The 130287-nt window shown below is 43.8% G+C and overlaps 4 protein-coding genes and 1 long non-coding RNA gene across 15 annotated transcripts; 3 read left to right on the top strand and 2 right to left on the bottom strand.

The window, feature by feature from the left end:
- Nucleotides 1-17092: 17092 nt before the first annotated feature.
- LOC113252020 (ATPase PAAT) lies at nt 17093-37187 on the bottom strand. The gene is made up of 6 exons (XM_026494323.4): nt 36829-37187; nt 35949-36152; nt 34893-34962; nt 30001-30207; nt 23121-23575; nt 17093-18244 (listed from the first exon to the last, which is right to left on the bottom strand). Exons 1-6 carry the CDS (start codon nt 37164-37166, stop codon nt 18010-18012), a joined length of 1509 nt encoding a protein of 502 aa, XP_026350108.1. The 5' UTR covers nt 37167-37187; the 3' UTR covers nt 17093-18009.
- LOC130542990 (uncharacterized) lies at nt 37089-41051 on the top strand. Its single transcript, XR_008957955.1, has 2 exons — nt 37089-37149; nt 39570-41051. It is a non-coding gene; the product is annotated as an uncharacterized LOC130542990 (long non-coding RNA).
- Nucleotides 41052-41300: 249 nt separating this feature from the next.
- Nucleotides 41301-54056, top strand: PSTK (phosphoseryl-tRNA kinase). The gene is made up of 6 exons (XM_026494328.4): nt 41301-45061; nt 47067-47358; nt 47596-47794; nt 50423-50498; nt 50982-51075; nt 53840-54056. Exons 1-6 carry the CDS (start codon nt 44846-44848, stop codon nt 54037-54039), a joined length of 1077 nt encoding a protein of 358 aa, XP_026350113.1. The 5' UTR covers nt 41301-44845; the 3' UTR covers nt 54040-54056.
- Nucleotides 54057-54517: 461 nt separating this feature from the next.
- IKZF5 (IKAROS family zinc finger 5) lies at nt 54518-71276 on the bottom strand. 10 transcript variants are annotated; one of them, XM_026494326.4, is made up of 5 exons: nt 71133-71276; nt 69518-69666; nt 61951-62150; nt 59771-59953; nt 54518-58607 (listed from the first exon to the last, which is right to left on the bottom strand). In XM_026494326.4, exons 3-5 carry the CDS (start codon nt 62081-62083, stop codon nt 57664-57666), a joined length of 1260 nt encoding a protein of 419 aa, XP_026350111.1. In that variant the 5' UTR covers nt 62084-62150; nt 69518-69666; nt 71133-71276; the 3' UTR covers nt 54518-57663. The 10 variants fall into 10 exon arrangements, with proteins under 10 accessions (XP_026350111.1, XP_026350112.1, XP_044238165.1 ...); XM_026494327.4 differs by having other exon boundaries at nt 61951-62136; nt 71133-71267; XM_044382230.3 differs by having other exon boundaries at nt 70872-71141.
- On the top strand, nt 71238-110108 carry ACADSB (acyl-CoA dehydrogenase short/branched chain). 2 transcript variants are annotated; one of them, XM_026494324.4, is made up of 11 exons: nt 71238-71528; nt 92076-92235; nt 92446-92546; nt 95155-95361; nt 95922-96092; nt 96841-96966; nt 98433-98525; nt 101023-101112; nt 104801-104938; nt 106969-107068; nt 108000-110108. In XM_026494324.4, exons 1-11 carry the CDS (start codon nt 71487-71489, stop codon nt 108068-108070), a joined length of 1299 nt encoding a protein of 432 aa, XP_026350109.1. In that variant the 5' UTR covers nt 71238-71486; the 3' UTR covers nt 108071-110108. The 2 variants fall into 2 exon arrangements, with proteins under 2 accessions (XP_026350109.1, XP_044238163.1); XM_044382228.3 differs by lacking the exons at nt 92076-92235; nt 92446-92546 and having other exon boundaries at nt 71423-71528.
- The last annotated feature ends 20179 nt before the right edge of the window (nt 110109-130287 follow it).

Below are 130287 nucleotides of genomic sequence, written 5' to 3'. Positions count from 1 at the left end.
ACCACCCTTGTCAACCACACAGCATCCAGGATCTCTTCACTTTCAAGAAGAAGCAGGGCTCAGGGGACTGAACCACTTTACCAACGATTCTATAAAGTCAGGGCTGGGGGGAGGTGGGCCTAGAATCCAAGACCCCTGTCCTTCACTTCCCTTTCTCCTGTTCCTCATGCCCATGTGGAAATTCTAAGGTGGGATCTTATATAGAATTCATTCCCCTCGAGGTTTGAAATCCAAGGCTGTTGAAAGGGGAAGCAACTCCTCTTCCCTGGCCCCCTCTCTCAAGTTAAGCAAAAATTTAGTATCTTCCCAGATGCCCCTTCCTTCCCTCACATCCTACATCCTCATTCATAAGGACGGTCCCAGGCCCTGCGTTGGGCAGGGCAGCCCAGGATGACTGTTTTCTGCCCATTCTGACAGCGTCTCTCCAAATGCCCTCAGAATCCCGACAGAGCGCCAAGGTGCCCTAGAGGGAGAACACAAGGGTGAACACACCCCAATTCCCCCTCCGCCTCAGTCCCTCACCTGCTGTGTAACTTCGGATGAGTGGTTTACTATTTCCTTTCCTCACTCTCTCTTCCGTAAACGGGATGTCACAGCCTTCGTCTGGTGTGGGGCTTATAATATTCTGAACAGGAAGCCCCCAGCACAGGCCTGGCACAAGGGAAGCATCTAAGAAATGTGATATGTTCATCTCCCCTCCCTCACTCTTGCCATGCCACCGTTCTCTCTTTCTCTACAAACCAAGAATAATGTATAGGATTCTTAGTAGCCCTAGAAGTCCAGGAAATATGGAAGTCCCCCTTCTCCTTTGTTTCCTTGAGGGCCAAAGAGAAGTCCGTTCCACCTTCTGGGGCCTAGGGCCACGCGTCTCCCAGTGTCTCGCCTTGATCAGCAGGGGGAAGCAGGTACCGCTCCTGGAGGTTGTAACCTCTGCACACATGTTCTCAGGCCCAGCTGCCCCCATCTGGATCGGAATCTGGGCCCAGGGTCGAGCAATTATGCTTTCGCAAAACCCTCCATCCAGGTGCTCTGAGACTCCCCAGCTTTAGAACCACTGGGATTGGGTAAGACTTTGGGCCCTGGAGCTGGGTGGCTTGGATTCCAGTCCTCTCCCACCTGTATTAGTCTGTGACTTTGGACACATTAAATGACTTCTCTGGGATTTCTTACCCACCGAGTGGGATTAGATTGCATAACCCCAGAGGGCTGTTGAGAGGTTTAATGGAGGAAGCTCTCCTGGAGCCCTGAGGCAGGCTCCTGGTGCAGGGCCCTGTGCTCGGCTTGGCCTCACCTGCCATGACCTGGGCACTTAGAGAAAACAGCTGTGAGTCTATATTGATTTCAAAATGAAAAGTTAAAGAAAAAACCCCCGATGGCCTAGTTCCCACCCCCAGGGATTCTGATCTAATTCTATGGTATTCAGCCTGGGAATCTAGGTTTTGGGAAGCGCCCCTGCTGATTAGAATGCATAGCAAAGTCTGGGACTCCAAGTTTAGTGTTTTAGGGCCTGGAATCTGGAACTAGACTAGCTGGGTACTGATGCTGGTCATTCTACTTACTATGTAACCTGAGACAAGTTCTCCACCTCCCTGTGAGCCAAAGCTGGGAGCTTAGTCTTTAAGCAGGGACTGTCAGCCATTCCCATCACCTGGGTTGTGGGATTTACTACCACGATTTCTGGGAGCAACTGACATCTTTCCACAGAGATTTGCCAGTATGGTCAGGGACTTCAGCCATCCTCTTCAGAAGACTAAAGCCTCTACTTGAAGCAGAAAAGGTGATACTGATGCTTTTGTGTTCTGGTCTCTCTAGCATCCAGGTGCCATCCTCATTGGGATTGAGTTGCAGGATCAGGGCTTTGTGGGTCTTAACCTCCTACCTGGGATCCCCATAAAGCCCCCGTATAGCCATGTAGCTAAAAGTAAACTGTATTTAGCTCATCACAGAGTAAGCTACCAGAAATGGATTTCCCTTCCATGTCGTTCTGAGGAGAAAAGCATTTATGATTTCTCTATATAGAGTCCAGAAAGAGTAAAAGTATATTAGGTCCTGAAGAAAGATCATTTTAGAAAGAAGCTTTAATTGAATGTGAATGAACACATACTTCCTAAAAGGACCTACGGGTTAATACTCCACTTTTAGAGGAACAAAGCTTTTAGTTTAGTTTTTTTTTTCTGAGCCGGTGAGTGATATCCTTACAAAAATAGTCTTTTACACTAAAAATTAGTCTTTTTATTAAAATATAACACTTCTTGTTTTGTAGGTATTTTATTTTGAGATGTGACTGACAAATAAAAATCGTATATTTTTAAGTGTATGGTTTGTACACCGTGATGTTTTGATATATGTATATACTGTGAAATGATTACCCAAATCAAGCATATTAACCTATCACCCCAAACAGTTCCCATTTTGTGTATATGTGTGGTGAGAACACTTGATACCTACAGACTTAGCAAATTCCAAGTATACATTATAGCCATCTATAGCTATCACGCTGTACATTAGGAATGCGGAATTTACTCATCTTGTAATTGAAAGTTAGTACCCTTTAACCAACATCTCCCATCTCACCTGGTTCCTGGTAACCACCATTCTACTCTCTTTTACAGTAAGTTCAACTTTCTTTAGATTCCACATATACGTGAGATCACGCAGTATTTGTTATTCTGTGTCTGGCTTATTTCACCTAGCATAATGTCCTCCAGGTTTACCCATGTTACCGCAAATGGCAGGATTTCCTTTTTTTTTTTTTTTTAATTCCATATAGTTAACGTATAGTATTAAATTTGTTTCAGGTATAACACAGGGATTCAATTCTGTGTACTACTCAATGTTCATCAAAGGATTTCCTTTTTAAGGCTGAATAATAAAGTCAAAATGGATTAAAGACCTAAAGGTGAGACCTGAAACCATAATAGTCCTAGAAGAGAGCACAGGCAGCAATTTCTCCGACATCAGCCGCTGCGGCATTTTTCAAGATATGTCTCCTAAGGAAAAGGAAATAAAAGCAAAAATTAACTATTGGGAATACAACAAAATGAAACACTTTTGCACAGCAAAGGAAACTATCAACAAAACTAAAAGGCAACCTACAGAATGGGAGAAGATATTTGCAGATGACATACTGATAAGGGGTTATGGGTAGTAGTAGCCGGTGATGGGTGGTAAGGAGGGCACGTATCGCATGGGGCACTGGGTGTTATACGCAACTAATGAATCATCGAGCTTTGCATCAGAAACCACGGATGTACTGTATGGTGACTAACATAATATAATAAAAAAACATTAAAAAAAAAGAACTTATCAAACTCAACACCCAAAAACAAACAATCCAATTTAAAAATGGGCAGAAGACATGAACAGACATTTCTTCAAAGAAGACACACAGAGATGGCCAACAGACACATGAAAAATGTGCAACCCCACTCATCCTCAGAGAAATGCAAATGAAACCCACATTGAGATACCACCTCACACCTGTCAGAAGGGCTAAAATCAAAATGACCAGAAATAACAAGTGTTGGCAAGGGTGTGGAGAAAAAGGAACCCTTAGGCACTGCTGGTGGGAATGTAAATTGGTGCAGCCACTGTGGAAAACAGTATGGAGGTTCCTCAAAGAATTAAAAATAGAGCTACACCTGTGATCCAAAAATTGCATTTCTGGCAATACACCTGCAGGGAGCAAAACACTATGTTGAAGAGATATCTACCCTCCCATGTTCATAGCAGCACTATGTACAATAGCCAAAACATGGAAACGAGAGTCCATCGATGAATGAATAAAGATGTGGTGGATACACACACACACATGCGTACAGGACTATTATTCAACCATAAAAAGAATGAAATGCTGCTGTTTGTGACAACATGGATGAACCTCGAGACCATTATAGTAAGTGAAATAGGACGGAGAAAGACAAATACAGTATAATCCCACTTACATGTGAAATCTAAAAGGAAAAGAAAAAACCAAACTCCTAGAAAAAGAGATCAGATTCGTAGGTACCAGTGGTGGGGGTGAGGGAAGGGTAATTGAAGGGAGGTGGTCTAAAGGGACAAACTTGCTCTTGTAAGTGTTAGGTCTCTAATATTCAACATGATGACTCTAGTTAACCCTGCCGTATGGTGTATGGTGTATGTGAAAGTTACTAAGAGCGTATATTTAAGAGTTCTCATTACAAGGGAAAAAAACTTTTTTTTTGCATCTTTATGAGATGATGGATGTTAAACTTATTGTAATTTCACAATATATGTAAGTGACATCATTATGCTGCACATCTTAAACTTATATACAGTGCTGTATGTCGATTACATCGATAAAACTGGGGAAAACCCCAATGGTTAGTTTCATTAATCTTTTCCATAGTTTTTCTGGTCTCTGTTTTATTATTTATTCTCTGATCTTTGTTATTGCCTTCCTTCTGCCCTCTTTGGGTTTAGCTTGGCTATCTCTTTCTAGTTTCTTAAGGTGTAAAGCTATTTATTTGAGAACTTTCTTTTTTCAAAACGTAACCACTTATCACTATAAATCTCCTCATTAGGATTGCTTTTGCTGCATCCCATAAATTTTGATATATTTTGTTTCCATTTGTATTGGTTTCAAGACATTTTATTTGCCATTTGGATTTCTTCTTTGACCTATGGGTTTGTTCAGGAGTGTGTTATTTAATTTCCATATTTTTGTGAATTTTTCAGTTTTTCCTTAATACAGATTTCTAATTTCATATCATCGTGGCCAGAAACTCGATATAACTCTAGTCTTTTTAAGTTTATTAAGCCTTATTTTGTAACCTAGCATATGATATGTCCTGGAGAATGTTTCATGTGTGGTTGAGAACAACGCGTATCCTTCGCTCTTGAATGGAATGTTCTGTGTCTCTAAGGTCCATCTGGTCTAAAGTGTAGTTCAGTTCTAATGTTTCAGTGTTAATTTTCTGCCTGAATGATTTATCTGTTGTTGAAAGTGAGGTGTTAAATTCCCCTACTATTATTGTATTGTAGTCTATTTCTCTCTTTAGACCTGTTAATATTTGCTTTACAAGTTTGGTGCTTTGATGTTGGGTGTGTATATATTTACAATTCTTATAGCTTCTTGAAGAATTAACTCATTTTTAATTAAAATGATCTTATGTCCTGTTACAGTTTTTGATTTAAACTCTATTTTGTCTGATATAATTAAAGCGACCCCTACTCTCTTCTTGAATGTCCTTGTCTAGCTGTGGTATCAGGGTAATGCTGGCCTCCTAAAATGAGTTTGGAAGTGTTCTTTCCTCTTCTGTTTTTTGGAAGTGTTTGAGAAGGATTGATATTAATTCTTTAAAAATGAATTTTAGAAGTAAAACACCTGGTAGCATTCTTTGTGCTTTTTATATTTTTACATATATTTATATATATTGTCACATCATCTTGAATAAAACTGGTACCAACTTAATGTCCTACTAAATATACATGAGTACTTTTTTTTTCCATATTGAGAGCAGCCGAAGGTGTTAAAACTAAAGATCTCTGACAGGTGCCTCTTGAATATCCTTGTGTTGATTGAAAAACTGGTTCAATTTTCTTACCTTCAGACTCGGTCGAATTCAACTCTGCCAAACACGGCACAATCAAAGGGCCAAGAGGACGCGTCTTCTCACAGCCCCCATCCTTGTCAGGGGAAGAACAGCCTGAAGGGTGAGCAGGCTTTTATACCTCCCAGGGCTCCATATCTGGTTCCAGAGCTTTCTGGAGACCTTCAGGGAATGCGTCCGTTTGACCATGCGAGGGCCAGATTTACGTGGGAACGGGGCAGCTGTGTGCCCTACTTATTATCAGCAACCCCTAACAGCGAGTGTTCGCTCCCCCAGCTCATTCCTGGAACGTTGCAGAAAGTTCCCACGTGAAGCTCTTCGTAGGGGATCTCCAACCCGCGGCACAGTAAGCACCGAACAATTCTTCCTGGCGCTGACTTGGCGTCGAGCCTTGTCCCTCCTGTTTCTGCAGATCGTGAAGCGGGTAGCACTACTGGTATCTTAAGCCTTCACTGCTCTTCTCTAAAAATTGAAGACTTTGGATTCTAAAGGCAGATGGTATGGCACCTGGGCAAACTCTGGGTCCAGCAGGGTTGCTCAGATCCCCTGTCAGGGTGCTGACATTGAGGAGGGGGTGGCCCAGGATGGGGGGAAAAAGAAAGTGCGGGTCCAGACTCGGTTGCCAGGAATTTCACACCGTTATGCCCAGAGAGCCTGGAGCAGGGGAATTAAAGTCCCCGAGGCACTGTGTTTTACAGATGACAGAAAGGAATCCTGGTTTCCCAGGTGAGACCAGGAAGAACAAGAGAGTGTGTTGCCCTCTACTCCCCCCCCCCCCCCGCCTCCGGTTCCTTTCTTCTTTTCTCTCAACAGATATTCATGAGTTAATGTTTCAGAGCTTGAGAATACTTGAACATGAGAGACACAGTCTTGCCTTCATGGAACTTGTATTCTAAGTGGGAGAGACAGACAACAAAAATAAACAAAAATCCCAATAGGGAGAGGTGCTAGGAGTACAATAAAGCAGGGGGAGGGGATAGAGAGTGACGGCCTGAGTAGTGGGAGGGAGATGCAGTAGGAGGTGGGCAGGGAATGGGTCTTGAAGATGAAATCTCAGCAAACAAAGAGATAAGGGGGAGGCTGTCTTGCGTGATCTGGGCTAGAGGGTTGCCTTAAGGCAAAAGAAAGAGCAAGTTCAAAGGCCCTCAGGAAGCAGCAAGTAGCTAACTTCACACATGCGCAGAATCAGGGCAGTGCGGCCAGCTGGTGGAGGTCAGCGAAGGGAAGGGAGGTGGGAGGTAAGGTAAGGAGAGGCAGATAACGAGCACATGGCGAAGGAACTGCAGGTCAGATGAGGAGTTTGGATTTTATTCTAAGTGCAATTGGAACTTTCTGAGGAGGAGAATGATGTGGCTAATTTTTAAAGGAGTTTCTGTGGAGGTAGCAGTAGGTACAGACTAGATATTCTAGGTTGAAACCCTTTCTGGTTGCCCTCAACCCTTCTGTGATTGACTGACCATCCTGCAGCCCAGAACCTAAGGATATTGGGGTTCTCGGGGAGGGCACAAGCCTATACTGTGACTCAGGGGAATCCATTCCTAGTTAGGTGCCCAGACAAAGTATTTGGCCTCATACCAGTGCCACAGTGGCAAGGCCAGCACTTGCGACATTGGGAAGTTGTGCTCACAAGGAGCTTGGACACTCACCAAGGTACCTGGCACAGCTCCACTCGGTTCCTGTTGGCTCAGAGCCTTCTGGGAATACCCACGTGGCAGGTGGGGACTGGGTGTCCCGGTGTGAGAGTGAGCAGGGGGCAGGACTCTAGGGTAGGGACCCTTCTGATTACTAAGGGCCGCTCACCCTCAGCTGTGTCCACAGACCCCTACTCCTACCCCCACCTTCTTCCTAAAGCCCTCTCCCTGTCTCCTATGGATGTGATCTCCTCGCTCCCTGAAACACCACCATTGGAGTGAGAGCTCTGTGGTCACTGTCCTGGGAGGGGGAGGGGGACCAGCAGAGGGAAAACACACTAATTCCTTTCCCAGAAGAGGAAGTAAATAGTTCAGCGATGTTTACTCTTTTCCTGGTACCCGTAACTTAAACACTGTGATATAAAATTAAATACTACTTAAATACTGATATAAAGTGAATACATGCTATGTTCCATGATGTGGGAGTAAGAGAAGAAAGAAAACAAAGATATTTGTTCAATAATATGTATATTATATATGGATCCGTATACACATATCTGTATGTGTATATATACCAGCCTGTTCATAATAAATAAGGAGGAAATACTCATGTTGATTACAGTCTTTGCTTCTGTGATGGGTCACATGGCAGTGGGGGGATTTATAACTACCTTCTACTGCTCATTCTGTATCCCCTTTGCTTTCATCATCTTTACCTAGCAGGAGGACACAAAGCTTCATTCCCAAAGGGTCTAGGACATGAGTAGTCCTGCCTGGATTGCGTTGTTGTTGTTTTCCATTGACCTTAATCCCAGAGTACGGTATTATGCAGGGATAACCTCAGGGATCTCCTGCTTTTCGGACATATTCCTCACCTCCATTGTGTAATCTAGTTTCTCCTTGGAAGTCTGGATAAGTCACCCCTGCCAGCACTGTAACTGCCCTCCTCCGCCTGCTGACTCCCGAGGCATGAGGGGCCCAAAGTGGCTGGGTGGCGGTCCTAACTTCCAGTTCAGTGGAATCATTGTTGTGTCTCCTAGTGGAAGCATTCCTCCCTTGGAACTGAGCCCTCCAGCTAGGCCAGCAGAGTAGAAAGTTGTGGGAGCCGGAAAGAAAGCTCTCGCTAGGAGTAATGGTGCTAGACGTTAGGGGGAGGGGGGCCACTCCCATGTCCTCCCCTTGATTCCTGGAACTGTGAATCCTGGACGCAGATGGAGAACACAGGAAGCCTTCTGGAGAACCTTGCCCAGATCTGCAAGGTACTGCCACCCAGCTGGTGTTGCCGTCGAGACTTTGAAAGGCCAGTCCCCCATTCTGTGAAGCCAGCTGCTTCGGGGGGGGGGCAGAGAAAAAGCCCCACCTAAGCTGCAGGATGTGGCCCGAATGAGCGCTGTCACTGGGAGGGAGCCAGGCTGCCGGCAGCCTTCCTTTAGACCTGACCACCTCATCCCCTGGGCCCCACAAGGCCCAAGGTGACTTGATTGCTCTGTTTAAGTCCTAGAGGTTGTGGTACTTTGTGGGCTTTCTCTTTTCAAGTGTTCATGAGCACCGGGGAGCAGAACTGTCTTATCTCTGGAATAAGTGCCTAACAGAAAGCCTGGAACCCATTAGGTGTCATGGGCATGACCCCAAAATGAACCTTGTCAATATGGGAATAGCTTTGCTCACTTAAACCTCTAAATTCAAACACAGCAGTAAACTCAAGACACAGGAATAAACCCTCTGTTAAATTCTTTTGATTACTATTTTTTTTAAGATTTTATTTTTTGTGTGTGTGAGAGAGAGAAAGAGAGCGTGAGTAGGGGGGAGGGGCAAAAGGAGAGGAAGAAGCAGACTCCCTGCTGAGCAGGGAGCCCAATGTGGGGCTCAATCCCTGGACTCTGAGATCATGACCTGAGCTGAAGACAGACGCTTGATCCACTGAGCCACCCAGATGTCCCTCTTTCAATTCCTATTAAGAATACTTGAACGTGGCTCAATGACCCACATTCAGCTATTGACCTCACTACCATCCAGTGTGCTCTGAAGTATCTTTTCGAGTTCCAGTGGAGGTATGGTGGCTCCAGCCTCTTTTAGACAGAAGCGGACACTAAGCTCAGAGAGCAGAAGTGCCTTCCGTGCTCCACGGCAAGTCAGGGCAGGACCCAGGGCCTGGCTCTGTGATCAGTCACCTTTCCCCCCACCCCGGTCCAGTTCTCTCCACCCCCTGACCTTTGTGAGCCCACAGAAATGTTCTTATTTCCCATCCCTGTCTCCGATTCTGTGAGCTAGAATGCTCTGGCTCGGAGCTGGAATGTCTGCAAAGAAATTCAGTTGCAGGCAATTTAGAGAGAGGAAGGGTTGTTTTGTTTGTTTTCCATTTTATGTCCTAAATACTACCTTACTGCAATGCACATTGAAGGATATCTAGGAGGGTTGGTGGTGATGAAGTTTGGAGGTGTAACAGAGGAAGGAGGAAGCGGTTCGAGCTCAGAATTAAGGAGTTGAACATTGCGATGTGATCCAGGTGGCAGGGGCATGTTTTCCTGTGGCAAATTCTTTGTAAGTCACACCCACGGGGACTTGCAGCCACATCACTTCTCGCCAAGTGCCCATCCTGCGACCAACACCTGATGCCTGCATAATGTCTGGTGGCCGAAAGGAGCCCGGATCCCAGGCTACTGGGAGTAACCCTGTGAGCCCCCTTTACTTGGCCTGGGTTCCATCCCTGTGCCTCTTCCACAGCTCCTGCTCTGCTCCCAGGAGTCTCATCTTTACCCCCAGCCTCTTGCACCACCGAGAACCCTGCTAGGGCCCTGGCACAGGCCGTGAGAAGAGTCCAATTTTGCCCATGGGACGGGATCTCCCTACAGAAACCCTACATCCGCAGAGCCAACTTAGTGCCTAAGGGCCTGAAAGAAATCGCATCTGGACTGACAGTGGGCCCTCAGATGTTAGCACCTGCCGGGTTTGAAAACTGAGTTCTGAGTCTTTGTAAAACCCAAAGGAAGAGGTCCCTTTCTTCAGAGTCTCAAAGAGAGGGCGCCATGTAATAAAATCCAAGCAGAATGAATCAGCAATAGTGATCAGGAAAAAGTCTGTCTCACTTAGAAATGCCGTGTATCCCTTGTGGTCCAGGCTGCTGTGAAGCTTAGTCTAAACTTGGTTTTCAGAGGCTTTGATTTTTCCATCCCAAGCATCTAGCCCAGTAGCCCTTCCTGTGAAAATGTTTACGTGCCTTTTTTCTTCTCTACTCTCTCTCCTTATACTGCAATATATTACAAGCTAGTGGCCCCAAGACGCAAAGTGGGTAGTACAAAAATTCAAGTAATTTACATAAGCATCACCGTCCACAAAAATACTGGAGGCAGAGAGGAGTATTTTTCAGCATTGCACATTTATTCAAAAGTACATAAATGCGATGTAAACACTATTTGAACCTGACTCAAATAATAAACTCTACCAGGAAAGAAACCCTACGCATGCAGATACTTGTGCCCACCCAAGTCAGAGTCCCTCGTTTACGTCACAGGAGCATGGCGGCAGGGGATCATAGTTGGCACGCGAGCTACATTCGTCACAGCACTGGAGGCTGGGATAGGACCCAGTGCTGGAGGCTGTGGGCTCGGTGACTGGGGCTTGATTACTATTGGTGATGGCCAGAGCAGCAGGTGCCTTCGAGGTCTTAAGAAAAGACATACACAACGCATGGAGTTAGAATTTTTCTTCTTGGTCCATTGGTCACAATCAGGGGTATCTACGAAGTTTAGGCCGAGAGCCAATCAAATACGTAACAGTAGCCCGAAACGAGAGCTCTCTGTCCCTGGCCCCAGCTCCTATCTAATCCCTTCCTCTCCCAGGATTGCTAGAAATGTAGACTCAGGTCACAGCCAACAGGGGAGAGGGAACTGCAAGTGTGGATCAGCCGGCTGATCGCTGCAGGCCCAGCAGGTGCAGAGCGGGATCGCGAATGTGCCACACTTGGCCGTGCCCCGCGTTCCGGGATTTACCTTCTAGCTCACAGCTTAACTCCCCTGGGATGGGAACGGCACTGCTTCTAACGACCCATCTCTCCCAGATTGGAAGGTTCCTCTCCCCCAAAGCTAATTCTCTTTTGTCTGATCGACCCTCCCTTGTCAGGTGTCCCCCGGGATCGTCACACAGCTCCGCTTCCCCATAGTCCTACAGGCCCACCTCACTGTCCCCAAGCCCATGCACGGTGACGGAGAGAACACCGTGAGAGCTCCCCCAACTCAGCTAAGAGGAGATCAATTCAGCCTGTCCTCTGCGTGAATGTGAGGCACAGACTCACTCCCAGCCTCCCCCCAGTGTGCAGTGCCTGGGACGGAGGGACGGCCCAGCCAGTGTGCGGAGTCAACAGCTGAGGGTCCGTTCAGTGAGAGTAAGTGGAGCAAAGCAGCACAGAGCCCCCCAGCCGAGAACATTCTACTTACGAGCTCACAGCGCCGAGCCAGAAGGGGAGAAAACCAAGATTCTACACCCACTTGCTATTCATGACCTCACCCAAGGTGGGACCACAGGGCAAGGAACGACCTCGCTCAAGCAGAGAGCCCCAGGGATCCTATCTGAGGGGGTATTTTTCACTCTTACCCACATCACTCACTTCAGTTCCTCGGCTAGTTTGCAGTACAGACAGATGACAACACCCGTCAGCACAGCTATGACCATCAGTAAGCCGCCTCCAATGGCAATCATCATCTCGAGGTCAAGCATGTCGCACACACCTGGGCAGAGAAGTGCAGGGAAGCAGGGAGTGTGGCCTCCCCCCATCCCAGCCCCCTCGCCGCCTCAGCACCCTTCCTTTAGCGGGGGACCCGGGAGCCCCAAGCCGCAGAGCCTTCCATGTGTAAGTGTGTGAGAGCTCCCGGGGAGGCCTAGGAGCCGAGGCCGGCCGTGGGGGGAGCAGGGTTTCTTCGTGGATGAAAAGCAACTGAAATGCAAAGTCCAGAGCAGAGGAAAATCGGGAGAGAAACTGGGAAAAAGCTTCCTTTCCGTAGGCAGCGGTGGGCAGCTACAACTGACACAGGCCGGCCCTTGTGCAGGTAGCTTTACTGTGAGCACCGGGGCCTCCTGAAATAAGTCACTGAGAGTCAGGAGCGACCCCAGCTGCTCATCAGGTTTAAACTACTTTCTGGGAATGACTAAGGAAATGTCTTTTCAAAATGTCGTCTGTGCAATGCTGAGAATCGGCAAACCCACATTGTAAGCGATATGTTTTAAGGGAAAAGAGTGTTTCATTCTCCCACTGACAATTCTCATGCCATATTAGGGTTTAAGGAGATTCTAGGAGCCCTTGACCTTCATTCTGTCTCTCCAGGAGACCACAGGCCCTTTGGACATTTTTCCTCCTAAATCCTCCCAGGAAAATTTGTCTGGAATCAGCAAGCTGTTTGACACTCTGAAATGAGGGAACAGTGAGCCCAGAAGGAGGCATAAACAGGGCAGCTGCTGAGCATACTCACTGTAGTTAAAACGTCCAGATCTGGATGAAGGCCAACTATTAAAAAATTTTTTTAATTGAGGGAACAGGATATTTTATGAAACCTGTAATTTGAGAAAGAAGGATCAGATCATCCTTGCTAGAAGGAATTAAGATCCAAGGTCAAAGAACTCGCCTTTGAAGCACAGCCACCGTCCAGCCCCATGTTCCATGCCACCGGCATGTGACATCAACTCCTGGGATAGCAGCTCTTCCACGGGGTTCTGAATTCTGTCCCATGTGTAGGTGGACTTCAGCCCCCAGGAAATAGATATGCTTTGTTGAACCATTTCGTTCTAAGTCTTTCTCTTTTCAGGTCTCATTTCCCTCACATTGATTCTCAGGCTTTGACTCCTCGAAAGCAGGTTAAAGATTTCAATGAAAAAACATAGAAAGATAGAAACATGGGGAGGCTAAAACTCCCCTTACACTTAAAAAGTTCAGTTAGAGAAAACTGAATGGACTTTATGCTTTAGCTACACAATGAAATAACGCAATGCCATTTACGAGGATTCGTGGGTATGGGAAGATTTTCGCACTTCATCAGGAAGATACAGGGTTACAAAAATGAAAGTTGACTAGGACACCTGTTCTAGTATGTGTGTACAATACAGACCCTAGCCAGCCAACCTAGTAACACCAAATGAGGAGACTCCAGGTGCAGATGACATGGTTTAGACATGTCTCTCCCCGCCTCTCCCTCCGAAGTACAACTGTAATCCCTGGGGAAAAAAAATACAAGAGTCAAACAAAAGCTCTGGAAAGAGTTGGAAAGAGGAAACAAACCGGTTAGAGACCCCAAGCCTGGATGAGCAACACAGCAGCAGAACAGAAGAGGTAGCCCAGGCTGAATCTAGCAACAGAAGGTGGTACCAGTGGGCTTACTGCTCCGGGGACTTAATGCAAGTCCTGGCAACAACCCCACACTAGCAGGGCAACAGCGGCAAGTGTGCGGTGTGGGAGCCCCACTGGCAGTAGAAGGCCAGGGGAAGTGCTCTGCTTCCTCGCTGGTGCCGAGACTCCTCTCCACTGGGGGACAGCGGGGTGGCCAGCTGATAGCCCAGAGGGGATCCATCGGAAGAAGCATCTCTGTCCCTATGCACCAGATTCCCTTCTCCCACCTAGACGTACCAGATGGCTCCAGCCTGAGGAGTCTCCTGCTCCTCCTGGTCGTGCTGTCAGGCCCCAGAGAGCCCCAGCGACACCACAGAAACTAAGCAGATCCGAACAGCACTGCAAAATTGTCGTTAGAAGCTCATCCCACAAACGTAGACCAGGACCGACACGCTAAACCCAAGCAGGTGACGACCTGATAAAATTAAAGATTTACACAGGACTTAACCCAAATATCCAGAATTCTACGGAAAATCACCTGTCGGACCAAGAACCAGAGAAGTAACACCTGAATGAGAAAAGACCATGAACTGATGCTAACAGCAAGATGAATTAAATGTCTGAATTATCCACAAAAGGATTTAAAGTAGCCATCGTAAAAAAAAGCTTCAACAATCAACCACATATCTTCCTCCAACAATCAAAATATAGGAATCTCAACAAAGAAATGGAAGTCATAACAGAAGAACCAAATGGAAATTATAGAATTGGGGGGGGGGGGACCTCACCAGATGGGCTCAATGGCAGATGGGAGATGGCAGAACCCAATCAGTGAACTTGAGGACAGAGCAAGAGTATTTACCCAATCCGAACAAAAATTTAACATAACCTCGGGGACCTATGGGACTATGACAAAAGATCCAGCATTTATGTCATCAGAGTCTTAGAAGGAGAGGAGAGAAAGGATGGGGCTGAGCTTCTGAAGAAACAAGACAGATTCAAGAAGAAGAGCAAACTCCAAACAGGATAAACCCAAGAAAAGCTATAGCAAGACACATTATAATTACACTTCTGAAAACTCAAGACAGAGAAACAACACACGACCTACAGGGGGACACCGGGTGAACCATGGACGTCGCATCTGTAACCACAGCAGCCAGACACAAGTAGCACGTGACATCTCTCAAGCACCTAATGAAGAGAACTCCAAATTCTATACCCAGCAAAACTATCCTTCAGGGAGGGAGGGGGAGAGAGACATTCTCGGACGAAGAAAAAGAATTTGTTCTAAATATATCTACCCCTTAGAGAATGGTTAAAAGAAAAATAAAGTGAAAATAGCTCACCCAAGTGATGGGGATGGGGAGGAGGAATTTAGGGAGCATAGTCAAGAAAGGCCTTTCTGAGGATGGGACGTTGCAGCAGAGGCCTGGGGAAAGGGAGAGGTCGAAGTGAGGTGCATTCCAGGCAAAGCAAGTATTAATGACAGAATCTTGAGGCCGCAATGGTTCGGTGTGTTCAAGGACCAGGAAAAATGCTGTTGGGGCTAGCGTGGGATGTGCGAAGAGGAGTGGCAGCACACCAGTTGGGACAAGTAGCCAAGGATCCAATTTTGTTGCGGTTTAAATCCCAAGTAAAAAGCCTTTTTCCCCACCGGCTGTAGAATACCTTTGCGGTGTATCAACGGGGTTTTAGGAAGGAGCTCATGCAAGCTGGCTGCACAGTGTGTGCTTTTAGACATAAACCAATGGTTCTCAATGTGAGTGGCTGGTGGGCTTCGGGAAACGCGAGGCCTGGCCCCACCCTCAGAGTTTCTGATTCCATACGTCTGAAGTGGGGTCCGAGAATCTGCATTTCGAGTAAGTTCCAAGGTGATGCTGATGCTGCTGGTTCCTGAACTAGACTCGAGAACCACTGCTCAATGGAATTGACTGTGAGTCCCTCCTGCACGAAAGGTAGGATACAGAAGGGGGACTTCAAAATCGCCGGAATAGTAATGGTACTAAGGAACACATGTGTCATTGCCATTTAAGAAGACAGCAGAGTAGAAAAAGGGAGAGAAAAATTTAACATCTGTCATTTAACATCTACTATAGGTGTCATGCTCAGAATATTATAAGCCTCATGCCGTAGCATGACGTAGGCTGTGCTATCCCCCATCTTACAGAAGAGAAAACTGAGGTCAAGAAAAACATAGAATCACTCATCCAAAGTTCCACAGCAGGTGAGTGACTACGGTGGAAGGAGAGTTGGGGTTTGTCCACCCTTGTCTATTTTCCTCTAAGCCATCTTGGAAATATGTCTTCCAAAGGCATTTGGGGGGACGTCAAAATGGTAGAAAAACATGAAGAAGATGCTAAATTTGCTTTACCTTGAGAGAGGGGGCCATGGAAGAAGAGTTGCAGTTTATAAATATAAGAAAATCAATACCTCTGAATTTCTGATACATATAAAACATAAGTTACGTCTTCATTAACACAGAAAAATTAAGAAATGGAAAATCAGGAATTAAAGTTCATCTGAATTATTTCTAGTACTATAGTCATGAATAATGTATTATTTTAATCATTTTATAAAACATACCTTGTGCGTCCTAGTTGTAACTATTTCGAGGCAATTTCTTTCTTTCTTTTTTTTTTTTTAGAGATTTAATTTATTTATTTGACAGAGAGAGAGACAGCCAGAGAGACAGGGAACACAAGCAGGGGAGTGGGAGAGGAAGAAGCAGGCTCCCAGCGGAGGAGCCCGATGTGGGGCTCGATCCCATAATGCCAGGATAATGCCCTGAGCCGAAGGCAGACGCTTAACGTCTGAGCCACCCAGGCGCCCCTCGAGGCAATTTCTTTTTTTTTTTTTTAAAGATTTTATTTATTTATTCGACAGAGATAGAGACAGCCAGCGAGAGAGGGAACACAAGCAGGGGGAGTGGGAGAGGAAGAAGCAGGCTCATACCGGAGGAGCCTGATGTGGGGCTCGATCCCAGAACGCCGGGATCGCGCCCTGAGCCGAAGGCAGACGCTTAACCACTGTGCCACCCAGGCACCCAGGCGCCCCGCGAGGCAATTTCTGAACCAAAGAACAGACCACAACTATCAGAAACTGTACAGCTATTAACAGGAGGGTTGAGCTTTAAGTGCGACACATTTCCCGAGTGTGGGAAGAAATGCTACTTACTGGCTATATTGGTTGTGAATAACTTAGGAAAAGCTTGATAAAAGTGACATAAACCTCCTTTTACTGAGGTTGAGTGATTCATAAATGAACACCGTATTAGGTCTCATTTTAAAAAACTAAATTCACCAAAACATGAAATGAGTATAAAACATCTTTCTCATGTTAAACAAAAACTAGATGAAAGGAAAATATTTCTGGGGTGCCTGGCTGGCTCAGTCAGTTAAGCCTCTGCCTTTGGCTCAGGTCACGATCCTGGGGTCCTGGGATAGAGGCTCTAAGTCCGGCTCCCCCCTCAGCAGGGAGTCTGCTTCTCCTTCTGCCCCTTCCCCCCACAACTTGTGCTCACTCAAATAAATAAATTTAAAAAAAGAAAATATTTATATTTATTTAAGACAGATAGCTTCCAGAGTAGATGCGTTTATTTTTTAGATGCAAATATATGACACCTCAAGACATAAAACAGTCATAATTTCTGAAAATTATATCAGCCAGAGAGAAGCGCAATCTCCTTGATTCACATGCCTTCCTCCTCGCGTGCAGTTCGGCACTTCACATGTAAAAACCCCAGAGAAGGGCTCTGCAAAGAAGAACCACTATCAGCTCAGAAGAGAAGAGTTCCTTATACTTTCTGTGTTTACTGAAATGAGACAAGATGACCTCTCTTGTCTTATATCAAATGCAAAATCTAAAGAAATAATCTTAACAAAAAATGGCCAGTTTTGATGTTTCTTTCCTACCCACAGAGCTCCAACGTGACAGAATGTAAAATTAATGGCTCCAACGTAAACTAATGTTGCAGAAATACCACATCTAGTTTTTTTATCTGAAATAAACAACATAAAATGTAATTTGGTGACTGGAAATTAAGGGTTGCAAGGCTTCAGTACTCTAAGGTTTCCAAGAACAATCAATTAGAAAAAGAAAATATATCAAATACTGTATTTTTGTCATACCCCTAAAACATAAGGCCTTTATATAAATTAAAAGTCCTTAAAAATATATATACAATACAGACTCGTGAATTAAAATAGAAATCCTTAAAAAGTTTAAACACTTAAACAAAAATAAAAGTAAATACAAGTAAAAAATAAAAGTAAACAATATTGCAACAAAAATAACGGACGACCCTATCATGCTCATCTTAGCGCACAGTCATGGATCGACAGCAACAAGTACGGTTACAACGAACTGAGGTCACCGGATGTAAGTAAGACGATGACCCTCAAATGACATTAAATACTTGCTTTGAGCTTTGGGGGTTTAGGCTCTGCAATAAATATGTAATAAATATCTGCAGTACACCCTACGTGCCGAGCACTCATCTCTCTCCATTTGAAAGTCTCTCTCCGGAGTCCCACTGTCTCAGGGCCGGGCCAGGGGGCGGGGAGGAGGGATTCCGCAGCAGGTCCGCCAACAGAGCCATCCTGGCGTCCATGTGCTCCTGGAGCTTGGACAGTCGCTGATCGATGTAGTCCACAAGTTTCTTTTCCATCAGTTCCATATTTTTAGTAAGAATCTTTTCCAAGTAAGCGCACACAGGTTGCTCTTCCATTCTAAAAATAAAATTTAAAACACCAACATAACAATTATCCCTGATACCATAACAGAAACAACCGAACTCAAGTAAGCGGCCAACATACGTTGCGGAAACCTGTCTCCGCAGCGCTGTCGCCAAAACATGTCGATGACAGGAGACCACAACCCGGAATGCCCAGAGCATTGTGTATCTTTGATTCTTCCAACATTTCGGCATACCAGTGACATGAGGGCAGAACGAAGACATGATATCTACGCTCACAGCACAAGTCTCCACAAAGGGTCTTTCGGTTTTGAGCCCCAAATCAAAACTGAGCTGGCCCAATTTTTTTTAAGGTCTCTACGTATGTGTTCCAAGAACCTCCCCAAACAACCCTACGATTTCAAGTTTTGTCTTTTGTCACCCACACAACCTCACTAAATACTGGAAGGTTCTTTTCTAACCTAATACGAAAACGTTGAAAAATGAATGTAACTGGAACGGACAAACAGAAATAAAAATAGTTAAAAGGGGTGCCTGGGTGGCTCAGTTGGTTAAGTGTCTGACTTCAGCTGGGGTCATGAGCTCAGGGTCCCTGCTCGGGGCAGGGGGGGTCTACTTCTCCCCAGCTCATGCTGTCTCAAATAATACATAAAATCTTTTAAAAAATCAGTAAAAAGCATTCCAGTTTCTCAAGTTCACAACCAATGAACACCAGGACAGTGAATTTCAGGGCATGGTCCACGAAACCCTCGGGTCGCCGTGACTCTTTCAGCTTCCACGAAGGAGCAGCTTTCTTACACTACCACCAAGAGGGTCTCTGAACGCTTCATCCTCAGATCCTCATGAATGTAGTGACACCTTCCAGAGGCTACACGAGGTGCAATGTCACTGCTCAGGTGATCAACAGAAGTTGTGCTGGAGTATTCTTCCGTTTCTCAGACTTTCCGAAGGTAGTAAATTTAGGGTATCAAATTTTCCTTGGAGATTAAGCCCACTTGTTCTCAGTACTTCTGCGGGCTTACTAGCTGCTGATGCTACGTGCTGGACGGACACAGATGAGATGCAACCAGAAGCTAACATGGACTCCATGCACTGCACAGAGTACCATTGTAAGCTTTTTTTAGAAAACATATTTCTCATAAAAATTGTTACGTTACTCTACAGTGGGTTTGTTATTTTTAAACAAATGACTCCTTTCACATACTCTCCATACATAAAGGTTCTTTAGAGTCCTCAATTATTTTTCAGAGTGTAAAGACCAAAAAGTTGAGAACCCCGCTCTAGACTATATGAGGGGTTTTGAAAACTGTTACTATTTTTTTCCAAGTAACTCCAGAGTCACAGGAAGTTGTAAAGATACTAGAGTTCCCCAGGACCCTTCACCCAATGGTTACATCTCACCTAACTCTGGTAGAATAAAGCAGCACAAAACTGACATTGGCACGGTGTGCGTGGAGGCCGTTCTATCACACGTACACGTGATACTCACGTGAACATCACAACTGAGATGCACAACCATTCCTTCACTACAAAGACCTCCCTCCTGCCACCCCCTATTGTCACATCCACTCCCCTAACGCCCTCTACCCCTAACACCTGGCCACCACCAATACAGTCTCCATCTCTACAACTCCATTTTGAGAATGGTATGCAGATGCAATCATCCAGCACGTGACCTCCTGAGAGTCTCTTTTGTCACTCAGCATAATGTCCTCAGGAGCCATCCAGGCTGTTGGGTGTGTCAACGGTTCGGTCCTTCTACTGATTAGCATCCCGTGACTGGATATCCCACACGTTGTAACTGTTCTTCTCTTTTAAAACATTTTGGTTGCTTGCAGTTTTTGGCTGTTATGTAGAAATAAAGCTTTGCATGAAGAACTGGGCATAGTTTGTTGTGTGGACGTAAGTTTTCATTTCTCTGGGATAAATGCTGGGATAAAGTAGGATTGCTGGATCACACGGTAAATGTTTAGTTTTCAAGAAACTGCCGCAGTATTTTTTACAGTGGCTGTAGCATTCTACACCCCCTGCAGCCAGGTAGAAGAGATCCAGTTTCCCCACATCCTCGTCAGAATTTGGTATCGTTACCGTTTTTTGTTTTTATTTTAATCTTCAAATAACTGTGCAGTAGTATCTTGTGGTTTTGATACTCATTTCTCTGATAGCCATGAGTTCAAAGATGATCATCTTTTCACTTGCTTATTTGATATGTGTCCCCTTTCTGGTAAAATGTCTCCATGTCTGCTGCCCATCTTCTGATTGAATTTTTTTCTAACATGAATTTTGGGAGCTACCGAAATGCAGGCCATTTGTTCAATTTGTGACTTGCAAATATTTTCTCCCAATTTCTATCTGTATCTTAATTCTCTTAACAGGGTCTTTCAGAAGGAAGAAGTTTTAAATTTTGATGGGATCCAATATATCAATGTTTCCATTATTGTGATTCTGGTATCAGCTAAGGGTCTTTTCCTACTCTTAGGTCCCCAAATGTTCTCCTACATAATACTGGAAAAGTTTTATAGCTTTATGCTTGTTTGTTGTTAAACATTTTATTTTTAAGTAATCTCTACACCCAACATGAGTATCAAACTCACAACCCCAAGATCAAGAGTTGCATGCTCTGGAAAACCCAAAAGAAGCCACTCCCAAACTATTAGAAGTTATAGAGCAATTCAGTAACGTGGCGGGATACAAAATCAATGCTCAGAAATCAGTTGCATTTCTGTACACGAATAACGAGAACGAAGAAAGAGAAATCAGGGAATCCATCCCATTTACAATAGCACCAAAAACCATACGTTACCTTGGAATTAACTTAACCAGAGACGTAAAGGACCTTTATTCTAGAAACTATAAATCACTCTTAAAAGACATTGAGGAAGACATAAAAAGATAGAAAGATATTCCATGCTCATGGATCGGAAGAATTAACATAGTTAAAATGTCCATGCTACCCAGAGCAATCTACACTTTCAATGCTATCCCGATCAAAATACCGAGAATGTTTTTCAAAGAACTGGAACAAATAGTCCTTAAATTTGTATGGAACCAGAAAAGACCCCGAATCTCCAAGGAACTGTTGAAAAGGAAAAACAAAGCTGGGGGCATCACAATGCCGGATTTCGAGCTGTACTACAAAGCTGTGATCACAAAGACAGCATGGTACTGGCACAAAAACAGACACATAGACCAATGGAACAGAATAGAGAGCCCAGAAATGGACCCTCAGCTCTTTGGGCAACTAATATTTGATAAAGCAGGAAAAAACATCCGGTGGGAAAAAGACAGTCTCTTCAATCAATGGTGCTGGGAAAATTGGACAGCTACATGCAAAAGAATGAAACTTGACCACTATCTCACACCATACACAAAAATAAACTCCAAATGGATGAAAGACCTCGATGTGAGACAGGAATCCATCAAAATTCTAGAGGAGAACATAGGCAGCAACCTCTACGACATCGGCCAAAGCAACCTTTTTCATGATACATCCCCAAAGGCAAGAGAAACAAAAGACAAAATGAATTTATGGGACTTCATCAAGATTAAAAGTTTCTGCACAGCCAAGGAAACAGTCAGAAAAACTAAGAGGCAGCCCACGGAATGGGAGAAGATATTTGCAAATGACACTACAGATAAAGGACTGGTATCCAAGATCTACAAAGAACTTCTCAAACTCAATACACGAGAAACAAATAAACAAATCAAAAAATGGGCAGAAGATATGAACAGACACTTTTCCAATGAAGACATACAAATGGCTAACAGACACATGAAAAAATGTTCAAAATCACTAGCCATCAAGGAAATTCAAATCAAAACCACACTGAGATACCACCTTACGCCAGTTAGAATGGCAAAAATAGACAAGGCAAGAAACAACAATTGTTGGAGAGGATGTGGAGAAAGGGGATCCCTCCTACATTGTTGGTGGGAATGCAAGTTGGTACAGCCACTCTGGAAAACCGTGTGGAGGTCCCTTAAAAAGTTAAAAATTGAGCTACCCTATGATCCAGTCATTGCACTACTGGGTGTTTACCCCAAAGATACAGACGTAGTGAAGAGAAGGGCCATATGCACCCCAATGTTCATAGCAGCACTGTCCACAATAGCTAAATCGTGGAAGGAGCCGAGATGCCCTGCAACAGATGACTGGATTAAAAAGTTGTGGTCCATATATACAATGGAATATTACTCAGCAATCAGAAAGAATGAGTTCTCAACATTTGCTACAACATGGACGGCACTGGAGGAGATAATGCTTAGTGAAATAAGTCAAGCAGAGAAAGACAACTATCATATGATTTCTCTCATCTATGGAACATAAGAACTAGAATGATCAGTAGGGGAAGAAAGGGATAAAGAAAGGGGGGGTAATCAGAAGGGGGAATGAAACATGAGAGACTGTGGACTATGAGAAACAAACTGAGGGCTACAGAGGGGAGGGGGGTGGGGGAGTGGGATAGACCGGTGATGGGTAGTGGGGAGGGCACGTATTGCATGGTGCACTGGGTGTTATACACAACTAATGAATCATCGAGCCTTACATCGAAAACCGGGGATGTACTGTATGGTGACTAACATAATATAATAAAAAATCATTATTAAAAAATAAATAAATAAAAAAAAAAGAGTTGCATGCTCTGTAAAAAATTAAAAATAAATTTAAAAAATTAAAATTAAAATTAAAAATTAAAAAATTAAAAAAAAAAAGAGTTGCTCTGCCAATTGATCCAGCCAGGCACCCCTACAGCTTTATGTTTTACATTTAAGTCCATAATCCATTTTGAGTTATAGCCCCTAAAATTACTGGAAACAGATGCAGACAGTAGTTAGTGAAACAAATCTGTTTTCCTCCAACTGATTCTTCCACCTACAAAACCTAAAGCACACTTGTCTGAAATACTTACGCAACAGCAACAACGCCTTCCCCGGCCTTAGTGATGCCTTCCTGCCACTTGGCGTCGTGTCCCACACGGAGATGGTTAACCTGACTGCATAAATTCTGGAGAAAAGGCAGCAGCTCGGACTTAGGTATACTTGAGCTGTCACTTGCTTTCTTCGGGAGGAGAGAAGAAACTGCATTTCTGAGGTCATTCTCAAGAAGAGAATGGTTTTGCGGCACAATGTTGTACTCTTTGAGGTTTGTAATATTTCCTCCACCAGGTGGCTGCGGACTTTTATCAATGGAAGCTTTTAAGTCTTCGGTCCCGTTGCCAGATGTCAATCCGGTTCTAAAAGGGAAAGGTGTGGAGGGCGACTTGTCTGAGGCTCCGGAAGCAGATGACGACTGCAGGTCGACCATACGTTTGCGGCCAGTATTTCCCCAAACCGACTGAAGCTGCTCTCCGGTGGGAACACAATTCTAAGCAAGGCAAATAAATACATGTTACTACTGACAGTGACGACAGCTAACTTTTGGGGTAATTTCTGTAAGTCAAGCAAGGTGCATTCTGTCATTTGATCCTCAAAACATCCATACAAAGTAGGCTCTGATTACTACCCCAATCTTAAGCTGAAGAGACCAAGGCTAAAGGTAACTTGGCTAAGGTAACACAACCAGTAAGTGGCAGAACTGGGACGTGAACCCAGGCCCCCTAACTCCAGAGTCAAGGCTTTTAATGATCTCACTGTAGTTTTTCCTAAAGGAAATATTAAATATTAGCACGCTTAGTAAAACTGCATTAGCATTAATGTCTCCACTACCTCCTTAATTAATGGTAATAAAATAGAGTACTCTCAACTGAGGCATAGTAATTGATAATATTCTTAGAATTCAATATCCTCCATGAAGTTTCACATATAATAAGTTAACCTAAGGAAATCTTTTATCACTAGCTTATCATGGAAGACACCAGATAGCTTATATACTAGAAGTGTGATATTTCACCAGTACATTTGCGACATCTTCAATGACTAAAATGAGCCAGCTTGTGGCTACGTCTGCCTTGATGATTTGTAGGAGGACAGATTAAGTTTTATGGCCTCAACTGAACTGGCTGCATTGTGACAAGATTCTGGCTCACTTCTGTGATGAGGCTACATGGTCTCCCATTCAGGGGCATGTTCTTGCTATGCTCTTCGATTTTTCCGTAAGAGAAAAGCAAAACTACTTCTAGCCTACTAAACTGTTAAGCTATAGGGCTGTATCCTAAATTGGAAACACAAAAAGTCTATTAGAGATTCTTACGGGAGATAACATCGCATCCTTACTGTTGCCCGACACCTAGTGAAAGAGACTGAGACAAGTATTGTACAGGTGAGCTGAAGAAACTCAGCACATACATCGTCCAGATACTCTCAAAAACGATTCCTGGATCAAGCCAACCCAAAACTCATTCAGTCAACAAATATTTACCCGAAATCTACGCTGTGTTTCTGGCCCAGGGAATAAGTGGGTGAATAAAACAAATCAAAATCACTGATATATGGAACCAATACGGGGGCAGGGAACAATGGAAAGAAGGAAGGAAGGGAGCAAGCGAGGTAGGGAGGAAGGAAAGAAGGAAGGAAAGCAGGCAGGCAGGCAATATATCATGTGGATGGAGATGGTGATAAATACTTTAGGGAAAAATAAAGGAGGTAAGGGGAATAATGAGAGCCAGGGAAGTTGTGGGGTGGGAGTGGGAGGGTCTCCATAGAACTTCTTTTACTGAACTGTACTTTGGAGGAATACTCTTTATAAAGAAATGTTATCTTCTACTGAATGCAAGTTTCGGATAAACCTTAAATTATTCCTAGAAGACGGACTGCATACAATATATAATTATGTAATTTAAATATATAATATGTATATAATTAAATACAAAATTTTAAAATTCAACAACTCTCCTTTGGTAGAAAGGGCCTTAGTCCATCACGATGACAAAGCTAAATTATTTTTGGTAGTGGTATAATAGTCCAAAAAAACCTTAATGACAGAAAATTGAAAATTCCCTTTTTTTAACTGAATTTTCTTTTTAGAGACAGACAGCATGAGTGGGGGGAAGGGGGAGGCAGAGAAAGAGAGAGAGAATCTCAAGCAGGCTTCATGCCCAGTATGGAGCCCGACTCTGGGCTCGATTTCACAACCCTGAGATCATGACCTGAGCCGAAATCAAGAGTCAGACGCTTAACAGACTAAGCCACGGAAGCACTCCAGGAAATAGAAAAGTCTGTATAAACAGCAGTGAAATCAACATCAAAATTGTGTATGACAATTAATTTGGCAATTAATTAAGAAAATCTAAACGCAAATAAGGTGCTTGCTATGTGAGGTTTGCTTTTCTAATAGAGCAAATTTTGATTGTAAGAAATTCACTGATTATAAAAATTAGTCATATTTTTCTCACATGAGAGCTCTTAAGGTAATTTCCTTTTCTCTTTGTATTAAATATCAAGGAATTCACAGGAAAGTCTATGTGGCAGGTGCAGTAAATAAACCAAGTTTATTTACCAGGTGCTGGTGGCTCTTCTGTTTCCTTGTGTTTCATTTTATTCAATTCTTAATTTCTTGTGCTGTCACATGTTGCCTTGCAAGGCCCACCAAACCCTTCTTTTTAAAGATTTTATTTATCTATTTATTTGAGAGAGAGCAAGAGTGAGAGAGATCACAGAGGAAGAGAGAGAGAAAAGCAGGCTCCCTGCTGAGCGGAGAGCCCGATGTGGGGCTCGATCCCAGGACCCTGGGATCACCACCCAAGCTGAAGGTGTTGAGCTATCCAGGCGTCCCCAAACCCTTTTAAAAGTAGGTGGGGGAACAGGTATGAAATAATTTACACGTATTTATTGCTTAGGATCCATGTCATACGTTATATGGAAAACACTTAGAGTAGCTTAAAAGAGCTATAAAAGCATTTGTGCAGAGTTCTGTCCATACACCTATACGTGAATATGTAAAGGACTATGTATCTGTGTATAAACATAATTTTACATATGTGCACATTTACCCCCAGACTGGTGCAAAAGTGCTTATTTCTGAATATCTTGTCAGATATCTGAAAGGATTGTCTAACTTTTGTTATAAAAAATTTAAACAAGGGGCGCCTGGATGGCACAGCGGTTAAGCGTCTGCCTTCGGCTCAGGGCGTGATCCCGGCGTTCTGGGATCGAGCCCCACATCAGGCTCCTCCGCTGAGAGCCTGCTTCTTCCTCTCCCACTCCCCCTGCTTGTGTTCCCTCTCTCGCTGGCTGTCTCTATCTCTGTCGAATAAATAAATAAAATCTTTAAAAAAAAAAAAATTTAAACAAGTATCACCTTGAAAAAGTAAGAAAAAAAGATACTTGTTATTTCAAAGGTGAAAAAAGTAAACAGTACAAATCCTGCATAGCTGAGTATGGTTCCTTTGAGAAAAATGGGGTGCTTCCCCACTCGGGTAACATTAAATGAAAACTACAGGCTAGGCACTTTGATACAGAATTCTTATTCAGTTTTTCTAAATTGTAAAGCAAAAACAAATCAGAGCCAGCAGATTTTAACTTCAAAGGTAATGAAGTAAGATTTCGACAAAACTTTCAAGAACACAAGCAACCCCAAAGCACAGGTGAGGCCGGGAGAGGTAGAGGGCTTCTAACAAATCTTCCCGGGTCGCTTCTTTCCCCTTCACGACAGGACCTGCCCAAATTAATGTAGGAAGGTTCTAAACAGTGTGTGCGGTCACACAGCTTCCACAGAAGGAAGAGTTTTGATCATGAAACATCTCTACTTTATTTATATATTTATTTTTAAGTTTTTTTTTTTTTTAAGTAATCTCTACAGCCAACATGGGGCTTGAACTTACAAGTCCGAGATCAAGAGTCACACACTCTACCATCTGACCCAGCCAAGTGCCCCAAAACATCCCTAATTTATACTTAACAAATAGTTACATAGCTTATACGACATTTTCCAGGGAGACAGTCCATGTAGATAGGCTTGTTAATAATATGCAATCCTAGAAAACCAGGTATGCCCTGGAAGAATCATCCCATAAATAGAACCTCCCCACTTGGAAGAGGTCTTTTATTAGCATGTTTAAAAGAAGATTTAATTGCACCATCTTCCGTCTTCCCCAGGTGCTCCCCAAATGTCCCCATGTACAATGATTCAGTGGGGGGGAGGGGGCAGGTCACAACACGTGCACTGGATGGAAGGACTTGCATGTGTTTCAACATACACAGAAAACTGTAGGATACACACCAAGTTGGGGAACAGAAGGACAGCTGGGAGAGCACTTTTATGATTTACTTAATGCACTTCTGACCTGATTGAAATTCATAGCAAAGAAAACATGTTATTTTTGGAATTACACCAAAAAACTTAAAGAGATGGCAAAAAAAAAAAAAAATCAACTATCCATGTTACCTCTTTTTCCAAAGTTAAGTTTTTAGAACATAAAAATCAGTCCATGAGCTGATTTTAATTCATTACCCTCTCTGATGTTTCCAAAGTCTTACACACAAAAAATAATTTCTTCTTGTTTTACATTTTCTATCTCCATACGATCCTTCCCCTCGATCATTTGTTCTTAAAATATACTATGCATTAAGAAACATCTGGGGATGCCTGTTTGATATACTGATTCCTGGACCCCACCTTCTGGGTTTTCAGGTCATTGGTGACAGCCAGGAATCTGCACTTTATAAACATTCCAAGGGACTCTGATACAGGTAAGCTCCTTATCTCTATCATTCTTGAAACAAACCCATTATACCCTGGGTACCTCCACATTCCAACTACACCCATTTACTGCCGAATCCCTCAAAATCTGGTTTCCATCTCATGATCATTCAAACTGACCCCCTGAAGATCTCCAAGGAGTACTTAGTTGATAATCCAAAAGCACATATATCCTATACTTACTCGGAGCCATGAACAAGACAAACAAACCAGCTCCCTGTTTGCATAAAACTTCTATTTTAATGAGATAAACAGACCAATATATAAACAACAACAAAATAGTCAAGAAGGCTCTGATGAAAATATGATGCAGATTTGGAGGAAAAGGCTATTTTAAACCAGTGGTTAGGGAAGGTCTCACTAAGGACATACCATTTAAGCTGAAATGTTAATAAAAAGAAACAGGCAGCCTTGCCAACGTCTGGGGAAAGGGCTTCTGGATTAAGAGAAACGTTAAGATGCAAAGGTCCTGAGCACACCTGAGTATCTGAGGACTACACACATCAGCATGTCTGGAGCCAGGGGGCCCAGGAGATGTGGCAGGAGATGAGGTTAAGGAATCAAAGGAGGCCCAGATCTTAGACACCAGGGTGAGGAACCTGGGCTAATTCTGCGTGTGATGGGAAGCAGTCACAGGGCTTTACACAGGGAAGGATGGGTCTGATTTACCCTTTGAGATTATTCTGGTTGCCCCGTGGAGCATGGACTGCAGTGGAGCAGGAGGACCAGGTAGCGACTTCCTGAGGATCGAGGTGGGGCGATGGGAGGAGAGAAAGAGGGGAACTGGTACTTTTTTGAAACCCTCCAAAAAGATGAAGCAATGCCAAATCACACAACTACTCATGTCAGCACCACAACCTGAAATCAGGTCTCCTGACATCAGATCTTCCCTCGTGCTACTCGGTCACACCACTGGTCTTCCGCTGTTCTGTTCCTCTTCCTGCTCCCTACATCGCTTACCTCACCTAGCTATTCCCCACGGACCTTTCTTCCTTGCTCCGGCTCTCCCTACACCACTTCCCCTGTCCTCTACGGGGGTACATCTCTCAAATCTCCTTTCTGCTCCCCCGCCCCACCCTACGCCCCCCTGCGGTTCCAAATGCTCGCATCACCATCCCAGGCGCTGTTCGATTCACATCTACAACTTAATATTCCCAAAATCAAACTCCCTTTTTCCCAAGCGGCCTCCTCCCTTGGGTTCCATTTATATTGTCGGTATTACCATCTTCAAAACCTCAATGTCCCCTTTAACTCTATTTTTCTCCGGCAATACCAGTATCGAGTTCGTCGTCCAGGGCTGATGGTGCCATTGTCGTAACACCTCACCAGCCAGCACCAGGTTAGATGCCCAATTTCAGACCCTCCTTAACGCTCATCTGGATGAGGGAAGGAACATGGAACTGCTCCCCCTGGAGTCTCACCTCCTATTGACTCACGGCTCCTTCTCATTCCTCTTATGCGTAGCGCTGGGTTAGAATTTCTCAAAATGTAGGCAAAACCATGGATGAACTTTTTTTTATCTTTTTTTTTAATTTTTTTATGTTAGTCACCATACAGTACATCCTTAGTTTCTGATGCAGTGTTCCATGATTCCATGGATGAACATTTAAAGTAACATTCAAAGCCCTCTATGATCTGGCCCCAAGCTAAACTCCCCCAACCACTTCTTCACTCCAGAGAAGTGAACTTCTATTCATTTCCTAGCTATATCTTGTTCCTTCTGGCACTGAAGAGTTAATCCATGCTATTTTCTCTCTCCCAAATTGCATCCCTCCAAATTTACTTGCCCGGCCCCATCCTTCTTCCTTAAAGGTCTAGATAAAATGAGACTATAAAGATCCTTAAAGATAGGCCAGATACTAATTGATCTTTGAACTTTCTAAAGTGCTCAAAACATTGCTTTATTCACTGACAAGGTGCTTAATAAATATTTGCTGAATGAGTGAGTAAATTAATGCAAAATTGTGAAGATCTGTGGTAAGATATTTTTTGTAGAAGAGAAAGTCTACAAAATGCTATTTTATAAAAGCAAATAAAAATAATCAAATCAACAGTAAAAGAACAAAGAAGAAGCTGAAGTCAATACATGTCCTTATAAAAAGCCGTCATTTTGAAATTTTAACGGTACCTGGACAGAATCCATGTCTACCAACCTGCTGCTGAAACTTAACCATATTCATCAACTGCTGAGCACCAGGTGACAGCTTTGACCCCATAGCCTCCATGAGAGTTTGGACCCTCTGCAGGTCTATCCTTGATCCTAGAGCAGGAGAGCTTGTTGAAGAATTTGCTGAAACCCGCTTCAATTGTACCACAATTTTACTGATGAACACACACTGCTTTTCACCAAAGGAGAGCAACTATTATAAAACAGAGAAGTTCCGGAAAATAATAATATTAGACAATAATCACTATTTAAGGTCACTTTTTTATATAAACTAGCAATAATAATGTATTTAGGAAAAACAAATAAACTTTAAATAAATTTTCATTTTTAAGTGTTCCTGAAAATTATAATGATCAGCACTTCTAATTTACTATGAGGGTTGTGAGAACTGTTTATATTAAAGAATATCATTTCAAACTGAAAAAATACACAATATACAAAAGGGACTACAATAAAATTTCATTCACTTAATGAATAAAAATAAACTACACCAATCTCAGAACTTAGCACAGCACAGCTAGCTATAATACTACTTAATACAAAAGAAGGCTTTACAAAAGCACTTCCAAAGTATTTACGAAAATACTAAAAATATTTAGCACCTGCGTGGCTCAGTCAGTTAAGTGTCTGCCTTCGGCCCAGGTCATGATCCCAGGGTCCTGTGATCAAGTCCCACATCAGGCTCCCTGGTCAGCGGGGAGCCTGCTTCTCCCTCTCCTGCTCCCCCTGCTTTGCTCTCTCTGTCAAATACATAAATAAAATCTTTTTTAAAAAACCCTAAAAATAAGTAAGTCTTTTAGAATTTAGAATTATAAAAGAAAATTAGAATGGTCTAACATAACCTACTGGTTCACACACAAAAAAGAGGAGGTCAGGGGTGATTTTCTGACTTGTCAGAGGATTACCCAATTGGTAAAAGTCAAGCTTGGAGCCTAGCCCTCTGGCTTCTATGGCAGTGTCCTGCCCAATGCCTTACGCTGCCTTATTTCTCCTTCTCCTTCTTCTTTTTTTTTTTTAGATTTTATTTATTTATTTGACAGAGAGAGAGGGAGAAAGTAGCAGAGGAAGAGGGAGAAGCAGATCCCCTGCTGAGCAGGGAGCCCGAGGCAGGACTCGATCCAGGGACCCCAGGATCATGACTTGAGCTGAAGGCAGACGCCAACCTAATGAGCCATCTAGGCGTCCCTGTGCTGTCTTATTTCATCCATGTTTCTGAACCAAAAGACATTTCTTGTGTGATGTGGACAACAAAGTAGCAAAGTGGAAAGGGACCAAGGATTTAGAATCAGACAGAGTCAATGATGATTCTACTTAGAGCCTGTGTAACCCCGGGAAAAGGCAAAAACCTGAGTCAGGAATAAAATGAGGGAGGGTAAAAACAATGATTTTACATGGTTGTAATGAAGATTAAAATTCCCAGTACCTACCACTGACTAAGTGCTCAAAAAGATGGGTCAGTAACTATTAACTTTCATATACTACTGCCCCAGAACAAGCTTTAGTAGGCCTAGGATTTCTCTAATGAGAGCACCCTTAGCACTCCCATAGAATTTCCATAGAACAGTTAACAAAAAACACTTCCTTCAGAGACACACACAAAACCATATGTAACATGACAACACAGGTCAAGAACCCCTAATCCAAGAACTCAGAGTGTGGCACCAAAAAGGTGACTGTTCTCAACAATTAAGGAACCACTGCATTAAATTTATACACCTACCGTCTAACCTCCCTACGACCCGTCTGCCCTTCCATCCCCTTTGCCCCACCACCGAATATGGGACTTAATCCTACTCACTGAGTCAGCTTATAACGCTATCTATTTCATCACAATAGAATGTCAGCAACATAAGGGCAGTCATTCATCATATTACTGCTAACTCCTACATGTCTAGTTACAGTACCCAGCATCAGTAGGCATTCAAATACTTGTTGAATGCATTAAACACTTCATTTAAATAAATCTGGAAGCTATTAATATATATTGTATAAAACAGTATCTTGGAATAATCCATTCTGTAAATTTGCTACAGCAGGCTATGAAATTACTTATTTATCTCATTCTAAAGTCTTGTAACCCTGTACAAAGTAACATAAAGATAAAAAGATAGCAAGGATTTATTTCCTTTTTAAAAAAAGAATTAAAAACAGCTTTATTATTGGGCTACAATTCACGCGCCAAGCATTCAAATGACTTAAAGTGTGCGATTCAGTGGATTTTAGTATACTCACAGGGTTGTGTGGCCATTGTAATTGTATTGTATTTTTTCTTATTTTTTATTTAAATTCTAGTTAACATACAGTGCAATACTGGATTCAGGAGTAGAATTCAGTGATTCATCACTTACAACACCCAGTGCTCACCATAAGTGCCCTCCTTAATACCCATCACACATTTAGCCCACCCCCCACCCACCTCCCTCCAGCAACCCTGTTTGTTCTCTATCTTTAAGAGTCCCTTATGGTTTGTTTCCCTTTTTTTTTTCTCCTCCCCCCCCCCATATATGTTCATCTGTTTTCTTTCTTAAATTCCACATGAGTGAAATCATACGGAATTTGTCTTTCTCTGACTGACTTATTTCACTTAGCATAATATGCTCTAGCTCCAGCCATGTTGTTGCAAATGGCAAGATTTCATTCTCTTTGATGGCTGAGTAATATTACATTGTTACATATACCACATCTTCAACCATTCATCAGCCAATGGACATTTGGGCTCTCTCCATAGTTTGGCTATTGTTGATAATGCTGCTATAAACATCAGGGTGCATGTACCCTTTCAAATCTGTATTTCTGTATCCTTTGGATAAATACCTAGTAGTGCCATTGCTGGGTCGTAGGTAGCTCCATTTTTAACTTTTTGAGGAACCTCCATACTGTTTTCCAGAGTGGCTGCACCAGTTTGCATTCCCACCAACAGTGCAAGAGGCTTCCCCTTTCTCCACATCCTCATCAACACCTGTTGTTTCTTGTGTTAATTTTAGTCATTCTGACAGGTGTCAGGTGGTACTCATTGTGGTTCTGATTTTATTTCCCTGACGATAAGTGATGTTGAGCATCTTTTCATATGTCTGTCAGCCCTTTGTAGGTCTTCTTTGGAAAATGTCTATTCATGTCTTCTGCCCATTTCTTAACTGGATTGTTTTTTGGGTGTTGAGTTTGATAACTTCTTTATAGACTTTGGATACTAACTCTTTATCAGATGTCATTTGCAAATATCTTCTCCCATTCCACAGGCTCCCTTTTAGTTTTGTTGATTGTTTCCTTCACTGTGCAGAAACTTTTTATCTTGATGAAGTCCCAATAGTTCGTTTTTGCTTTTGTTTCCCTTGCCTCCCGCAAGTTGCTCCAGCCAAGAGCTTTCTGCCTGTGTTCTCTTCTAGGATTTTGATGGTTTCCTGTCTCACATTTAGGTCTTTCATCCATTTGAATTTATTTTTGTATATGGTGTAAGACAGTGGTCCAGTTTCACTCTTCTGCATGTCCAATTTTCCCAACACCATTTGTTGAAGAGACTGTCTTTTTTCCACTGCACAATCTTTCCTGCTTTGCTGAAAATTAGTTTACCATATAATTGTGGGTCCATTTTGGGGTTTTCAATTCTGTTCCATTGATCTACGCGTCTGTTTTTCTGCCAGTACCATTTTGTCTTGATGACTACAGCTTTGTAGTGTAACTTGAAGTCTGGAATTGTGATGCCTCCAGCTTTGCTTTTCTTTTTCAGGATTGTTTTTGCTACTTGGGGTCTTTTGTGGTTCCATACAAATTTTAGGATTGTTTGTTCTAGCTCTGTGAAAACGCTCATGGTATTTTGGTAGGGATTGCATTACATGGATAGATTTCTTTGGGCAGCAAAGACATTTAACAAAGTTTGTTCTTCTAGTCGATGAGCATGGAATGTTTTTCCATTTCTTTGTGTCCTCTTCAATTTCCTTCATAAGTTTTCTACAGTTTTCAGAATATAGGTCTTTTACCTCTTTGGTGAGGTTTATTTCTAGGTATCTTATGGTGTTTGGTGCTAGCCATCACAATTTTAGAACATCACCCAAAAAGTAGCCCTGTACCACACAGTGGCAGTCACTCCCCATTCCACCAACCCCCCCCCCCGGTTCGTTTATATATATATAATATATATATATATAACCCAATAACCCCAGACAATAACTAATCTACTTTCAGTCTCTATGGATTTGCCTATTCTGGACCATATATATCATACAACATATGATCCCAAGTTCTTTTGCATAGTATGTTTCAAGGTTCACGTGTGTTTCTATATGCTTTTTATGACCCAATACTTTTCCATATTTTGTTTACACATTCAGTGATGGACAGTTGGGTTGTTTTTTTTGTAACATTTTGGCTATTAGTAATGATCAACATTCATGTACATACCAGGAATTTTTTTTTTTTTTTTTTTGGTCCTCTACTTTATACATGAGGTAGTTTGAAAGAAATAAAGTTATCTAACCAAGGTCGCTCATCTAGGCAACAAAACAGGGGGAATATTGTGGGCCTATGACTTCCAGCTCAGCAACTTTTCCCTAGGCTCTAGTGGTATCATTAAAGTTCACCTCTATGATATTTTTCATATTCAAGGCATCAGTCCAAATCCCTTTAAATTTTGGATGCTCCTCTCTAATTCCCTAATTCTTCCCTAACTTCCCTAATTCCCTTCTTTCTTGATATATTCCCCTGTATCTTTCTTGATATAATGAAGCCAAAACTGCTTATAGTTTTCATGACACCATATTTTTATGTCAAGATAATCAGGAACAAAGTTGGACTAAGCATATTACCGAACCAACAGAAAACAAGTACAAATTATACAAAAACATTTGCAGTTGTCAAATTAGTTAAAACCAAGTGATGACTTACCTTTATTTTACAAGCATCACTGGAGGACTCCAATTTTAAATATTTTTTGTAGAAAATAATTTTGTGCTCACTAAAAACAAAATAGAATTTAAATTACTTTTACTTCTATTATTTTTATAGTTACATTTAAAAATGAATTGTTTCAAATGAATAGACAAAGAAACAGCAGAACCAGCTATAAATGCAGAAAACAGACTGATGATTGCCAGAGGGATGGGCAAAATGGATGAAGGGGAATGAGAGACAGAGGCTTCCAGTTATGGAATTACTAAATAGTGGGAATAAAAGGTACAGTAGAGGAAATATAGTCAATGATATTGTAATAGCCTTGTACGGTATGGTAACAGATGATATTGTATTAGCAATAAGTCAATGATATTATAACAATATTGTATGCTAACAGATGGTAGTTATACTCGTGCTGAGCATAGCATAACCTATAAAGATGCTGAATCACTATGCTGTACACCTGAAACTAATGTAATGATGTGCGTCAACTATACTCAAAAAAATTTTTTTTGTTTCTAAGCCATTACTTAAATTCTGAGATTGAATTCGGGTAGAATCTTGGTAACAGAACCTAGAGAAAAATCAAACTATAACAAGCTGAACGAACTGTGGGTTACATAGACTGGTGTGGCACACTCTTGGGCCTGTGCACCATTTGTAATGGACTTACTTTCAGAAAAATGTGTTCAACGTTCCCGACTAGCTGCCAAATTACCTTTGGAAAACAGATCATTGTGTGTTCATGGAGAAGCCGAGAAGCAGGAATAGGGACCGACTGTAGTCTGTACAGTCTATACAGTCTACCTGGTACCACCCTCTACCCAGTCACCTCCCTCAATTAGCTCGAAATTTCCACATTAACAACAATGAGAAAGCTCAGACTCTCTCAAAGATCCCTTAAAGGGAGAAACTTCTACTCCTGCTGGTAGGTTTTTATCTTCTCCCCCCGAGTGCCCGGCATCAATGTCAGGCAGTCAACAAATACCACAAAAGCTGGCAAAGTCCCACGGCTTGGCGAGAACACCTCCGCGTTCACAGGTTACAAACCTGTTCTCCGGGTCACCACAAACGGTCTTGCCCCTACTGGTTCCACAGTACTCCTCTCCTAAGTATACTTCCATATTTCTTGCTGAACTTAAAATGCCCACAGAAACGATTTCTTCGCCTCCGTTAGGGTCACATCGCAGGTATAGGAAGCAGGGCTTTTCACCTGGGCTGCTGAGGCTGCTCTTCAAAACCACCAGGTCTTGGCTGCAAAGAAAACCGTCCAACGTATTAATCGGTGTACTTGTCCGAACACCGCTCACAACCCTCTTATTAGGCCACGGGTCCTCCTTCTAACTCACTTCATCTACCCCTGAGGTCCCCGCACCTTCCCAAGCACCCAACAAGCGCTCAATACAGATTGCCAAGCAAATGCACACTCCGGACACCGGGGCTCTGCCCTCTCCTGTTTCCTCGAATGCGGACGCGACCCCCTGTAGTCCCTTCTCATTTCAACAGAAAAAGTTCCCTGGGCACCGACTGCGTGCACCAGAGTGGGAAACGAAAGACGCTCAGAGGCAAACGCCTATCTTTTCCATAACGAAGCTGCTGGGGACTCTGGACAGTCACATTTATTAAGGCGGACACGGGTGACAGGAGGCCTTCGCTGGTTCATTTGTGCGGGGAGAGGGAGGCGGACCCCGGTTCCGACCCGGCGGAGGTGCGGGTCCCCGGGCCGCCAGCCCCGCGCGCGACACTCACGCCCCCAGCCCCGCCCTCCGACCCCCGCCGACGCCGGTCCCCGCACAGACCTGTCGCCAGCTGGGCTCCCGGATGCCAGGCCCACACCCTCTCCCCGCACGGCCCCCGCCTGCCCTCCCGGCGCCCCCAGGAGCGCGGCAGTTCCGCAGCCGCGGCCCCAGACCCCGCCGGCCCGGCGCACCCCGGGGCAGGAGGCGCCAGCGGTTCCTCCCAGTCCAAGTCCCGGGCGCCGAGGTCAGCCCGGGTGAGATGGAGGCTGTGGGTCAGGGCTCCGCAGGCGGCATCCCAGGAAGAGGCCAGCATCGGGCGGCAGCTCAGTCCCGCGTCCTCGGCCCCAGTCTCCATTCTGCCGCCGCCAGCCCAGGCCGAGCCCGGAACCTCTCTTCCAGGGCTTGCGTTTCCGCCAGGGCAGCGGGGAGGCGAAGACGCAGAGCGACTTCCGGCTCGGCAGGCTTCAAAAACGCAAGACCCGCCGCTCCTTGTCCAGTGGGAAGAAAACCAGGTACGGGAGACACGCATGCGCGCGCCAGCCGGCTGCAGCAAGGCGCTTCCAAACCTGCGGGGGGGAAAGAACTCGGGGGCGGAGCGTGCGCCCCGACGGCAGCTGGGCCCACCGCTGGAACTGTGCGCAGGCGCGGCGCGGGCGCGCGGGAACAGGGCGGTTTTTGCACGTGGGCCCGCGGACCTAGCAGGCGCTGTAGACGACGGTTGCCGGGCGGGCCGGGAGGGTCGGTCCAATGAGGAGAGTCCGTGGTCAGGTAGGAGTGGTGCGGTGGCTGCACGCGCCCCGAAGACCAGCTGCCGACCGTCGCCGTGTCTGCAGTGGACGCCGCGGCTTTCCCGCCCACAGCAGCCGAGCGTGTCTGCGTGGCTGCCGGCAGCTTGGCTGTAGCAGGCGGAGGTTTGCACGTTGTCCCCGAGTCACAGTGGGGCCGCGGTGCCGGCCGGCCGTGGCCGTGTCAGTGACCCGCTGGCGCCAGGGCGGGACGGCGACGGCGGCCTTGGCGCTGGAGGGGAGGTGAGGGGGAGACGGGGCCCCAGGGGCGGCCGCCGCAGCCGTGGCCCGCACCCCTGGCCCTGTCAGGAGCGAGCAGGAGCGGGGCCTCGGGTCTCTGATGGAGCAGCCTGTGAGCTGGGACTTGAAGGACTTTTAACGTTTGGGTCCCGAAAAGTGGAGCGGGTGGAACTTTCTAGTTGCCCCTCGGGATAGGAAGATAACTGGTGCTTCCGCACCACCTCCACCCATCCTTTTCCTGGAAAGGCTCATACAGATGAGTTTTTTATCTTTTGAAAGAAAAAAGGAAACTGGATCACAGATAAGTTCCAGAGTCCTTAAATGTCAAGGTCCTAGGACTTTTACGAAGATTTTCAGTGTTCCTGATTCATCCTAGGTCGTCTACATCAGTGTTTCTATTCTATATATCCTGCTTCCTGTGGTCATAAATTTTCATTCATGTTAACATTTTGGGGAGGCCAAAGGAAAATACACTTTTCTTCAAAAACACCAATCTTCAATTTAAGGAGGGAGATCAGTGTTACCAGCTGGATTTTGACTTCCTTAAATAGGCTGAATGACCAGGAGTCAAAAAAGTAAAGACTCCTATGGTTTACCCTTCTTTCACTCCCATGCATTCAATAAATCATCAGGTCTTGGTTTTCTTAAAGGAAGCCTTTCTCATTTTTTTCATTTCTGGGTCTTCTGTTTTCAAGCACTAGCTTTCATCTGAACAATTCCCAGAATTTCTTTACTGTCCTAAGCTTTCATTGTCATAACCTCCATTCCATCTTCTGCACTGCCCTCTGCTCCTTCTAGTGTTTGATGTCATCGTCACCTTTACTGCTTAGCATGACATACAAAGCCCTTTGTACTGTGACTCTTGCCTGCCTCTTCCCATATACTGCCTCCCCTCCTGGGCATATTTTCCCCTCTACGTGGAATGCCCCTTTTTTGGGTTGGTAGGGAATATCCCGTTCATCATTCAAAACCAAGCTGATATCCCCTTTCCTATAGAGTCAAACTAATTCCTCTGTACTATACTTGCCCTCTTTAAGTCAGTCAAGATAAAACCAGAACTGGATGATAAAAACAGATTTTATTCAGGACTATTGCAATAGGAGAAAGAGGTCCATATAGAACCAGGCTCCATTCTGAATGTAGTGTGGACAAGCGGGAATGTATGCCCAAGGAGCAGGGAGGGGAGTCTCTGGTGGAAAATTACTAAGAGAAATCATCAGGGGTCAGGGGACGGTTTGCAGGGGAGTTCTGGCTAAACCAGCCTAACAATTTTTGATGATGAGACACCAGGATGATCAGACAGGCACCTGGGGGATGGTGGAGGATGAGGAACCTGGAGTATCCTCCCCATCGAGGTGGTTATAGGAACTTAACTTTCCTCCCAGCAGGTACCACTTGGGTTGTATCTCTTCTCCTCCTTTCTGCTTCTGGCTCTTGTAAGTCCCCATAGTTGACAGGAATTCCTTTTTCTCATGCTGCCTCTAGTTGGGCCTGTAATTAGGGAAGGAATGGGAAAGAAAGAGTGACTTTCCTACCCTTTCTCCCCAACCCTCATTTATAGGTGCTCCCTGCCCCATCTCATTTATAATCTCTATTCTGGTGAGAACACTGCTGTACTCTACAGTTTTCAGTACAGCCTGGCATCAGGCGTTCTGAGGAAACGTGGAAATGATGGGGAAGCGCTTGATCTAGAGCTGAATCCATGCCCACATCCATGACATCAACTATGTGACATCTTCTTCTGAAGTTGTTTTGTCCAGTAAAAGGGTTAACGTATTTGAAATTTGCACATTCCCAAAAAATACCTGGCACTTGCCCAGTTCCTGGAAGTACCCTCTAAGCTGTGGGAATATCCTTCTTGATAAAATTGTCTTTTAATGAGGGCCTTTGGGCGCCATCATCTCTAGGTCATGCTAAACAATAGGATTTATGATGAAGAGTCACATTCGATGAGTTTGACTTCTGAAAGGATTGAATACTGAGTAACGTCAGCACATGGGTGCTCTGTGCCTACATGACTGACCCCCAATAAAAACCTCGGATACCAAGACTCGGAGGAGCGTCCCTGGTTGGCAGTACTCGCACACGTTGTCGCACGTCATTGCTGGGAGAGTTAAGTGCTGTCATTACAACTCCACTGGGAGAAGACAACTGGAACCTTGCACCTGGTCTCCCCTGGTTCTGCCCTATGTGCCTCTGTGTTTCTAGTTTTAATCTGCATCCTTTCATGATTAAGCACTTGTTAAAAGGCACACACAGCAACAAGACATGGTTATATCTCATAACCATGAATATAACAGCTTTTCTGAGTCCTAGGAAATCCCTGAACCTGAGGGTAGTCTTGGGGACCCCAATACAGTGTGGTCATGAGTTATATGTCAAGAATTAATCTTCCATTAGTAACAGCATTTAAATTCTAAGTAGGTAGAGTTGTAAAGGTTTTTTGTTTTTTGTTTTTTTTTAAGGATTTTATATACTTATTTTAGAGAGAGAGAGCATGAGCCTGGGGTGGGAATGGAGGGGAGCAGAGGGAGAGGGACAAGCAGGCTCCGTGATCAGCAGGCATCGATCCCACGACTCTGAGATCATGACTTGAGCCGAAGTCAAGAGTTGGGTGCTTAACTGACTGAGCCACCCAGGTGCCCCTGTGTGCATGGCTTTAAAAAAGAACCCCATGCTATTGTTTGTTACATGCTTTTCTTGCTTCCCTACCTCTGCCCACCATCACTACCCTAGAGTCTTTTTAAAGAGAATAATTTAAAAATAAAACTAAGGGAAGAGATTTCTTTAAAAATACAAATAGAGGTATTAGGGATGAGGTAGGTAGGAATCACATAACTGTCTTGTTGCTGTGTGTGCCTTACAACAGATTCTTAAACACTTTCATTTTAAGACCCCTTTATTCCCTTAAATTATTGAAAACTGCAAAGAGATTTTGTTTGTATGTTTTATCTTCATAATTTAAAAAAAATTAACAACTTGGTCTGCTTGGATCTACAGTAATGTACACTAATGTGAATGAATCAGTAAAAAGGTGACCAGCGTGAGTAACATGGTATCTATGGAAAAATCTACTCCAGCTTCAGAATACCTGGCTGAAAATGATCTTTCATCATGGACCTATTTCATGGGATTGTTTTATCCCACATTCTTGGGAACTCAGTGGTGACTTCTGGGTGAACCATCTCTTCTTTGGGTAAATTTGTAATGAAGGAAAGTAGCATCCAAGCCAAATGGACCTGTAAGCTGTATTTTGTTATTTTTGTTGTTTTGGTGATACTTGCACGTTCTGAAGAAGTAACTCATCAAAAATTCTACCTAATATGCTCATAACTCATTTTGAATATTGTGTTCTTCCAATAAAAAGTACCCATCTTTATGCAAAATCACAGAATTTTGAGATATGTTTATTAATGTTCCTCCAGGGATGTGTTATAATATTGGATTTCAGGATAAGGGGAAACTATAAAATTTATACCAGTTTTACCTTTGATAGCTGTACTTTTATATGATATAACATGAACAGCCAATGTAAATTTTCTTAATTGATAGTTACATTTATCTCCAAATGCTGTGGACATTTTACCTTTCTCACTTTCCTCAAGTAAACTTTTAACAGCAGGAGATGTCTTTATTTACGTGTGGATACCCAGCATTTAACACAGTATCTGGTACACAAGTACCAAATATTGAGTAATTTTCACAGTGTTAAAATATAGCTCATTTATTAGACTGCTGAGGAGTTTGTTTTAAACATCTTTATAACCATTTAAAACATACAACAATTGTAGGAAGTAAGGAAATAGTGAGAAAGCTTGTTGGAATTGTTTTCTTCCAAGAGAGTTGTTTTGAAAGCTTAAGAAACCAAGACATTGAAATCTGTTCCATCATTGTTACTATGAATCAGAGACTGCCCCAGATCCTCCTTTATCTTAGCAGAACTGCTTCTTTTTTTTTTTTTTTTTGAAGATTTTATTTATTTATTTAACAGAGATAGAGACAGCCAGCGAGAGAGGGAACACAAGCAGGGGGAGTGGGAGAGGAAGAAGCAGGCTCATAGCGGAAGAAGCAGGCTCATAGCGGAAGAAGCAGGCTCATAGCGGAAGAGCCTGATGTGGGGCTCGATCCCATAACGCCGGGATCACGCCCTGAGCCGAAGGCAGACGCTTAACTACTGTGCCACCCAGGCGCCCCAGCAGAACTGCTTCTTGTACCTGTGGTCTTTCCTCAGCCACTTTGTGGCTCTTAGGGTTAATGAGATTAATGATTATTCTGGGTCTAAGTACCCACTTTCAGTATAGTAGGTCATTTACTCGCTTTCACAGTACCACATTTACTCACCTCACAATACCAGGGGCAGAGTGGTCTTTGAGAAATCAGAAAAACACTACATATTGTAAGATTAGTTCAAGATCTGGCAACATTTCAGTATCTGGCTCACATTTTAGTATACCTTTGTTAGGTTTTTTAAAAACTTAATAGGAAGATAAGATTGGTGACTTGAAGATGATTCAACTGGAAATGATACTGATAGTATAGAAAAGGAGCCAGTAAGCTCGCAATTTTTACACTGGCCTGAAATTTACAGTTTTTTAAACAAGTACCTCAGTGGAGAGCAAAGAAAGGCAGTTCATTTTCACAGGCCCGTGAGGAGGAGGCAGCTGAGGGGAAAAGCACTTACTAAATGTCTACTGGGTTATGGAATAACATGTCTTAGTTAATCTTCTCAGTAATTAAAAGTGAGAGTTTGGAGAGGTTGTGAACGCCATGCTTGCAATGCCATGTTTGGGTTAAGGTAAAGCAGGTCAAAGTATTTTTTTTTAAGATTTATTAAAATCTTAAATCCACTTTAAGTCGGGCAGAGGGGGAGAGAGAATTGTCAAGCATACTTCCCAGTTAGCAGGGAGCCCGACGGGACACAGTCCCACAACCCGAGATCATGACCTGAACTGAAATCAGGAGTCTGATACTTAACAGACTGAGCCACCCAGGCATCCCAGGTCAAGGTATTTTTAAAAATCTGACTAGAACGGGCTACCAGAAGGCTTAGCTCTAGGAATTAGTGAAGAAAAAAAGATACTGGCAAAAGAGGTGAGGAGGGAGGTTTTATTACCATTGCTGTGATTGAGGAAAAGTGGGCTTTGGCAAGCTAGATTGTTAGTTTCTATTAGCAACTGAAGAACTTGAGTGCTGAGTTGGCAGAAAAGAGTGTTAACCAGAGAAGGAACCCTGCTTCTGAAGACACTGGGGAGGCCAGAAGGTGGAATCTCAGATTTTCTAAGTGCCCTTTCGAAGACTGCACTCATTACACAGATCAGGAAACTTAGCCCCGGAGGTGTCACACATTGCTCTTTGTGCTCCCTTGCTCTCAAGTGAATATAGCCCCTTAAGGACATTCAACGGAGTTGGAGCAGGCAGCCGAATCAAAGTGGACTGAAAGCTCTCACGAGGAGAAACAAATGGACAGCCTCCAACGTGGGACAGTTGAGCTGAGGCAAAAATTGGAATTGGGTGCTGAGCTGCTCCTACAGCTTACGAAGCAGTCATTCCAAGCTGAGGTCCTGGGCGACGCCTGGGGCTCTGAGGGCAGAACTGACAGAACTAGGAAGACGCGGCCTGTCAAGCAGTCTCACCCCAAGTTCAAAGCAGAGTGACTGCTCCAGCATGAAGGTTACTGACAAACCTCCTTGCGTCTGAGGATCAGAAGGGACAGAATGAGGACAACGGAGGCTGCACTTAGTTACAGTGCCATGTGACAACCGATCTAAGAGCGATTTAAACCAAGTTTAACATCCTAAATAGAAGTGGCGTGTGCCCCTTCAAATTATGTGTTTGTATGTGAGGTAAAATGGGCCGCAAATGTCTCTTGAGGATGGGGTTGAGTTTTGTTGCCCCCTGTAACTATTGCAGTGACACCAAAGACTAGGTCAGTCTGAACATGGCTACTAGAATCTAACAGCAATGAAAGTTTGGGTCCTTTCCCTCCGCAAAGTTCTTAGTACACTCAGCTTTTTCCTTAAATCAACTGAGCTGGGAGGGAAAGGAGGTAGAGACACTCATTGTCAGTAAGCAAGGCTTTTTAATTTCCAAGCAGCTACCTGCTGAGGCTCAATAAAAACTAGATTTCTGCCCAAATTTCTGGATCTTCATTGCTGACGCCATCTATCTGAGCTTCGGGCACTCTGACTCAGCAACCACCCCCATTCTCCCGTTCAGCTGGGGACCTTGGGCTTGCCACCCCATTGGCGCTCATTCTTGCACTGGACCAATGACCAAATGTCATGGAATGAAGAGTATGCTTAACTCACGGCTCACCTTCAAGAGAAAATGTATGTGTAGATGCTCTGAAGTCAAATTATATCCGATTTAACGTGGCGTTACTGATTGCATTTTGCCCCCCTTTGATTCTAACCTCATTTGCACACATTTTGAACACACCACGTTATGACTAAGAAGTAATCCCCTTTAAAATAAGGTGAAAGTTAGAATCTGAATTCAACTTCACTACATCACAACCCCATACAAGGAATTTTATACCTCTCCACAGCTTAGTAGTTCTCTCAACACTAAAATACCTACTGTCCTCTGCATGAATGCATTGGAACGGAGGTCTAGGGATGTTCCTATCCTGCCTTTACTTTCTCACACTTGCTGCAACTCAGGGCACAGTACTAATAATTGACTTTGCCTTCCACCTGTCGCATTTAGGCGGGGCAGCGGAGCCCGGGCGATGGACTGCCAACTTCGCCTTATATTCTAATGGCAATTGACCTTTCAACGACCGCGGGGGGAAGACGGTCAAAGTCTCTTCCGGGATTTTCCAAGAATCTCGCCTTAACGAAACCGAGGCGCAATTTCCCGTGGCTTGCAAGTTTCCAGCAGGGAGGATAAATCTGACCACTTAAGTCCAACTCTCTGACGCTTTGGGAAATGTCCAGGAGTTAGGAAATGAATCGCCGTGGTCTCTCCAGCCTATTTGCCTCGCCCCACAAAGAGCTCCGCATCAGCGGTTCCGGCGACCCCGGAGAGATCTCGGAGACAGCGGGGCCGCGCACAGCGTGCGGATTGGAAGACGCTCCGGCCGCTCCTTCCCGGCCCAGGCGGCGCAGGGGAGTGCGCGTGCGCGCTGAGCGGACTGTTCCGGAGACGACATTCCCAGCCGCCCTCCGTCTCCCGCGACACCATGAAGACCGCCGAGGACGCCAGAGGAGCGTGCAGCGAGGGACCGCGGGAGATAGGCCTCTGCCTTCTCTGCGGCCTGCCGGGAGCAGGAAAATCGACCTTCGCCCGGGCCCTCAGCCATCAGCTACGCCTGGAGCGGGGCTGGGCCGTCGGCGTCGTCACCTATGACGACGTCATGCCGGACGCGTTCTTGGAGGAGGCGAGCGCGCGGCCATTGGTCAGTACGGAGGGGGCGGGGCCTAAACCCGGGTCGTAGAAGGAAACGGAGGGGCTGCCGCTAGGTGCGGGACTGCACCTGGTATGGGAGGTCCGTCCTTGGCAGAGGGGGAGAGACCGGCATTCGTGAAAAGTGGAGTTGTCTTAACAACAGAATATATTGACTCCATGTTAGAGTAATTCGTTGTAGAGATTTATATGTCTATTTGGGGGATGTATGTATTGTATCTTCTATAGAGTGAGGCTTAAGACAGCGTTAGGTTTTGTCAGCGTGCGAGATGGACCCCCCGCCCATTGGTCGAGAATGCTCTTGAAAAATCCTTTAGGAAGATTGTTCTTAGGAAGGGGCGCAATCTCTTAAAAATTTCAACACAGCCAGTTTAACATCCAGCCGTGGGCGAATCTTTGCGGGTCTTTAAATTTATACAATTTGCAGAAATTTTTTTTAAGAAAAAGGATACAGAATTATAAATAACAAAATTCCTAGGGTCCCTCCCATGACAATAGAAAGTGGCTGTACAAATGAAGGGCCTGGCCTCTGAAGCTCACTCTTTATTCATCTCAGGGTAAATCTGCCTTTGCCAGCATACGAAAAGATGGCTGTTTCTTAGAAGACCATCAAATGAAGTAATGGGCTTGTGTTTAGTGACCAGCTTGTACGTTCCAAGTACACACTTCTCTTTAAGCCTTCAAATCACACTCAGCCCAGCGAGGTGCATCCCCTTGGAGAAGCATATGAAAACAGATCTGGGGCATGGTGGGGAGAGAGTACATTCATGTGTCCCATCTCATTCTCGAGCAAATCCTTTTTGACAGATTCTGAAAATTTTAAATACATTTGTCATTTAATACCTGACAGTATTGGGTGCAGATGGATGCACCTAAGTAACATGCAAATATGATGTGATTCCACTCTGTAAATATATATGTATAAATACAGTACTTGCCTGGATGGAAACATTTTGGACCGCTCCAGCAAAATTATATATACTTTCATATTCTTGTTTAATTATGAGGTAAATGCAGTATCAAGTCCCTGGTAGCACTAGATTTAGTTGGATGATAATAGTTTCACCACTTGAGCGAAAGCTGAAAGTTGTTGATAGGGATCGTTGTATTTGCTGGGCTTTTTCCTCACTTTTATTTTATTTTTTCCACTCCTCCTTACAGATGAAGGCCATGGGACTCATCTAGTCACGATGGGTAGGAAATCTCACCTTCTAGGAAGTGATCTTGTTTCCTTTTTAGTAGGTTTACGTGGTGTATTTGTTGTGCGTGCTGTAATCTCAGTGATGTGGCAGGGCATGGACAGGCAGGAGAGGGATCCTTTTCTTGTATCCTGTGTTTTCTCTCCAGCCTGGATCTCATAAGTCGGGCCCTGCCATCCACAGTGCTTGAACAGCACAAGATTACCTGTATTCTCAAGTTATTTATTCTCTTCCCTTCAGTCTATTTTCTCTATCGTTCCCCATCCCATTTCAACTCTGTTGTTAGCCTGAAGTCTTTTCATCTTGACCCAGGCACCTTTCAGCTGATCTTTTCTGTCCACAACTTTTCTCATTTCAAGGGCAAACCAGCATAGCTATATCTAAGCCAGATGATTTTATTTTGGCAGGATATTGAGTTTGGCCCTCATTTCTCCAGGATGGTAACAGTGGACATTGATCTAGAAGAGAAAGAGAGATGTGCAGACAAATGCCTAAACCTGAGTGGGGACCCGCCCTATGCAGAGCAGGACGTCCCGTACGTAGGCAAGGGAGGGTCTGAGCTGCTTGCTGCGTGGTTGAGTCCGAGGAGACTTCAGAGGACTAACACCAGTGAGTAGGAGTGTCTGGGCAGAGGAAACCATATACACAGAGATATGGAAGCATGACAGAACAAGCGGTGCGCAGAGAATTCCAGATGGTTTCGCACTGCGAGCTGAAATGTTCATATGGGGCGGGTGGCAATAAGCATGACCACTGGCCAGAGCCTAACATAAATTATAATTCTTCCATCTTTTGTAGCCATCCCAATGGAAATTGCTTCGACAGGAACTGTTGAAGTACCTAGAATACTTCTTGATGGCTGTCATTAACGGGTGTCAGATGTCTGCCCCACCCAACAGGACTGCTGCCATGTGGGAGCATTTTATAATCTGCTTAAAGGATCAAGATTTGGTATCTTCTGCCGCGCTGGAGACCCAGTCTTGCTACCTCTTAACGAAGACTGCTGTTTCTAGACCTTTGTTCTTGATTTTAGATGACAACTTTTATTATCAAAGTATGAGATACGAAGTCTACCAGCTGGCTCGGAAATGTAATTCAAACATTTATCTCTTACACAGACATTTCTTTGCATATCAAAATCACTACTGTTCTTAGAATTTAATTGGATCGGGAAGTTAGTATCGATTTACTTAATTTTCAAAGCTAGATGTTCAGTATTGCAAATGGTTTTTCCTGCTGCAGCCAGATAATTTATCTAATTTGTTTATGTCACGTTTTGGAAACAAAACAGTGCACCAGTAATTTTGTGGTTTAACATTGTTTTCAGATTCATTAGGCTTTTGCCAGCTCTTTTTAGATTGTTCTCTCGAGACCTGTTTACAGAGGAATGGCCAGAGACCCCAGGCACTGCCTGCCGAGACCATCCATCTAATGGCAAGAAAGATAGAAAAGCCCAACCCTGAGAAAAATGCGTGGGAACACAACAGCCTCACAATTCAGAATACACCGTGTTCTTCTGAGGCCAGGTATCCCACTTAAAGCCAACCTTCCCCTGGTGCCTCCCTGAGCTGGGCACTGTGTGCCTTGCCTGACTCATGTCTGCTTGGTTAATTCTTACACAAGCCTTGGAGAGAGAGTGTTATCTTCCCTTTATGGAGAAGAGGCAACTAAGGGAGAACGTTAGTTTGCCCAGAGTCCTCGAGCTTGGGGCAGCTGAGATGTGAACCCGAGTTTGTGTGCAAACGCGTACTCTCGTTAAGACTGTTGTCACGAGAGCTCAGAGCAGGGAATGCAGAATAGGGCACATCTTTGAAACTGTCATTAAAGTAGCACAGTCTAAATAGGTTGCCCAGTAATTTTGCTCTAGAAAGAAAGAGTGGAAGTGCGGACTCGGCACTTTGCCTTAAACCTCCCGGTCGTTACACCGCTGCGTGTACGTGAGGCGTGTGCTAATGCTTCCGCTCGCGAGCTCTGTCTTGAGAGCTCTGCAGCAGCACGTTTCTAATGGGAATTTCACTGGCGATGGAAACGTTCTGTATTTGTTCTGTCCACGACGGTGGCTGCTGGCCACATGTGACTGGTGAGCTCTTGAAACGTAGCCAGTGCCTCTGACGGCCCGAATTTTAAATTTTATTTTAATAGCTTTAAACTTAAGTAGCCTCTTGTGGCTGGTGGCTGTTGGGTCAGACAGCAGAGTTCTAGAGCTGTATTGCCTGCATTTCCTTAGCCCCTAACTCTTGTCCACAGGGGATTGGCAGTTTTTATTTTTTATTTTTTTAAAGATTTTATTTATTTGAGAGCGAGCATGAGCTGGGGGGGTGGGTAGTGGCCACAGAGCTGATTGCTACTCAGTTAACATTTTTTCCTTTGGATGTGAATGGCTGGTTGAGGCATCGAGGTATCTATCCCATAAGAGTGTTGTCAATGCTTTGAGACCAGTGAGGGCCAGTGCTTTTCTTGCTGAAAGCAGGGAAGAGTGTGAGTCTCTCCCATGCTGTGGCCAATGCTTAGCATAATCTGTCTTGTCTTGGGTCTTTAGAACCTGGCCCCCTGTTCGCACATGTCCAGAATAGTTACAGCGTCAGTGAGGGCTTGTTTGAAGCCTGGTGGCCTTGTATTAGAAGATGAAAGATGGGGGCGCCTGGGTAGCGCAGTCGTTAAGCGTCTGCCTTCGGCTCAGGGCGTGATCCCGGCGTTCCGGGATCGAGTCCCACATCGGGCTCCTCTGCTGGGAACCTGCTTCTTCCTCTCCCACTCCCCTGCTTGTGTTCCCTCTCTCGCTGGCTGTCTCTCTGTCACATAAATAAATAAAATCTTTAAAAAAAAAAAAAAAAAAAAAGAAGATGAAAGATGATCTGACAAGTGTACCTTTTCCAGGCTGCTCTCAAATACTGCTATTTAACCACCACTACTGCTAGTAATGTTACTACTCAGAGCAACAGTTATTGAAGATACTCTGTATTGGGAACACTTCCCATGTATGATCTCATTCAATCCTCGCAAACAACTCTTGAGGATAAATTGAATTATCCCCATTTTATAGATGCAGTAACCGGCCCAGGTAAGCAAGCTGACACATCCAGGTAGTAAGTGGCAGACCCAAGGTTTGGACCCAGTGCAATCTCACGAGGCACCCCAGAACCTGGCTCTTTTCAGCGTGAGAGAGATCATCCTGAGGTGGAGAGGTCCCTCACACTAGCCTGAATTGTTTCAGTGCCGCGTTCTGCACTCCGAGTAGAATTCAAACTCCTTACCATAAATGACATGTTCTAACCCCAGTTAACTTTGCAACCTCATATCCTCCTACTTTTCCCCCTTGCCACTCTTCACCCAAACCGGCCTTTGTTCCGTGAACACGAGGAGCTTGTTCTTGCCTCAGGGCCTTTGTCCTTACTGGCCCCTCTACCCCTGCCACTTATTTATGCCTGACTGACTTGCCTGACCGTCGTAACCAGTGTGCGGCGTGTCCGTTGGGCTAATCAGTCACTCTCTTAACATCGTCACTTTGTTTATTGCCTCTGCTCCTCCACTCGTCACTGTCTGAAATTATAATTTTTTGCCTAATTATTGAGACAGATAATATAATCATTGCCAGGCTTAGAGAAGGTAGGGATTTCGCTGTACCCCCTGCTTAGCACAGTCTCATATACGTGGTTGCATATTTTTCATATAAGAAGATACTCAGTAAGATCTCATTAAATGAATGAATGAATTCTGCCTCCACCCTCTGCGGCCCCTTGACCAGTGAATAACTCTGCTAACCTACATCCAGTGAACAAGCAGAAGCCAGAAAGTACAGACTGAGCACCCTTCTTCAGAGAATAAAACAGAGCTGCAGTAGCCTGAAGGTTAGCACTGAATGAGGGGAAAAGAGGATGTCTTTTCAACGCTTATTAAACTGAGTCTTAGAAAACTGGTTTTTTTAAATAAGGGGATTCTTTTGCCTTATGATTTGTTTTGAGCTTCTGCTTTTGGATTTTACAAGTAGAAGGTAGCTTCCAGATCATTTCGTTTTTTCCCTTAGGCTTAGGATCTTTGGGTTATAGAAAGTTTATTCCTCTAGAATTCAATTTAGTATTCATAAACACAAGTTCTTTTTTAAAAAAGAAAGGTGTTCGATACAAGCATTTATTTTATCTCACCTTCTCTTGTAGCCTGAAGTTGACTGACTTATTGCTCACTGCTTTGGAAAATCCAGTAAAAGATATTGAGGACAATGTGGAACAAAAGGTGAGTCTTCCAGCTTAGATTTGGTATACATGGGAAGGCAGCACTTTCTGAGCGAAGGTCTTTTTGAGCTGAGTGTAAACTATGAGTAAAATGTGGACAATGCTCTGTCAGGGCCTTGGCGTCTCAGCAGCGCTCGGCTTCTGACTCGTGGCTGCGGTGGCGCGCCAGCTCAGAGCCAGTTGTTAAACTCTGAGAAACGCTGGAGCCCGTCGCCATTCTGTTGGGAACTCGAAACGGGCAGGGACAGGAATATGTGCAGCGGAGACACTGCCAGGCTCTGGAAGCAGTTGTGTTGCTGTGGTTTCTGGAGAGCACGTCTTTAGACGCTCATCAGCACCTGCTGTCTGGATGGGACCATCTTCTGGGGAAGGACAACTGGAACAGAAAAGCCACCTTCACTTTCCTTTTCGTCTTATCAAATACGTGTCACACTTTGGCCATCTCTTTTCTGAAACTTCCAGTAACAATGTCCGTATTACATAGGAGACAGACAGAATTATCTGCTCGACTAACGTTCTGCATCAGGCTGACCAGACGCTCCGAAGGATTGTCTCGCAGACGATGAAGGAAGCGAAAGGTATGTTGGGTGGTCGCATGGGGTTTAGTTGGTACGACCCTGCTGCTATTCCTGTCCCCGTGACCCTTTGGGTAGTTTCTTAGCTTTCAGTCCTGATGTTTACATCATGTTTTCAGTTTCAGTGTGCGACTTGGTTATAGAAAAACTGAAAGCTCCACCCCTAGACCAGGGTATTCATCCATCCAGTACATTTTTATTGAGTGGCTGCTCTGTACTAGGCTTTATTCTAGATACGGGAGCATCAGTAGGGAGCAGAACGTTATACTGAGCAGACAAATACATGAGTATCTGCTGGTGCCCTGAAGACAAATAAAATAGGGAAAGGCAATGTAGAGCGATGGGAGAGCTTTTTAAAGGGGAGTCGGGAAGGCTTCTCAGAGAGGACATTAAAGCCGAGATATGAATGAACGGAAAGAGCAAACACGCAGTCATCTGGTGGGAGATCGTTCCGGGCAGTGAACACAAATGCAGAAGCCCAGAGGCGAAGTTGTCTGGTATGTTCTGGAGCAGAAAAGAGGCCACTGGGTTGGGTGAAGTAAGGAACGGGGAGAGGTGGTCAGGGGCCACATGTCAGATGGGCAAGCTCAGTGTGGTGTCAGTCTGAACTTGAATGGAGCATGTGCTAGTTCCAGAAAGTAACTCCTTCAGGTTTTAAATATTCAACTCCTTGCTATACTTAAATTTTGATTTAAAAACTAACATTAGCTTAACATTTCTTGAGCTTTTATTGAACTCCTTGGCTGTCCTTAAATTTTGATTTAAAAACTAACGTTAGCTTAACATTTCTTGAGCTTTTATATGCTAAGCGTTGCCAGTCTTTACAGCCCCATGAGGTGAGTGTAATTTTACAGATGGGGACATGACGGTTCTGGGAGGATCAAGTAGCTTGCCCAAGGCTGCACAGCTACAGGACACTTGGCCATCCTGGGTTCAGAGTCAGGTCTGACTGCAGTGTGAGCTCTCCGTGATGCCCCCGCGTCACCAGCATTCATTATTCATACCTTTACAAAAGCTTGGAACGTTGGAAAAGCAAACAGTACACTAACCATGTGGTGTTTTTCATACTTTTTTTTTGACCCACGATCCATAAGCAGATTTTATCTCGTACCCTAGCGTGTAGCCCAGTACACGAACACATGCGTGCGTAGCAACACATTTCACGAAACCCTCACGTGTGTCGTGAGCTCTACTACGTTCTGTTTGATTTCATTTTAGAAAAACACTGTTTGGAGCCTGCACCTCACTTGTAGGTTACAGTCCAAAGTTTGAAAACCAGAGGCCTGGAACAGAAACGGCGGCACAATTAGAATAGAAACAAAAATAGTTGCAGGAGTTCTTTCTCAAACATTTGCCTTTCTTGCCTTCTGTATAAATGAAGAGAAGGGGAGAAGGGGGAATAGGATTATGTCCAAATTCCTCCTGACTCATTTCCTACCCATTAAAATACACTGTTTGTTTGTTTATGTGAGGGAGGTGCTACTAGCTTCTAGATCCATTCTTAAGTGAAATTAGAAATTCAGTCGTACCATCAAGAAAGTGAAAAGACAACCCACAGATCGGGAGGAAATACTTGGAGATCATTTATCTCATAAGAGACTCGTACCGCTGAGTAATAAAGACAATCCAATTTTAAACATGGGCAAGGGGTCTGAAGAGACATTTCTCCAGGGAAGATACACAAATGGCCAAACCATAAGAAAACACACTTGACATCAGTCGTCCTCAGGGAAGTGCAAGCCAAAGCCACGACGAGATGCCAGTGCACACCCACTAGGCCAGCCAGAATCAAGTCCACGCGGTGGCGAAATGCAGACCCTCGGCCACGGCTGATGGGAAGGTAAAGTGGTGCAGCTGCTTTGGCAAACAGCTGAGCAGTTCCTTCAGCGATTAAATGGAGTTACCATGGGACCCAGCCATCCCACCCTTAGGTATCTGCTCAAGAGAATTGAGAACGTATGTTCATATAAAAACGTGTACACACATATTTGTGTCCGTATTATTCCTAGTAGCCAGGATGAACCTTGAACACAGTAGGCAAAGTGAAAGAAGCCATCACAAAAAGCCACATTGCCTGAGTCCTGGCATGTGAAGTGCCCGGAAGGGGGAAATCTACAGCCCCATTAGTACATCGGTGGTTGCTTAGGGATTTGGGGTGGGGTGGGGGCTGGGGTAGGAGGTGGGAGCTAACGGATGCAGGTTTCTGGGACGATGAGGTGGTCTCAGATGGACTGTGGGGATAGGGCGCATGTCTGCAGGTATACTGAATCGTAGTTTAAATGAATAAAGTGTATGGTATGCTGGTTTTATTTCAGTAAAGCTGTTTAATAACAAAAGAGTCTTGTTTCAGTCACATTACCCACATGGCTGGTGGCTGCTGGGTGGAATAGGACAGAACATTTTCATCACTGTAGGAAGTTATAGAGTGGACAACTGCTCTAGAGATGATTTATCACAGTTTCAAACCAAATTGTCATTTCCTAGTTCTGCTTTTTTGCCTTACTACCTGTTAGTAGTCTTGTCAACAGCAAAAATCTTTTTCAGACTTCTCTTTTCTGCTCATGCATTTCATAGCGAGGTATTGAAAAGACTGGTTTGCTGTCATATTAATGTGACCTTTGTTTCTCTAGTACATCTACTCACTGTGGTTATTAACAGAATAATCTGGTTTGTCTGAAGTATTCACATTCATTTCCTGATATGTTATGAGACAGCCCAACTTGATTTAGTGTACACGAATAATTTTGAGATTATCTTTTCATTCTAGATGAACAAGTGGTTCCTTTCAACTTGAAGCTTCTAGCAGAAGAACTCAACAAGCTCAAAGCAGAGTTTTTGGAGGACCTAAGACATGGAAACAAAAAATACCTGTGCTCCCAACAAACCATCCACGTATCAGATGTTATTTCTTTTTTTCATTATGAGAAAGATAACATTGTCCAGAAATATTTTTCAAAGCCGCATTAAAACTTCTGAACTTCCAATCAAATGTCTGATTTTGGTTACGATTTTGCAAACTAAAATAATTTTGTGTCACTGGATGCTTTCTCACCCATTGATGGGAATTGCCGAAGACTTATTTAACAAACAAAAAAAGCAACAGTCCATGCTAAAGATCCATTTGTCATAACAGAAATAACTTCAGTCAGTCACTGGCCAGACGTGACATGGATAATTAGGCATCAGAGGCAGGCAGGTGGGGACAGGGGTCTTGCTGAATGGATCCTCAGGAAAGCAGAGACTAGGAAGGAAGACGAGATGTGGATGCACGGAGCTGGTTTTGTTTTTAACTCACGTGAACAATCTTCTCATGGGTAAGGCATTCTACAGATTCAAACCAATGTAGCCATAAAACTCTTTTTTTAAATTTATTAACAGTTTCCACAGTGGAAAATTACTAAAAAATTGGATCCTAGTTTTCAAAGAAGGAAAATCGAGATCAATAGAAAGTGTTACTTTGTTTTATTCATGTATTACAAAAGCAAAGCTTCATTCACAATAGGAACTACAGACTATTATAGGTATTTCAGCATTGAACTGCTCTCTGGAACCCTAAACAATATAGTGTTTTGCAACCATACTCAAGGTTTATGTTTTGCATACAAAATATGTTCTTTACATCAAAGTACAAATTGACAAAAACAAGTTCTAGAAATCATATACCCTCTAAGACTATTTAATGAAAAAGTCCTTAGCAGGGAATTTTTTTTTTAAATAATACATCCACTTGATAAATATTTTTGTAGAACTTAAAATGAGGTTTATCTCAACATTTTTTAAGTAATATTCCCTTTGTCAAACAATTCTGCAGATGAATGGCAAACACTTATTTCTAAAATGAAATAGCACTGGAAAATATTCAAAGTAAAAGTCTAGCCTTTACTTGAATTTCAAGAAGTTGTAGCTACATACTATATTAGTAAAATCTGAAATGAAATTATTCCGTTAATCTCTTCACAGTTTCTTAAAAAAATATTAGTGGAGATAAATTATCTACCAACTTTAAAAATCTAAACTTATGTTCACTGAACAAAAATACATTTAGTTTCAGAACATTGCCTGTTAACAGCAAAGTACTATAAATAATTCATGTTCAACTTTTCCTAGCAGCTCATTTCTATAAAATATTTAATTAAAAATAAAATGGGAGAAACGTATTCAACACTTAATGGAAGATAGTATCATCTTTCCATGTATAAAATTTAACTCACAGAAAGTTTAAATAAAATCCTAAATCTTTTTAAAAATACAATACTAAAAAAGTTTATAAGGTAGATTTGATTCAAAAACTTTAGTGCATTTAGAATTAATTGTAGCTCTCAAGCATTGACGCCTTTGGAATACCAACTGTGCTCTTTAAAGTCATAGGAAAATTAGAATTATACATTCTAGTTTTATAATTATGAAAAAAAGATATTTTCTGTTTAAATTAAAATGTACCTTCAAAACATCTATCTTTAGTTGCCAGAAAAAAAGTGTTTGTCACTATTTGGCCCAGAATATAGAGTTAATAAACTGGTTTTAACAAGAGGGTTCTTTCTCTTTAATGAAAGCTTTCATTTTCTATCTCAGGGTATTGCTTTTATGTTTAGAAAAAAAGTGAGAAGAAAAAATAATTATAAAAGATTCCAAATGACAGCAACCTGTTTCTTTCTGGCAATAAATAAACATTAAAAGCCAAGTTCCACATTTGGAAATGGTTGCATTCAAGCCAATCTGAGCAATGAGTGATTTAAGCAACAAGAGAAACACAACTGGAGATTCAGAAGCCTCAGGTTTGACAAGGAGGAGAATTATTTATAGTTTGGACAGGCTCCCTGCTGCTCTTTGAACAATGCTGTTGAGGTTAGTTTCGACTGGGTATTAAACCACGAGAACTCATTTTAATGGCTTTCTAGCATCTGGAAGGGAGGGCAGGAGATCCAGTAACTTGGCACGTGCGGGTCTTGGTGGACGCTTACTGCCGGTATTTCCCTTTCTATTTACTATAGAAGAGTGGAGGTCCTTTTTGCTTAATAAATGCTTCATAGTTAGGGTATTCTCTTTAAGAAGCCAATTAGCAACGCTTTCAAGATTTGAACCAAATTACAAATGAAACTTTTGCAAAGTACACAGAAACCAACAGTTAGTAACAATATATTTTATTGTTTGACCAAGCTCTCTTCAGAGTAAGCTAGTTATCACACAATATAAAAACAATAGCCTCCTATTCAAAATTATTCTAGATTTAGCAAGTCTTATTTTTGTAAACAAATTAAATATCATATTTAAATGCATTTTATATCTATTTTCCCACTTTTGTACCATTTCCTACTAAGGCGACGATTCAATCCGTCTCCATTTAGTTTTGTCACTGTCCATGAAAAACTGGCAGAACTGCAAATAAGCATTACAAGTTGAATTCACAGAAAATATTTTAAATGGCCAATTCTGAAGGGAAAACCAGAATTTGTTTTGGACACACATTCTCATTTTTTTAAGTATTACTTCATATTATTTTCCCATGTGTTTCTATACCCACTTCTTCTTGGAAATTACACGCAGTAAATGGATAGAAGGCAGGAAATGGAAACTTCAGAGATTTTTTTTTTCTTTTGAAGGACTGCATTTCCAAGGAATAAGATGGATGACTCCCACCGTACCTCTTTGGTCATCAAAGGAATAGGAGGAATAACAGATTCTCAGTATACTTATCAACCTCACCTGATACTACCAATGTCAGAGTGAAGAATTTAAATGGAAGGTTCAAATTAAAAAAAAAAAAAAAGGCATCTTTATAGATAATCCTCTGATATTTCTAGCATTCTCATGTGGTTTTTACAATAAACCAGAATAAAAAGAATCCAATGGAAAACTGACACATTTAAACTAGGAACTGAATAAACGGGTACCTTTAGTATTAAACCCCATTTTTCAATTTAGGTTTCATTTCTTTTTAGAACTTTTACCTCATATTTTTATAACTTGAATTTAAAAAGAATGACCTCTTCTACATTTCCCCTTAAGGGAAAAAAAAAAAAGAAGGATCTGCTACACTAAATAGCTCTGTGATTATCAGGTGAAATGAAAGTACTGTGAACATTCAGCAATGTGAATGAAACAGCACGTTGACAAAGAACGAGGTTAAAAGTAATTCCTCTACTAAACACTGAAATAAACTGTTAACAGACTTTGTAAGAGACGGTAATTCTACCATGTTGAAATATGGCAGAAATAATATCTACCTGCAATGTGTACGTTGAAATACCAAGAGTATCAGTAAGCTTTGAAATGTTTATGGACCGTAAGTATGGGAAATTTAAATGAATACCTGTTAGGATTATGACTGCACTCCAATTCTCAACTGTCTAAGTGAAAGGAAAATATAGACACCAACCTGTCTCACTGCTCTAATACATAAATGAGCCTGCCCAGATTTTTATAGAAAAAAAAATTTTGTTTCCACTGTCAAACTTATATTCTATAAATATGTAGACTTTGAATTAGCAGACACCTTATTAGGAGTGACCCCCCCCCCCGAAAAAAAACAATAAACAAAACTATAAAACACAAAAAGGTAAAACCAAGTAAAGCATAATGTGATTATTTCAATCAGTGTTGGTTATGCTGACCCCTTGCAAAATGACAGGCAAAATCATACTTGTTTTTACATTTGCAACCACATATGTTACACTGAAAAGGATTTTCATACCCATGACATCCCATGTGAATAGTGTAAAGGATATTGTCGGCAAAGTACATGTCACAGTGCTGGCAGTGGTGCAGAAGCTGCGGGTCCTGGACCGGCAGGGTCGGAGCTGGAGTGCTCGGCTGGCTGTTTCCTATGCTGGGAGTACTCGTGTGGGCACTTGGTTCACTGCTCGGACCTGCCACCGGACTATAGTTCCTCTGACTATGTGACGGCCGAGGTTCAGGGCTTGTGGGAGAGGAGCTCTGAGGAATACTCGCTGACACGGCAGCAACCACTGCTTGGGCCGAGGGCTGCTGCATCATGAAAGGCTTCTCGTCGGGGCAGGGCACGACATCAGGAGATGCAGGGTTTGGGTTTTCCGGTGGCAAACTAGACAACTGTCCCGCCAGAGTTGAGAGCTGATTCAAAGGGTTGTCAACCATGAGTTCTTGGGGGTCCCGTGGTAGGCCACCAGTTGATGTGGTTTTTGCCATACTTTCATAGGAGTCAGTCTGGATATTTGGGATTTCATGGGTAAAATCGTTAAGGTAGTCTGGCTTCTGAACCACCATGGAAGGTGGACTTAAGTTAATTAATGCTCTTCTGCTATAGCCCAGATTGCTTGTTTTCTTCTGTAAAACTCCCCACATTTTCTTGCTGCTTAAGGAAGACCTAGTACCTTTAATTGGTACCATTTTATGCTTGCGCCTTCGATGATGGGACAGGTTACTTCGATCACTGCAGCGGAAGGAACATAATTCGCATTTGTATGGTTTTTCTCCTGTATGGGAACGCATGTGGGCTTCCAGATGGCGCTCGTAAGCAGATGCGAATGGACATAAGTGACATCTATGAGGTTTCTCACCTGTTTAAAAAGAAAAATGGGGGAGAAACTGCAAGAGTAGCTAATTTCTGGAAAGATTCATGTTTTGTCCATTCATTAGACGTAGAAACTGATCAGGTTAAAGCTTAACTCATCAGCAACAATTTGAGATATACAGATACTTTCTATTAGTCAATATAGTGTAAAAATTGTTATGGCTTCAACTGGCATCTGGGGAAAGAATAGCAAAACTGACAATAATATTACCTACATATGTCAGTTACATGTTTATGAACACTATACATGAACACTTCTTCATACATATTCACACACAAACACGTACAAATACCCCTTCCTCGCGAAAAAATACAAAAACCCTTTTCTAAAAAGTCCTTCTATTAAATAGAAAGTCAAAATGGAAATGAGCTTCCCAGTCCAAGTACGAATTATGTAAAGTGTCCCTTCAAATTGGCCAGTGCTTCACTTCTACCTTCCTCCTCTCCTCTTCAGTAGCCAAAAGGGACAACTGTAGTCAGTGCCGTTAGCTGAAAACGGCACAAATATGTAAAACACATGTTTGGAATAGGAGATTTGGAGTCATTAACGTAACAAATAAGTACTGAGTCCTTACTATGAGTCAGATGCTCTGTTAGGCTCTGTGGGCACAAACATGGCCCTGACACGAGCCCTGTCCTCAGACACAGCATGAGACCCCACGGGACACACGGGTGGGACCCCTGACGAGGTCTTAGGCCAGCGCAGGGCGTAGCTAGGAGGGCTTCTCAGGAGGTGGGAGGGCTAAGGTGAGCCCTGAGGATCAGCAGTATAGCCTGCAACTGTATAAAAGCCTTGTCCCTGGTCGGCTACTGAAACATACTTAGTAAGTATAAAGATAAAAACATTTTATCACTTCACACTACCTTCAGCATTAACCTGCCCAGCCTAAGAAGCAGACAGATATTGAGAGATTATGTGGATCAAGAAGAAAGATGGCTAAGGACAGGGAAGCTCTAGAAGGGGCCTCACTTCCTGTATGTTGCTATGCCATTGTTTTGAACAAATGGAGTAACTTCCCCATTTATTCATACCTTATATCAACCTTCAATTTTAAACTATCAGAACTACTTATAGGTCAGATCAACCTGCCTTCCTTGGCCCTTCTCCCGCCCCAAAAGAAATGCCTCCTCCAGCCATTTCGCCATTACCTGTGTGGATTCTAATATGTTCAATAAGCCGGGCTGTTCCTTTGCTGGCATAGTTGCAGTACCGACACTTGAGCTTCCCATCAAAGGTCCTTTCAAACCCGTCTACTAACATTCCTGAGTTTTCATCCAAGGAAACTTCAACAGATGGGTGATCGAGTCCATTTTGATCACCATCTGTTCCAGCTAGAAACAAAGTGTAGCAAAAGAAATGACGCATCTCAGAATCAACTCAATTTAGCATTTTAGTCTTAAGTAGTAGAAAATCTTTCATAAATCGATAGTTTAGTTAGCACAAGAGCTAAACTCAGAAAATACAGACTTTCTGAACAGAGGTTAATTTCATACAAAACCTTTTATAGGGGGACCTCAAATTACTGACACATAAATTTCATCAGTCCTCAACATGCTTTTGAAGAAGAGACTAGGGTATTATCCTTATTTGACAGGTCTGGAGAACAGAGGGGAGTAAATAGTAATGGCAAAGCTATACATGTTTAAGATTCTAGTCACTTCTTCAAGTATTATAATTGGCACTCATGATAATTTCTCCAAATCTTCACTCAGTTTACTGTCATCTAAAGCAATTAATGTTGAGTTTTGCCCTGTTTCATTTGGTTTATACACATTCTAGATTTTGGTCTGCAGTTAGGATCTTCAAATTCTAACTCGGTACATAAAGGAAGATACTATATCTGATAGCTCTGAATGTTAGAACTGTAAGAATTTGAAAGCTAAAAGAGATTTGTCTAGCCCTTTGCTTTTAATTTAACCTGACTACTTCTTTGTATCTATAAAGAAACTGAAGGGGCAAGTGCTCATATCAGGAAAACCAGCAAGCAGTGGGGACTACAACCCTGGTCTCTTGAATCTCAGTCCAAGAATCTGTACATTAAAGTGTCAGGAGGGACATTTTTATTCCCACACTCTTGGGAAAAACACTTCTACTCCATCCCCAGGAAACAGCAGTACTGGTATGAACAAGTCGCACCCCCTCCTCCACTCTTTCCTCCCCCCTTCACCAGGAGGAGAAGTGATTTTGCTGGTTGGTGCAAATTCAGTATCCAACGGTGCCACTGCACTGGCGGGACAGGGCTCCGTGTCCCCATCTTCGATTTCTCTCCCAAGCCAGTGACTCTCAAAATTCCACGTGTATATGAATCACGTGGGGAGCTTATGAAAACAGATTCTGATTCAGTAGACCTGCGGTGGGGACTGACAATTTACACTTCTAACAAGCTCCCAGGTGATGCCTGGTCCCTGCTGCTAGTCCCTGGACAACAAGGCCACAGACTATCTACGTCAGGGGTCAGGAAACTTTTCCCACGAGGATCAGATCCGAAATACCTTAGGCTTTGTGGGCCATCTGTTCTCTACAACTGCTCAGCTCCACTGTTATACATGTTATACATATACAAAGACTGAAAATATGTAAACAAGCAAGTGTGGCTATGTTTTAATAAAACTTTATGGATGCTGAAGTCTGAATTTCATATAGTTTGCACATGATACTATTCTTTTTATTTTTTTTTCCCCCAACCATTTTAAAATGTAGAAATCACTCTTAGTTTGCAGGTCATACAAAAACAACTCGCAGTCCAGACTGGGCCCAGGGGCTGTAGTCTGTAGACCACTGAGCTACATCCAGGAACAGATTCTAGTCTGTGTGGTAAGCAAACCAGACAGAAGTCCATCTGGAGCAGGCTCGAGTGGGTCGCTGCTTTCCCTATTCTGGTTCTCTGTCTAGAGAAGTAAACATGGTCAGCCCTTTCTTCACTTCAAGAGAGAAGAAAAAGAAACCCCCATTGTGTCTCTGGTCTAATCCAGATTTCCCACTGGCCAAATCCTTTGTGTAGTGAAGCTGAGTCTCTACCCCTTTGGGTTCCTTGTGTCTACTGTTAGCTAATAGAACTTAGAAGATGGGAAGGATATTTAGAACTCCTAACCTTCCAACAAAACCATAATGCCTCTCCAGACCATGTTAGTCCCTTGAGAAGTTTCATTCTTCCCTCAACAAAAATCTGACATGTTTAAAAAGGAAAACAAATTGCCCTGTGTCTTTCTAAGTAAAAATGGAATGATCCACATTAGTGAATAGTGGTCTTCACCGTATGGATAACTACGCACAAGTATTAATGTATTTATGAAAAATGAATTATTTAATAGTATTAAGATGAGTCTACCTCCCTGAAGAGCCTCTGCTTCTTTGTCCCCACTAACTGATCCAGAAATCATGTTCACATGATGAGTCTGCTGAGTCAGATATTCCTGGAAATCTTTCACGAAGTCCAAAGGTTCTGGTTTCTTTTCACCCATCTTTGCTTTATCCTTTTTTTCCTTTTTCTTTTGAAGTTTACGGTTTGTTATGCCTAGGGGGAAAAAACTGAAATAATTTCACACTATTTAGGGAAATCCAGTATGTATTAAAACAACAGCGACAAAATTACTATGTGCAACGCACTATACAAAGCAACAGAGAACACAGTGCCTGCCATTAAATATCTTATCATTTCCTTGGTGAACTACAGAACACATAGACAGAATTGTGAAAACTTAATATAATTAATATTTAAATAAACTGGGACCAAACTAATTCTTAGGAGGATGGAAAAAAATTACAAAGACTGAAAAAAAGAGAAAATAAGTCCACATGAAAGAAACAGCACAGCAGCAGGAAACAGTTGAAAAATGAAGGAGACAGTAAAAAAAAAAAAAAAAAAAAAAAAAAAAAGGCTCAACCGGGGCCAGAGAGAATTTTCTGGATGATGGACATGTTACATATCTGCGTTGTCCAACAGAGTTCTACTAGCTACACATAGTGATGAGCACTTCAAATGTTGCTAATACAAATGACCTGAATTTTTTTATTGTATTTAATTAATTTAAATGGAAATAGCTACAGATGACTAGTGAATCATTTCAGATAGCAAAGGCTCGCAAACAGAACCGGGGTGGCAAACCTTTTCTATAAAAAGGCCAGGCAGTATTTTAGGTTTTGTAGGTCATGAGGTCTCTGTCGCAACTACTCAACTCTGTCACTATAGCTAAAAGCAGCCATAAATAATGTGCGAATAACCTGAGTACGGCTATGTTCCAAAATAAAGCTTTACGGCAGCAGGCCTTGAGCCAGGTTTAGCCTATAGGCCAGTTTCCTGACCTCTGCCTTAGAAATCCAAACCACCTCTTCTACCACGCATCGTCCTACCCACTCGGAGAATGAGGGGAAAATTAAGAAAGAGAACAAAAAACTTCTGATGCTAATGCAGAGGAAAGTCTCCCATGAGATTCTGTAGCCACAAACTGAACTGGTGTCACATAGGTTTATGGCCCAAATTCAGAAATCAAATAACCAAAAAATTTTCTAGTAAGAACAAGATAAGAAAGTCTAGCACCCAGCAGACAAAGGTCTTTTCTCCCAGTAAAAATTTTTATGCAAATGTATACGGTCTTCTTAAATATGCCTTCTGCTCATTTTTTCCCCTCAACTCCAACTATTTAATGAGTAATTTCTATCTTAAAAAGTCCTCATCTTTAAAAGCCAGTAGAATGGAATCTGAAGCTAAAGATTAGTCACTTTTCAACATACAGGCTTAACTTTTTCTCAAAGCACAGCATACACACAGAAGAGCACATAAATCCTAAGGGTAGAGCTCAGTGCGTCATCACAAAGTGAACTACTCATGCAGTCTGACCCATGTTGGGAAACGGAACGCCGCAGCATCCCAGGATGGGCCCTTCCAGTCCTGGTCCCCCAGAGCCGTGGCAAGGGCTCCGCTATCCTGACTTCTGAAATTGCTGTGTCACAGGGCTTGCATATATTCAGCTTTAGACAACGCAAAAGGTTTTTCAAAGTGCTTATGCCAATTTACACTCCCACCAGCAATGAACAGGAACTCTGTTCTTCCATATCCTTGCCAACACGCAGGTGTTTTTTGCCTTTTTCATTTCAGCCATTCCGGTGGGTGCCTGGTGGTATCATGCTGGTTTTCATTTCTATTCTTTGGTAACTAATGAAGTTGTAGACTTTTTATGTTAAATAGCCACAGAGATACCCTCTCTTTTCAAACCCAGTGAAATATCTGTTTAAGTCTTTTGCTCATTTTTAATAGGGTTTTTGTCTTTTTCTAGTTAATATGTAAGAGTTCTTTATAATATTCTGGATATGAGCTCTTTATTAGATATGTGTATTTTCAGTGTCTTCTCTCACTCTTTGGTTGCCTTTTCACTTTCTTAAAGATAACCCGATAAACTGAAGTTCTTAACATAGTCATAGTTACCCATTTCTTTCCTTTACCTTTACAGTTGTGTCCTTGCCAACATCTTCCTCAAAGATGTTCTGCGGTTTCTTCTAAAAGCTTTACTATTTTTTTAACTTTTCATATTTTTATCTGGAATTGAGCTTTGTGTATGTACAGTGTGAGGTAAGAGTCGAAATATACTTTTTTCCAAAGAGAGAGCCAACTGTCCTAGCAACATGTATTTCATAGACCAGCCTTTCCCCACTAGACTCTATTACCACCTTTCTAAATCAGGTGATCATATATATGGGACACTATTTCTGGATTCTCTATTATGTGCCACTGACCTATTTTTGTCTAGCCTCACACCAATACCACCCAATCCTAATAATATAAATCTTAATATCTCAGTCATTTAAGTCTACCATTACATTTTTCTTCTTTGAGAATGTCTGGACCACTCAGTACTTTTTAGCCTGTTTTCCAAAGAAAGAACTGTGAAGATGTGAAATGAAAGGGCTCCACCAATGTCATGTTTCCCAACTGACAGGAGCTTGACTGATGTTTTAAGACCAAAATTTCTAATTTAACTAGCTTAACTAGCAATCTACTAGATATAGACTAACCCTTGCCTACGTGCCTCCTATAGAATGCTGTGCTGTACAACAATGCAGTGATATTTCAGGGACTAATGAAGGACGCAGGGCTGTTTCTGGTTTCCCTTGTCTACTGGCCCCAGCCTGATTTATTTAATTTCTGTATTTCTTGTCTTCCTCTCTCCTCACAGTTAGCTTGTTCTTTATTCTAAACATATTTATCCAAATAAGAATATTCAGGTGCGCAAATTTTCATTGTTCTTAATGCAACATTTGTGAATAGTTCTTTTCCTCCCTTCTTAGAAGATGTCTAGGGGTTTTTAAAAGGTATTATTACTATTACTACCACTTTCACTGTTTTCTAGAAAGCTGAGGCCACTGAAAGTCTATCCTCTAGATGAACAGAGTATTATGGTATTAGGCCTAACTTACTAGCTTGAAGACTCTGAACAGAAATTTCTCTCAGCTGTAGTTTCTTATTTTGTAAAATGGAATAATACCAACTGGCAGTGCTGTTTTAAGTTTCACAAGTATCTATACGTAAAGTAGCTCCCAACACCTGTAGCAATATGGCATGTTCTCAGCTATTTTTGCAGCAAAAAATGGTTATACCTTGGGTCAAAACATTGCCCTGTCCCAGATTCAGTTTTTTTCCCTTTTTCTATCAATCAGCTCATCAACTGAGCAGTGTAAGCTATCATTTTATATACTTTCTTTAGTTACGATGAAATGAACATGGTCTACCTTCGTCTCAGTAATCCATATAGCCCAAATTGCAATTTCCCAAACTCATATCTTATTTTACTTTTTTAGGCTACATCTTTAAATCCCTTGCTTTGGTCTGGTTCAACTTTTTTTTTTTTTTTTTTTTTTTTTTTACAATTTTATTTATTTGACTCAGAGAGAGAGCACAGGCAGGCAGAAGGAGGAGAAGCAGACTCCCCACTGAGCAGGGAGCCTGCCATGGGGCTCGATCCCAGTGGGATCATGACCTGAGCCGAAGGCAGCCGATTAACCAACTGAGCCACCCAGGCACCCCTGGTTCAACTCTCTTAATCTTAAGGATTATTGTTGGTTTCTAAACAAATTTCAGTTGCTTTTTCTCATTTTACCAGGCTTATCTGAACTGGTTCTCTCTGCTTCCTAATCAGTGTATTACTTTTGTTCTGTGACTACTGTTGATTGTGTTTATCTGTCCTTTAAAATTTGCCCTCTGGGTGGGGGGGGGGGGGGAGTGAGCCAGTCAGATTATTAAGAATAAGATCAACAATAACCTGTAGAAGATTAAGATCAACAATAATCTGTAATAACATCGTATCTCAATAAAAGGGGAAAGAAAGGACAACAAAACACACACGGGTGGGAAACAATGTAAAAATATATATTAAAAGGTAAGAAATACAGCAGATAAAGCTCTAAAATGAGTTCCAGAAAAACAGAAATGTAAACAAAGAGAAATTGTTTTTTTAAAAAATAACAATCAAGAAATTTCCAAAATTACAGATCCCTTTCAGCTGGAAAAGGATCACAGCGTGCAAAACAATATATGATAATAAAACAACACTTAGACACATTGAAATTTTAAAACCTCAAAGAAGATAAAGAGAATATAAAAATTCTTAGAGAAAAAAAGTCCACCCACATAAGAAAAACAATCAGACTGACATCTGAGTGCCAAAGGCAACACTAGGTGTAAGAAAATAACAGAGTAATCATTTATTCCAATTTGGCATGTTTAAACTTCCTCAAGCTGACAAAGGATATCTTCCAAAAACCTACACCAATTAATGGAGAAAATTTAGTTGCATTCCCTTTAGAATCAAGGATAAGACCAGGATGATTGCTATCACTACTGCTACTCAACATAGTACTAGAGGAAGAGGCCCCCCAAAATAAAAGGAAAAATGAAATAAAATATGAGGATTGGTAAGGCCCTATAGTTTGTGTCCTAATTATAAAAGTTATAATCAAGAAAGAAATCCTGGTATTTACATTGCAATTTAGAATCACTTCTTACTAATCAGTTCATATGAAAACTGAGATGTTTCCACTGGAAAATATCTGAATATACTTTGATAGGCTTCAATAAGCAAGATAAATCCTACCAACTCCTGATCAGAAAGCCTAACACTGCTACAGGAGAACATGTGACAGTACAGAAAAATGCATGAGACTGCCAGTAGTAAGCAGAAGAAAATGGTATTTTTATACATGCAACTCAAGTTTTAAGAACACAAATGAGCCTAATTACAGAGGATGGCTGGCATATTTTGACAGTCTTGGCTATTATCACATTGTCACATTATACATTTCACTGCATTCTCTGCCATAAATTGTGTGCTGATTTTCAATCATAATGCATGACGGACTTCAAAAAAAGAAAAACAAAAAACAAAACAAAGAATGCCAATGAAAAAAGGAAAGATAACATTGTAAATATTAAAAAAAAATCTGTTCTGGGGCGCCTGGGTAGCACAGTCGTTAGGCATCTGCCTTCGGCTCAGGGCGTGATCCCGACGTTCCGGGATCGAGTCCCACATCGGGCTCCTCCGCTGGGAGCCTGCTTCTTCCTCTCCCACTCCCCCTGCTTATGTTCCCTCTCTCGCTGGCTGTCTCTATCTCTGTCAAATAAATTAAAAAAACAAAACAACAAAAAAAAACTTAAAAAAAAAATCTGTTCTTAAATTAAGAGTTTTAAATATATTGATATGGTTTTCAACCTCAGACATTCTGCAATGGCTTAAAAATTAAGTGCCATTCCATCCCCAAGCACTTTTTGTGCTCACTTGACCTTCGTCACATCTCTCTCTCTCACACCCTCCCATTCTCTCTCTACCTTTCAGGCGCACACGCACGCGCACACACACACCCCATGACAAGCCCTTGCCTCAATGTGAATGGAGTCTTCGGTTCAAAATCCAGCTTTCTCCATCTCAAGTCACTACTTCTAAGCAACAGTAAATAGAAAAAGAACAATAACTGTGAAACTACAGAAACCTTCCTAATATCAAAAGAAAATAAAGGTTTTATATTCAAGACATCTTCCTTAAAGACATCTGTCTTTAATAAAGTAATCATCAGTCTCTGACTGAAAGTTTAATCTAAGGGGCGCCTGGGTGGCACAGCGGTTAAGCGTCTGCCTTTGGCTCAGGGCGTGATCCCCGCGTTGTGGGATCGAGCCCCACATCAGGCTCCTCCACTATGAGCCTGCTTCTTCCTCTCCCACTCCCCCTGCTTGTGTTCCCTCTCTCTCTGGCTGTCTCTATCTCTGTCAAATAAATAAATAAAATCTTTAAAAAAAAAAAAATGAAAGTTTAATCTAAGAACTCCACAAATTAACTGAAATCCAAAGATGCCCCTAAGACACTGATAATTTAAAAACCTTTGCAAACATACCATAAAAATCTACTTTAGGACATTGGCAAACTACGTTTTTACTGACAGTATCTTTTCCATGAGCCACAAATTCAACATCTTGGAGCTTGTTAGCCAAAAAACAACTTACACAAATTTCAATATGTAAGATCATGTCTTCAGAAAAAGAAACATATTTGAGTTCTCCAATTTTTTGCAGATTTGGATGGTGTATTCCTAGCCCGATCCACTCTTTCTACTAAATGATATCTAATTATAACCACCAGAGAAGAATTATTCCCATACTGTATGATTATATTCCTTATGATATGGCAAAATTTTTGAGTCCTCCCTGTGATTACTCTGATTAAAGTTAAGCTGGGTCTAGTGTGGGATTCCACACGGTGTAGGTACATGTCTGTATAAACTGGGTAGAATGTACCTGAACTATTTTTATACCAATAGTTTCTCCCACATTATCCATTCAAGGCTCAAAAATAAGGTTCTTACAAAACAACCAGGTGCTACCCACACTAGTGAAGTAAAGAAATATTTAAGAAATAAGCTTTGAGGGGCGCCTGGGTGGCACAGCAGTTGAGCGCCTGCCTTCGGCTCAGGGCGTGATCCCGGCGTTATGGGATCGAGCCCCACATCAGGCTCCTCTGCTATGAGCCTGCTTCTTCCTCTCCCACTCCCCCTGCTTGTGTTCCCTCTCTCGCTGGCTGTCTCTATCTCTGTCGAATAAATAAATAAAATATTAAAAAAAAAAAAAGAAATAAGCTTTGATATCCCAGAAGAACATGAAAACCTCTTTACCTTTATGCCACTAACTAAAAACTATTCCGACTTTCCTCGGTTTCTGATAAAGGATTTATTTGTATGAAGTCTTCTGATATTAATTCTTCAGCGGACATTATAAATGAGAAATTGCTCACACACACACACACACACACCCTCTTAACCAGGAACTAACAAAACAGGCATCTGATGCGAATTAGAAGACAGCTCCAACTATGAAAGAGCAGTGACAGAAGAACCGGAAGAATCTCTATAACCTAACTTCTTCCGAAACTCTATCTTTTTTAAAAGTTATGGGAGAATTTTGAGAACAACATGATTAGGAAATAGAAAGATCTATTTTATTCACCTACCATTTGGGAGTTACTAACCACAAGGTAGAATACTTAGCAATTAACTTACTTATACAATAGCTTAATCTGGCAGTTAGGTAGGCCTCTACAAATAAAGTGACTACAGTTCAATAGATGTGCTTATTTTTATAGCCCAATAATTATGGTCACTGAAAGATTTACTCTGCCATAGAACACACATCAATGGAGAAGCCTGACAAATGAGGACTGATTAGTATAGAGAGTTAACATGGACCTTCAAAGACAATTAGAACACATTTCCTCTGATTACAGAACTGTCAAAAAAAAAAAAAAAAAAAAAGCCTTGAACGTAAAAAGGGACATTACGAAGCTTTGAGAAATCAGAAAACATAACACAAAAGCAAAATATAAAGTTAGAAGATACCCAAAACAGGAGCTACACACTCTAACCTTTTCACCCCAAATCAGTTCCTTCTTTGTCTTGCCACTCCAACATTGATGAAAAGTAGAGTAATCGAAATTTACTCTGGAGACACACCAAGGGACTCCAAAAGGCCATGGAGGGAATTTCAACTAAAATTGAAAAGCCATACAGAGGTCTGCAAAGAAAAGCACACCACAAATCAAAACCTTTATGAGAAAAAGTTAATTAGCATCTACAGGTTTAATAAGCTAAGAAAATAACTTTTGCCAATTCTACCATTACCAGAAAAGAAAACTAATCTAACAGATAATCAAAGAACAAAGGAACAGGTTCAGGTCAACAAAAACACCAAAGAATCAACAAAGAATAACATGCACTAATTTGATGCGCCCCCCCCCCCCACTACCGTGGATTTCTTAAGATTTCATTTTTGGCAAACTCTTAATGTCTTTCTTAAATTCAAGTTATTAATTGTATTTGTGCACAGTATTGTACACTTAGAGGATCAGGCTTAGTAGTGCTGAACAACTATAGTTGCCTAAAAATAATGCACTAGCTTTGTAGGGAAACATTTATGGGAAAGGGCTAAAAAGAAAACCTCCAGGCACCCCCAACAAGGGAACATTTGATTCTCATCTTTATTATGCTCTCTATCGCAACCCCCAACACAGGGTTTTCTGGGTAACAGTTTGAACCCCTAGGGGCAAAAAAAATACCAAACATCTCAATTCCCTGTAACGATTTCCCAACAATATATTAAACTGTAGCTGTGTTGAAGGCACGTCATCAATTAAAATTAAATGGAATTTTAAAACTATTAGTCCAGATGTTTAAAATTTTGTTTTAAATAAGTTTTGTTTCTCCTAGACTGAATTTCCTTAGATCTCACAATTTAAAGTGACTTTTTTTCTTCTCCCGCTTGTCACTCCTCATTAGGGTTCTGAACAGCACGTTAAGGGGACATCAAATGGGCCACGTGGTTGGTCAGTGGTAGCTGGAACGGGTTTAACTTCAATTCAAATTCACAGTTAGAGAAGAAGGCTTGGCTACCCGCACTATACAGTTTACTGAGAGACTTAAACCTGTATGAACCTGAATAGGTCTTTGCGCAAAGCCCTCCCCAAACCTCACATCTCCGCAGAATTAGAGTGCACAAACAGCAGAAACTAACCCAGGCTGGACCATTAGATAACAGCAGTTTTAAAAGTCCTCCCAAGGAGCAGCCCAGGACTGGCGTCTGGGCAGCATCCTCATCAGGATTCGGAGCACCCAGGAGCCCCGCGCCTTCGCTGACACCCAGGATCTGGGACCCAGTGAAAACGCAAACCTCGGGGAGACCCCCACACGACCACCTGTCAGAGCGAGAGGCAGCTCCCTCACCAGGAGTCTCCAGCCCCTGCCCACAGGCACCGCTCCCTCGGGGCTCCGGAACCGAAGGACCGCACATTCCGCACTCTGGCCGGGAGCGTCCCGGGTCGTGACCCTGCCTACCGACCGACCACGCCCAACCCTCCGCTGAGACTGAGTCCCGGGCGCAATCAGCCGGCCCGCCGCGAACCCGGCTCTCGCCTCCTGCCGCTCCTTCTTAACTGTCCTGCTCAGCTGTTTCGCCGCCGTCCGAGCCGGAAGCCTGCTACTTACCACCTGACCACCGCACCGAGTAACTCCCACTGCCTTGTTTAACGCCACTGCCGTCGCCGTCGCCGCTGTCTTCGTCACCGTCGCAGCCGCCGCCATGTTTGTTGTGTCTCCGATTCTCTTCCCGCCCCGCTGCCTTGTCCAAGTCTCGCGTGAGCAGTGCGCAGGGCAAAGGCGGAGAGGGGCCTGTATGGCTCCCTTGGGGTTCCGTAGGCACGAGGGGGCGGGGCCAGAGAGGTGCGCTGGGGGCGGGGCGGGGGCAAGGCCCTGGCTCCGCCCCTAAGCGCTGGCTCTGGGCCCGGAGGCGCTGAGTAGCGACTTCGTGTGATTGGCACCGCCACTTGCCCTGCAGCAATCATGGAGCGGGCGGCGGCTGGGCTGCTGCGTGGCGTCGCGCTGGTGAGTGCGCTGGCGGGGGGGCGTCCTGGGGGTCCGGGACGACCTTGGCCCCAGCGGCGGGGGCTTCTCGTAACGGGATCCGGGAGCCCGCTGCACGTCCCAGGTCGGAGCCTCCCTGTCTTCATCGAGTCGGTCTCAGACCTTTCATCGCGAGCCGACCGTGACCCCGATCTCCCTCCAGACCTCTGGCGGAGCCGACCTCCGCTTCTGTTAGGAGGGGTGAGAGTGGCTGCTGGTGAGAAGGGGGCTGGGAGCTGTTCTAGAAGCTTCTTTGCCGGAGCAAGCATCACGAGTGGAGTCGGAGAGCCACAGTTGCTAGATGTCATTTGCAAGCCATTGGGCCGTGGGAACCTCGGAATTTAGGATCTTTCGGGGCATTTTGCAGAGATGTCACCTCTCCGATGCCACGTTTCCCCAGTTACTACATTTCACCCCACCCCCAATTTTAACAAAAAAGAGTGAAAATACAGGCGCGGTCTCTTTCTGAGCAGAGCGTTTCCCTGTCTTCTCTTCTGCCTCCCTGCTCCGACGTTAGGAAGGGACCTCGGAGTTGGTCAGACTTACCAACCAGTTAAAGAATTCTCTCTGCCCCTTATCTCATGATTGGGGCCCCAGCATCTCCCATGGGTGAGCTCAGCCCGGCTGAGGGGTGCCCATTTCCACCCCGCTTCATCGAACTTGAACTTAAACCTGCCTCGCAGGAATATCCACCTGTTGTACCCAATTCCGCTCTCAGGACTGGCCCTCTTTGATACATTGTCAGAGTTTTCTCGTTACCTTAAACATTTCCACTCTTCAGTTTTTAATCCGAGGACATGCTTTCCAGAAAACCTTCACATTTTGGATACGCTCCACTTCGTTGGCAACTTGACTTCTTTGCTGTGAACTTTTTCATTCTTTGCATTTGCTTTAAGGATTTAAGGCTCTTCAAAGTGCTTTTTCAGGGCACCTGGGTGGCTCAGCCGTCAAGCATCTGCCTTCCGCTCAGGTCATGATCCCAGGGTCCTGGGATCAGCCCTGCATCAGGCTTCCTGCTTGGCGGGAAGCCTGCTGCTCCTTCTCACACTCCCCTTGCTTGTGTTCCCTGTCTCTTTGTCTCTTTCTGTCGAATAAATAAAATCTTTTTTAAAAACAAAACAACAACAAAAAAAACCAAAGTGCTTCTTCAGCGAGCACTATCCCCAGAGGCAGGACTCTTTTTAATTAGAGGTAGTTAATGTTATTTGATTGTTTTATTGGCTTGGGGTATTAAGAAAATTACTAAAGTGATTAGTAAATTGCTGCAAAGAAATAAGCCTTCAAGGCACTATTCAGTACTATTTTATAGTTGTTTAATAGCTTAGCAAAGAAAGTTCCCAGGGCTTCGCAGTTTGACTCTTGTTTTAGAGTCAACCCTTATTGACCACATACTGTGTGGCAGACTTGTTCTTGGATCTACCTGAGTCATCTCATTTAATTTTTTTAAAGATTTTATTTATTTATTTGAGAGAGAGTGAGCGAGAGAGAGCACAAGGAGGGGGAGGGGGAGAGAGAGGGAGAGGGAGAAGCAGACTTCCTGCTGAGCAAGAGCCCACATCGGGGCTACATCCCAGGACTCCTGAATCATGACCTGAGCCGACGGCAGACGCTTAGCTGCCTGAGCCTCCCAGGCACCCCTGATCTCATTTAATTCTTAAAACCATCCCACACAGTAGTAGTTTAATCTGTCGGCTGCAGGGGCTGATGCTGAAAAAGATCAGGTGACTTGCTCGGCTTCACTCAGCCAGAAAGTGATAGAGCTGGTGTTCAAATTCCAGTCTGATGGTAACCTTGATGCCCTACTGCCTCCCCTTCCTTAGAGATAGTGGAGACCTGTTTTATTTGGATTTGCCGGTTTATGGTGCTTATCGTCCTTCATATTTTTTAAAGCTCATTTACATTAATTAGCTAATGTAATTGATGGGATGTTGACTGTAGCATCGTGGTTAAGAATGTGGGTTTTGCAGCGTGATTGCTTGGGTTTGAACACAGGCTCTGTCACTTCCTAGCAGTATAATCTTGGACAGGTTACTTAATCTCTGTGGATCTTGGTGTCTTGATCTATAAATGGGAAGAATAATAGCACCTAGCCATAGGGGGATGTGAGGCACTTAAAACAGTGCCAGGTGTAGAGTCAGCTGTCATTAAATGTTAGCTCTTATTATTGCCATGCATGAGGCATCGTGTGCTATGGCAGATATAATAAAGACCCTGAACACTTACTTTCTAGAAGTTTCTCTTTTAGTGGAGAGATGAGAACTGTAACCAACAAATCTGATATTATGTAGATGTACAAATCCCAGGGGTCCACAGTTTGCCTGTGGGTTCAGAAAAGGGAGCAATGATCAGAACCATTAGGGGAGAGGGAAGCTCTTTGGGAGCTGAATTTAGATTTTAGGAGAAGAGAATTGGGGAAAACACTGCAACAGAAGGGGACTGGGGCATTTTAAGGAATGCTGGAGTTTATCCTTTGGATTGTTGAGACCCCTTGAAGGTTTTGAGCCTTGGAGATACAGAATCAGCTATGATCTGGTTTTATTTCTGTCACAGCAGGTGGCATGGAGGGTAGAGAATTGCAAAGTAGGGCTAAAGATAAACAGAGAGGTGCCTGGGTAGCTCAGTAGGTTAAGCATCTGCTTTCGGCTCAGGTCATGATCCTGGGATCCTGGGATCAAGTCCCGCATCAGACTCCCTGGTCAGTGGGGAGTCTGCTTCTCCCTCTCCCCGACGGATGCTGTCTGTCACTCTCTCTCTCTCAAATAAGTAAAATCTTAAAAAAAAAAAAAAAAAAAGAAGAAGAAGAAGAAGAAAGAAAGAAAGAAAAAGATAAATGGAAAGGCAGAATTTATGATAGGCCAGGGACAGCATTTTGCATCCTCCACCTAATATCCTCTTCCTATTAAGCAGGTATTAGTGTCTTCATCTCACAGATGAGGACCTGGGAGGTAGTGAGTGTTCAGTGTGCTCTTGTCACCCAGTAGTCAGGTCACAGCAGGGGCACTCAGCCACGCTTGCCTTCTCAGAAGGACTTTGTTGTCCCTGCAGATATGTTAGACCTAACCTGCCCATTATGTTATGACCCAATTTGTATTGGTCACCGTGTGGTTCCAAAACATTTTAGGCAAGTTGATATTTCACAAGAGATCATTTTTAAAAAATATTTTTATTTTTTTAAATAATTTTTTATTTATTTTTTATATTAAATATTAAAATATTTAAAAATATTTGTATTTTTATTTATATTAAATATTAAAATATTTAAAATATTAAAAAAATTTTTTTTAAATATTCTTGATGTGACATTTCCTTGTTCGGTTAACCCTATAAAGGTCTGCCAGTTACATATCTAGTTAAGCAGTTCCAGTATCTTGTTCAGCTTTTTGCCATTCAAGAAAGCCAGCAGCACTTTTTTTGAACATATGTGTTATCTCGGCTGTGAGATCTTAGGACATGCATAAGCAGAAATTGTTCATGTGCCATAAACCCAGGCCCTGGAGTCAGAGTACTTGAGTTTGAATCCTCTCCACCACCTCGTAGTGGGACAACCTTAAGACAAGTTACTGTCCCATTCTGTGCCTCTGTTTCTTTTCCTGCAAAGTGGGGAGAAAGTAGTATTAAGGGAGATGTTCGATGTTAACTGCTTAGAACAGCTCTTGGCACATAGTAAATACTCAGTAAACGCTCACTGTGAATACAGGCAGAATCCATTACCAGTAACTCCAGGAGGGGTGAGGGTGTCTTTGCTCTGTGCAAAGTCCTCTGATGACTGTTAGGGGTCTATAAGTTTACAGCAGAGTCCTTGGCCTCAAGGAAATTACATTTTTAATTGGAGAGACCAGGTATATGTGTTAAGAAATGCCATTTGGACAATAGAAGATTTTATTTATTGCCAGTGTTAGATAAATATTGTGGACAGTTGTGCTTCTAGAAGGAGGGGCTGGAACTGAGCATCAAAAGAAAGGATGGCTTAGGTTTAGGTAAAGCAGCAGAGAGCTGGAGATTATAGTCCAAGGAGATGTATGAGCCAAGGTGTAGATGTCGGAATATACTGACTTGTTTAAGAAATAATTCTTCTAGGCTTGCCAGTGTGGGAAGTTTGCAGTTTGATGCAATGAGTTTAACTGACAAGTCTCTATCATGTTAGATGGTTAGGTCCGTACTTGTTCCTGCAACAGTGCGTGTTGCTCCAACAGGGTTGCCCACATTCCCAGATGACAGCCCTTTTGTTTATTGAAATAATGTTCATAATGTTATTACTCATCAGTACAGAAATGGCAGTAGTGGTTTGTTTGGGGTTTTTTTGTTTTTTGTGTTTTTTTTTTTTTGCAAATGCAAATAAAACCTTGTTATCCACCTTTTTTTCTCTCTGCTGCCAAGAAGACTAAGGAACCATAACGATCTTCTCTGACCACCATAAGATGCTTTCTCCTTTCTTTCAGGATCCTTTCATACCAGCCTTGTCTCGGGCTTACATTGCCTTGACTCCCCTTTTCCTAAGTGCTGGACCAGGGTTTCTCAGTTTTGGCACTATCTTAAAAAATGTCTGCAGGCATTGCCAGATGTTCCCTGGGGGTAAAAGTGTGCCCCTGTTCAGAACCTGTGCTCCGCACGTGTTCCTTGGGGGTGGGGAAATGTGGCCTTTCTCCTTATAACCTGGTAGAAAACTGTCTCTCATCCTACTAGTTGCCACACCCCATTTGTTGACCACAGAAATTGATTTTCAAGATTTCAGCAGCAGCCATTGAGATCCTGAGCTGCTGTTTGCCAGAGGGTCCTAACCAGTTAAAACGGTTAGTACCTTGCATAGGGAACCCAAAAAGTTAGGTACCGCTTAGACCACTTCAGAAGTTCACCTGTGGTGGGAAAAGCCCTCAGCTAAGATGATACCACTGATGGCTAGCATGGCGGATGCATTCATAAAGGAAGACTTGGGAAGATTTGGTCACTATCTTGAAATGGAGGAATTAGATGGATGCCACATTTTCTGAATGGAGTGGCTGAGTGATGCACAAAGATTGGGGTGTCTGGAGGAAAACAGTTTAGGGGGAACAGAAAGGAAAATGATTTATTTGGCTTTAGACTCCAGACTTCTAAAAGTGTCCATTAAACTTATGACTGGAAGCATTTTGGATGCTGAACAGGAAAGGGATCTGGAAACTAGTAGAAAAATCAGAGCCAGAGATACAGGTCTGAGACTTTGGGGTATATCACAGACCATTTGGGGGGACTGTTGAAGACAGGCAAAGCAAAGAGGAGAATTAATCTGGGGTATCCCTTAGAGGAGGAACTGGGAGAAATAGGCTTATTTAGAACTGGAGCAAAAGGAGAAAAGGGTATTTAAGTCCAGTCTTAAGAGCAAAAGTACCAGCAGAACACCTGCCAGATAGAGTAAAGAAAACAGCCCACAGGGAGCAGAGGCAGGACGTTCTGAGAATTGTAGAGGAACCCAGGGCCAGCTTTTGGAGATGCCTGAATACAAGTTGAGACAGGGTGTGAACTGGGTCTATTTAAGGATAGAGAATTGCTTTAGGTTCTGAGGCTCCCTTCATTCCTTTCAGTATCCACCAGCCCCTGCAGGCATTTCAGTGTGCAACTCCTGGTCTGGAACACTGGTCCCTTGACCTCTGTGTTAACTGCTTCTGCTACTAACCTGGTTTATCTGAAAAGAAAGGCAATTCGCATATCTGGTAAGGTGTTGGACCCAAGTTAATTGCACAATTAAAAATTGTTTTTAAAGGGCGCCTGGGTGTCTCAGTCGGTTGAGCGTCTAACTCTTGATTTCAGCTCAGGTCTGGATCTCAGGGTTGTAGGTTCAGCCCCCCCCCCCCCCCCCGCATGGAGCCTACTTTAAAGAAAAATTGTTTTAAGTTCATTAATAATCCCATCTTGTTAGATTTCTTTGGAAGAAGGGGTAGTTTTGGAAAGAGAGCTTGCTGACCTGGCCAGGGCCACATAAAGGCAAACAGATCTCCTTTATGTAGATTCCCCGGCACTGGGCCCCATCTTGGTTTATTTTACCCTCTCCTGAGACAGTCTCTTGTATATTATTCTAGAAAGTGGTGGCATTGTTAGGAACCAGTAGATACTGGAAGGAGGAGCCCCAGACTGGTGGAAGGGAAGGGCTACCTTTTTAGTAGTTCCGGAGGACACCTAGCACTGAAGCTACTGGTTATGGAGAAAACAAACAGGTCCGCGGGGTTCTGGTGAAGAAGTTGGCTCAAGGATAGGACAGTAGAGAAAGGATCAACTGCACATTTGAAGTGGGATATGCAGTACTTAAATCAGATCTTAAAATGGATATCCTGGATTTCGTCAGAATTCAGTGAAAGTTCTATCTAGAAGAAGATGGGAATCCTCCATTAGAAAGTGGGGAAGAAACACTGCGTCATCTACTTTACTGAAGAACATAGACGTGATCGATAAAGCCCCCATTAACAATCAAATCCTCTCGTCACCGCCTCCGCCTCCCTCCTCTTGCTTTCCTGTAAGGGAAAGTAGCTGTTTTTGCAGGACTGCCTCCTCCTACCACAGAGCCAACGCAGTAGAAGAAAAATGTGGCTGGCTGTTTACATAACAGGGCCCTGTCTGTGTCAGTTACAGTTGTCGCATAAACCTGCAAAACTGTTTATATACTATATTGATCCTTATATCCCAAGGAGCATAAAAACATTACAAAAATCACAGTTTTCATTTTGATTAGGTTAATTAAGCTAAAGCAATAACAAGCAATGAGCATAATTAAGCACATTGGCATTTAACCTTGCCTTGTATTTATTTATTTTTTTAATGATTTTATTTATTTATTGGTCCGGGAGAGAGAGAGAGAGAGAGCATGCACAAGTAGGGGGAGCTGCGGGCAGAGGGAGAAGCAGGCTCCCCACTGAGCAGGGAGCCTGATGCAGGACTTGATACCAGCACCCTGGGATCATGACCTGAGCCGAAGGCAGACGCTTAACCTGCTGAGCCACCCAGGCATCCTGCCTTGTATTTATTATATAAAATCGTGGCAGGGAGGACCTTCCCCTCTTTGCTACTATTTCCTGCTAGAATAGGTCTTAAATTGACATGTTTTAGAAACAGGTGCAAATTGGAAGAGATACACTGTTTAACTTTTTTTCATTCTTCTAAATTGTTGACCTAATTCTCATAAGCCATATGAATTTCTGTGATGGTAAAGCTATAGCATTTGGTTTCTCTAATTTTAAAGCGATCTGTTTAATTTGGGCGGGGGGACAGCGATAGAATTTTTTAAAACTTTGTTTTCTGTAGGTAATCATAGACCTTCATGCAGTTGTCAGAAGGAGCACAAAGAGAATCCTGCATACTCTTCATCCACTGTGCGCTAGTGGTACCATCTTACAAAAACTCCAGTACAATATCACAGCCAAGATACTGACATCAAGACCATCCATCAGACTTACTCAGAAATCTCTAGTTTCACCTGTAAATGTACATATTTAGTCCTGTGCGGTTTCATCACATGTGTGTTTACGTATGCACCTCCATGGTCAAGCTACAGGACATTTCCATCCTCGCAAAGGTCCCTTGCGTTCCCCTTGTTTAACTGCATGACATCCCTAAGGCCTGGCGACCTAGTGCTTCTGTTCTCCATCTGTATAATTGTATCATCTCAAGAATGTTAGATAAATGAAATCCTAGCTCTGTAACCTTTGGGACTGGCTTTTACATTCAGCGTAATTCTCCTGAGACGCGAACAAGTTGTTGCCTGAATCAGTGGTTTGTTCCTTTTATTGCCGAGCAATATTCCCTTGTAGAGGAGGAAAATCTTCTCCTCTGTCTCTTGGGTCAGAAGCTAGAGTCTGGAAATTAGACGGACAAAAACCATTAACTCGAAGAAGAGGTTTATTTCGTCTGCGTAGGGTAGCCAGCAAAAGCAGTAGCTGGCTCTTTCCAAGGTGAAGGTTAAAAGCTATGTACACCTTAGTAGGGACAAGGGAAGGGGGAGAAACGGATTCTAAGGGAAAAACAAAGAGGGTTCTTTTAGGAGAGGCATGGCTTTTTCAGGAGAACAGGTGGGAGATAAGAAAGTTGGTGATGATATTTGTCTAGACAGATGTTGGTGCTCTTTCCACCAAACTCCCCCAAGAAGGGATTTCTGGCAGGCTCCTTTCCCAAAACTTACTGCTTTTAGACAGATCAGGGAAGCTCCGAGAAGGCTTTTTTTTTTTCTGCGTTTGTTGAATCTCATATGTCTTCAGATTAAAGACCACTTTTCTGCCAACCCTGGGGTTCCAAGTGGATCCCCCCACCATGAGCAATACACCATGGGTGCATCACCATTCACCCCTGCGAGAGACAGTCGGGTTGTTTCCAGGGCTCAGCTCTTACAAATAAAGCCACTCTGCACATTTGTGTGCAGGCTTTTCTTTGAACTTGAGGGGCTCATTTCTCTGAGTAAATACTCAAGAGCACAGCTGCTGGGTCACATGGGACGTGCACGGTTGTACAGAAACAGCTGAGGTTTCCAGCTCGTCCTGTCGTCTCCTGTGCCCGGCGGCGGCGTGTGAGATCCACTCTCGCCTCATTCTTACCATCGGTTGGCATTGTCACCATGACTTTTTAAATTTTAACCAATCTGATCATACCTCACTGCGCTGATTTGCTTTTAAAATATTTTTTTAGCTTCCAGTAGTATCGGAGGGAGAGGGATTCTGGTTTGTTGATGGTTAAAAGATCCTTCTTTTATGTATTACATATATTGTATTCTAAAATAATATTATTTTACCTTTCCTGGGTCTGTAAAGTTGAATCAGTGCTGTGAAAGAGAAAACCAGAGGCCCAAAATGGTGTTATTTAGGTTAAGGGCCCCAAGGCAGGGGACCAAGACTTAACACTTGATCTAACTGCAGTTTCAGCCTCCCAAGAATGTAACCTTTAAGGGCTGAGCTTGGAATTTCCTGGTCCAACTAGGAAATGTACTGAGAGACCTCTTCAGCTCTCCCTAGGGGCGAGGGCAGCCTTGCCTAAACAGCACCCTCCTTGGTAACAAATTACTTTCTTCTTTTTTAAATGCCTTCTCTGCCTTTGAAAACCTTTCTTTTATTTAGCTCGGTGGAGCTCTCCTCTGCTTGCTAGATGGAATGCTGCCCAATTCACAAATCGTTGAATAAAGCCGGTTAGAGCTTCAAATTTTCTTAGTTAAATTTCGTTTAACAGTGCAAAGGACGTGAAAAATACTGTCGAGAACCGTTTACCCCAAGGGTAAGCACTCTGTCTAGCTGTAGAATCATTATGTGATTTTTATGGACTTGTAAGTCACAAAGGACTTAGGGGGCGCCTGGCTGGCTCAGTCACTAGAGCATGGCACTCTTGATCTCAGGATCATGAGTTCAAGCCTCACACTGGGCATAGAGCTTATTTAAAAAAAAAAAAAAAACCCTAGAAAAAAATGACATCTGTTCATGCAACTGTTGTCATTAGCCAGTATTAAAATGCACATTAAATTAGAAAATTAAATATATAAAATACTAAAAATAAGCATGGGCAGATCCCTTTATTATCTTAGACTAAGGAAGGTCATTCTCATTAAAAAGCTGGATGTCATCACCCAAAGAAAGAGTAATAATTTTGGCACCATAAAAACCACGGACTAATGCATGACAACACTGTTTTGTATTGTATAGGCAAAGTCAAAAGACAAGTGGCAAGCCAGTTTTAAAAAAATTGCAACCCCTTCCACCAGAGGATTTCCTTAACTTATGTAGTGCTCCTGGAAATCAGGGAAGAAAAAACAACTGAATAGGAAAATGGGCAAAAGACATGAATAGACAGTAAACAGAAAAAGAACTATAGATGGTTCTTAAACATGAAAAGACGCTCAAACTCACAGGAGAAATACCAGTATGAGAACACTTTGCGATACAGTGCTTGCCTGTCAGATGGACACAGAAGTCCAAAAGTTGACCAGTGTGCTGTGTTGGCCAGGCCCTAGGGAAGTGGGCATCCTTACACACTTACTAGTGGGGGTGAGTGTGGTTTCACTGCTGCCAAGGACAATTTGGGAAAACTTAGCCGAATGTTGAATTCAGTTTTTACTCGCTACAGTAGAATTCCCACTCCCAGTTTGTGCCACAGATAGAGTACACAGGTGTCAAATAATGTAGGTCAGAGGTCACTCGTAGCAGTTTTTTTCATTTTTAGAAACTTATTTTGAAATTCGTAACTAGATTCACCCGAAGTCGTAACTAGATTCCCCCATTCATGGTTACATCTTAATATCACCGTTACCAGAACCAGGAGATTGGTATTGCAGGCTGGAGGAATTAGCCCCCCTGAGTGGTACAAAAATTATTCTGAACTGCAAAACATGTGAGCAATCTGCAGCCACAAGAAATGCTATCTAAACTGAAGTGTCTCAAAAATAGATTGTGGATAAAGAAACTGTCTTTTCTCCTGTTCATCTGTGTATTGTCAGTTCCTGGCTGCACCCCCACCCTTCCTGCGGGTAGAGGAAGTTTTCTTTCTAAGGAATGCACCATATGTGTAGGTCTATGGTGTATAACTATGTATGTATAGATCTGTAGTGTTTCATCGCCTGTAGGTTTGTGTAACCTTGTCCACAGTCGAGACGGGGATTGACACAGTGACACTGAGGTCCCCCTTGTTGCAGCGTTATTTACAATAATAAAAGAAATTTCAGTTGCACCTTTCCCATCCCTGCCCTTTGATTAATTTCTTTGGCCCCTTAAAGCAGCCTGGTTTAAAAAAACCCAAAAGTTCTCTTGTGCACAATGGCCTATTTTACAACTATAAGAAAAGGGAAATGAAGATACTCTCCAGGTCGTAAGGTAGAAACATCTCCAGAATATATTGCCACATGAATAAAAGGCACAGAATGGCACATAGTATACTACCTTTTAGAAAGCACAGGGAGGAAAATAAGGAAGTCTATTCCTGTTTGCTTAGATTTGTATATAAAGATAATACTAGAAAGATACATAAGCTAATCAAAGTGGTCACCTGTGGGGGAGGTTGAGAAGTGGGCTAGATGGGGATGGGGCAGCAGCTTTGGTGGGGGCATAGTTTCTTTGAACCTTGTTACTTGTTTAACGCAAAGAAAATTTAAAGCCAGACACTTTCGGGGTAGGGCGGGAGAAGGGCGGAGAGCAGGGAGGTACATTCATACATCTTTACTATAGACAAGCGAATGGTTTAGCTTTTCGAAGTTTGCTCTAAGAGGGGTTGAGTTTTTACTCTCTAAGTCATGCATGTAAGCCAGATTCGAGCCTGGGCTACACATTAGAATCATCTGGGGAAGCTTTTTAGAAATAGCAGAAGCCCAGGCTTCATCTTGAGTCTTTTGAATCAGAGTCTTAATTGGTAGGGCTGTACTCCCTATTTTGCTGTAAGCTCCCCCAAGTGATCTGGGTATGTAACCAAGAGTGGCAACCCCTGATTTAAATCTCAGGGGACTTGTTTCCAAGACCCTAATAGAGTTGGTAGATGTTCCCAGAATAAACCATTTTCTTTAGTTTAATTACGTGTAACTATATTTGACAGTTAGGTTCTTAAATCCACATTGTTCTGTGGTAAGATGCCGAGCACCTTATCTAAAACCCACAGCTAGCTTTGTAAAGGCAAGCCTGCCTCGAAAATCCAGAGCATACATGGTTCAGGCAATTACACAGCTTTTAAAAAGCCAAAACATTAAATATTATTAGAAAATATTTCTAATATACATGAAAGTACAGGAAACAATATGACTCGCAGCCATATACCCACAACTCACTTTTGCTACAGTTTGGAGTGGTTTCATTTTGTTTTTAAGAAATAAAACACTTGGGGCACCCGGGTGGCCCAGTCGAAGAGTCTGCCTTCGGCTCAGGTCATGATCCCAGAGTCCTGGGATCGAGCCCCACGTCGGGCTCCCTGCTCAGTGGGAAAGCCTGCTTCTCCGTCTGCCTGCATGTGCTCTCTCTGTGTGTCAAATAAAAAAAAAGAAAATCTTAAAAAAAGAAAAGAAAACACTTTACACAAACCCCATAACTTCCACTTCTTCCGCAGAGGGAACCATAATCCTGATGCTGATGTGTATGCTTCTTGTTCGTGTTTTTAAACTTTTAGCATCTATGTGTCTCCATAAGAATATATACTATCATTCGGTGTGTTTTTAAGGTGTTACATAAATGCTATCATCCCAAACAAATCCTTTTGCAAATTGCTTTTTTAACTCAATATTATATTTTCAAGATGTATTCATGTTGATATATGTAGTTCCCTAGTTCACTTTAACGGCTGTAAAATATTCTGTTGAATTATAGGGGCGGAAAAAATATTTTGCACTCTACCCTCCTAGGTTCTTGGCTGAGATCCCTCTGTAATAAAAGACAGATTAACGGGGAGATATACAAACAGAAATTTAATAACTTGTGTACCTTCTGTATAAATGGGAGAAACCTAGGAAAACAGAGTGATTCTGAAATGGCCCAAGCCACCATCCCCTTAAATACTGTTACCAGCTAAATACAAAATGGGGGGTGGGGGGTGTGGCACAGGGAGGGAGGTGCAGTTATGGGAGATTGCCAGGAAAAACACAGTAAAGAAGGGTGAGGTGGTTATGCAGATTTAAGTCCTTGACTTTTCCATTGATAAGTTTCTAGGAATTTAGTCATCTCTTCCTGGCACAGAGAGGAGGACACCCTTACACGGGGAGATTTCTATGTATAGATCACTGTCTCCTACAAAAGGGCGACGTCTTCTCAGTTTTCAGAGCTTATCTGTCTGTCCTTTCTTAAAAATAATCAGCTCAAGGGGAGCCTGGGTGGCTCAGTCGATGAAGCGTCTGCCCTCCACTCTGGTCATGATCCCAAGGTCCTGGGATCAAGCCCCCATCGGGCTGCTTGCTCAGTGGGAAAGCCTGCTTCTCCCTCTCTCGCTCGCTCTCTGTCAAATAAATAACATCTTTTAAGAAATAAATAAATAGGGGCACCTGGGTGGCTCAGCCGGTAAGCATCTGCCTTCAGCTCAGGTCATGATCCCAGGGTCCTGGGATCGAGCCCCACATCGGGCTCCCTGCTTCTTCCTCTCACACTCCCCTTGCTTGTGTTCCCTCTCTTGCTGTCTCTCTCTGTCAAATAAATAAATAGAATCTTAAAAAAAAAAAAAAAAGGAAAGAAAGAAAGGAAGAAAGAACCAGCTCAAGAAAATCCTTATGTCAAAGAGATGTATTTTTGCAGTGGCAAATTCTTCTCTTCAGATCAGTATACCACAACTTACGCATTCCTTTGTTGACAGATAATTGGATTTTTAATTTTTCCCCTTTATACAGTCTCACTGCGTTGCTTGTAAACGTATAGTCATGTGTATGAACTCAAGTGGAATTCTTGGGCCTTAGCCTTGGCCCAATTCATGACCCTTGTTAAAGATGATAAGGAAGACTTTATTCAAGAAGGGACTGCTGCATTGGGATTTTGCAGCAGGGAGGTAAGATGAAGTTCAATTCGAAATACGACAAGGACAAATGGAAATTCATAGTCAACAAGTCGGGTGGGAGTCAGTGGACAAAAAAATCACTAAGAAGAAACATCAGGGCTAAGCAGGATTCTTGGGGGGGGCAGGCCACCCCAAGACAGGCCACTTTGGCATGAGCATTATTGTGAGTTAAAAGCAACCAAAACCCGGCAGGTTCGGGAAAAGCTCTGTATCTCCCCCTCACCTGCCTGCTTATACCAGGAAGAGAGCTATTAACAGAGATTTCTCTTTACCCAAGAAATTTACCTGCATAATAGGGTAACCTTTGGGGGTGCATGGCTGGCTCTGTTGGTGGAGCATGTAACTCTTGGTCTTGGGGTCATGAGCTCGAGTCCCACATTGGTTATAGAGCTCACGCGCGCACACACACACACACACACACACACACACACACAGAGGATATCTTTTGTTTTCTAAACATCTTTCACCTTCCTGCTAATGGTCTTCTCCCTTTGTACCCTCAGCCACCTACCCCCTCCTTAGCTCATAGAAGCATCATGTTGCCTGTCTTTGCAGTTTCCATGTCTGTGTGGATTCCCTGTGCCTGCGCCGTTAAATTTTATTTTCTCCTGTTGATCTGTCTCTTCTCGATTCTTAGTCCAGCTAGAAGGACCCTGAAGAGTAGGAAAAAAGTTCTCCCTCACCAACACTTGCTAGATTCACACTCACCAGCATTCTTGCTGGAGGCAGGCCAAAGTGATCCGATACCAAGGGTAGGCGCTTTCATTAACCTGACCCAGCAGGATTCTTGCCAAAACTGGACTAAGTGGACCAAGGGCCTCGTTAGAGAGACTCAGAGGAGCTGACTCACATTTGTTTTAGGGTAACAGTCTTCATCAAACATCCGCAACACTTGAGGGTCAGGTGGTGGGAGCGAAGCTAGAGCGGGAGACGGAAAGACTGGCCCGAGAGAACAGGGTGAAAACGAGAAGAGAGCATTTGGAAGGAGGAAGGTGTGGCCACCTGAACTGAATCTGCAGAGAGCAAGCAAGTTGGAGCCCGAAATGCAGGGAGATGTTGGTGGAGACCCTACGGGGAGGGGTTCTGCTGAGGGGCGGGGGCACTCAGGAGGCACAGAGGGCAGGGAAGGCATGGCTTCAGGAGTGTCTGGCTGTACAGGGGAGGAGAGAGGGTGGTCCTCAAGGTGGATGATGTTGGAGGATGATTAACACGCAAAGAATTTGAGCAGGGAAAAATGGAAGAATAGGAGTGGACAAAAGGGATGGGCGGGGATCCTGCAAAGAGGGGAGGGGCGGGGCCCAGAGAGAGGTAGAGAGAGAGAGATAGAGCAGAGGGGACAAGGAGAAGCAGGCTCCCCGCTGAGCAGGGAGCCCAACACAGGGCTTGATCCCAGGACCCCGGGATCATGACCTGAGCCAAAGGCAGACGCTTAACCAACTGAGCCACCCAGGCACCCCAAAATATTTGGTCTCTTGTTTGTAGTTCCTGAAATCCTCTGAGACTTGAAGGTGAAATGGGGACCTTGTTCATACCAGACCCCCTTCCAGTGCACTTGAGTTGATGTTAATAAGGTGACTTCTGGGGGCGCCTGGGTGGCGCAGTTGTTAAGCGTCTGGCTTCGGCTCGGGGCGTGATCCCGGTGTTCTGGGATCGAGCCCCACGTCGGGCTCCTCTGCTATGAGCCTGCTTCTTCCTCTCCCACTCCCCCTGCTTGTGTTCCCTCTCTCGCTGGCTGTCCTCTCTGTTAAATAAATAAAATCTTTAAAAAAAAAAAAATAAATAAGGTGACTTCTGGACTGCAGCTAGGTGGGGGCTGGGTGCTGGGAGCCAATCTCATGATCAGAGGGTTGGACCTTTCAGTTTGACACCCCCCAGCCTCCGGAAAGGGAAGAGGGGCTGAAGGTTGAATTAGTCGCCACTGGCCAATGATGTAATCAATCTGGCTACATACTGAGGCCTCCATCAAAACCCACTAGGACAAGGTTCCCAGAGCTTCGAGGTGGGTGAGCACAGGGAGGTGCTGGGAGAGGGGTGCCCCCAGCCTTGCCCTGTGCTTCTCTTTGTGTGGCTGTTCCTGAGTTCTATCCTTTGATCATAAACCAGTAATCCAGTAAGTAAAACGTTCCTCTCAGTTCGGCGAGCCGTTCTAGAAGACTAAACAAGGCTACCCCCGAGGAGCAGGAACTAGGAACCCGCAGTCTATAGCCCATGGGTCTGAAGCCTGGGGGACAGCCTGGGCCTACCACTGATGTGTGACGTGGCCCGGGGGCCGTCCTGTGGGCCTGAGCCCCCTGACCTGTGGGACCCAACGCCCTCTCTAGCTAGTAGGGTCAGAATTGAGTTGAATGGTAGGACACCCGGCGGGTGTGGGAGAATTGCTTGTTGGTGTGGGGGAAAACCCCACACGTTAGAATTGGTCTCAGAATTATTACAGGAGAATCGCATCCCCACACAAAGAGGGTGGGGAAGGAAGAAGGTGCAGAAACAATGTTTTCATTGGGTACCGTAAGGCCGAAGATGAAAAGAACTGTATACGAGCACCACGCTCCAGCGGAGAAATCTGTTCCTCACCGCGGGATGGTCAGCAGTTCTGAAACTATTGTAAATGTGCACGAGGTCTGCACAAGTGAATCTCCTAGATCATGAAAGCCAAGTTTCTCACCGTCAGAAGGTTACCAGTCAGGGGGCGCCTGGGTGGCTCAGTCGGTGAACCGTCTGCTTTCAGCTGAGGTCAGGATCCCAGGCGCCTGGGATCGAGTCCCAGGTAGGACTCCCTGCTCAGCGGAGGGTCTGCTTCTCCTTCTCCCTCTGCCGCTCCCCCTGCTTGTACTTTCTCACTTGCGCGCAATCTGTTTTTCTCTCAAATAAATAAATAAAATCTTCCAAAACAATGTTTTAAAAAATGTTAGTTACCAGTAAGAAAAGAAGACTAGATAACGTGAACTCTAGGGGCTGGACGGAATCAAAGGAAAAAAAACACACACGTTCGTGCACACATGCAGAAAAGAGACCCGGGGACACATCTGGTGGGAACCCCTGAATATAGGCATTTAAGGTGGAGCCCTCCGTGTTCTGTCAAAACATGTCCTTTGGAAAAGTCTGAGAGGGACTTTGCGGGTTAGCACACTTGTCTCCTGTGTCCCCCTTTTTACCTTTCGGGCATTGTAAAAGCCTGTAGACTTAAAGCACTCGAAGAATGTGGGGAACGATATTTCATTATGCTGAAACGTAATGGAGAAGGGTTATGGCTCCTAACAGCTAACCTTAATGAGCTTCGCAAAATATCCACCGGAACATTCGGCATTCCGGGGTTCTTCACCTTTTTTTGTGCCGTGGATGAAAGGTATACAGCAATATAGTGAAGTTTAATAGACCCTTTCTCAAAATGTTTTAAAATACAGGAACTACACAAGATTACAAGGGAACCCAGTTATAAGAAAAGTCATGAAAGTATTTTTAATCGCGATGATGGTAACACGTGTTTCTTAAGATCTGGCAGCAGGTGAGCGGTTGGGAAGTAATGCTCCTCACGATCTGCGCACTAGCTGTTACTTGATATAAAAATTTCTGTAATTTCTTTCGGTGACAGTCACAGATAGCTTGTAACTTGTTGCCTCCATTTTGTAATTGAAGGAAATGCCTGATTTCAGTTAGAGGTTAGTGAAATAAAGAAAGACGTCATTCCCCCCACCCAAGTTCCTGGACTTGATTGCTGTGCCTGCAGAAGCTTGCAGACCCCAGGCTTAATCATCAGTACTTCTCAGGGCGGCAGAACTCTGGTCCGTGCAGTAGGAAAGAGATCAGAGGCCAGCTACGAGAAGTATCTGGCAAGGCATAAATAACTATTATTCCACTCAAGTAACGATTGCTGTTCTATACAAAAAAATGTGATGATGTGGTGCAATGGGTTACAACTGTGGAAAATCATTTTGATGGAGCGGACACCAAAGCTGCAGAGGCGGAGGTCAACACCGAGGGGCAGGGGACAGTTGAAAATCATCGTCGGAAACCTCAGACAGTGCGTTTGGAGGCACAGGGAGATGTTTCCTTTATTAAAGACGTCCTATTAAACAGAATTTTTTTTTTTTTCCTGCCCAGAGGGATAGGTAATACTACGTTCAGTGCTTTGGTTAAAAAGGGATTCCATCCGCTTAGGGCGTAGCCACGGTGTTTTATGATGGTGTCTTCAGTAAGCTCACCCCACTATTGTTTGCCGCTACCCACTTTGTAAAGCACATTTGCCTCTGAGGTCTTGTGAATCTAAAATAATCGTTATGTGTCGGGGCACCTGGGTGGCTCAGTCGGTTAAGCATCTGACTCTTCTGAGGGTTGTGAGAGCGAGGCCTGTATCGGGCTCTGCGCTCAGCATGGAGTCTGCTTGGGATTCTCTCTCTGCCTCTCTCTCTCTCTCTCTAAATTAATAAATAAAATCTTTAAAAGAAATAAAATTAAGTGATTGTTATGTGTTGAGCAGTCATACACTTTGTCAGTAGCAATTTTTAGACTAAGTGGGTCACCGTTGTGTCAAGCAGGAACAAATGGGTATTATTGTATACCTGCTGGCTTCTTAAGTTTCTCAGTGGTGGGCTTTCTGTTACACTCCGGTGCAAAGAGGATGCATTGACCCAGAGAGACAAAGAACTCTGCAGGGGGGTCTAGTGAAGTAAATAATCTCCCCTAGAAGGAAGAATCGAGGGCGATGTTTAAAATACAACAGGCTGGTTTCCTGATCATTTTGTGGAGATTAGTTGGCTCAATCTCTCATGAATTCTGAAGTCTGTTGAGGGTCCCATGCAGGACTCGCCCACCAACCACTGAGCAGAACACACCCCATGTGTACCTCCCTTCCTTCTCCACAATCCCATCCCGTCTCCCAGGCCCGTCTGTCCCTAGTGCCTGCGGCTACTGATCACGTTCCGTCCTTTGGCTTCTTCGCACCACTTCTCTCCTCCTGAAGCCCCTGTGCACCTCCGTTTCTTACCTCCTTTCTCCTTACCCTTGATTCTGCCATCTGTTTCATTGGGGAGAAGACATTACTACCTCCTGTGTGTGCCCCCCCCCCTTCTTTCTAGTCCAGAGTTTCCCTGTCCCAAGTAGGTCTTTTAACAAGGAAAAAATGTTCCATGTAACTTTGCGCTAAATGATCGGCCTCCTACTTCTGCAAACAAAACAGAGTTAACTACAGAATTGAGAAACACACATTTTTCTTCTAATTGGCCAATGTTTGTTTTCCCCACTGAATCTAGAGCACAGTTCCTCGAGTCCTGGGCACATTTCCTACAAAGATTGACACAAGCGTGGGAAAGATCCACAGTGGTTTCAAACATAGGGACGCTTGTTTTTTGAGGTTTTTTTCTTTTTATCAATAAGCTTTTCCATGTATAATCAAAACTATTGAGATATATATTACTACCTTTGCTTTTTGCCTGTTCTGTGAGCCTTATAGTGTTCCCCTTGGTACCCTGCACTCTCGGGCAATTGTCAGATGCTCAGAACGTTTGTTTTTAAGTCTTGTTGAATAAGAGGAAAACACTAATTTTTTTTAACAGCTTTATTGAAGTATAATTTACATACCATAAAATTCACTCTTTTAAAGTGTATAATGCAATGATTTTCAGTTAATTTACAGAGTTGTGGAATCACCACCAACAATCCAATTGAGAACATTTCCATCACCACCATCCCCCCACCCCGACCCCGGGGCCTCAGGCAACTGCTACTCTAATTTCTATCTCTGTGGATTTGTCCTTTCTGGAAATTTTATAGATAGAATCCTATAATATGTGATCTTTTGTACCTGGCTTCTTTCACTTAGCATGATTTTAGTGAACCTAATAACGTATTTGTTTCCCCTGTAATAAAATTCTACAAAATAAAATTGGAAAGATAGAGCAAGCATTTCAAATTGGATGGTTTCTTTTTTCAACAAAATTGGAGCAGATCCATTGTTTGAGCAGAAATTGGCATGTTTGAAGCATCGGGGTCATGGCAGCAGGGAGACACACGGATGGCAAGAAAAGCCAGCCTTGCAGTTTACTCTGTCACGACTGCTGGGACTGCCTCTGTCAGGACCGCCACCGCTGTGTTGTTCGGGGTCCAAGTAGAAACAGTCATTACCATCTGTCGCGCTCTTACGGTGTGGTACGTGCCATGCTAAACTCTTCACAAAGTGGGTTGTCTCGTTAATCCTCACAAAACTCAAGATTATTATCTAAATGTTTCAGGGAAGGACACAGACCGAGAGGTTTTAATGGAGGTTGAAATCATTTGCCCAAGATCTCGTGGCTGGTAAATACCAGATGCCAGATTTGAATCTAGTTCTTCCAGACTCCAGAGCCTGGTGCTGCACAGTCTCTTACTGATGAGAAGCCGGAACACCAGGAGTGGCCAGGAGGACCAAGAGAGCACTGGTGCCCACAGCCGCCAGGGCAGGGCAGGACAGGGGGCTCTCCTTCCGCCCAGTTGTCCCGGCGCCCTGCCCTCTTCCGGCCCCACTCGAGAATGCTCTTCGCAGTGGTCACCCAGTAGTGTTATTTATATTCATGTTTCCCCTTTGAAGATGTCCGTGAAATGCGGCATTTTAAGAACAAGTCCTGGGGCACCTGGGTGGCTCAGTGGGTTGAGCCTCTGCCTCTTGATTTCGGCTCAGGTCATGGTCTCAGGGTTGCGGGATCGAGCCCCAGGTGGGGCTCTGCGCTCAGCACGGAGTCTGCTTCAGATTCTTTCTCTCACTCTGCCCCTCACCCCCAAAATAAATAAATCAATCTTAAAAAAAAAAAAGAAAGAAAAGAATGAGTTTCATCTAGAAAGTTCTGTTTTCTTGAAGGTAAAAGCTAATCATTTGGGAACTTTGTTTAGTTAGAAGAACTCGTTGCTTGGGTAAAGGACATAATGTTAAACCAGTTTGTGTTTTTGTTCACAAGACAGTGAATTTTAAAATGTGCCAGCTTCCGCTCCTCTTTTTTGGTGACACAAGAGGTACGAAGGGGTTATAAAGTTGTTCTGGAGAAACTGATGTTCCGATACTTCTCTTTACTTTGTGTGTGTGTTCCCTGTTCAATGGGACTATTCCCACAGCTAAGAAGAAACTTCCCAACTTGCCTGTCTTCTTGGAAAACTCCTCCCCGTGTCCTAAAATCGTCCCAGTCAGAAGCTCTCATGGGTGTGACGAACGCCGGGCTGACTTCTGCCCCCCTGCAGATGTTTACAGAGGAGGAGGTGATGATAAAGAACACTGGTGAGTGGACAGCCCAGTGTCACCTGCAGGTCCCTGTGGTCACCAGTTGGGGCCACAGTGTGAAATCCCGTGACGTGTTTGGGGGATATGTTCACCTCAGTTTGTAAATGAAATTTTTTTTACATTAATTTAAGACTTGTTTTTTTTTTTAAGTAAAACCTGTCCTATTAAGAGAATAAAGACGTATCAGTATTTTTTTTCCCCCTGCAGTTAAAAAATTTGCCCAGGAACAGGTTGCTCCTCTGGTTTCAACAATGGATGAAAATTCAAAAATGGATGCATCAATAATACAAGGATTATTTCAACAAGGGGTATATACTCTATAATTCTTCCCATTCCAAACTTTTATATAAGTACTGTCCAGCATTAGAATGTATGCATGCTTTTAAATTCAGGAACTGTAATGATAGCTTGATGAACTCTTCATTTCCTAGTCAAAATTATCTGTGTTCTCTTTTAAAGGTTTTTATTTTGTATTTTTGAGAGAGAGAGCACGAACATGGGGGAGGGACAGAGGGAGAGGCACACACCCGGTTAGCAGGGAGCCTGACGTGGGGCTCAATCCCAGGACCCCAGGATCATGACCTGAGCCGAAGGCAGACACTTCACCGACAGGAGCCACCCACGTGCCCTTCTGTGTTCTTTTTTAGATTGAGATCCTAGTTAAAGGTTTCTTTTACATCGATTTAGCATTTTAAGTTAGAAACACTGTCCTTTTTAAGAAACGGGCTTAGAAGCAAGAGAAAGAGATTTCTTTAGATCTGTGGTCCTCAATCGGAGGCTGTTTTGTCCCCCAGGAGACATTTGGCAGTCTCTGGATACATTTTTGGTGGTCATAGCTGGGGGTGACAGTGGCATCTGGTGGGATAGAAGTCAGGGGTGCTGTGAAACAGCTTACAGTGTACAGGACCCCCCCCCCCCAAAAAAGAGTGATCCCGCTCAGCAATGCCAAGATTAAGGAGCGTACTTGAGTTAGTCAAACTTCTAGCCGGCCATGTATTCTACCCGCGTCCGTCCCTCCATGTGAGGCAAACTCAGCAGCAGAGGTGACCTCTGAATTCCACACTAACCAGGGAAACCGGTTTCTGGCTCCTAAGCCACAGAGCCCCTGCACAGAAGCCCCGTCTGCAACACACGTAGGAGTAACCTGCTCCAGCTGTAGGTTATCAGCGTGGGGGCTCCAAGGAGCACATTTGCAGAATCACTGCCCTTACTCATCGTCTCTTCCTCTCCATTGCTGCGGAGTGATGTTTATGCTTTATTTTGAATGCTAGGGATATCCCAGAATGGGGAGCTCCTCTTCAGAGCCATTGGCTAAAATTCTCGTCTGTTATCCTGCTGGAAAAAATCGCCTTTTCCACCGAATCTAAATAGTGTTTATTTCTTCCCGTTTTAAAGAGACCGGCTTTTTGATACCATACCTACTAGTGGTTTTTCCACCTTTTTTTAAGCAACGAAACGCTTGGGAACCTGGACTCTGATGTGGAGCCCCCGTGGGTTGGACGGCATCTGGGGGTCCCATTTTTCAGGCAGGCTTCATCATCGTTGCTGGCAGAGCCTCAGCTGCTCTGCCAAGTCTTAGTGTTCTACCCTCCCGACTGGGGGTTGCTGGCAGGCGGGATCGTGCGAAGCCCACTGGTGCTCTCGCTTAGGTGCCACGGCAGCTTGAGGATCTGCTCGGTCGCACCTCCTCCACCAGCTCTTCTTGGCCTCTTCTTGTCCCTGTTCTGTGGTCACCTGCTGTAGCAATAGCTGACAAAACAGTATTGCCAACAGAGGGGAACTCGGTGACTTTTTGGGAGAAGCAGCGTCTCTGACAGCTGTTCAAGACACCATAATCAGAGTTACCTCGCCCTCTTGCTTCGGTGTTTCCCCGTAGAACATCGTTTCTGGATCTCACCTTCTCAGTCTTGCCCCTTTGTGGTTCTCCCTGCACATCCGCTCACTTCCCATCAGCTGACCCAGACCACAGCCCGCTGTGATTCCAGAAGTGTCCGGGCAGAGCAGAGAGCACCGTGATCCTTTTATCTGTTAACAGCTTTGGGTCTTGAATTACACATACGCACATTCTGTTTCTGAAATGAGGACACTTAAAATTGGAGAACTCTGGAAGTTTCACATTCTAGATTTAGGAGTAGCTGCTGAACAGTGAGACAGTCATTGGAAAGCTTGGCCAGCATCTGGTCGAGTTTACCAGGCCCTCTCTGCCTTCTGTGTTGGGGTTCTAGGAAACACCACCAGATGTCTGCTAACCACCTAGAATGTCCCAGAAGGAAGGGTCCTTCAGTTATCATCTTGGCCGAATGAGTCACAGCAAGGAGCTTGCTTTGAAGAGATTGTGCCCCACTGCCTTCCTCCGATTCCTTACTGTGTGAGACCCTTTCTCATTCTTCCATTCCATCACCCTTCGAAGCGTTTTACTGATTTTTGTGTTTTGGATTCCAAAAAAGAACGAATGGCAGTTCTAGCTTGTAACCACTTCCTCTTCAAATATGTATAGTTTCCACTATAGCTTTTGTTACTTACAAGACAGTACAATAGCCATACCAAATTAAAATAAAATATACACACAGTTTTGAAATTAGGAATTTACATAGTTAAAATTTAATTTTGAATTTGTGTTTGCAAGAAATTTTCCCATATGGAAATTCACTTTCTTGGTGCACGTGGGTGACTCAGTTGGTAAAGCGTCTACCTCGGCTCAGGTCATGATCTCAGGGTCCTGGGATCGAGTCCCGCATCGGGCTCCCTGCTCAGCAAAGAGCCTGCTTCTCCCTCTCCCTCTGCTGCTTCCCCTGCTTGTGCTCTGTCTCTGTCTGTCAAATAAATAAATAAATAAATGAAATCTTTAAAAAGAAAAAAAAGAAGAAAAGAAAGAAATCAGCTTTCTTAATCTATGTTTCTTGTTTTTCCTTTTAGTTGATGGGTATTGAAATTGAAACAAAATATGGAGGAACAGGAGCTTCCTTTTTTTCCTCTATCCTAGTGATAGAGGAATTAGCCAAAGTCGATGCATCTGTGGCTTTGGTGTGTGACATCCAGAACACAGTAATTAACAATCTGATCAGAAAATATGGAACAGAAGAACAAAAGGATACCTATTTGATCAAGCTTGCGACAGAAAAAGTGAGTGGATAGGAGTTGTTGAAATGAATCTGATCTCTTCTAAACTTTGGACATCTCCAGCTGCAGCGTTGACTCCACTATCCAAGGCCACAGCGAGGCACCATTCAATGATGAAGGAACACTCAGTAAATTAGTGCTACTAGAAAAATATACTCTGCCTCTCATTTCTGCTTGGAAGTTCAGAGAATAATCATCAGACCAAAAAAAAAATATTTTTTTTTTGCCCCAGTTGTATTTTCTTAATACTTTTGTTGGTGGTTTCATTTATAGTGAGATATCTAGAAAGCTGCAGTTATTAGAATGGATTTAATTAAATTTAATGTTGCATATGTGTGCTTAAGTCTTTAAATCTGTCTTAGACAAGTAGTAGGGTATATTTTAGAAAATAATGCTGTGAAAATACCATTGCGGTTTTGGTAAGTACAGGCTTTTAAAAGTGACTAAAGCTTTAAGTGACACATACTTATTTTACTGACACATGTTTGTTTTACCAGAAGTGTTTGTTACTCAGAGTATAAATACAGTTATTAACTTGGAATTTTTTTTGCTTGCATATGTAGGTAGGAAGTATCTGCCTTTCAGAGGCTGGAGCAGGGAGTGATTTGTTTTCCTTGAAGACCAGAGCTGATAAAAAGGGAAACTATTATGTCATCAATGGGTCAAAGATGTGGATCAGCAATGCAGAATATGCAGGGGTCTTCCTGGTGATGGCTAACGTGAACCCTGACCTTGTAAGTTTGGAGGCAGAAGTTCCTCCCCCCCACCCCCCACCCCCCCACCTTTCCTCTTCACATCTCTTTCCTGTCTGCATTTCCTTTTCACAGTTTTGTCTTAAATTCCTCATTCTCCTTAGCACTGAAATGTTAGATAACTGACATCTTTTCAGCCTCTTATTTACTAATCTCCCCAAATACATGCAGTTGATGTGATTCGTAATAACATGGAGGTCCATTTATTAATTGCCACCTAGTATATTATATCAGAAGCTAATCTTTCATTTTGTAGGATTTCACATTTTCTATTTAAGAATGAATTTAAATGCTTACTTAGGACATTCATTTTTAAGAATATTTTGTTTAGTTGGAAAATAGGTATATGGCAAAAAGGTGAATCCATTTGACCTTTTGTCTTTTCTCTGACATAACATTTAATTGAATTAAATTTTGAAACTTCGAAGTATTTGACAAAAGTAAATTTAAAACACGGAATGCTCATGATCACCTAATGCCTTAGCGTCTCTTAATAATTTTCATAGCCATGATGGTTTCTGAAAAAGTAAAAGAAATTACAGACTTCTTAATTGTGAATCTAATGTTTTCCAAGTTTCCTAATACCCGTGTTGCAGCTCTGAGCCCATTAATATTAATGCTGAAGTTCAGTTTAAGTTTTCTGTGACTTTCAGCTCTTGGAAACAGGGATCTTACCAGTTCAAGTGTGGGAACAGCATTTTTTTATTAGTATTTTAAATCTTCTTTTTAGGGTTATAAAGGAATTACCTGCTTCTTAGTAGATCGCGACACGGAAGGCCTTCGCGTAGGAAAAGCAGAAAACAAGATGGGGATCAGAGCCTCTTCCACCTGCCCACTAACCTTTGAAAACGTCAAGGTGGGTATCTTAGAATTTCCAGCAAAAGACTGGCGTGAAATAAGCTGTGCACGGAACTACTGGTGTGCAAGAAAAGTGTCACCGTATGGAGCATGCATGAGAGAGTGTTTTTAAGACTTGGACGATATTCTTAGGTGACATCTTGGCTAAATGTACTTTTCACAAGAGTTTAGGCAAAGAGTGGAAACCTTTCTGCCCGCAGCTGACCTCAGAGCCAATGCTGAGGATTAATCCCATTTATACTTTTTACTTTACATGCTTATGAACCATTTATACTTTTAAACTTGGTACTGACCTCAGAGCCGGACGTGTGGTGCGGTTATACCAAAGGCCACAAGGTGGGGCTGTTGCCCAGTGAGCCTGGGAAAAGACCCACAGTTTAGAGTGGAATCTGTTAAAAGTGAGGAAGAGAAAGAAGATGAAATCAGAGAGGGAGACAAACCATCAGAGACTCTTAACTCTAGGGAATAACCCGAGGGCTGCTGGAGGGGAGGGGGGGGGAGATGGGGTGACTGGGGGATGGGCATTCGGGAGGGCCTGTGATGAAATGAGCGCTGGCTGTTATATGCAGCTGATGAATCCCTAAATTCTACCCCGGTAACTAATCATGCAGTATATGTTAATTAAATTGATTTTTTTTTTTAAAAAGCGAGGAAGAGAAGATTGCCAGAATGCTTATGCTTTAGAACTTGGCATGGGTGGAACAGGTTGTGACAGGTTTTTTACCACTCATATTACAACTCGATCATTTGGTTCATGAGTGAGTGTGTGTGCGCCCATGGGGGTGACCACAGATAGATGTTGGAGCCTCACTAATTCCCCCGGACTGGCTTCCTTCCTGCTTGCCCTTTCTTTCTCTGTTCTGCCCACTCCCTCTCCTGAGGTTATAAAGCTAAATGTATTGTCTTATCGTTCCTAGTCTAGATTTTTTAAACTTAGGAATAAACATGTTAATCCCTCTCTTCTCACCTTCCACCTTTCCCTTGTATGCTCATGTGTGTGCAACACACCCCAGGTGATTTCTGCAGGGATAATAGCCTCAACAGAAGAAAGGATTGACCCTTGATTCAGCCAAGTACTTACATGTTGTCTGTAATTCCCTATATGTTCTCTCTCATATATATGCTAACGTCCGGGTAAGAATCGGGGAAAATTGTTATTCATTCGTTATTGATGGATTGTATGAGATTCCCTTTTTCTAATTCCATTCATTCGTTCAACATGTGCCTGTGCTGGGCGCTAGTGGAAGCAGTAGCAAGCAGCACTGACGTGGGTCCTGTCCTCCCCCAGAGCTGTGTGGGAAGCTGCAGAGAGGGCGACAGAGACCACGGGTAACCTCGGAGTTCACTGAGCCCTGGGCTGGAGTCCTATCACACAAGTTGGGAATGTTGTGTATATAAAACTATATAATCAAAACGAATTATGTAAAATTAAACGTCAAAATAACTGCACATTTTTCCTTTCAGATTCCAGAAGCCAATATCCTGGGACAGATTGGCCACGGCTATAAGTATGCCATAGGGAGCCTTAATGAAGGCAGAATAGGGATTGCTGCACAGGTTAGTCACATTTTAGCCAAACTGCTTGACTCTTCCACAGTGTGGGTCAATTAAAACCTGGAAAGAAAAAATGCAAAGAAAGAAAAAACTGATGCGTATTGGAAGCTTGTGAACACAAGATGGCGCCCTTCCCTTCCGTGAGGTGAAAGAAGGGCTTCTGACTGATTCCTTTCAGAGCCCACTTTGATCAATTATGTAATGCCCTGAGACCCAAACAATGGCTTAGTGGTGACACTTTTTCTGCTTTGAGAACGTTAAATATTATCCAATACCTAGATCGATAACTTCTCAAATATATTGTAAATTAAATGTGACTTTTTAAAAAAAAAACCGCCTTTTCAGTTTTTGAAGTTCATTCTAGAAATTTTTTTAAATTAAGAATACCTCATATTCTGTGTAGTAAGGGTCTGTAATCTGTAAAGAATGAAGATTTGTTGCTTAGTGTTTTGCCTGTGAAAATCAGGCAATTTTGTGTGTGTGGTGCTTGAAATAAAATAGCCGCAATTAAATGGATATACACGATGAGAACTAGTTCATTTTTTTTAACCAAATTTGCCCTTTCTAATGCACATTACATTTTTCTATGAAGTCAAATCAGTTGTTTCCTTGATGAACAGAATGAATAGTGTCTTTGGTTTTATTATAAATGTCATTTTCAGGGCGCCTGGCTGGCTCAGTCAGTGAAGCATATGACTCTTGATCTTGGAGTTATGAGTTCGAGCCCCACATTGAGTGTAGAGGTTACTTAACAATGAAATATTTTTTTAAAAAATGTCATTTTGTAGAATATATTTGTTTATTTTTAATCAATGAATATCCCAAATTCAAAAACTTACAGCATTGAGATTTTGAAGATGTTGCATATATTAGCTATGGGAATAGTTAAATGTTGTATTCCTCTAGATTTTTTTTTTGCAGCTATTAATTTGCTAACAAAATATTCTTAGATCAAAACTTAACCCATGTTTCTCATAAGGCTAGATAATGAGAGAAATGGCTTATCTGTTCTCTTTCATGTTTTTCTGCAACTCACCTTCATCAGAAATGGCATTAAAAACTGTAGGACTGGATCTCCTTGTTCTCAGACGTATAAATAATATAGACGTTCTGGCCGTAAAATACACAGCCTGGGCTTTCATCTAATTACTCCGAGTTACCTTATAACCTAATTAAAAGTTAAGGTCAGGTAGTTATGATTTCTTGGTTGACACTGTGGATGCCTTTTAGAGACAAAGTCACAGCTAACAGCAAAATGAAGGCATCTTGCCTCAAAACCGCAGCCAGAGACTATTAGTTTTTCAGTATTGACAGTGAAGACACTTAACAGAGATGGAAGAGCCTGTTGTGATGGAGACCTGGTCATTTGAATTTTCATGTCAGTGTCGCATATTATCAGAGTGCCATAAACTGTAGTCACAAGAGTTTGGGAACATCATCTTACCCCAGCCAGAAGTGCAGTGGGTTGCTGCCTCACTAAAGTTTGGTTTGGGGAGGGGGGTGTCCTTTAATTTTTAGCACGATATTCTGTTCTGCAGAAAAATTCAGAATAAAAGGCTAAAGGAAAATGTGAATGAACACTAATGAAATATTGGTAAGTTTGTGGGCATTTCCCCCAAAGCTTTCACTATTGATTTTTTTTTTCTTTTTCTAAAACCCATGTAGTTTGACATAATGAGATAGTGACTTCACGACCACCTGGCGTTGGAACTGAGAAACCATTTCCGAGCTTGAATCGTTCAGTGGGTTGGTAGCAATAGATGGCTCAGCTGAGAACGCTTTGCCAACATGGCCTGAGTGGTTCCAGTGCATAAATCCGCGTCTTTACCAGGGGCTCTCAGTGTAGCCCTGCAGGAAACCATTCAGGTTTGAAAACGCTTTGCCTCGGCCACTCACGCCCTCCACTCCCAAGGTTTGGATTCAGTCCTTAGACTTCATGTCGCTTTTTTTTTTTTTTTTTAATCAAGTTCCCACAAATGAAACTAATGGGCAGCCAGGGTTGGGAAACTCTGTTCTTTAATATTCTAGTGCCCTTTCCCCTGAAGCTTTTATTAATCCTGATAATATGCAACACAGACGGGAAGATAGGTTAAGAAGTGACCTTCCACGTTGGCCTTCTAGAAGGAATAGAGGGAGCTACTCTGTAGTCTTCGAGGCCAGTTAAGAGCAAAATTTCCATGGCTTGCTTTATGCCTGGAGAATCAGAGCTTAAATGAGAAGCTTCCTTAGAAGTAACCTGGTTGTATGAGCACAGCCGAGCCGGAGGATTTAGCTCTGCTAGAATTAAATACACTCCTATTTATATGAAATCACTCGAATCTTCTCCCAGTCACTGGAAGTTAAGTTCTACAGATGCAGTGGGGGAAGGTCCCACCTTCGTGCCTCCAGTTCTCCCTTACCCCCAACGATTCAGTTTGCCTGTAAAAGGAATTTATACCCTGAATAGTTAAGTGTAAACTTATAACAAAATAAGGAATTCTGCTCTTTTTTTTCCCAACAGATGCTGGGACTGGCTCAAGGCTGCTTTGACTACACTATTCCATATACGAAAGAAAGGATGCAGTTTGGCAAAAGGATATTTGATTTTCAGGTACATAATGATTAGCCTCTTTGTACCGAACCGTACTCTTGAGGTTTCCTGCTAATGAAGAGCTGCGTCATAAAGCGGTGGAGGCAGTCCCCTCGGGGGGATGTTAATGGGAGAGGTGGAGAGGAGGAAGGCATAGGTCCCAGGGCGCTTACCTGGGAATGCCTTGACCTGCTCCAAGGGCAGAACAGCAGTCCTGGAGACCCACCTGTGGCATGACTCCGGATTTCGTGGTGAGCACTTCAGAGGTGTCTCCGCACTGCCTCCCGAGTTCTAGGGCCTGGGGTCTCAGGCAGGCATCCAGGGCCCAAATCTGGGCTGTCTGTCTTACCAGCTGTAGGCCGTGGGCAAGTTCCTCCCCCTCTAAGCCCCAACGGCTGCGTCTCTGAGCTAAGGATAATACTGGGGTGCCTTTGCGTCCCCTAGATGTGTAGAGTATTCACACCATGAGTGTAACAAGTGCTCGGGAAATGGGAACTCTCGTTAGGAATCCTCTGTGCGAGAGCCACGTGGTCATCCTGCACAGACTATACACTACGACGCTTCTTTCTTGTAGATGGTACAGTTCGCTGCCGGGAGTACAAATGAGATGTTCTCCGCTAAGTGCATCGAAGAATGCTGGCCTGGTCTAATGATGTGGCTTCTCGGAGCTCCCCAGTTAAGGGGACCGTGGGTGGCAGTGGCATCTTCCAGTCCATGTTGAGGCCTCGCCAGGTTAGGGAGGGCCCGGAGTGGCAGCTTACCGAGCTTGCTCAAGCACTTTACCTAAAAATCCAGAGTAATTACTTTACATGTTTGTAAAACCTCCCTGTAAGCAGCTCCAGGCTCCAAGTCGAATTTCTTCTTACGTTTCCGGCTCTGTTGGGCGGCATTGTCTTCAGGTGCTCTAAGAAGGACTTGGCCTTACACAAGCACACACAGATTGCATGGGCATAGAGTCTAGGCACGGTGAGCTCTGGCCTGAGTGCCCAGTGAGCATGTGCAGTCAGTTCAAGGCCTGGAAAGACTGAGCATGTCGGGCCTGGCCAGGGCGTCCCCCAGCCTGAGCTGTCAGGGATCTTAGCCGGGGGAAGTAGAAGCACCTGGAGATGGAGTTCCCAAGGACGTTCAGCTAGTCAGGTGTCAAACCATCGGTGTTTCGTCTTGGCTTCTGGTCTTACTCCCATTTCATTATACTAAGTACTTTCTCAGAGCCGCTACCCCATAGATTGCAAGGAAAGGGACAGACTGTGAGGACAATTTGTGGGAGGCTTTAGATCCCCTTTGTACACAGGAAACAATGTGTCTGTGTCTGTGGAGTTGGCGAGGGAGGGATACGGGGTCAGGAGAACTAATAGGTATAATCATGACACTTCTAAAGATGCCTGGTATGGGTAATTAAAAGAAAACTTAGAAATTCGATCTTAAGAAGTAACATTATTAATTTCATATATATATATATTTATCTCTGAAGCTTTGATTAGAGTTTTCTCTAACTGCTTCAGTCTCATTAGAATGATTGGTTTTGTTTTGCATGTTCCTGTCTTTCTCTAGACTACAAGCTCCTTGGGCCGGGATCAGGCCTCTTCATGCTTATTTCTCTCAGTGGTTTATTCCACACGTGGTCTCTGTGCCAGGCCCTTTATTCACGGTGTAGTCAGGGAACCAGGGTGCAGCAGGGGTTTGTCCTCTTAGAGCAAGAGACACGGCAGAGTCACTTTTATGCCTCTCCTGGTACCTAATATGGTCACTGGAGTGTATCAGTCTGGATGGCAACTGTTGGTTTAATTGAAGTGAATGTACTTTTTAAAAAATAATTAGAATCTCTGCATTCCGCATAACAAGAGAACAGTGATACTGGCGTAGAAATAGACAAATTGACTAATGGAACAAAACAGAAAGGCCAGAAATAGACTCATGTGTGTATGGAAGCGTGATGTAGCATAAAGATGGCGTTGCAGATGACAGAGTAGAACGATTCTTTCCTTGCAGAAAAAAATGAGACTGGATCCCTACCTCACACCATACATGGAAAATAGATTTCAGATGTACTAAAGACATAAAGAGCAAAAAAACCCCTTAGTTTTAGGAGAAAACATAGAATATCTTTGTGACCTCATGGTAGGGAAGTATTTTGTAAACCAGGCACAAGAAGGACTAATTATAAAAGATAATAATAATGGTGTATTTGGCTACCAAATTTCTTTCCTCAAAAGATGCCATAAAGTAAAAAGACAAACCATAAGATGATACTCGCTGTACACACAGGTTAGTGGGTGTGCAGTTTGTCGTTATGCTTCCTAAGTGCTGTACACGTAACAGGGTTTTTTGGTGCATATCAAATATTACAGAAAGAAAAGGACAATTTATAGGGTATTTGCAAGCAATACTGTTTTTAACAGTCTGTTCTCCCTGCCGGGCTATCAAAGTCATAAGCACAAGGAACTCTGTCATGTTCGGTGTGGTATCTTTAGTGCTCAGCACAGTGCCTGGCACATAGTAGGTGCTCAATACACATCTGGGCAGACGGAGCTGTTATGCATGAGAAACATATCTGTTTGTAATAAACGTATCTTTGCCCTTATTTCCAGGAAGTTGTTTATAACTATAAATTACTAATACTCATATTCTTACCAACTCACTTCTTTACTTGACTGACATTTAGTCTGTGCTCCATCATCCTTCCGAATTTCAGAATGGTACTGATTTCTTCAGGGTAGTTTTTTTTTTTTTTTTTTTAAGTTATTCTTCTGTTTCCTATAACCCTGAAGAAGCTGGTACCTGCTCATGGACATTGCAGCAGAGATACTTGAATAAAGTTACTTAAAGATAACTAGAGCTTCAGGGACGCCTGGGTGGCTCAGTCGTTAAGGCTTCTGCCTTTGGGGGCGCCTGGGTGGCATAGCGGTTAAGCGTCTACCTTCAGATCAGGGCGTGATCCCGGCGTTATGGGATCGAGCCCCACATCAGGCTCCTCTGCTATGAGCCTGCTTCTTCCTCTCCCACTCCCCCTGCTTGTGTTCCGTCTGTCGCTGGCTGTCTCTATCTCTGTTAAATAAATAAATAAAATCTTTTAAAAAAGAAAAAAAGCCTTCTGCCTTTGGCTCAGGGCATGATCCAAGCGTTCTGGGATCGAGCCCCACTTCAGGCTCCCTGCTCAGCAGGAAGCCTGCTTCTCCCTCTCCCACTCCCCCTGCTGTGTTCCCTCTGTCACTGCCTCTCTCTCTGTTAAATAAATAAAGTCTTCAAAAATAATAATAATAATTAGAGCTTCAGATATTCCTTCACTACTTTGTAGCTAACGACATCTTTTAACTGCCCGGAGGTTCTATGCAGAGTCGAAACTTCATGAATTCAAGCGAATAAAAACCATATTCACACTTTCGCTTTGCCAGGATTTAGTTTAAGCTTAATTTTGATCATAAAACGGGTTTAAATTAATTACTAAATGCAACAGTCAAATTGTTAAACCGAATTGTGTGATTATTTTTTAAATCTTGACAATTATACAGAATTACCTGAACTTTGAAAGTTTCCTAAAAACAATTGCATTGTAGATGGCAGACTTTCAAGTATTTCTACAAAATGAAAGCAAATTCCGTTTCGGGGGGTATGTTTTCAGGTTGTCAATGTCCCATATCCAGGCGAGACTTGGAGGATAAGCTGTGTTTTCAGAAATCATAATTCTCTAACTCGGGCTTGCGTGTTCCAGGGGCTCCAACACCAAGTGGCGCACGTTGCCATCCAGCTGGAAGCTGCAAGATTGCTAACTTACAACGCTGCTAGGCTTTTAGAAGCTGGACAGCCATTCATAAAAGAAGCATCGATGGCCAAATACTATGCATCAGAGGTAAAACAACAAACAACCGAAATATGTAATTCAGCCTTCTTCCCCTCCCCACCCCCATTATGTATGATTAATCTTTTCACTTAGGAGTATTGATTGAGCCTTTGTTTTTCCAGTAAAATAGCACAGACTTTGCGGTTCCTGCAACAGAAAAGCAGAATTGCAAACCTTCCATAGAAAAGTGCTTTAATTCTAGGAGGTCTCAGGGTTTTCACAGGCTCTTCAGTGGAAACCGAGTCACCCAATTCAGGTACAACACCCACCATGAATCCCTGGGTGAGCCTCATCTGAATGATGGCATCCCGCCCTGGTTTCTGGTTGGGGCACAGTGAATACCAAGGGAGATCGTGCGGAATGAAAACACCAAGAAGAGATTGTTCATGTTTTAATTGAATGCTTTCTGTTGATTCTTAATGTGTTCTCTGTCTAACCCGGTAGACTTTGGCTGGAGAACTTTGCCAAATCACTGGCTGCTACTTCAGTCTCTGCAGTGTGTCTCAGTCATTCCGTAGCTTGGAATAGTCCCTTAACCTCCCAGCCCCCCAATTTCATCGCCCGCCTCAACCTCCCTTCTGAGTTCCAGACCAATAGATCCAATTTCCACTGGACCTGCCCACCCCATTGTACCAGTCAGAGGTCTGAGCCATCTTGCCATCCTCTTCCCTCTCGTCCCCACCCTGAACCCCAACATCAGTTGCTGAGGATTCTGCCCCTGAGTGTTTCTCGCATTTACATATTTCTCTCCCTTTCTATTGACCCCTGTTGCTCAAGCCATGCCATTTCTTGAGCAGATGACCCACTCAGATTGGGCCCTGTTGCTTCCTCCTCCAGTCCAGTCTTCTGTTTTCAGAACATCCAGGAGGCCATGTCACTCTAGCTTAACCTTCGTGGCTTCTCACAGCAAATGGAACAATATTTGTATTCATTTCCTGCTGCTTTTAACTAATTACCAAACATGTAGTGGCCTAAAACAATACAATTTTATTATCTCATGGCTCTGGAGGTCAGAAGTCTAAAATGAGTTACCAATGGGATAAAATCGAAGCTTCAGCAAAGCTGCCTTTCGGAGGCTCTGGGGAGAATCTGTTTCCTCGCTCTTCCTGCTTCTAGAGGCTGCTCGCATTCCTCCCCTCACAGCCCCCTCCTCTGCCCTCAAGGCCAGCAGGGGTAGCGTCTTCAGATCTGGCTCTAGTGCCCCTGCTTCCGTCTTTCCCTTAAGAGGACCCTTGTGATGCCGTTGGTCACACCCAGGCTATCTGGGACCATCTCCCATCTCAAAGCCCTCAACTTACCACATCTGTGGGTCCTCAAGGTCATGTAAGGTAACAAACATTACAGTTTCTGGGGATTAGCTTGCAGACATCTTTGGGGGCCATTACAGTCTTCAGCCTGCCTGTCATCGTGAGGCCTGGCTGCCTGTCCATTCTCTTCACAGTTTGCCCTGACCCCAGCCGCTCCCCCCTCAGGTCTCTGAGTGCAGCATTTTCCCCTTGAAGCCCTCCCTCAAGTTCCTCAACGTGAAACGTCCCCTAACTCGTCCTCTGGGCCTCAGCAAAGCTGTCGTTTTCTCACACGTTCCTCCCACCCCTAAATCACGTCAGCTTTCCTAGCCAGCTCTTGTGTTGCCCCATAGAGTTTACCCGTTTCTAAGCGTTGGTTTGACGTGTGAACCAAAAGGGCGGTGACGGGCCACCCCCCACCATGGTTTACCCAGTGGCCGCAGAGTGCGTGATATAAAGAAGGCCCTTGATAAATATTTGCTGAGTGAATGATGCCTGTCGGCAGCACGTGACTCTGTCTGAACAATACCCTAAAATTTTCTTAAGAAAACAGGAATTTTGTGAATGAATAGGGCAGTTTGCATAAATGGTATAGAGAAGGGGACCGAAAAGACAATGCGATCTTATAAAGTAACTTCAGTCCTTCCACGTGCCAATAGCAGTGAATCCATGTTACTAGAATATTCCGCAGGAGTGTTTATGGAACATCAGTTATGTGATCTCAACACGTCGTTTGCTGCTGGGTTTCGACAGGTTGCAGGCCTCACAACCAGTAAGTGTATCGAGTGGATGGGAGGAGTCGGTTATACCAAAGATTACCCTGTGGAAAAATACTTCCGAGATGCAAAAGTTGGTAAATAGACTTTTTTACGTCTTATTTTGTTTTCTTTTATTCGCCTCCGTGGCTGTTGGGGCTGCTGTGTGGGTTTGATTTTAGGTCATTGTACTTGGGTAGAGGCGGCTTCAGTCTCTTCAGTCTTGTGTTTATTGGCTCTCTTCTTTTCTGTGGCTGGGTTTTTTTCACCCACCCCTTCCTTCAAGAAAAAGAAGGATGTATACTTTTTAAAACCTCAAATTGCCTTTTTAAATGCCTCAACAGGCCTTTTAGTAAAAATGCAACAAAATCAGCTGTTGTAATTTTTCTTTCACTAAACACGTCAATATATTTGATGCATTAAATGCCGTCCTTTGAAGCCATGTTCTAATTTCAGCAGCCTCGGGCCTCATCAAGCCTGAGCCCTCTGATGCTCCCCTACCAGGTGGGGAGACCAGCACGAGGGGTTTCCAAAGCCTCCTGTTCCTGAGTGACAGTCCAGACTTACGCATCGATAGTTGAGGGACGACAAACGTCAGCTGTTTCATACTGATTCTGGAATCAGAATCCAATTTCCAAATGGCATATTATCATCTCGTAGGCAGAATGACTTTGTCATATAGTACCATATTCAGGGACATGGAATGATGTCACTGGGGACAGTTTGGGTTTTTCTTTTTTTAAGATTTATTTATTTTATTTTTTCGAAGGAGAGAGAAAGAGCAGGGGGAGGGGCAGAGGGAGAAGCAGACTTCCTGCAGAGCAGGGAGCTGGATGTGGGACTCGATCCCAGGACCCTGGGATCATGACCTGAGCCGAAGGCAGGTGCTTCACCAACTGAGCCACCCAGGCGCCCCGACTGGGGACAGTTTTATAGCAACCACAGAGGCGACATGTAAGAGCGATTTCTTGTGTAGACGCCGAGCTGTGGTGCCCTCCTAATTGTTCCTCTTGCTCCCTTTTGTTTAAGGTACAATATACGAAGGAGCTTCGAATATCCAGCTGAACACCATTGCAAAGTGCATTGGCACAGAATACTGACATGTGAGGGGCCGGGGCCTCTCCCCCTGGTTGCTGGTATAAAATTCTGAACTGCTGTGCCTTTTGGGGGAAGTAACCCTCCACAGCCCTTAGCCTGTTTAAGCCCTTAGTCATGGTTCTTGGGGTGGACCTTTACTGTTACCTGTTTTTCCGGTCTACATCAAAGAGGCACAGGAAATCATTTTTCAAATTTGGGAAGAAATGCATCCGTATTTTCTCCAGAACTGTTTTTAGAGTTGTATACGTATTAATCAGTCCAGCTTCGGGACAGATGGAAGTTTCACTCTGTCAGCATTTGGAAAAATACATTTGCTGTATTACTTACAGACCTGCTCTTTTATATTCGTGTTTAATTTTTAATTTTTAAAATCAAGTTGGAGAAGGCTTGGCCACAGTTGGCAATTCTATAGATCAATTCTGAGTTTCTAAACTAGGAAGAAACTGAAAATGTATTTAGAAAAATCTAAAAAAAGTTTAAGTTCAAAAAAGAAAAATCTGAAAGTTCTAGTTCTCAGTATCTGGAAGTGGGTCGGAAATAAGTGTATAGTTCTGTAGATTATATGATTGAAGGCATTATTTTAACAAAGTAAAGCAATATAATTTGTTACTGTAATTGACCTGCATAAAAGATGCATTGCATGTTGATTTCAGCAGATCATTTTAAAAACAAGTCTCTTGGGATACCTGGCTAGCTCAATCGGTAGAGTAGCACGTGACTCTTGATCTCAGGGTTGTGAGTTCCAGCCCCATGTTGGGCATGGAGCCCACTTAAAAAAAAAAAAAAATCCCAAACAGGTCTCCCTATTAGCTTTCAAGCATAAAGTTTAAATGATTTGGTTTCATAGTCAGAACATATTCAATATTATAATATTCATTTTATTGTGCATTATTTTTCAACGTCATTTCTTTCTATATTTGAATTAATAGTGTTTCCTCAAACTTAGTTATTGGGCCTGATCATGAGAAGTAATGTGGAAATTATGGCTTGGTTCAGTGATTCTCAAGAGGGAGAAATCTTGTTCTTATAAAGAAGTATATCAAAATCTTAGAAGGAATGAGAGAAGGGGCTTGTAGGGTTTGAAAAAAACATATTTGGTGATGTAAAAAATAATATAAAAACAATTTTATATCCGGGAAGGCAAAAATAAATCTATTATTTCACAGTATAAATTATAGAAAGGCAAAACTCAACAAAATATATAGCTGGTGATGCCATTTCTTCAGTATTGGGGATTCTCAGTGAGGAGGAGAAGAGGACCCTGTCCCCCCCACCCCAACCTCAGGGAGGTGGACAATAGAGTGGTTAGAGTTTTATATTTTCTGAAAAGGTGGCATGGGTTAGAGATGTTGAAAAATTTTTCAAGGCTCATAATCACTACTGTCGATGGGAAGCATTTTAGTACATAAATGAAAAAATCATGTTTATTAAGAAAACTTGACATTTTTAAAGTAGTTTTGCTTTGCACGTTCATGTTTCTTGAATTGGCTTAATTTCTGTGATGCAAATCACAGTTAAATATTCAGAATTAGTAAATACACTAGAGATAGGATTACTTTAAAATATCAGGAAGAAATAAAGACAAATTTAGACCTTGAAGCAAAAGAGATAAAGTCTACTTTTTTGACTTTCAAATAGGGGGATGATAGAAACTCGTTTATCCAGTCTTTCCAAACAAAAAGACAGTATGGTCTGATAAGGAGAGTAAGGGAATAGATGAAATACCCTAAAACGGGGCTGGACATCTTTAATTTCTATGATTATATAAGAAAGAGGTGGACTTGATAGAGAATAGAAGCCAACATTAGTAAAAAAAAATCCCAGCTGGTTCCTGCAGAATTATACACATGTGAAACTACAATAAACCTCGTATTCAAATTAGCAGCATTGGAGAAACTCCTGTATGTATCCAGACCTTGAATTTATATTTCGTGTTGATAAAATTCTAATGGTGTGAATATATGTTGTGCATGTCCCCAAAAGCCAGTTGAAAATTAATTATGTATTATAGTTAATATATCTACCTTCTTCTATAATGAATCATCGTGTTATTTTACCTTTTACCAAAGAGGACGTTGTGGGATTTCCCTGTAGTTCTTCCAAACCTTATACCTTTTTTTTTTTTTTTTTAAGTAGACTCCATGCCCAGCATGGAGCCCAGTGCGGGGCTTGAACTCAGGTCAAGACCTGAGCTAATCAAGAGCTGGACCCTTGGGGCGGCTGGGTGTCTCATTCAGTTGGGCGTCTGACTTGATTTCAGCTTGGGTCATGGTCTCAGGATCACCCCAAGTCAGCCTCCTCTCTCAGTGGGGAGTCTGCCTGAGATTCTCTCTCTCTGCCCATCCCCCTGCTCACTCTCTCTTTCAAATAAATAAATCTTAAAAAAAAAAAAAAAAAAAAAAAAGAGTTGGATGCTTAACCAACTGAGCCACCCAGGCACCCCAGCCCTGACATCTTTTCTTAATAACCGTGACTTTGGGGTCTTGAAGACTTTCTATCCCGAATTAGTGTCTAGTGGTTCACCTCCTGAAGGTTGTTGTTTTTCTTTGTTAATTTGAGGGTTGGGCCTTCATGGTGCGTGGTGAATCCAAACACCAGGAACTGCTTGGCTGTATTTGTGTGGGTGGAGCTGGACTCAACCCAACGGCCAAGTCAGTATTGTTAGAGATTTATTTATTTTACAACATGAAAAGGAATCCGTGTCAAAGATTCTGGAATCATGAAACATTAAACCTAGAAAGACCTTCGAGAACTATCCAGCAAACTCTCTCGTTCTAAAAGTGAAGGATTCGTAGCCCAGAATGGTTGCCCACGGCCATCCACCAGGGACAAAACAAGACAGAATCCAAATGTACTGGCTCCCAGTTCAGTGCTCTGCCTCTAATTTGACATCATCTCTGTTCAACAGATTTTGGATTTCAGTCTTGTTATACTTCAGTATTCCTGTTGATTTATTTTAGGTTTAACTGACAAAGAGTTAACGTTTCAAAAGCATTGCCACTGACCACGGTCATTCCTTACGTATATTAATCACCTGCCAAAGACACCAGCTCTCATAGGTTAAAACTGGCACGTTAGATGCAAAGATTATTGTGTGTGATTTGGTTTTATGACGATGACGTACGGGCAAAAGTGCAGTAGTTGTGTCCTTGCTGGTGTACTTTTGCTGATCCTTCGTAGAGTGAAAGTTTTGTCTTGATGGCATATGTCAACCAGGCTACTCAGGATGACAAAATCAGAATTCTACGGAGAATAAAAAAATACAGCACTCAGTTAACTGGAGATTTTTGCTGCTCTGACAAAGCAAAACTGTTTCTTACACGTACAGATAAAGTAACAAAATAAGGTAATCTCCCTGCAAAATACATAACACCTTTGTTTCCCACACTGATAGCTTGCCTCTCGTGGAAGCCAATTTCGTTTGTGTTCGGAGAAGAGGTCTTACGATGTAGACCAAGTTTAATTTTTGAAGCTAAAGAAACTTTTACTGGAGGACCCTTTTTTTTTTTTTTTTACTGAAGCACCTCTTCAGTAGAGAGGTCGCCTCCTTTGAGCACATCTTCACGGTATAGATTTTCTCTGCCTGATATTTATGCCTGTGCTTTATAGCAGTACTTTTGGAAATTTTATATTGTTGTGCCTTTTACTCAGTGATACACTATAGCCTAACGCCGTCGGAGACTTCAGCCCATCTGCTCCCCGTTATTTCCTACATTAGTTTAGAAATCTAGATATCAGTGCCTTTCTTCTTTTGTCATTCAGTGGAGTGTGCCCAGCAGCCACAGCATCCAAGGATCTAAGTGCCGTTCAGAGCTGAGAAAGACTAGACACTTATTGAAATGTGTGCTCATCTCAGGTGTCGTTTTTCTGACCTCGTTAGTGCATCCTCACACAGAGATTAAACAGGAAAGTACCAAGGCCAACCCTATGCAAAAGTATTTCTTTAGATCCTTTAGAATGATGACGCTGAGCGCTAACATCTCTTGAGCTCTCATCAGCTGCTACTCTACACTCTTGGCACGTATTAACTCACAACCCTGTACAGTAGGTGCTCCCGTTAGCCCATTTGACAGGCCAGGACACTGAGGTATGGCGGGCTTAAATAACATGCTTATTGGCACATGACGGAGATGATGCAAACTTGGGCAGTCTGGTTGATGAGGGCCAGCCCAGATTTGTTCCTCTGGTCTTACGGGTTTGTTAATCTTCAGGAGGCTTCGAGTAAGATGTCACTTAGGATCTTTGCAAATGGAGACGCTAGCTGGGAAAAGGGCCTGCAAGACAAATTAGTAGGGGTGGTGGGAGTCCCTGTGTTCTGGGAGAAAGATGGAGGATGGGGTGGGCCAGGCGATGGAAAGATGCAGCTGGAAGGAAAGCAAGGTACTGAAAAGGGCAGTAAAGCAATGCCAGAAAATGTCCTCCCCTCCAGAAGGATCTGGAAGTTACCCTGGGGCAGGAAGAATGACAGCTCAGGATGAAAAGCTGAGTGGGTGGTACAGGGATGTTCCATCTGCATTTATTTGTACAGATAGCTGCCATATAAAGGAAAAAAGCTAACTTGACAACAGTTACTTGCTCTTAAAGACATCATGGTAAGTAGGAGACAAAATAAGGTAGGGCTGCAGCCCAGCATAGCAGTGCTGATGGGTACAAATGGGTTAAACTCACCTATGAAGAATAAAAGATGTTAAGATGGGACAAAAGGAAAATGTAAATCCCAGCTGCTACATCCAGTTAGAAACACCGAAAAACAGCAGCGCGGGAGAGTTGAAAGAGGTAGGACTGCTTCAAGAAGGACCAACACTGAATCAAAGTCACAGGTGGTTTAAAGGATCGCCATAGGGGCGCCTGGGTGGCACAGCGGTTAAGCGTCTGCCTTCAGCTCAGGGCGTGATCCCGGCGTTCTGGGATCGAGCCCCACATCAGGCTCCTCTGCTATGAGCCTGCTTCTTCCTCTCCCACTCCCCCTGCTTGTGTTCCCTCTCTCGCTGGCTGTCTCTATCTCTGTCGAATGAATAAATAAATAAAATCTTTAAAAAAATAAAATAAAATAAATAAAGGATCGCCATAAGCAGGCAGGAAGATTGCACCAAGAAGGCCCAGTAGTCATGAACTTTATGTCTCTAACAACATCACTGGGAACTATATAGAGCAAAACAAATAGAAATACGATGAAAAACATCGACAAAGCCATCATCACCGGCGCTGACTCAGAAACCAACAAACCTAGTAGAAAAAGGTAAGCAGGGGTCCAAAGGGTTGGGACCCGGTAATTAACAAGTTTGAGGTCTGTGGGGGAGAACATTCTTTTCAAATGCAAATGCACGGCCCCTCAAATTTGCCACAAAGGAAATTTCTAGATTCCAAAATCTCACACAGTAAGAAGTGAATAAATGGCAAAAAGGCTACAAAAGGGCTAACGGTAACTTGAAATAACTTTGGTTAATTCAAACATAAAAACAGAGATTACGGATTGTGGACAAAGGTGGGGGAAGCCCAGCTGTCCTGGTCGGCACTTACGGGAGGACAGACAAGAAGGAATGTCACGAACTTCAGGGCAGCAGAGGCTGTAGCGATAAATTAGAGATGCTTAAGTTAAGAGAGTAAGTGATGGGACCATGCATTACGTCCCGCGTGGCAGCTTCAAACAGTAAGATCCACGTACTGAGTTGAAATCCTCACCAAATTTATTGTTTGAAAAAAAACCCAACAGTTGTGCACAGCGGTACAAATCTATTTCTCTAAGGCCAAGCACGTGTAGAAATTTTTGTCATCAACTCAGGAAGCGTAGCGGCCACATTGATTGCTGCGTTGAGGGCCTGCGGGGCCAGCACTGGGGGTCAAGCAGCGCGACCCTGGAGGTCATCAGCATTATCTCTACTTTGGGGATTTTTATCTTGGGGGTATAACAGACTTGGAGGGTTGTCATTCAATAAATCTAAGCATACTTGTGTCTTTGAGAATAAAATGAAAGCCACCTGTGGGGTTGCTGAAGATTTTCCCTTTTGTGCATCATTTGACCTTCTACTGATGTTTCTGCTTTTCTCACCTAGCCACAGCCAAGGAGGCCGCTCCATCCAGCCACACAGGGCACTGGACTGACAGACAGAGGACCTTTAAAAGGGATCTGAAACCTAGTCCCTTGGAGGGTTGGCCTCTGTGGGCAATTCGCACGTGCCCCGTGTAAACAGCTGTCCTGCACGAGCCTGTGTCTTTCTCTGCTGAGCAGGACTCTACCGGGAGGGCTTCTCACATTCAGGGACCATCTGACTGGTCCTGGGCCATCTACGTTGGCCTAGGATGAGCACCTTGTCTTTTTGTTGTAACTTGATTTTATGGGATTTGACCTGAGATCTCCAAATGTAGTAGTTATGACCTACAAACAAAAAAAAAATTTTTACATGTGAAATGGCATATTAACATGTACATAATATCCTCAGTGTTGCCTCTTGCCCACGAAATAGTTACTATCTGGTCCTTAGGAAAAAGTTTGCCAGCCCCTGATTAAATTATTGCCTTTTTTAGAAAAGATTTTATTTATTTATTTGTCAGAGCACAAGCAGGGGGCGCGGCAGGCTCCCCGCTGAGCAAGGAGCCCTATGTAGGACTCGATCCTAGGAACCTGGGATCATGAGCTGAGCTGAAGTCAGATGCTTCACCAACGGAGCCACCCAGGTGCCCCTAAATTATTGCCTCTTAAATCAGATTCTGAGAAGGTCAGTCAGTCCATTTGGAAAACACCAAAAAAATATTAAGGGAAGACATGACAGTCCCCTAGGAACTTGGGGTCATTATTCAATTTCATTTGTAGCCTGTCGGGCCCGATGGGCTCCCTCCTTCAATGTACAACAGTGTTCACGTCTCCTGTCCTTAAAAATTCGAAGCCCCTGTGGGCCATGCCCCACAGGGCCACCAGGTTGCCCCCCACAGCCACCCCTCCTCTCAGGGCCTGCTCCTTTCATCTCTTCTTACCTGCCATTCACTTTGTCAGTGGGCTTACACAATGCTGTCAAAAGTTATCTTTTTGGGGCACCTGGGTGTCTCAGTCGGTTGAGTGTCTGACTCTTGATGACAGCTCATGTCATGATCTCAGGGTCCTGGGATCGAGCCCTGCATCAGGCTCCACGCTCGGCATGGAGTCGGCTTGAGATTCTCTCTCCCTCTCCCCCGGCCCCTCCCATTGTGCACGCACGTGCACCCTCTCTCTCTCAAAATAAATAAAACCTTTAAAAAAAAGTTACCTTTTTACCCTTAATTGGTGACCTAGTATACCCATTCCAAACTATAGTTTTGGACACCCCTCTTTTTTCTCAGGCTCTCTGCCTCCTTTGTTTTTTTGACAGAACACCAACTTTTGGCCAACCCTACTGGCTTCTTTTCTCGTAAATGGAAATGCTACCATTTATCAAGATTCTACCATTGTACCTCTTACCATTCTCTGTTCCAGTGTCTGCACTGAACTTTCAAATAACTGAGAAAAAAATGCAGACTGTGGAATGCCATCCCCAGAATTTGCTGGTCCTTAGGTCCGATGTTTATTTTCAGATCTGTCCCGGCCTCGTGTCCAGCAGGCTCTTGAAACTTTATGTCTAAAAGGCCTGAGAAGGATTTGGGTGGGAGGTGGAGATGTGGGGGACTTACACAGTTCCTCGTGGTGTAAAGACTGACAGAGTCCTCAGGGAGAGTGGAATAGACCTTTCATGGGCCTTTGGCCCCCCCTTCCCCCATCAAGTCAACTGAGATCCTGATCTACCAGCCAGATCATTGGGCCTGGAATCTGCCTGTTTCAGAACCCCTCAGGGGATTTTTCACTGCACACTAAAAGTTGAGTGTTCCAGTGATTCCAGCCCCAGAGTCCATGTTCCTTTTCAACTGCCCAGCGCCCCAATGTAGGACCAGCTAACAAAACTCCAGAACTGCCTAAACACCCACCTGCTTACAAGGGCAGAGAACCGGAAGGTGGAGCGGGCAGGGCACCTTCCCCTTCGTCCTCCCGAGTTCAGGGGTGACCAGCTCATTACCGATGGCCCATTCTCTCTCCTAATGTGCTATTGAGAAGCTATGCACCAGCTGTTCTCCTGGTTCTGTGGAACCGAAAGCAATTTAGGTCAGTGTGTTCATCACAATTCTCCCACCCCACAATAGGAGGCTCGGTGGGGCTTGCTTTAATGAAATTTTACCTCTATTAAATAAGAGAGTTAATGAAGAAACTGCTGATAAATCACCTTAGATTCAGGGCTTTAAATCTAATAATTTTTCTTGGAGAGAAATGGATTTTTTTTTTCTTCCTCTTGGAGCTAGATACTAACAATAAAGAAATTCCAGAATTGTAAGATTTGGCCCCTTTGGAGGGTGGGAGAACCTGGGGGGAGCACATCTGGTTGAGTGGACGGCCCCTTTGAGTCTTGCTTTATTTTGCACCCGGCCGTGTAACAGAACCCTATCGCTGTATGGAGTATGTACCGTTCCTTCGCACATTAATCCTCCCTCTGATCAACCCAATTGATTTTTCCAAGTAGACAAAGGCTAAGGATATGCTTATTGATTGCCTCTAAGCTCATTTGAAGTGTATTTTATACTAAAGAGCATTTTGAGACTGAGACAACCCCACGCTTACCCAGTGGGCAAGTCTTGGGAATTACTCAGATTGAAATGTACCAATGTTAAAACAGTTGCCAGATACAGAAAGGTGTGGGGTTTTGTTTTTTGGGTTTTTTTTAACATTACATAGAAAGAAATTTAGGCTCTGTTCACCTGGTCACGTTCTTGCAAGACAGGTCATCACTGGGCGTGGGTGTTCATGCTCTCTTTGGGTTAACACACTTCTCACCTCAGGTGACCCCGGGTTTATAGAGATGTTTGCCTCATTCCGGCTGATTTTTTTCGTCTGAAATTTGTACTGGGCCTCAGCAATTCAAGGCAATTTTCCAGAAGAAGAAAAATTTCCAAAAAGTTTGCCTTGTCACCTCTGACTAATAGTATAGATGATGAGAAAGCTGAATCTAAGTGAAATACTGCCCCTTTCCCGGCCGCCCCCTGGGGAAAGAATTGCTCGTTATCATGCAAAAGCCAGAATATTCCACAGCCATCTTTTAAAAAGAGGATCTCTTGAAAGAAAATCCTCCTGTTCCCTCGTTAATGTCCAGCAGAACAACGCGCTCGCAGGGTGGGCTCACTGGTTGGGTGGTTCGTTTGAGGCTTTTATGTTATGTCTCTCAAGACTCGTTTATGTTCTTCTGGAATTGTCCGAGGCTCCTAACTTCTCACGCTTTTTGGGCCCTTATTTCTCTACCATTTTTGCTACAACCTCAGTCTGTGGGTTTCCCCTCTAAAACCCCATGGCAATTTCAGCAAGCCCTAGGATTAGTTTACATCTCCAAGAGGAAAAAAAAATCCATTTCTAAGAAAAATTATTAGATTTAAAACACTTTAAAGTCATCTATCAGCAGTTTCTTTGTTAACTCGCTTGCTAATAAAGGTAAAATTTCAGGACCCCTCAGCATCTCTGCAAACGCCCTCTGCAGGTTAAGCAGCCCAGTGCTGCATGTGCGTGGACCTGGAACCAGCCTATAAGTGGAAGCCTACCTGTGGTCTTCCTGTTTTGATCAATAATTAGCATTTCTAACTAATGAAGAGGGTAAAATTGCAGGGATTTCCTTCTCCTTATGTGGATCCGCTGAAAGTGTATTTCATATATATTTCCATTGTTCTGATAGGTAATTAAATCTTCATTAAATAAAGAATGTGTAAGGGATGCCTGACTGGCTCAGTTGGTAGAGCACGTGACTCTTGATCTCGGGGTTTTGAATTCAAGCCCCACGTTGGGTGGACACATTACTTAAAAATAAAATCGTTAAAAAAACAAAAAAGAATGTATAATGTCCTGTTTGTGCTCCTTTGATTATTATGAGTTTTAAACACTTACGTGGACCATCTCTGTGGAGATCTTCTATTTCTTTTTTTTTTTTTAAAGAAATCTTTTTTTTTTAAAAGATTTTATTTATTTACTCGACAGAGAGTGAGACAGCCAGCGAGAGAGGGAACACAAGCAGGGGGAGTGGGAGAGGAAGAAGCAGGCTCCCAGCGGAGGAGCCTGATGTGGGGCTCGATCCCGGAACGCCAGGATCACGTCCTAAGCCAAAGGCAAACGCTTAATGACTGAGCCACCCAGGCGCCCTGGAGATCTTCTATTTCTTGTTTCTTCCTAGCTTTTGTGTTTTCTCATTTTTATGTTTTTATGTTCTATTCCTACTCTGATCTTACAGGTACTCATGAGCCACAGGATTTTTAAAAATAATTTTATTCACAGTGTACGAAAGTGGAATGTATTTTCATAAGAAATGCAAAGTAAAGTTAATACAAAATTTTTAAATTATTTTTATCTGTCCTCAAAAGTTATTTTTAAAGTATTTAAAGTCATTAATATGAAGGACAAAATAAAATCCTAACTATAAGACTTTAATTTTAATTTTTGAAATTTTTATTATTTATTAAATACTTTTTATAAAAAAAAGGCCATCACAATTCTAGCATCCAGTTGCCGTCAGCTGATGTAACGAATCGGTATCACGTGCCATGCGTGTTCCATCTAGACCTACATAAATAAATGTTAGAGTCATGCGAATTATTAATATTGCATAACGTCAGCCACCATGTGGAACTGTTGGGAAACGATGCCAATTCATGGAAAATTCTGGAACTGCCCATTGGAACACAGAGGGGCCAGAAAGGGGAAGCTCAGTGCTTTGGGAGATGACCGTTGGCTTTGCCAAGAACCTGTTGCACTCTTGTTATCTGGGAGGAAAGGTTTGGCAAGTTAGTAAATTTGTCTTTTTCCCAAGCAAATCCTCCTTAGCTCCAAAGCAGTATCCAAGAAGTGGCTTTCAGGGGCGGGGATAGAAGGGAGCCCAACTCTCTTTCTTTCTTTTTTTTTTTTTTAGGATTATATTTATTTATTTGACAGAGAGCGAGAGGCAGCGAGAGAGGGAACACAAGCAGGGGGAGTGGGAGAGGAAGAAGCAGGCTCCAGCAGAGCAGGGAGCCCGATGCGGGGCTCAATTCCAGGACCCTGAGATCATGACCTAAGCCAAAGGCTTAGGTCCTTGGCTCATGGCAGCAGCTCCAACCTCAGCCTCATCGTCACCTGGCCATCCTCCTTCCAAGTGGATGTGTGTGTCCAAATTTCCTTCCTCTTCTAAGGACACCAGTCCTGTTGGATTTGGGGCCCACCCTAATCCAGTATGACCTCACCTTGATGACATCTGCCAAGATCTTTATTTCTTAGTAGAGTCACTCACATTCATAGGTTCTCGGTGGACATGGATATTGGGAGACACTATTCAAACCGCTACGTGTGGTAACCAGCCATGTCCAGAACTGAAAGAGGACCTATCCTGTGTGAAGGGGCTCTGTGACGACTCATGCATGGCTCGAAAATGATTCTTCTAGAGTGGATCTGTTTATCTGCAAATGTGGTCCTCAGAGTGGCCTCTGGAAGCCCAGTCACCCGGTTCTACCTCCAAAATACTTCCTCATCTGCACCTCCTCCCCTCTCTCCTAGCGCTTTAGTCCAGTCTGAGGTGTGACCTCCCTCTCGGAACAGGGCCTCCTAACTAGCTCTCTGCTTCCTCTCTTCCCAGTATCCAACCCATTTTCCACCTCTCAGCCCGAGACAGTCTTATAAATGTAAGTTGGATTATATCCCCCCTCTTCAATGATTTTTCTAGAACTGTGATGTCCATCATGATAGCTACTAGCCGCATATGGCTATTTAAATTTCAATTAGTTGAAAGTAAATAAAATTTAAAATTCGATTTCTCAGTAGCACTAGCCGTGTTCCAAGCGCTCACTGGCCGTGTTTGGCTAATGGCTCCCACATTGGGCAGCACAGATACAGAGCATTTCTAATATTGTAGAAAGTTCTATAGGTCTGGGCTGCTCTGGAAGATGCAGCAGCTACTCCCTCAAAGGAACAAGTGAGGGGCTCCTGGGTGGCACCGTCGGTCAAATGTCCGACTCTTGCTTTCAGCTCAGGTCATGATCTCGGGGTCATGAGCTCGAGCCCTGTGTCAGGCTCTGCGCTCAGCGGGGAGTCTGTTTGAGGTTCTCTCTCTCCCTCCCCCCTGACCCTCCCCCCGCTCACACGTGCTCTCTCTCTCTCTCAAAATAAATAAATCTTAAAAAAAAAAAAAAAAAGGAACAAGTGATGCCCAGAGCACTGACTAAGCAAACATTACTGTTCTCCAAGAGCTTTTGGCTTTGAAGCAACATGGCAAATTAATTTCCGGAGTTGTTTTTTGTTTTTGTGGTTTTTTGTTTTGTTTTGTTTTTTAGTATTTTCTCCTTCCTCTCCCCGTTCAAGTAGGCTCTATGCTCCTTGCCTCACATAAGGCCGGTAGCAGCACTTCCTGACTCTTGTTCCTGTTTTCAGTGGAAACAGAGTTTGGAGGCAAGGGGCAACCTAAGTCCAATGTGGAGAAGAAGGCCTCAGGAGAAAAATAAATTTGCCTCAAACGAAAGTACAATTTTCTAGGTTTGGGAGACGAGAGGGGTCTTCATGTCCCACACGTAGCCTCGACTAACCCCATGGGACTATGTGCAGGGAAGGTGTAGGGGACACCAGGGGACTGGATCCCAGGCACAGCCGTCGGGCCTTGATCTCAGGCATGTCCCACACAAAGCAGAGAAGCCAAGCAAGAAATTCCCCGGGGCCAGGAGAGCAGACCTCTCTCTCTCCTGGAGGCGGGCCTTGCGGTAGAGGACGGAAGCACTTGGGAGCTGCGGGAAACCCCAGAACCCAGACGGAACTCCAGGGAGACCCCCCATGAAGTTGCTGGGCCGGGGCTCAGAGCTGATGTCACACTGACTCCTGGTGTACACGGTGTGGGGCCTGAGTTTCCCTTTTGCAGACCTGGAGCTGGAGTCCAGACGTGCTTGGGATTGGGGGACCGTGTGTCTCCATTTCCCCCGACAGTCCCAGTGTATGCCTGTTGTCTCAAAATAGTTATCGACAGGGCCATCTTGCACTTACAAAAGGGCCTCCCAGTTTGGGCAATAAATTATAAGGTCACATACCTAAGTACCTCATATTCTAAGTTCAGAAAACCACCGGAAGGACGGGCTACCTCCTCCCAGGCCTAGGGGAGGCGCCAGTTCCACAAGCCGTCGTCAGTGCAGGGGAGGCACAGGCTGAGGGGGGTGGGGAGGGTGCTTTCCCTCCCCAAAGCCAAGGCTGAGGGTCCCTGCAAGGAAGGCAGCCTGGCATTTTGTTCACAGCTGGATGCCTTCCTTAGCCCGGGGAGTGTTGATTTTCGGACTGAGAGCAGAAGAGAAGAAAGGCAGGAAACAATGGAACCATGAAAGAACCCCCAGGGAGGGCCAGGGCTGCCCTATCTTGAGTTCCTGCTTCCAAAAACTGAGGGCAGATGGTCCTGCGTGGGCTGCAGGCCTGAGCGCTGCGTCTGCAGGTGGATGAGACTGTGTTCGACCCTCTTCCCAGAATCTTTTATCTTGGGGACAAAGAAGTAAAGAGGTACGCACAGAAGAGGAGAGCATACAGCCAGCAGTAAAACATAGCCACTCCTGCGAGGGACCCCCCCACCCCGAACCCCCGGGGCCCAGAAAGCAAGTCCCGTTGACAGCAGGACTGGCTGTAGCCAACACTCCTCCGTAACCTATGCACAGAGAAGGAGCTCGCGGAGCAAGGACGATGCGGGGCCGCACCGTCCGGCCACACGAGGAGGCAGAGAGGTCTTTGTTCTCCCTCCTCCCTCCGCGACACCACAGCCAACCCCAGCCCTGGATGAGGAAGGGAAAAGTCAAAAGAGACCCTGCTCGCTCTCTGCTCCACCACACATGCACGTGCACACGCACACACATGCACACACACACCCCACGAGCTGCCAGAGCTACAGACGGGCATGGCCAGCGCTGAAGTTCAGGGCACCACACAGACATGAGACTGCGGTTTCTAAATGAACGGGGCTGAGCCTTCAGAACTGAACCGAGGCTGTGCAGCGACGAAGAAACTCTCGTACTGAGCTGAGATCTACTGTTGTCAAGAGAGTCGCCACCCTAGCAGGGGCCAGGGCTTGGGTCCAGGGTCATTGCGGATGATTATTAGAAAAGATCCCCAAACACGGCCACCCAATAAGCTTGTCACAATTAAAGCTAAAGGGAGGCGCTGTGTCCTTCTCGCTCACCCGAGTAGGTAAACAGATCCACACCCACACCCTGCCGTTGGACCACGTCCTGGCATCGTCAGCTGCCTGTGATCCCTGGGTCCCTGGTTCCATCCTCTCTCTGCCATAGAGACTACGCACGGGAAGACCCCCCAAAGCAAACTGTCTGCTTGGACAAGATAAGCTGAGAAGTCTTCCGAAAAATCGTGTAGTTATAAGGTGCTGCTTGGGACACTAGGGACTTGTCAGTCGCCCTCTTATTCACATCGAGGGGACCCGAGCCGGAGAGGTGAAGGCCCTTGCTCCCATGGTCACTCAGTGGGTGACCAAGACCTTGAACCTGAATCTCAGACTGGCGGGGTACGGATGTCTGCTCCCCAAATGAATTGTACACCTTAGGCGGCTTAGCTGACTTCTCTAACGGTTGATTTTCCAAACTGTAAAATGGAAATGATGCTCGAAAGCCTCCCGTAAGGAAGAAGGCTTACAGTGCATGTGAGCCCCTAGCAGAGCAGCTGGGATATAGCGAGCCGTTCTGTAAAACGTTAGTTCTTCCTACCTGCTGGAAGCTTCCCGGGCTCCTCCTGTCTCGTCAAGTCAAACCAACTGCTAACGAGCAGGTCAGAAAGTAAAGTTGAAAACTTCTGAAGTCCCACTTTTTCTCAAATTACAGCAAGTCCCTTAGCCAAAGGTGAAGTACCCTGACCCGCTTGGTTAGAGGTCGGGCAGCGAGGCCCCTGCCGCATCTGGCTGCGCAACCAGCAGAAAACGCGGAGCCTTGTTCAAGCACTTTGGCTTCCGCTCCCAGATGATCTGCATGACATTTGGGTCAATCAATTTAGAGATAATGATTCTTGCCGCAGAGCTGTGCGTGTCCAATCACAAGAAATAGGGGTCCCCAATTGATTTTTGTGGACTGGTTTCATTTTCTCAGAAAGCTTTTCAGGTCAAACATTGGCCAGAGCTAGGGTGCTGATAGGAGGTGGCATATTTCCATCTACTTTTGCCCAGAAATGTCTGGCTATCATTGTGCTCTGTTGAATAAAATTGAAATCATCAAAGCCCTTTGAGGCATTGCAAGGACATTTTTCAAGCAGGACTTTTAATCGGGAAGGGGGAGGTGGGGAAGGACACAGAGCATCTGCGGAGACACACACACACACACACACACACACACACACACATATATATATATATTTTTTTTTGTCTTTTCTAGAATAAATTTCTCAGAGCAACACAGTGAGATTCTGGAACCTGGCTGGGGGGCTCCCTTCCTGTGCGGTGTGTCCCACCTCAGTGTGTAGGCTTCATTTACAGTAATCCTTAAAAGTAAAGTATAAGGAAGCCCAAATGAATAGTTAATTAAAAATAGGCAAATGGCCTTATTTCTTTCCGAAACTGGTTGATGTGTGCCCTGTTGTGGGTTTTTCGAGAACACAAAACTATTAATTTATGGGTGCAAAGAACAGTGAATTAATCCTAAAGAGCCCTGCAGCCTTTGAAGACCTGAATCATATGTTGAGCTCGTTTAAAACTTGCATAGGAAATTAAGGTAGAATAAAGCCCTTTAATTTGAAAAGTGCATCTATAGTTGTCGTCCCTAGGATATCTGCAGGGTCATTATTCAGAAAGGTTAAGGAGGACTTTATTTTTTTATATTCACTATGTATTTCTCAGTCCCAGCTCACCATGGTGCATTTCAACTTATAAAGAGAAGGAGATAACAAAGGGGGGAGGGGAGCTTTCTATTCGCTTTCCACTTAATTTCCTTGCCGCCACGCCAGTCCCAGCTTAATGAATGTAATTGCTACCTTTGATGAAAATACTATTATCAAGATCACACATTACATTGGAAAACAGTTTTTCTTTAAACACAGCTACTGCAGTCTCTAATTATGCATGTAACAAGTGTCTCCTGAACAAAAGAGCATGTTGTCTACAATTGCTAGGAATTGGAGCAAGGCAAATTCGAACAAAGGACAGATTAGATTTGCTCCCGCTCCACAAAGCCCATCCCTCTGATTAATTTCCTGCAAAAACTAAAACAATTCTCTTAAAAGGAGCTCACCCTTCTCCAGAATGATCCATATGCCATTTGGGTCTTTCTATAGGGTGATAATGGCCCCTGATTTGAACTCGTGTTAGAAAATAAGAAAGGGCTTTTATGAACTTCCTCTTTCATATGCAAATGAGCAGCACGAGATCTTGAGGGATAATGAGCCCCCAAAAAAGTGACTTTTCTGTGGCTATGAAAGAGCTCGCTGGTAGGGGAAGGGCTGCATGGAGCATGTTCAACCCAATTATTTTATTAGTTTCAAGAAATGAGGCATCTTTGAGAAAATATTTCCCATTGCTGTTGAGACTGAGTGACAACAGCTTTTCTGGGGTTGACTTTCTTAAACGACAGACTGTTTCTTGACTTATGCACAGACTTTTCAGAATGAATTCATGATTGAACATAAAGCACACTTACTAGTTTAGGAGATCCTGGGTTTTTATTTGCACTTTGCTCTGGATATCGGAGGCTGCATTTATCAAATGTGGGCACGGGGCTGGACAATCCCTAACACCTCCCTTCTGCCCCCCGGCAGGATTCAAAACCAGAAGAAAAAAAGCCAAGTTAGTTTTGAGTACAATGTGAGCGAAGAGTGTGGGTTCTAGAGACACACTGCCCGGGTTCAAACCTCAATTTGTAATTTACCACTCGTGTGACCTGGAAAAAAAATCATCTCTCTATATCTTTATTTCCTCACCTGTAAAATGGGGTGAGACTAAAAGCATAGTAAGCATTAACTAAGGTAAGACTTGCCAAGTGGTTTTCTCAGTACCTGGAGCATAGTACACTCTCAATAAAATGTATTTGTTGCTATTATTACTTACGGACTGGAAGACCACTAGTGTTAAATGAAGTGAGTTTCCCAAAGTACTGCTCATCGCCTCTTCGAGTCCTTGTGTCCTGCCGCCTGTTGCCCTTGGGAAAATGGCACAGGAAGTATCATCACAGCACCCTACGCCCTGTCCAGGGATGAGAAGGCTGCCAGAACCCAATTTGAGGAGGTCGCAGTTAGGTGTGGAGCTCTGTTTGATAGAGCTCTGCTGTTTAGACCTGCCTGATCCTTTTCAGAAGCGTGATCAATGTATCCCTTACCGGGACGAGTCTCAGACATGGTCCACACATGTGGAAGCGTGTTGAACGTGGTGTCCTCCTGCTCCTTGTCTGGAAAAGGATCTGGGTACGTAAAAGGAGAACACTCCACATAGGTCCTCATAATCCTAGGTTGTAGCCCCTGAGTCCCCGGGTCACGTAGCTTCCTTAGGGCAGCGAAAGCAATCATCACGTTGTTCAGTAAGGAACGGACCATCTGTAAAAGTCGCGCCCACCCAAGCCGCACCCGCCCTCCCGCTGAGCTCGAGTGTTCATCTTTGCTCACCTGTGCAAACCCGCATCTATCAATTGCAAGGGATAAACTGATCGCAAAGGGAAGCTGGAAACTGTGCCAACGTGGCAGGATTTCATGGAGTCGTGAAAATGGTGCCGGGGAAGCAAAGCCCTTGGTGGAGAAGGATCTAGCCATTCTTAATTTGAAGAGAAAAATAGGCAAGGGCACAGCAGACACCGCAAAAAGAACGATTTGAGTGCTGGAGATTAAGACGTGCACTCATGAAGATGCATGAAGCCTTTGGATAATTTCCCAAAAACGACCCGTTGTAAGACCACGCTGTGAAAATCGCCCACAAAGAACGGCTGCAGAGTAAGCCATCGCACAGTTTTGTGCTGAAAAACGTACATCCCCAAATCGACGTTTGGTTCATTCTTCCCTCCATCTAAGATTATAGATGCAATTATATCCTTAATTTGAAAAACAAGACACATTTATTTAACTAAGTCATAATACAAATTTTAACTTTTAAAACAAATTCGAGTTTTAAGACAAATTCCACATCAAGCCTCTTTTATTACCACGATTACTAGGAAAGGAGTTCCTGGTTTAAATTTAAACCATTTAAAATTGCCCTTTTTCGAGCACCAATTTTCCTAGAATGACATGGACCTTGTGTACCCCAGGCGATATCTTGGGATCCCTAGGACAAAGGCACACATTCTTCCATTAGGAGCTGGAGAGCTCCTTCCTTTACACGCCTTTGCCCAGAGGGATGGGGGAAACACACACACACACACACACACACACACACACACACACACACACACACAGAGGAATCAGTACCCTGAGCCTTCACCTCCAGGGGCCGGGTGGGGCAGGCTCTCCAGCTCTATGCTATCTTGGCAGGGAGAGCTTTCCCAGTCTGGGTGGCCTCCCATGGTCGTGCTCAGTGCAAATCTCTGTGACCGTGGTCAGAAGGAAAAGGGCCCAGAAGGACGGGACTCGAGTCCACAGAACTGGGGCTGCAAGCCTTGAACTTCAGAGGCATTGAACGGCAGCCCACTTGGCCTCAGGCACATCACACAATCTGAAAACAGCTCTGCAACTAACAGGCAGCCCTCTTGCCCCACCATCCCCTGCCACCCCTGGGAGCCGTGGAGAGGGGCCACCACTGGGCTGAGAGTAGGCAGAGAGTTCAGAGATGGCCGTGAGCCACAATGGCAATTCTGGTCTTTTCCAGGAGCCTCACGGCCCTGGGTGGCAGCCCACCGGCCTCCTGGTCCCAGCCACAGCCCTGGGAGGGAGGCCCCGTGGGCACAGAGGCAGAGGTAGAGGGGCGGGGGCCCAGGGCAGTCAGAGAGCAGGCGAAGGGTCCCCTCAAAGTCCACACATCGGTCACTTGTCCCAGCCTTCCTGCCGCCTGCAGCTCTGAGACCGGCTGGAACAGCGGCTCTGAGCACCCTCCACAGGGGACAGCGTTAAAGACAAGCGAGCTTTGAGCCTCTCTGAGTCCTGACGGCGCAAATGACCGACCATTTCCTGGTCCACTGGGTAGCGGCATTAGCATACCGTGAGCACGAGCAGCCTCCATCTGTCTTCCGGGGGCTTCATCACTGGCGGCAAGGTGGAATCGGCACCTAACCTTTGAGTCCATGAAGGGCAATGCCCCGGCTCCCGAGAAGACATGCTCACCGGGACCGTCACATCGTGGGACTCCAGAACATCGTGAGCCTCAGTGTGGGCCGCACCTGCTTCCCGGGGGCGCTGGTGTTTCTCCAGGGCTCGGGGTGAAGGTGGGCCCCCAAAGGAGAAAGGGGTGAGGGAGGAGATCTGGGTTTGGAGTTGGGAGGCCTGGCCTCTCTGCTGTGTGCTGTCTGTGGGTTGCCTGTCCTCTCTGGCCTCATCAGTAAATCATGGATTGTCAGAGCATGTCTTTAGAGGGATTTTCAACCTGGATCGAGGGCTGGCCTCCCAGGAATTCTTTTCCAACCTTGTCCTCACCTTCTTCCCTCCCCCCTACCACCAGCCCAGGAAACCAGCCCCAAACCTACCCCCAGGGCTCCCCCAGCCTCCCATTGACTACTCTGCCCCTAGGAGGCTGCGATCCCAAATCTGATCCCTCTAGACAGCCCCTCCCTTCACTCAGCAGGAGAAGTGGCCCTGACTTCCTCTCTGCATTTGCCTCTGGCCATAGCCACAAGTGGGGGTTGGAGGCCAGAGTTCCCAGGGGAAGGAAAGGAGGATAAGGCTGGGAGGGAGATCTTCCCCATGCCCTGCCAATAGTAGGGTCTCAAGGATGCCCCGGCTGCCTGCCAGGGGACTCCTCCTAAAGTCAGCGGGCTCCTGGAGCCACAGTCTGCATCCCAGAAGGTGGCTGGTGCTTCTGGACAGCTGCCATGCTGAGCTGCCTGGGAGGGCTGGGGATTCCACCCCTGATGGGCTGCCCCAAACAGTTGGTTACAAGGTATTATTTATAATGCTCACTGCAGGGGGAGGGAGGGTGCCTGGGTGGCTCAGTCGGTTAAGCGGCTCAGATCATGATCCCCTGGGTCCTGGGATAGACCGACGGCATCCCTCCCAGGTCTCCCTACTCAGCGGGGAGTCTGCTTGCCCTCTCCTTCTGCCCCTCCCCCACATGCACTCATGCTCACTCTCTCTCTCACATAAATGAATGGAATCTTTAAAATATATATATATGTGTGTGTGTATATATATATATAAATGCTCACTGGGTATAATTTCTGTCATTGATTGCACAGGAAAGACCTGTGTGTGTGGACACAGGAGGGCAGGGAACTTGGGCTCCAGCCAAACTGAACTGGACCAGGCTGCAGGACATGACCTTGGGCAAATTCTTTCCTCTCTTTGTGGCTCAGTTTATTCACCAGTTCAGTAGGTGGTTGAACCAGATCATGGCGAAGATGCCTTCCAGCATCGACCTGGAAGACTCCAAAAATGGCAGAGTGGACTGGAGAATGTACCAACTCGGGGCCTTCCCGCCTCATTTCGCAGAGGATTATGTAATGGGCGAGGACACTGAACCCTGTGACTCACATCCCCAGAAGCGGGCTTCTGCCCAAGCAGGTTCAGGAAGTGACTGTGGTGTAACCAGAGGCAGGCAAATGCCATGTGGCTCCCTGGCAGGGCCCTGTTCACCCTGGGGGTACCTGGAAACCTCCCTGGATCTGGCCTGATCCCCACAGAGAGGAGAGAAGAGGCCGAGGCTGGGACCAGTCGCAGGGTGGGGTGGCCACATCTGTTTAGTGAGTTTTTATTTGTCCCTCAAAATCCCCATCTGTTGTTGGCTTGCCTTCTCCTGCACTCCCTGTGCCTGTACCACCAGCATCACAGTCCATACCTCTGTGCTGGCACATGGAAGACTTTGTCAACGGGCAGTCAGGCTGCCCGGGAGGGCAGGGCCCTCTGTTCCCCAGTACATGACACAGCAGGTGCTTAACCAAAGTTTGCTGAATGAATGAATGGAAGAAGTGAAAGGAGCAGATGTATGGGATGAGAACTTCCCGGGATGAGGGGCAGAAGCTAGAGGTGGGAAACACACCAGAGTTCAGGGACCTGGGAGAAATCAGTATGGATGAGTTTGTGGGAGGAGAGAATCCTACACCCCTTTTTATTGCTCATCTCGTGGTACCTGGATATTTGCCTTAAGATCTGTATTATGCCCTGTGAGTCTCATGTGCTCGTTTTCCTGTGTCCACAGGGTTTTGCCTGAGACCTAGCACATCTTAGGTGCTTAAATAGATGTTCATTAAATGAATTAATTAGATAAGATGGCAGGACAAGAAGGTAGACAGCCCAGTGCTCCTTTGACAGCTCTATAGGCACCAAGAATGCAGGTCCATGACACAGTAGCCATACAAAATGCAGGATGCCTAGTTAAATTTGAATTTCAGATAAATAATGAATAATTTTTAAATATAAATATGTCCCAAATACTGCATGAGACATACTTATACTAAGCCAGTTATTTACTGCTTATCTGAAATTCAAATTTAACTGGTATTTTGTGGGGTTTTGTTTGTGTATTTGCTTGCTTCTTTGCTTTTGTTTTTTGTTTGGTTTTGCTCATCTGGCAACACACCCTTTCCTCTTTCTACTTTGCGGTACTTATCCCAGGCTTCTGTCGTCCAGTTGACCTCAGAGTCACAAGATGGCTGCTGGAGCACCAGCCTTCTTGTTTGTGATTTAGAAAAGCAGAAAGATAAAGGCAGAAGGGCCAAAAGGACAGCTGTCTCCCATCAGAGTCAGCCTCCTTTAAAAAGATATCCTAACTTAAATATGGGCTGATTCTTTGATGATAACAAGGAATCATTGTTTATTTTACTAGGTGTGATAGGTATTGTGGTTATATAAGAAAATATCCTTCTTTTTTGAAGATGCATCCCAAAATATTTACATATAAAATGTCATTGTGGTCTATAATTTTTTTAAGTAGGCTCTACGCCCAACATGGAGCTTGAACTCACAACCCCAAGACCAAGAGCCACATGCTCCACCAACTGAGCCAGCCGGGTGCCCGTGTCTATAATTATTTTTAATTACTTTGAGAAAAAGAAGAGGCAAATATAGCAAAGTGTTAACAACTATTGAATCTGGGTGATGGGTACATATGTATGTCCATATATGGATGTCCATTAT

The sequence above is a fragment of the Ursus arctos genome, unplaced genomic scaffold (genome assembly GCF_023065955.2).
Source record: "Ursus arctos isolate Adak ecotype North America unplaced genomic scaffold, UrsArc2.0 scaffold_7, whole genome shotgun sequence".
In the NCBI taxonomy this organism is placed as follows: domain Eukaryota; kingdom Metazoa; phylum Chordata; class Mammalia; order Carnivora; family Ursidae; genus Ursus; species Ursus arctos.
This window is presented reverse-complemented; position numbering and strand designations above follow the sequence as displayed.

Excerpts from the sequence above, each read along its gene's own strand:
- LOC113252020 (XM_026494323.4), bottom strand. The coding sequence starts at position 37,166 with ATGCGTGTCTCCCGTACCTGGTTTTCTTCCCACTGGACAAGGAGCGGC. Across the intron at positions 36,153-36,828 it reads CTGGCGCCTCCTGCCCCGGG|CCAAGACCTGGTGGTTTTGA; the intron begins GTGCGCCGGGCC and ends TTTTCTTTGCAG. Across the intron at positions 23,576-30,000 it reads TGGTTAAGTTTCAGCAGCAG|AATTGTGTTCCCACCGGAGA; the intron begins GTTGGTAGACAT and ends TGCCTTGCTTAG.
- PSTK (XM_026494328.4), top strand. The coding sequence starts at position 44,846 with ATGAAGACCGCCGAGGACGCCAGAGGAGCGTGCAGCGAGGGACCGCGG. Across the intron at positions 45,062-47,066 it reads AGGCGAGCGCGCGGCCATTG|CCATCCCAATGGAAATTGCT; the intron begins GTCAGTACGGAG and ends CATCTTTTGTAG. Across the intron at positions 50,499-50,981 it reads AGGACAATGTGGAACAAAAG|GAGACAGACAGAATTATCTG; the intron begins GTGAGTCTTCCA and ends CGTATTACATAG.
- ACADSB (XM_026494324.4), top strand. The coding sequence starts at position 71,487 with ATGGAGCGGGCGGCGGCTGGGCTGCTGCGTGGCGTCGCGCTG. Across the intron at positions 95,362-95,921 it reads TCAAGCTTGCGACAGAAAAA|GTAGGAAGTATCTGCCTTTC; the intron begins GTGAGTGGATAG and ends TTGCATATGTAG. Across the intron at positions 96,093-96,840 it reads CTAACGTGAACCCTGACCTT|GGTTATAAAGGAATTACCTG; the intron begins GTAAGTTTGGAG and ends TCTTCTTTTTAG.
- IKZF5 (XM_026494326.4), bottom strand. The coding sequence starts at position 62,083 with ATGGGTGAAAAGAAACCAGAACCTTTGGACTTCGTGAAAGATTTCCAG. Across the intron at positions 59,954-61,950 it reads AGCAGAGGCTCTTCAGGGAG|CTGGAACAGATGGTGATCAA; the intron begins GTAGACTCATCT and ends CTTTGTTTCTAG. Across the intron at positions 58,608-59,770 it reads ACATATTAGAATCCACACAG|GTGAGAAACCTCATAGATGT; the intron begins GTAATGGCGAAA and ends CTTTTTAAACAG.